At 38.7% G+C, this 144,179-nt stretch overlaps 6 protein-coding genes, 1 long non-coding RNA gene and 1 pseudogene across 7 annotated transcripts; 4 read left to right on the top strand and 4 right to left on the bottom strand.

Moving 5' to 3' along the window:
• Window positions 1-3,232: 3,232 nt before the first annotated feature.
• LOC121648819 (nuclear factor 7, brain-like) lies at window positions 3,233-5,118 on the bottom strand. Its single transcript, XM_041999244.1, has one exon. The coding sequence runs from the start codon at window positions 4,947-4,949 to the stop codon at window positions 3,510-3,512; it is 1,440 nt and encodes a 479-aa protein (XP_041855178.1). The 5' UTR covers window positions 4,950-5,118; the 3' UTR covers window positions 3,233-3,509.
• Window positions 5,119-15,685: 10,567 nt separating this feature from the next.
• LOC121648822 (nuclear factor 7, brain-like) lies at window positions 15,686-17,284 on the bottom strand. Its single transcript, XM_041999247.1, has one exon. The coding sequence runs from the start codon at window positions 17,236-17,238 to the stop codon at window positions 15,802-15,804; it is 1,437 nt and encodes a 478-aa protein (XP_041855181.1). The 5' UTR covers window positions 17,239-17,284; the 3' UTR covers window positions 15,686-15,801.
• Window positions 17,285-27,908: 10,624 nt separating this feature from the next.
• On the top strand, window positions 27,909-29,456 carry LOC121648821 (nuclear factor 7, brain-like). Its single transcript, XM_041999246.1, has one exon. It carries the CDS (start codon window positions 27,974-27,976, stop codon window positions 29,408-29,410), a length of 1,437 nt encoding a protein of 478 aa, XP_041855180.1. The 5' UTR covers window positions 27,909-27,973; the 3' UTR covers window positions 29,411-29,456.
• A 6,889-nt stretch (window positions 29,457-36,345) lies between these two features.
• Window positions 36,346-47,135, bottom strand: LOC121648536 (annotated as a pseudogene).
• Window positions 47,136-65,520: 18,385 nt separating this feature from the next.
• Window positions 65,521-97,783, top strand: hs3st1l2 (heparan sulfate (glucosamine) 3-O-sulfotransferase 1-like 2). The gene is made up of 3 exons (XM_042000713.1): window positions 65,521-65,742; window positions 94,754-95,126; window positions 96,416-97,783. The coding sequence occupies exons 2-3, from the start codon at window positions 94,866-94,868 to the stop codon at window positions 97,079-97,081; spliced, it is 927 nt and encodes a 308-aa protein (XP_041856647.1). The 5' UTR covers window positions 65,521-65,742; window positions 94,754-94,865; the 3' UTR covers window positions 97,082-97,783.
• An 8,285-nt stretch (window positions 97,784-106,068) lies between these two features.
• Window positions 106,069-108,926, bottom strand: LOC121648724 (histone H2A.V). Its single transcript, XM_041999011.1, has 5 exons — window positions 108,784-108,926; window positions 107,670-107,747; window positions 107,430-107,543; window positions 107,208-107,337; window positions 106,069-107,041 (listed from the first exon to the last, which is right to left on the bottom strand). Exons 1-5 carry the CDS (start codon window positions 108,883-108,885, stop codon window positions 106,980-106,982), a joined length of 486 nt encoding a protein of 161 aa, XP_041854945.1. The 5' UTR covers window positions 108,886-108,926; the 3' UTR covers window positions 106,069-106,979.
• Window positions 108,927-109,483: 557 nt separating this feature from the next.
• LOC121648723 (transcriptional activator protein Pur-beta) lies at window positions 109,484-111,979 on the top strand. Its single transcript, XM_041999010.1, has one exon. It carries the CDS (start codon window positions 109,528-109,530, stop codon window positions 110,443-110,445), a length of 918 nt encoding a protein of 305 aa, XP_041854944.1. The 5' UTR covers window positions 109,484-109,527; the 3' UTR covers window positions 110,446-111,979.
• A 7,896-nt stretch (window positions 111,980-119,875) lies between these two features.
• On the top strand, window positions 119,876-143,288 carry LOC121649310. The gene is made up of 3 exons (XR_006012093.1): window positions 119,876-119,886; window positions 130,802-130,805; window positions 143,201-143,288. It is a non-coding gene; the product is annotated as an uncharacterized LOC121649310 (long non-coding RNA).
• The last annotated feature ends 891 nt before the right edge of the window (window positions 143,289-144,179 follow it).

Genomic DNA, 144,179 nt, shown 5'->3' with positions numbered 1-144,179 from the left:
GGTAGCAACCTTTTCAGTGAAGTAGGAAGCAAACATTTCTGCAGTCAGCACAGTGGGAGGCTGAGCAGGTGGTGGAGATAGAAGAGAGTTAAACGCCATGAACAGTTGTCGTGTGTTGGGAGCATTGCGGATCTTGTTCTGATAAAAGGCTATCTTGGCCGCCTTTAGGCTGGATGTGAAAGTTGCAAGTTTTTGCTGGTACTGAGACAAGTCAGCGTGCTCTTTTGATTTGCGCCACTTTCTTTCTGCCGCCCTGAGTCCGGCTCTGTGATCCCTTAGAGCCTCTGTGAGCCATGGACTGGGAGGGTTTTGTCTGGCTGGTTTTGACACCAGAGGACAGAGTTTGTCCAGAGAGGAGGCGAGAGAGGAACAGAGTGTTTCTGTAGCCTCATTAACAGACAGTAAGGAGAAGTCTGAGTGGGAAGGGAGGGTAGAGTAAACCTCATCAGACAGCTGTGTAGGTCTGAGGGATCTCAAGTTTCTGCGGTAGGACACCATTTTTGGAGCCGCTTGATTGACATGAGGACGGAAGACAGAGAATTTAACCAGGAAGTGGTCAGAGAGGTGCAGCGGGGTGACAGACAGGTCGGCTGTGGAGCAGTTTCTGGTCAGCACCAAGTCAAGAGTATTGCCAGCTTTGTGTGTTGGAGGAGTCTGAACCCGTTTGAGATTGAAAGAGTAGATAAGAGCCAGAAAGTCAGTTGCCTGTGGTTTGTCAATGTGAATGTTCATGTCTCCCATGACAATTAGTGGTGTGCCAACATCAGGAATGTCAGAGAGAATCATGTCCATTTCAGAGACAAACTCAGCTATACTGCCACCCGGAGGGCGGTAAATGACCAGAATGTATGCAGTGATGGGTGTAGAGACCTTTACTGCGTGATACTCATATGTATATGATATGTATATAATATGTATAACATTATCAGACTGGTAGACAAACTGGTTGATCTGGGTCTCCCACATACTACCTTCATGTGGATCAGGAGCTTCCTGTCGGGTCGAAGTCAGAGGGTGAGAGTGGATCCACACACATCCACAGCCCTCAGCCTCAGCACCAGCTCCACACAGGGCTGTGTGCTGAGCCCCCTGCTCTACACCCTCTACACCACAACTGCACTCCCACCCACCACAATAACACCATCATCAAATTCACAGATGACACCACGGTGGTGGTATTTACACTTCTAATTATTTACTGTTTCAGCCTCCACTGACAAAAGACTAAATACTGATAGTAATGTCACTGAAAACATCAGAGGGTTTCTTAAAGAGCCATTTATCCCATAATGACAGGGTGGACGGTGATTTCAGAGAGACACACAAAATGCTTCATGTGATTATGAAAATAGAACATTAATGATCAGAAGGACTTGTTTTATTAAATAAGCTGCTGTAGACAATAAAACCACGTAAAAAGATTTTTGATTTAGTATTATTTAACCACTTATTACACACACTATAGTTAACAGAGCAGTGTGAGGGACATGCCAAAATCATGTACGTCCAATGGAAAAAAACTGTATAAAATGAAGGAAACATATTTTATGAGACTTTTTATTGTGTCAATATATGTTTAAATGTTTGGTCATTTATAAAAAGTCCCCAGAGTTTCAATATTCTGCCACATTTTCATCATTATTGAGTGACTATAATGAGGACACCAAAAGGCACCTTATGGTGACACTGACTCATATTAGAGGTTAAAAATAATCTCCTCATCTCAGAAGAATCAGAGTATTTTATAATCTAAAACAATCAAATGTCTTTTTATTTTCTTCTTAACAGTTAAAATCTTCCTGTAATGTCAGAAATGTTGCATTGAAGCTTTAAATCTTTGGTTGGAACTGCAGCTTCCTTCTTGATTTCATGAAATCAGAAACAGGAAGAAATCTGATCTGAGCTCTGACTTCACTTCAACAGGATGATGAAGGTGAGGAAATGCTTTTCATTCAGTTTCAGTCTTCCTCATTTATTCCCACTGGGATCCACCAGAAAGCCTTTCATCTGGAGTTAATAGAGAAGCTTGAACACTGACTCTTGTGTCCACGTCTGCACAGACAGAGTATGCTCACAATTTAGTTTCTATCAAGCAGATTTTCTTCACTAAGATTTAAAACTAGATTTCTGAGCTGAAAATCCACCAAACTTTGTTTTCATGGGCTTTAAGGGAGAAAAAGTGCTTTGATGTGATGATACCTTCACAGAGTTCTTCAATATTTAATTAACTTTATTTCACATGTATGAAAGGACAAAATCAATAAAAACATTTTAAGATTTTAAATGTGAACAAAATGTGAGTTTAGTCTCCATCTAGTGGTGATCACAGGAAGAAACATGAGTCACACAATCACATGATGAAGATATTTTATCATTTTATTTCAGAAGTCATTTAATATCAAAGTGAAAGTCTTTGAATCAAAGTTTCCTGGTTGGAAAAGTTTTACAATAATCTCCACCTCTCATACACTGTGTTTGCATAATGCAGCTGCAGAATAAAAAGACTCATGTTTCCAGCTCTGTGTGTCCAGACTCTTTAAACATTTCTCTGTCAACATGAATGAAGCAGGTGAACTTAGAAAACTTTATGAAGAATGAATAAACTGCTGAAAACCTCTGATTTATTCTTTATTTTACACACAACATTTAATAGTGAACAAACATCCAGTGGAGGAGAAATAAAGTGAAATTTTCTCCTCAATAGGTTTGATTTCTGCTTGTTTCTAATGTTGAACACTGAAGATCAGACCAGTTGGAGAATCTGAGTTTTACATCTCTTTTTAAAGATGTAAAACTTTATTTCTCACATTTTCAGCTCTTCAACATCCAACAGAGCGATCTATAAATGATGATTGTTCTGACATTTATTACTTCTGGAAACATCTAAATGAGCATGTAAATATTTCTAGTTTAAAGATTAAAAGCTGGAATTAATTGATCTGAACAGACAGAAAAATCCTAACGACAAAGTTTAGACATAAAATCATGAGCAGAAGTTTCCACGTTCAATAACTTTGATCTAAAGTAAAATAAAACTTTGGCTGAATGCACCCTTTAAATAAAACTGAGATATTGAAAAGAAATAAAATTCCCAAATGAAATCTCTTTCCATGGAAATGCATCTTTAAATGAGGCAGCTTCTCCACCTCCTCTCCTCCCATTTCAGCATTTATTCATAAAACTAACATTTTGGCTGCTGTTTTATTAAGAAAAGTAGAACTTGTGCCTTCTGTTAACCATGTTTCTGAAAGAAAAAGAAAATCTCATTTGTGAGAAATGATGAAGTCATTAACTAACAGTGACTTGTTGGACAGAGATCTAATATAAGTAAAGCAAGATTAGAAAATATTTACATGAAGAAAATCATTTAAGAAGCCTTGAATCTGTTTTAGTATAAAGATTAAATCAGACTGCTGATTTGTATCAATGATTTAAAAAGTTTGATGTGTAAAAGTCTGAAAACTATTGATGAACAACAATTTATGATGGTAAAAGTTTGAACATCTGATTCATTTTTCTGAAAATCTCAGAGAAACAAGAGTTTGACAGATTTTGATATCAGAGGTTTTTGCTTCTCCAGCTGAACCAACATTGAAATAAGGGAAGAGTTTCTCAGTGAAAGTGTCTCTGTGAGTGTAGATGTGAGTCATGTCTTCAGGGTTGTAGAAGGACACCTCCCCCCTGTCATAGTCCAGCTGGACTCTGATCCTCTGGAGACTCTTCTTCACTGTGACAGTCTTACCATCACCATTACTGTATTTTCCATCACAGTGCAATAAACACCAGATTCCATAATCTGAAACATCTAATAACTTTCTCTTCCTGTCAACAGATTCTTTAACCAAACCAATATTCCAGCAAGGATGATCTCCCACCTCCACCTCCCAGCTGTGTTTCCCTGAGCTGAAGCCCTCAGAGCCAAAAACATCTGAGTACTTTGTGTTTCTCTCTGGATTATCAGGAAGCTGCTGCTCTGTGTCTCCATTTCTCACACTGGTCAGATCATCAGACAGATAGAGCCATCGGTTTGCAGTGTTTGGGTCCAGAATGACGGGACTGAAGTGGACCTTCTCCTTCATCTTCTCCCAGACTCTGAAGGACAGGTTGCCCAGGTGTTTGGCCACATCTATCAGGGCTCCTGAGACCAGCTGTGGATCTGACAGTGAGCACTGGGTTCTGCTTCTGCTCTGAGTGGCTTTATAACTGCTGAGGAATGGCACGTTGTCTTTCTGCAGGTCTTCTTCAACAGCACAGATGCTGTCTGACAGAGAGGAGATGTGATCCTGAATCTTCTTCATCTCTCTGCTGATAGTCTTCCTCTTCTGCTCCTCTTCCTCCCTCAGAGCTGCCAGTCTGGACTCCTCTTCCTCTTTCAGGAACTGCTGCAGCTTGTTGAACTCTGCTCTGATCTGCTTCTCTGTGGACAACAGCTGCTTCTTGGAGTGTTGAATCACATCATTGTATGTTTCCTCCACTTGTTTGTATGTGTTCCTCTTGTCCTGCAGAGACTTTAAGTCACATTTCAGCTGCTCCTTCAGGTCACTGACTGCTTGTTCTATAGGAACCACTTTGTGATGCTGGTGGAGAGAAAACTCACAGACAGAACACACAGCTCTCTGCTCGTCCTCACAGAACCATTTAGTCTCTTCTGGATGTTTAGTACACACAGTCAATGTCTTTACTTCTTTTTCTGTTTCAGATGATCCAGATTTCTGTCTTCCAGCAAAAGAATCAGCCAGTTCCTTTAATCCAAAGTTCACCCCTGAATATTCTTTAGATGATTTACTTTTACAAATGGGACAGTTTTTGTTTCCAGCTTGTTTCCAGAATTTCTGCAGGCAGCTTGAACAGAAGTTGTGGTTGCAGCTCAGAGACACAGGATCTCTGAAAGTCTCTGCACACACATGGCAGCTCAGGAAGTTTTTAAAAAGTGTGATTTTTTCAGCCATTTGTTACTGAATCTTTCAACAGCAGGACTCACCAACTTATAGTTGCTTCACCTTTATGTAGAAATTCCTCCAAATATGTTTACTGTTCTGTAGAGATCTCGCACCCTGTAATGTCGTCCCAGCTTTCTTCAGTTATGTCAGATTTACTTTCATTTTCCTTCATTTCAGTCACGTCACAATCAGTCAGAAAGGCTGCAATAAATGTTTGTCTCCAGCAGATGGAAGCATCAGAGCGTCTTTCAGAGCTAAATGTTGCTTTCATGTAGTTTAATAAAATCAAGTTCAAACATCTTTTTAAGTTTCACCACAACAAACCGTGAAATGCTGGTTTCCATAGAAACTACAAAGAAGATGAAGTTTGTTCTTCAGTCCTTCAATGAACATTTCCACAGACTGTGTCTTAGAGCGCAGACACCAGTATAAAAATTTAATTAATTAAACAAAACAAATTCAAATGTATTTCATCATTCTGTTAAGGAAACTTTAAAAAATATTTTTTATTAGATAGATAAACATGTCACCTAAATTATTTAACTGAATAGGTCCCAACACTTAGATGAACTGAAGACTTTGACATTTTCTAATTCAAAATAACATTTATGCTGTTTAGAAGAGACAGTTTGTAAACAAGATAATTTAATTTTAACTTTCTGTTGTTACCACACAAGGACAGAGCATCTGAGAGTATATAGAGACACTCATTACAGTAAAAGATGCAAATTTCCACCAGTCTAAACTTCTATTTAAATTTCTTTTATTGCTTTTTAACAGAGCAATTTGTTCAACACATACAAATACAAAAGTTATTAAAATAAAGAAGGTTTATCTTCAGTCCTTCAGTGAACAGAAAGAAACAGGTTGTTTCAAAGCTCATAAAAACTAGTTTGACAAAATTTTTGCTCACAGCAGTCTGACTACCACTTAATTATGACGTCTCATCCTGTTTGAATTCTTGTTTGTGTTGTTCTTAGACTCAGATGTAAGTCGCTTTAGATAAAAACGTCTGTCAAATGACTGTAGAATAAAATCTCATCTATATGAAAACTGTGTAATTATAAATAATATTTTATATAAAAATATAATCTGTTAAATGAATGTTAAGCTATACTTTACAATTATCCTACAGAATGTGTAGAAACTCAGATCCACTTGCACAGTATTCTCATGATGATTTTCTATTTATTTGCTTACATTTATCATGCTGGTAATTGTTGTACTTTCAACTTTGAACATTTCGACTCCAGTTTGTATTAAGGGGGTAAAATGGCTCAGCTTCCACCAATGTCTGTGATTGCCAGCCTGCCTATAAGAAGCCGTGTTGGTTAGCATTCAAATCTACCACAAACCAGTGAACAGCCAAGAAGAAGAAAAGAACAAGGAAACCCAGCTGGACAGAGGAACACTGTTTGCTCCTGGCACATTCTGTTAATGAGCATAAAAGTGTTTTGTGAGGTAGATTTTCCAAATAACCACAAACATGATACCTACATGAACCAAACTGTAACGTTTAATTAATTCACTGTCATCCAGTGTTTGGAGAATATCTCTCCTGCCTCTTCTGTCCGCCATTTTGTCCTCCGCTTAAAAGTCCTCTTCTCTGCTCTTAATGTCACCCTAGAAACTCTCTTAAGAGCTAGCGTTCTTCAGGAATAGCATTTATCTTTGCTAGGATCTACTCTTCACTTTATGGGAAATTCTAAGAAAACATCTGGATTCTCAGAATTTTCTTAGAATTTGGAGCAACTCTTCGCACTAAAAATCTTTAGGAATACAGGCCCAGATGTTTTGCTGTTAGAAATGCATGTTGGTCAAACTTCTGCACTTTTTATAAATTAACTGCAAACAAAGTACATAAAAACAGAACATGTCCACCCTGTCAGGGACACTTTCATGGTTGAGTATAAACATTGTAAAGTGGTTATAAAATGTACATTTTGAGAAGATTTTTGGTTTCTTTCTCAAAAATATATTTCAGTTAATGGGAAAAGTATTTGGATCATAATTAAATTATGGCAAACTTTGTTTTTCTATAAAATCTGTGAGTTGCACATTATTTCCTAAATAAAATCTAACAACAAAGATATCTGGTCAAACATTCAAAGCAGACTATTTGGCTTTCATTTGTTCATACAGGAATTCTACAAAAGATTTTGCTAACTTGTGAAAGTAATTTGTTTATTTTGGTGAAACATGAAAATGACAGAGGGGACAATAACATAACAGGGTGCACCTTGGGCATGACAGGGTGGATGTCTCGAAAGACCTCACGGAGACAGAGCAGAGTTAAACCAGAGTTTATTCACATAACATAACTTCAAGGAAGAGCTTATGGAACACAGAACCAGGAAGGAAACACAGGAGTCCAGAAATGAGTCCGGTGAGTGAGGACCGGGAAGGGGAAGACGGAAAGTGCAGCAATGTTGTGACGATAAGGAATGTGTGTGGTGCTGAATTTTATATGGATGGGAGAAGAGATTGGGTGCAGGTGTGGCTGATTAGCAATCCGGGGACTAACTGCTGTGGTGAATGAGTGGAGTGTAGGTGGCAGGGTGAGATGATCAGGAACAGGTGTGGATGATTACGAGAGTGATTACTGGGGAGTTTAGCTGGGCAGAATGTAACAGGGACTGGTGCGGGTGTGACTATGGAAACGTTGGGAAATGTCATCTAATGGCCCTATTAATGCGACAAATCTAAAGGAAATTATATTTAAAATAAATGTCAGAGGTCCTTTTTCCATCTAGGGGGAAATTACCAGCTGAACAGACCACTCTACCTGCATGCAGCCACTGAATAAAAATGCCCAAAATGAAGCAATAATGTGGCCTTAAAAGTCAAACATTAACTGTAGAAGAAGAAGAAAGATTTTTTTAAGTGAAGAACAGTTGATTTTAAAAAAGTGAATGTTACAGTTAAACACATCTCCAAACAATCTTTCTGCAGAGACATGGCTCAGTTCAGCACTTGCTGTTCCACATACCTCCATGCAGGTGATGAAAACTGTACAAAGCGTCTGTGGGTCTGGTATTAAGTAAAGTACACTGCCTGGCCTAAAAAAACCCAAAAAACTAATATGGCCATCGCCATAGCAACCACCCAGATCAGGGCAGGCTGTGGTGTACATCCCAGCTGTAAGGACCCCAGCCAACCAGACAAGGCCGATCACCAAGGCAACAGCCCCCAGACCGAGCAGGAAAAACCCCCAGTGTGGAGGATCCCCATGAGGAAAACAGTGGAGTTAAAATAGAGATTAAATAACCTTAAGAAACCATAACAACAAATAAGAGCAACAATAATAAAAATACACATAAGGAACTCCATAAAATAATGTTCATTCATTCTCTGTACCACTTAGACCGTTACGGGTCGCGGGTAAGCTGGAGCCTATCCCCACATCTTTAACAGGTGAGAGGCAGGTACACCCTGGACAGGTCACCAGTCCATTGCAGGGCCAACTCAGAAACAGACAAACACCCATTCACATACTCAGTTACTCCTAGGGAGAATTTAGAGTCCCCAATTAACCTAACATGCATGTCTTTAGATGGTTGGAGAAAGCCGGAGAACCCGGAGAGAACCCATGCATACACGGGGAGAACAGTTTATTAAAAGTACCAACAGATTTTTAAAAAAAATCCTTTTTTGAGGATTTAATTAACAGCTGATGGAGGTGGTGAGAAAATGATGTGGGCTTGGACCTGCCCTGCCATGGACAAAGTTTCTTGTTAAATACAAAATCACCGGGTCATCTGTTCATTGCACATAAAAACACAGACACCCCCCTGCAGTTTTCCCACCCTGTCACGGACTAAGCTTCTTGTGGAGGATGAAATGACCGGACCAATGCAAGCATTAATTCTTGTTCTTGCGGCCGAGAACAAGAACAAAGTTTTTGCTTCTTGCGGAGTATGTAACAAGCTTTACTCTCTACAAGGAGGACAGATCCCAAATAAGCTAGATAGATACAAGATTATATTAAGCTGCTTATAACTGTCATGGTTTGTCTGATAAAGATCGGACTTCCCAGCTTCCCTGAACGCACCCTCTTTCCCCACACTGATTGTTGATGCACTTCACCTGTACGGCGCTCTCTAAATACTTGCCTGAGACAACTTCTCTCCGCCAGATTGTCTTGGTTCTTCCCTGCGCGTATCCAGCTATTGTTTCTGCCTGCCTGCTTGCCGTTGACCTTGTTCTCTGGATCTGGATTCTCGTCTCTGCCTGCCCCCTGTCTGGTAACTCTGTCTTGTTTGTTTATTGGATTCTTGGATTACTGACCTCAGGAACGTTTACTGGATTTGGATTCTGGATCACGGACTTATCTTCTCTGCCCCGACAGAGATTTTCAGAAGCCCCCGCTTCTGTCGTTTGGAGTCCCTGACCCCGCCAAGTTAGCCCCTCTCTAACCTGTTCTCTATTCAGCAGTTATCAATCCACTCCAGCTGACTCCTTGCTGGATCTTCCGGTCCTGCCTTTTCGTTCTCTCCGACAACCCAACTACACCTGAAGAGCTGACCGTGAGAGACCGGATTGAACACCACTGCACATTCTTATTGTTCAATAAATCACTTTTTACCTATCTCTGGAGCTCTGATTATTTGAGTCCTATCTCCGGGTTTGTGACAATAGCAGAACATACAATAGAATAAAACTTAATGTCAGTGTTACTGAGATCATTTTGTTTGAACCAGCTGCAGATGATGGATTGTAAACTGAATAACTTCAGCCTCATCTGGATGTGATGATGAACCTGCTGCTGCTGCTGGGTCTGAAACTGAGGACCATGTAGTTCATGATGTTAATCTTTGCATATACTGATGTTACAATGTTAACGTAGTGCTGAAATGTTCAGTATATATGATTGTTATCCAATAAGCCATTTGCTACGCCAACAAACACCATGTTTTGTATTGTGCCTCCTGTCTTACTTTGAACTTATTCTACTCTGTATCTTAGAAGATGCAGGCTGAACAGCTTTCTGATTCATCCATCCATCCATCCATCCGTCCATTCATCCATTCATTCATTCATTCATTCATTCATTCATTCATTCATTTTCTATGGACCATTCTTACTGATGCTACACTGTTTGTTTATGGAGTGGCTGATATTTATTACTGCACATTTGAACAAAACAGGAAGCTGTAAAGGGAAAAGAAGTAGAGCTGGCTCACATCCAGTGAGAGTCGTCTCTCAGTTTTTTGTTTTTTTTTTGCTGAATGCTTAGCTCTCAGTGCTCAGCCCCAACTTGAAAATTACAAGATGACATCTTGCCTGCTGGACTGTTTTGAGTTCACTGACATGACTACAGAAGACTTAACAGAGGAGCTAGTAAGAGTGGTTAAAGAGTGGCAAGTAGAGGACAAAGTGGTGTGCTGTGTAAGTGTTAATGCTGCAAACATCACTAAAGCCATAAAAATTCTAAAGTGGATCCACCACCAATGTCTGGCGCAGACATTAGACCTGTTGAATAGAGATGCCCTGAAAGTGGTCAAAATAACAAGAGTGTGCCACCAGCAAAATGCACCTTCAGCAGCCAGCTAGCTCCACCATTAGAGGGCCAAGTGGAAGAGGAGCCACAAACCTCTACTATTTTGGAAGCGTTTTGATGAAAGAGTTACAGGAGCTGCTACAAGGAGAAATCCTACAGCTGATACTATAATGGAGGTTAGATTGTATCTTGAGGAGCTTCTCATCCAATGAGAAGACTCACTGACTTGGTGGCAGGTCAAGGCCTCAGTCTTTCCACACCTAGCCAAGGTGATGGTGGGGAGACTGTGTATTGTGACGATATCTGTTCCTTCTAAGAGAATCTTCTCAAAAACAGGGCAGATACTCACAGAGAGGAGAAACCGGATCAGTCCATCCAAGATGAGGCATCTTATTTTTCTGAATGCCAACCTGTACTGAGGACATTAATGCTGCTTTGTTGAGTTTGGTTCTCGTTCTGTTTTGTGGATTTTTTTGCTGTTTTTGTCCATTTGTTCAATAAAAGAGTTAATATTAAAATATTAAAAATAAGTGTTTTTGTATAAAAACATATGCACAAAAGAAGACAATTAATTATAAGACTCCTCATTAAGATGCTGACCACAAAAGGGTTTTCAAAACACAAACTATACATTTTTGAGAAGTTGTGGTAAATTATGGGGCTACAAAAGATGCTAAATAAAGAGCCGTTCCAGAGCCAAAAGAGCCGGCTCTTCTTTGGGAGCTGAGGCAAAAGAACCAGCTCTCTGTAAAGAGCCGAACATCCCATCACTACTACCTGCAGCTAAAAGACTGGGTGTAACGTCTGTCTCCGCTAAAGCTGCGCCTGTTCTCCTCCTCTCTTCTTTATTTCGTCTCATCACCTCTGCTTCTGTGTTAAAATGGATTCTCAGTATAAGGAGGTTTGTGATCTTCACACTCACATATCAAACTGCACATCGTTTCTGTTTGAGGACCTGAAATATCTCCACTCATCACTGCGTGTCGGACTGATCACTGAGCAGTGAATGAACTGCTGCGATGTAACACTACGTCTTTTTCACATATGCCTATGGCAGGCGGAAGAAGAAGTAGTTCCTAACTACCCTAAAAGTTTAGTTATATAAATGTTATTAACAATAAATATTTTTAGTATTGATCCGCACATCACTACTATTTATTTTTCTCAGATACTTAGATCAAGTTGTAGGCCCGTTTGTACTTATCCACACTGGTGTGATACCGCGGCCTCACAGCAAGAAGGTTGTTGTTTCGAGCCTCAGCTCGCAGGATGTTCAAACGTTGGCCTCTCTGTGTGAAGTTTGCATGTTCACCCTGTGTAAGCGTGGGTTCTCTCCAGGTTCTCCCGCTTCCTCCCACCATCCAAAGACATGCATTTTAGGTTTGTTGTTCACTCTAAATTCTCCCTAGGAGTAAGTGTGAGTGGCTTGTTTCTATGTCTCTATATTGTTGGCTCTGCGATGGACAGGCGACCTGTTGATGGTGAACCCTGCCTCTCACATGTTAATTGCTGGGATAGGCTCCAGCTTCTCAGCGACCCTTAACTGGATTAAGTAGTACACAATATGAGTGAATGAACTTTCTAACTGTAGAAAAGGCCCCAAAGTCCTCAGTTCATTTAGTTCTTGTCAGCTGATATTCCAGTGTATTGCAAGAGGTGGGCCAGTTTACCAATTAGTAGTATCGGGTGACGTCATCTAGCAGAGTTTTTCATGTGTAACAGTCGTGATGGACTGCGGTCGCCTGTATGGGCAGCGTGTGCGTGAATGACCAGTGAGTATGGCTGGCACACAACCTTTGTTGTGTTTGGAATGACATACGGCGGGGTATTTTCTGTTATTTATGGCAAGCAAAGTTCAGAGCTTGGACACGTTAATTACTCTGTGCCTGCGGCTAATTAGCCACTTAGCCTTCCCGTGCCCACACCTCGGATTTCAATGTGTTCTGGTTATAAGTTACGTATGTTTATGCATAGTCCGGGTTCAGTACAGTAGTGCGAGTGTTACTGCTGCAGCAAAATGCGCTGTAACTTGAGCAAAGTAGTGTTTTATCGCCTAACGGGCGAAGCTAATGTTAACGCGTTACCGGAAGTAGCAAATGGAGACCTTCATAATAAGAGCGCTTTGCTAGTTCCGTTACCGGAAGTGCTCTTGCTAGTATTGATGGTAACTTGACCAGACTGGAAACTCAGTGTATTGAATGTGTAGTGGGGGATTTAGTGTTTGTTTATTATATTGATCAAGGGGACATGTGCTTTCAAGCTATTTATCTTGTGTTTATTTTCTGGCTATATCATTTACCCTGACCTAAGTTATCTTTGTATTGTTCATTATAGAAAACCACACATCCACACACAACTGAGCAATAAAGCGGAGAAGGAAACTACATCGGACTCTCAGTCTTTATTATCCCATACTCTGAGTGGCCTTAAGTTGTAGTTGTAGTTATATGTATAACATTATCAGAATGGTAGACAAACTGGTTGATCTGGGTCTCCCACATACTACCTTCTTGTGGATCTGGAGCTTCCTGTCTGGTCGAAGTCAGAGGGTGAGAGTGGATCCACACACATCCACAGCCCTCAGCCTCAGCACCAGCTCCACACAGGGCTGTGTGCTGAGCGCCCTGCTCTACACCCTCTATATCACAACTGCACTCCCACCCACCACAGTAACACCATCATCAAATTCACAGATGACACCACGGTGGTGGTATTTACACTTCTAACTATTTACTGTTTCAGCCTCCACTGACAAAAGACTAAATACTGGTAGTAATGTCACTGAAAACATCAGAGGGTTTCTTAAAGAGCCATTTATCCCATAATAACAGGGTGGACGGTGATTTCAGGGACACCAAAAGGCACCTTATGGTGACACTGACTCATATTAGAGGTTAAAAATAATCTCCTCATCTCAGAAGAATCAGAGTATTTTATAATCTAAAACAATCAAATGTCTTTTTATTTCCTTCTTAACAGTTAAAATCTTCCTGTAATGTCAGAAATGTTGCATTGAAGCTTTAAATCTTTGGTTGGAACTGCAGCTTCCTTCTTGATTTCATGAAATCAGAAACAGGAAGAAATCTGATCTGAGCTCTGACTTCACTTCAACAGGATGATGAAGGTGAGGAAATGCTTTTCATTCAGTTTCAGTCTTCCTGATTTATTCCCACTGGGATCCACCAGAAAGCCTTTCATCTGGAGTTAATAGAGAAGCTTGAACACTGACTCTTGTGTCCACGTCTGCACAGACAGAGTATGCTCACAATTTAGTTTCTATCAAGCAGATTTTCTTCACTAAGATTTAAAACTAGATTTCTGAGCTGAAAATCCACCAAGCTTTGCTTTCATGGGCTTTAAGGGAGAAAAAGTGTGAGTTTAGTCTCCATCTACTGGTGATCACAGGAAGAAACATGAGTCACACAATCACATGATGAAGATATTTTATCATTTTATTTCAGAAGTCATTTAATATCAAAGTGAAAGTCTTTGAATCAAAGTTTCCTGGTTGGAAAAGTTTTACAATAATCTCCACCTCTCATACACTGTGTTTGCATAATGCAGCTGCAGAATAAAAAGACTCATGTTTCCAGCTCTGTGTGTCCAGACTCTTTAAACATTTCTCTGTCAACATGAATGAAGCAGGTGAACTTAGAAAACTTGATAAAGAATGAATATACTGCTGAAAACCTCTGATTTATTCTTTATTTTACACACAACATTTAATAATGAACAAACATCCAGTGGAGGAGAAATAAAGTGAAATTTTCTCCTCAATAGGTTTGATTTCTGCTTGTTTCTAATGTTGAACACTGAAGATCAGACCAGTTGGAGAATCTGAGTTTTACATCTCTTTTTAAAATGTAAAACTTTATTTCTCACATTTTCAGCTCTCCAACATCCAACAGAGCGATCTATAAATGATGATTGTTCTGACATTTATTACTTCTGGAAACATCTAAATGAGCATGTAAATATTTCTAGTTTAAAGATTAAAAGCTGGAATTAATTGATCTGAACAGACAGAAAAAATCCTAACGACAAAGTTCAGACATAAAATCATGAGCAGAAGTTTCCACGTTCAATAACTTTGATCTAAAGTAAAATAAAACTTTGGCTGAAATTATTTTACAGGATGAAATTTTATTTTCTTTCTTTTTCTGTAGTTTAAACATTTGACTTTATTCAGTGAAGTTAATTAAAAACAAGAAGAAAATGAATCTATTTACAAACTAATGACACAGCTGGATGAAGCGCTTGTGATGAAGAAGAGATGAAGAAATAATTGTAAATCAGACAGGCTGCTAACCACGTTAAAAAGCTCATATTTCCAACATCAGATTTTTACCTGATGTGTTGCAGTTTCTGTATTTAGTAAACTCTTTGTTTCTTTGCATCTCTGCTGTTTTCCTTCTTGTAATCTGACAGAAAGCGACAGTAGTTATGGGATTGTTCCTGAAAGACTTCATGAAGAGGTGGTGTTAATGATTCTGCACATAAATACACATTTGGGTGATAAGAAAATATTTCTATGAAGATAATCATTTAAGAAGCTTTGAATCGATTTATTCCACATGCGCTCAGTTTTCCTGCTTTCTCTTTCCAAGTTTCTGTTTCTAGTGATGTTTCTCTGCCGTGTTTCCTGATTGATCAGGTGCTCTTGATTCTGATTGGTGCACCAGCATCCATTACATTCAAGATATTAGAGTTGAAATGATCCAGGAGTCCGTAAACTGACTCTGCACTCGTTGGTAACACAGCTATGTCCTGGATAAACTCTGCACTTGTTCTCTCAGAAATATTTACCTCTTCTGATCTGAACAGAGGCTTGTTTGATCTTTCTGAGTGATCAATAAATTCAACAAAATACAAAAATAGTCAGACAGGCAATTATAGAGGCACCCCTTAAAATAAAACTAAGATATTGAAAAGAAATAAAATTCCAAAATGAAATCTCTTTCCATGGAAATGCATCTTTAAATGAGGCAGCTTCTCCACCTCCTCTCCTCCCATTTCAGCATTTATTCATAAAACTAACATTTTGGCTGCTGTTTTATTAAGAAAAGTAGAACTTGTGCCTTCTGTTAACCATGTTTGTGAAAGAAAAAGAAAATCTCATTTGTGAGAAATGATGAAGTCATTAACTAACAGTGACTTGTTGGACAGAGATCTAATATAAGTAAAGCAAGATTAGAAAATATTTACATGAAGATAATCATTTAAGAAGCCTTGAATCTGTTTTAGTATAAAGATTAAATCAGACTGCTGATTTGTATCAATGATTTAAAAAGTTTGACATGTAAAAGTCTGAAAACTATTGATGAACAACAATTTATGATGGTAAAAGTTTGAACATCTGATTCATTTTTCTGAAAATCTCAGAGAAACAAGAGTTTGACAGATTTTGATATCAGAGGTTTTTGCTTCTCCAGCTGAACCAACAGTGAAATAAGGGAAGAGTTTCTCAGTAAAAGTGTCTCTATGAGTGTAGATGTGAGTCATGTCCTCAGGGTTGTAGAAGGACACCTCCCCCCTGTCATAGTCCAGCTGGACTCTGATCCTCTGGAGACTCTTCTTCACTGTGACAGTCTCACAAACACCATTAGTGTATTTTCCATCACCGTGCCATAAACACCAGATTCCATATTCTGGTGAAGATGGACACTCTCCCTTCCTGTCAACAGACTCTTTAACCAAACCCACCAGCCAGCCAGGAAGATCTCCCACCTCCACCTCCCAGCTGTGTTTCCCTGAGCTGAAGCCCTCAGAGCCAAAAACATGGGTGTACTTTGTGTTTCTCTCTGGATTATCAGGAAGCTGCTTTGTGTCTCCACGTCTCACACTGGTCAGATCATCAGACAGATAGAGACATGGACTTGCAGTGTTTGGGTCCAGAATGACGGGACTGAAGTGGACCTTCTCCTTCATCTTCTCCCAGACTCTGAAGGACAGGTTGCCCAGGTGTTTGGCCACATCTATCAGGGCTCCTGAGACCAGCTGTGGATCTGACAGTGAGCACTGGGTTCTGCTTCTGCTCTGAGTGGCTTTATAACTGCTGAGGAATGGCACGTTGTCTTTCTGCAGGTCTTCTTCAACAGCACAGATACTGTCTGACAGAGAGGAGATGTGATCCTGAATCTTCTTCATCTCTCTGCTGATAGTCTTCCTCTTCTGCTCCTCTTCCTCCCTCAGAGCTGCCAGTCTGGACTCCTCTTCCTCTTTCAGGAACTGCTGCAGCTTGTTGAACTCTGCTCTGATCTGCTTCTCTGTGGACAACAGCTGCTTCTTGGAGTGTTGAATCACATCATTGTATGTTTCCTCCACTTGTTTGTATGTGTTCCTCTTGTCCTGCAGATACTTTAAGTCACATTTCAGCTGCTCCTTCAGGCCACTGACTGCTTGTTCTATAGGAACCACTTTGTGATGCTGGTGGAGAGAAAACTCACAGACAGGACACACAGCTCTGTGCTCGTCCTCACAGAACCATTGAGACTCTTCTGGATGTTTAGTACACACAGTCAATGTCTTTACTTCTTTTTCTGTTTCAGATGATCTAGATTTCTGTCTTCCAGCAAAAGAATCAGCCAGTTCCTTTAATCCAAAATTTATTGGTAGAAAGTCTTTGGATGATTTTCTTTTACAAATGGGACAGTTTTTGTTTCCAGCTTGTTCCCAGAATTTCTGCAGGCAGCTTGAACAGAAGTTGTGGTTGCAGCTCAGAGACACAGGATCTCTGAAAGTCTCTGAACACACATGGCAGCTCAGGAAGTTTTCAACAAAAGTGATTTTCTCAGCCATTTGTTACTGAATCTTTCAACAGCAGGACTCACCAGCTTATAGTTGCTTCACCTTTATGTAGAAATTCCTCCAAATATGTTTACTGTTCTGTAGAGATCCAAAAATAAATAGTTTTATTAAAGGTCTCATGCACAGCAGTATCGTCTCTGCTTGTCAGGTTATTCTTTACTGTCAAAATATACTTTCGGTTACGTCCTTTCATCCTTTGATTTGTTAATTATTAATGGAAAATATGATGCTTCAAACTTGTATTACCATTAGACTGAACAGGGTCTCACCTAACACTGAAGAGGACTTCAGACTTTGTAACTTTTTTATACAAAGATAAAAAGATGTTCATGCTGTTCAGAAGAGACAGTGTGTAAACAAAATAATTTTGTTTTAGGTTTCTGTTGTTACCACACAAGGAGAGAGCATCTGAAAGTATATACTGGGACAGTTTTTGCTACGGGCAAGGTGGGCGACCGCCCAGGGTGCAATCTATTTGGGGGCGCACGAGCGCCCTCTGAAAAAAAAAAGAAAAAAAAAAAAGAAATCGGCAGTTTTCTAGACTAATACGGCTCATTTCCACGTCAAGCTAACGGGCGCTGGGGCGCCCCTACTGTTGTGTCAACTTGCTGCTGAGAGTCATGTATACAGGTTGTGTGTGTGTGTCAGAAGAAAAGCCAGGGGGGAGACGGGCGGGGGATCAACTCGCAGCTGCAGAAGTTGTGAGCAGGTTGAGTCTCACACTCAGAGGAAAAGCAAGGAGGGGCCTGATCCTCTGGGTGTTTGACGGACGAAAAAGGTGATGATGTTACGTCGAGTCAGGGGTGTATCACGGACAAAAGACCAAAGAAACCACCAGGTGCCCAGAAAAAGAAAGAAAAGAAGAAGAGAAATGCTCAAAAGATAAAGGTATGCAGATCTCTATGAGTGACATTAATTGTGCATGTAAAGAAACAGTAGCCTCTGGGAAGTTGGTAAACAATAGTACATCCTGTTGGTTAGTTGTGGTTGGTTGGGTGTGGGGGGTGCTGATGGGTGGTTCGCCCAGGGCGCAAAACTAGCCAGGACCGCCTCTGAGTAGAGCCACTCATTACAGTAAAAGATGCAAATTTCCACCAATCTAAACTTCTTTTAAATTTTTTTATTGACTTTTAACAGAGCAATTTGTTCAACACATACAAATACAAAAGTTATTAAAATAAAGAAGGTTTATTCTCACTCCTTCAGTGAACAGAACGATTTCAACAGGTTGTTTCAAAGCTCATAAAAACTAGCCGGAGCTCTTCCCCTCCAGGCCACTTGGTGATGGATCGGTGGTACTGAGTGAGTATTTAAGCCCAGGTGCAGCACAAAAAGTTATTATTTCATTATTTACTTTAATGATTGATGAATGAATGAATGTGATAATTTGAGCTGTGTTCAGTGATGTCTGGAATGCAGCACAGTGAAGTTTTCCATCTGAAATCCCAGCAGCCAAATCTGTTCCGTTTATGTTTGGAGAAAGAGTCTGAACAGATCCAGAGAACGAAGAAACAACTCTTTTCACTAGTGGGTCTGATTTAGGAAACAAAGCCACTGGATCAGGCCAAGCTGTAACCTCGGCCGGTAAAAAGTGAAGCCTATGTGGAAGTGCAAAAAATTGCAGTTCACTCCTCATCCGCTAGGGGCTGGCTCCAAAACAGAGCAAAACCCCACAGACTCCCACATTAAAAGGCCAAATTCACAGCAGAAGTAAACATGTTTAAAGCCTGGTACAAAAATCCATTTTAGGATTAATAGGTCAAGTTTACCTTCATGACAACTGTGAGGGGGGTCAATTTTTTTCTAACTCATCCCTCTGGATGTTATTTAATCTTGAAAATTGCTATAATTAGGGGTGTGTTCTTTTGATTGACATGTATCGAACATCCGCAGCAAGAAGGGAGAGTGTAGCACAAACACAGTTTTTAGCCGGCTAACGATGCACCTTAGCTTTAGCCCACCTACCTTCATTAGCCGGTTAGCTCACATTAAATCAGAGTTGGCTCAGTTAGCTCTTATCTACAGGCAGCTTGGAGTTTGATAGACGTCAATTATCCACCCCTACGCTCACAGCCCCCCTCTCGCCTCTCACTTTGCCCATTTTTGTATTTTCCGGGAGAGACGGCAGGTGTGACGCTGCCAAGATGGTGATGGTAGGAACCACCCAAGAAGCTTCACTTTTGCTCTTCAGAAACCTATGGGTGACGTCACAGAGGCTATGGATCAGACAGATGATGCTGAACAGCTGCCCACAAGATGCATGTTATCCATTTCTGTGGTAATAATGAAGGTGAAGGCAGCCAAGATGAGTTTGTAATTTATAAGGCGTAAATTATAAGTTTGATCTTTATCTATACTTCCTTGTGGTCAGATTTCACTACAAGCTTTAAAATAACTCCTGGGTTATTCTATTTTCTTTTTTTTCAACATGAAAATAAAACTACAGGGTAAAATCATCTCCTGGTTGAATCAATCATGCAGAGTAGCAATGGTGACCTGTGACAGGCTGCTCGGTGGTTATTTGCATCACAGCAAGAAGGTTAATGGTTCAGTCTTGGCTGGACTCTTTTTATATGGACTTTGCATGTTCTCTCATAAATTACTTCCTCCCATTGTCCAAAAAAACGAAAAAAGAAAGCATGTTAATAAGTAATTTTATCTACTGTAAAAATGAATGTGGGTGACTCCAAATAGTATAAAGCAGGTGTAGAATATGGATAGATGAACAGGCCTGCAAGTTATCTAATAGGAAGTGGAATTATGAGGCTGTTCCACAGTGGTGGAAGACGTTTTCAAACACAATTAAAATTTTATACAATCTCAAATGTTATCATGAAATAATTTAAAATGGAAAAAAAAGAAAAGTTTTGAGGGCTTTTTAGGATTTCAGCATTTTGACTGTACTAAAAAAAATTGTTCCTGAAGACCTAAGAGTGATAATGAATGCAATATTTCACAAATGATTGGGGTGTCTGAAAACTTTTCTCCACTACTGTTTTCAAACATTTAGCATTTATATCATTAAATACAGAAGAACCCAATGCGAGCATGAGGTCATGGTAACTTCCTTTGTGTCCCACACAGCTTTGTGTCTAAAATAACTTTACAGTAACTGGAGATTAGTACAATAACTGCTCTTCATCGTTGCTTTTAACAGATTGTCATTAAGATTTCACCACTGGCACCACAAAGGAGTACCCTTGTATGTCATCCCTTAAGGGCTAAAGGCGGATTTATGGTTGTGTGGCGTTTGCGTCTGTGTAACTGCCATACACTCAGCATAGCTCCGCAGAGGCTTGACGCGCACCTCTTCCAAACCTGACATGCACCCCTGCTTCGCAGACAGTTAGGCTCAGGTACTCCCTTGTGATTGATCAGTTTGGGATCACGTGTTGCCGGATATCTGGATTTTCTTGCTGAATTTGTGTGGTAACCACCGTTTTTAAAAACAATAAGCAGTGGATCAAGTTGATGAGAGGCTGATCGAATTATTTCATCGTTATCTTTCACAAGCTAATAAAGACACTGAACCATACTGGACGCCATTATTGTTTTAAAACAGAATACACCTACCGAACTGATATGAACCATCAAAAGAACTCCAACCTGGTGAGTTTACCACGTGATTACTGCTGTCACCACGGCAACCACAACCTGCGTCAAGATGTCATTCCAAATCCAATCCAAAGTTGTGTTTAAATATTTTTATTTTTACTCCTTATGTTGTATTTTATTCTTTGTCTGTTTGCTTATAGGTAATTTCACACAGCTCAGTTTTTTCGCCTCTTTGTGCAAGTTAAGCTTCCGCCAGCAATGCATTGTGGGTAATTTTGAATACCCTACTTTTCTCTCTCTGGACATTCGGACACTCCGACAAAATGGCGTGACCCCTATATAGGGCACTATGTAGAGAGTAGGGTGCGCATTCGGACACAGCCTATGTGTACCCCCAACGCTTGAGTATGAAAGCAAACTCACCAGTGTATGGCAAGCCAAAAGGGCCATAATTCGCCTCTATATTGGCGTGTTTGTTACAAAAACGGCGTGAAATAGGCCGTTTTTTTAAGCTTCAGTAAATGCCGAAAAATATGACGTTTTTGGTGGTCATTAAACGCCTCTTTTTGCAGCATTCAATGAACGCGGGTAAAAAGTGCCGTTTTGTCGCATTACAAAAAGCGTTTTGTGCAACTAAAATGCGTGTAAAAAGTGCTGTTTGTTGTATTATAATTATCCCAGCCCCTTTTTTGTACAGACAGTAAAATTGAACCGTGATCATTCAATCAGTAAAGGGCTTTGATTAGTCAAAACACTTCTTATTTTCGTATTACTAAATATTTCAGAGTGCGTACTATTTCCGAAGATTTCAGTAGATATAAGCAACTAGCACGGGGCAAACGGGAGCTGCATATAAGCCGCAAGCTACATCTTGCTTTCTTATTTGGAACATTAGCGAAACGCCAAAGTCGGAAATTTAAAAATCAGAAGTCCTTGAGGAAAGTTATGGCTGCTGCTTTTTCAGCGGACCCTCTGTCCAGCAAGCAAGGCTCATTTCAGGGTGAGAATCGTCACACCAGTGGACCACTGCTTCTCCTGATAAAGACAACCACCTAATCTTCCTCATTAATGATGCATGAGCATTTTCTTTTTCACCCAAAGTTTAGGTGACAGAGTAAGATAAAAAATTTAATCAAATACAAAAACGTTTAGATTTATCTTCCAACTTGATTACATTTCAGTATACACACATGATTACATGCTAAATTCCCTGGTTTGTAGCCTGTGGCCTACACATAGAAACTGTAGAAACTTGATAGGGGTGAGATATGAGTCTTTCTAGTTAAAGTGGAGAAGCAAATCACAAAGTGAGTCGTTTTACACAAACCTGCATGGTATGGTGAAGTAAAAAATTTATCTAATGTAAACAGAAAAAAGATTTTATCATCTCTACGGATCTGAACTGAAGGGAAAGTTAGGTGCATCTTGCACTTGTAATCTATAAACTACTGACCTAACCTAACATTACAGTGATACCTGAAGATTTTCCTCATTCAAATTGTTCTAATATAAATACAAACGATTTTTTATTTATTATAAGAATAGAATGATTTTTTTCTATTATACAATGCTTTTAATCCACAAATGGTCTTTGTCAGGTGACATAATGCTCGGGATAGCTGCAGTGCATTGTGGGTCAATCGCCATATTGGTTGCATCCTCGTAAACAACTGCATCGTCTTTGCCTGAGTTATAATCATTGATAAAATGGAAGTCTCGTGTTGTGTGATAGACTGTAATGGGTGACTGTCAGGACCCGGAAATTCAACCACACAAACACAGCAGATAGAATGTATAAAAAACAGATTTATTCAGCAAAGGGGCAAGAGTCCAACAAGGCTGGAAGAAGCGGTCTAGTCCTTGGGAAGGAGGAATGCTGAAAAATCCAAAATCCAAAAACAGGGTCAGTAGGCAGGCAATGGTCAGAACAAAGACATGATGATGATGTATGTAAACAGTTTGACACTGAAGTTGTCTTTTCATATTCCTGCATGTAAACATTAGCTCATTTTTTTTCTTCAAATCCTTTCTATATGGCTTTAACGTGAATAATAAAGTATGTCAAAGATATTTTTGAAGTCTTTTCAACTGTTTCTTGGCCGGTCTTAAGCACGGACATATTCAGGGTCAGTTCTGATAATGATAATTGCACTTCATCAATAATTAAATAAATTCTTGTGTAGATTAAAAACTTAACTGAATATATGATTGTTAATAAAGTGAGAAGCTTGAGAGTTTTATTTTTCACATAAGTAGTTTTCACTCAAATACACAGTCATAATAAACAGTAGCAATAAAAAGGGTACAAAGATAAAATTAGAATAAAATAGAAATAGGAAAATATACATATGTTACATAATATAAAAAAAAATCACATAAGCTGTGGCATAATATCTTCAAGTAAAATAAAGAGAATTTCACATCTATGCATGGTAAATTAAAACCTCAAACAATAAAATGTGCAATAGTAGTAATAAATATTTGAGTAAACTTTGTGCAAATTTGTCAAGCGGAACACTTAGAGCAGATCCAAAAGTCTTTCTTAGCCGTTTCATGCTGTACACCAACACAACTTAACCGGAACCACACAATGGAGCAGTTTTGATTGTCACAGGCCACCAAGTCATGGAAATAATCACTGAATATTACGCATGATTGGTAATAAAATGAGAAGTTTGACTGTTTTACTTCTTCACATACATAAGTAGTTTGTACTGAAATACATAGTCATACTAAATGGTAGCAGCAAAAAGGGTACAAAAATAATTGTAATTAAATACTAAATACACAACATACAAATGTCACATAATATAAACAAATTCACAGAAATTGTGGCATCATTTCTTTAAGTAATGTGTAGAGAATTTCACGGCCATGCATGGCAAATTAAAACCTCAAATGAAATGTGCAGTAGTAGTAGTAAATATTTGTGTAAACTTTAAGCAAATTTGTCAAGTGGAACAATGAGAGCAGATCCAAAAGTCTTCTTTAGCTGTTTCATGCTATAGCCCGACACAACTTAAATGGAACTACACAATGGAGCAGTTTTGATTGTCACAGGCCACCATGTCGTCTGGTCCACAACAAAAGCACCACATTTTGACAGCTGTTTCCTTCTTCCTGGTGCGCTGTATGACGTTTTGTGTGCTTTTTGATGACATGCGTGGTATTTTCATTTGTGGAAGAGAAATCTCAACAAGTTGTGCCTGTGTTTCACACCGAGTGAAGTAGCAGCTCACAAGTTCAGGGAGACACACAAACTCAAAAAATTGCTGTGTCTTTTTCAGGAGAGCACTCCAGATTTGTGAGTCAGGAACCACACACAACACCGCGCAGTCTTTCTGAGTCCACACAGTAAAGTTGCAATACTCTACACTTGCTTGTAGTACCTTCTTAAGTTGCAGCTGTCCATCCACTATTTCTAGACAGAAGTGATTGTCTCCACTGTTGCATGCCTCCTCAATAGTACAGTCTTGATCCTTGAAAGGGCATTTTATTCCGGTGATGCTCCAACTTGAGGAAATTTTGGGTTTAAAATAAATCCACACCAACGCATCTCAAAGCCACAGTGATGTTTTTTACTCCTGCAGTCTGTAATGTGTTTGACCTCTCATTTCACTTTGTCTTCCCCATTTAGTAGCAGGACTCTGGTTTTTATCACTGCTGTTGGGACAACAAACTGCTTTCACTGTGGACGGTGCAGGCTTGTACAAGTCCAACACATAGACTGCATAAATATTTGATGCTGTAATCCTTTTATTACAAAACTGATACCAAGCACAAGATCTGTCCTGTAATCTGCTGTGTTTTTCTATGAAATGTGCCTCCTCAGCTGTAATGTCAGCCTTTTCAGCCATTTCAGATAATTCACAGCCATTTATTTTCTCATCACACAAGTAGCACAGTGAATGTGGTGCTGAAAATGGCTGCACTGTGTCTGCAAATGCATCACAAAATCTAGGCAGATTTGACAGAAGTGAAGCTTTTGGAGAGACCTTCTGCAGTTCTGTAACAGTTGTTGCTCTAAGCTCATTGCAAACATAGATGCTAACTTTAGCTTTCACATTACAGTAACTAACCTCTCCAGGTGTGTTTAAAGGTGGATGTGGTGGATTCAGAGTCCTAGAATTTTATACCACAGGCATTTTAGTTTGCTGTTCTTATACTGGTACCTTTTATTAAGTTTTTAATACCCAAAAGTTACAGGCGCTGTGGCAACAGCTGTGTTTACTGCTGTCAATATTTTGATTGATTGTGAGGGCACCGCAGTCGGGTCTGTGTGACGTTACATCAGTGTTACGTCTAGAGAAATGGCAACAGACAGGAGATCAAACAGAGAGATGAACATGAAACAAAATAATGTGACCAGGGGGCTGTGTAATGTAAATCCAATAAGAACAAACAACGTAAAGTTTTAACTCAATTTATTTATCAAATACAATGAGGGACCATCCCCATATTCTCCTCCTGTCGTCCAACTCGGAACCAGTTTCTTCCCACCTGAACTGTACCCGCACACCACAAAGGCGGAGGATCCGCTTAGGTAACCGGCCCTAATAGCGGGCCAAACCAACACCACACACGATTGCACAGCAAACCACTGCAAACTAACACCGCATATCTGCATGCAAAAGAGTCAGGTGTAAACGTGTCCGAGCGGCTACAGACAGGAGGACTAAAATCATTCTCAGGGGAGTGACCCAAACAAACGAAACAAACAAAACAAACAAAATAAACAGTACACTCTTACAATTATCACAACGATAAAAGAAAACTCAGACCAGGAGCGGACTGACATGATAAACAAAAGTCTTAAAAGGACAGCAGGTAACGGTACCCTACAACTGCAAAAAAAAAACAAGAAAGACAAAATTACTACAACCAAAACACTTTAATTCAATCTCAAAGACACATTAATAATAACATACCTGCAGTGCTGAATTCCCTTGCTCAGTCAAATACTGATTCCAAGGACCAACATCACTCAGATCCCAACCCTGCATTACAAACTACATTTAAAAACTCATCCGCATAAAATTCAACATGTAAAAAACATATTTATCCGCCTGCTGCTAAAAATTGACCTGCACCAAGACTGACGTGGCCCAGCAACGTCCTGGCAACTCAACAGGAAACTGGCACTCCCTGGTGCAGTGCCACTTCCCCTTTTATAGAGGAGCAGCCCCAAGGGCAGAACAACACCCTACGGTGCCACCTGCTACAATAAGATTGTTCATGAGTCTTAAATCACGAATCCAAGTCAAGTCTCAAGTCACTGAAAATGCTACTTAAGTGCAACTCGAGTCCGACTCCCAGACTCGAGTCCCCATCTCTGATAGGTAGCAAAAAAGAGACTTTTCTGAGATTAAAGTGCTTTTCTATTTGTTTCCAAATCCGTAATATATTGTAAATTACTGTATTGTGTCTGTAAAAGCTTTTATCCACCACCACAGATGACAATATAATTGCACCTACTGAGCAGGGCAAGCACTCCTTCGTCTCCATCACCAGCCAGTCAGACGACAGATACTTGTCGTCCAGCCAGAGGGATATGAAGCAAAGGCAGGCCGCCGAATAGCCACAGTAGATGCTGCTGTAATCAAAGCTAAAGGAGGTCTGACCAATTATTAGTGTGTGTGTGTGTGTGTGTGTGTGTGTGTGTGTGTGTGTGTATTTGTTTGTTTGTTTGTTTGTTTTTTTTGTGGCAATGTTTTTTGTTTTTTTTTTTCGGCCAGGCAGTGTACTTTAACTAAAACCACAGAAAGATTGTTTGGAGATGTGTTTAAATGTTCTCTGTAAGATTCTTCTTTCTTTTCCTTTTTTTTTTTTTAAATCAACTTAAAAATATTTTTGTTCATCTTCTACATTTGATGTTTGACTTTAAGGCCACATTATTGCCTCCTTTTGAGCATTTTTATTCAGTAGCCGAATGCAGGTTCAGTGGTCTGTATGGGCTCAATATTAAGTCATAAAGATTTTGCAGTTGGAAATTAATGTTTGCACAATATTTCAGAGGCTGAATCTGTAAATCAAGCTTGTCACCCTGTAAAAACAATCTACCTGAAAAACTTCAAGTTTGCAAATGTGCAGAAAAGGGTTTGCATGGTTGTAAAAAGGATTTGTATTTGTGGGAAAAAAAATAAAGTTCTTTTGCAAAAACCCTGTTCACAGATGCAAAGCACAAAACTGCTTGCAAGACTCTAAAGTTGTGGTTGCAAATTTTGTCCATATCTTTAGACTTCTATCTGATTGGATAGTGACAAATCAAACTGTCCCATCAGAGAGCAGATGGCTTCTCGTCCATCCGCTCCGGTGCAGACTCTTAATCTCTCCTAGAGCCTTGCTGTGTGTGTTGTGTGTCGGATCAAGAGGTCACAAACAGAAAAGCTGCACAGCTCATTAAAGATCAGAAAGATAAACTGAACATTTGATCTGAACTTTTATTTCATACCAATATTCAATCAAAGTGTGAATAAACACATTCATTCTGACATATTAGCAGAACATTTCCTGTTACAGCTGATGAAGAAAAATGTTGTCAAACTAGTTTTTATGAGCTTTGAAATAAACCTGTTGAAATCTTTCTGTTCACTGAAGGACTAGAGGATAAACCTTCTTTATTTTAATAACTTCTGTATCTGTATGTGTTGAGCAAATTGCTCTTTTAAAAGGCAATAAAAGAAATTTAAATAGAAGTTTAGACTGGTGGAAATTTGCATCTTTTACTGTAATGAGTGGCCTATATACTCTCAGATGCTCTGTCATTGTTTGGTAACAACAGAACATTAAAACAAAATTATCTTGTTTACACACTGTCTTTTCCGAACAGCATAAGTTTCTTGTATTTTTATCTTTCTATAAAAACTTCCAAAGTCTGAAGTTCACTTCAGTGTTAGGTGAGGCCCTGTTCAGTTTAATGGTAATAAAAGTTTGTAGCATCATATTTTCCATTAATAATTAACTAATGAAGGATCAGGACGTAACTGAAAGTAGATTTTGACAGTAAAGAAGAACCTGACAAGCAGAGACGATACTGCTGTGTATGAGACCTTTAACAAAACTATTTATTTTTGGATCTCTACAGAACAGTAAACATATTTGGAGGAATTTCTACATAAAGGTGAAGCAACTAGAAGTTGGTGAGTCCTGCTGTTGAAAGATTCAGTAACAAATGGCTGAAAAAATCACACTTTTTGAAAACTTCCTGAGCTGCCATGTGTGTTCAGAGACTTTCAGAGATCCTGTGTCTCTGAGCTGCAACCACAACTTCTGTTCAAGCTGCCTGCAGAAATTCTGGGAACAAGCTGGAAACAAAAACTGTCCCATTTGTAAAAGAAAATCCTCTAAAGAATATCCATGGGTGAACTTTGGATTAAAGGAACTGGCTGATTCTTTTGTTGGAAGACAGAAATCTGGATCACCTGAAACAGAAAAAGAAGTAAAGACATTGACTGTGTGTACTAAACATCCAGAAGAGTCTCAATGGTTCTGTGAGGACGAGCAGAGAGCTGTGTGTCCTGTCTGTGAGTTTTCTCTCCACCAGCATCACAAAGTGGTTCCTATAGAACAAGCAGTCAGTGACCTGAAGGAGCAGCTGAAATGTGACTTAAAGTCTCTGCAGGACAAGAGGAACACATACAAACAAGTGGAGGAAACATACAATGATGTGATTCAACACTCCAACAAGCAGCTGTTGTCCACAGAGAAGCAGATCAGAGCAGAGTTCAACAAGCTGCAGCAGTTCCTGAAAGAGGAAGAGGAGTCCAGACTGGCAGCTCTGAGGGAGGAAGAGGAGCAGAAGAGGAAGACTATCAGCAGAGAGATGAAGAAGATTCAGGATCACATCTCCTCTCTGTCAGACAGTATCTGTGCTGTTGAAGAAGACCTGCAGAAAGACAACGTGCCATTCCTCAGCAGTTATAAAGCCACTCAGAGCAGAAGCAGAACCCAGTGCTCACTGTCAGATCCACAGCTGGTCTCAGGAGCCCTGATAGATGTGGCCAAACACCTGGGCAACCTGTCCTTCAGAGTCTGGGAGAAGATGAAGGAGAAGGTCCACTTCAGTCCCATCATTCTGGACCCAAACACTGCAGACCCACGTCTTTATCTGTCTGATGATCTGACCAGTGTGAGACATGGAGACAAAAAGAAGCTTCCTGATAATCCAGAGAGAAACACAAAGTACACCAATGTTTTTGGCTCTGAGGGCTTCAGCTCAGGGAAACACAGCTGGGAGGTGGAGGTGGGAGATCTTCCTCACTGGACTATTGGTTTGGTTAAAGTGTCTGTTCAAAGGAAAGGAGAGTTATATGCTTTTCCAGGATATGGGATCTGGTGTTTATTGCACCATAATGGAAAATACACAGATGCTCTTGGTAGGACTGTTACAGTGAAGAAGAGTCTCCAGAGGATCAGAGTCCAGCTGGACTATGACAGGGGGGAGGTGTCCTTCTACAACCCTGAAGACATGACTCACATCTGTATTCACAAACACACTTTCACTGAGAAACTCTTACCATTTTTCAGTGTTGGAAAAGCTGGAGAAGGAAAAACCTCTGATATCAAAATCTGTCAAACTCTTGTTTCTCTGAGATTTTCAGAAAAATGAATCAGATGTTCAAACTTTTACCATCATAAATTGTTGTTCATCAATAGTTTTCAGATTTTTTCACACAATACCTTTTTTTTAACTCACTGAAACAAATCAGATTTCTAATTTAATTCAAGGCTTCTTAAATGATTTTCTTCATGTAAATATTTTCTAATCTTGCTTTACTTATATTAGATCTCTGTCCAACAAGTCACTGTTAGTTAATGACTTCATCATTTCTCACAAATGAGATTTTCTTTTTCTTTCAGAAACATGGTTAACAGAAGGCACAAGTGTAAAAGTATCACCAAGTTTCATTGTTTTGGAAACATTTGTCTGATGGAAAGTTGTGGAACATCGGCTTGTTGTCTCTTCTAAACTTAGTTCATATAAGCTAGCTCACTTTGCTCCCCATATTAGTTTGGGACTCATCCTCCTACTTTGCAGTAGGAACTGAGCACATTTCTAGTGCAGCAGACTGGGCGACTGCTTTCAATCCAACCAGAGAAATATTTTAACTTTCTAGATATCAGAAGATAAGTAGCAACAACCAAAACAGCATCATATATGTTTTCCCCACTAATCTAATGCTTCACCTGTGAGTCTACAGATCTGGAGATAAATTAGACTTCATGTGTTGCTACATGAGGGAGACAACGACGTGGAGTATTGGTAGTCGGATCAATTTCCCTTGACATTATTGGTGAACTCACTGAAATCACCTTTAAGTAAAACAAAATAGTGAGAGGCCACCAGAAATAATGATTGTGATGCTATTACACATGACATTACATCATTGGAGATACTATATAATAGAACAGCTGGATGGAATAGAAAGCTGGACTTCAAGGACTTGATAAGCGATGTCTGAGACCCTCCAAGGGGGTCCCCGAGGCTTTGAACATTAAAACCATTGTGATTAATGTCCACAAATTGTCTCTATTTTAAGGAAAAAAGTGAGGCTACATGTTCATTTAACTTTGGCTTAATCAAAAGACCGGACTCAACCAGAATAAGTTATTTATGGTGAGAATCTCACTTTTGAAAGCCTAAAACCAGCATGGTTTCAGCACTGGGTGGAGCAGGGAGTCCATGGCATTTTAATATATGCATGAAGGGGGTCCCCATGGAAAAAAGGTTAGGAACCACAGCAATATACCATGTGAGGTCCCGTTAATTTTTGTTTCTGAGCCAACCTAATTTATTTTACCATTTGCTTCTGATTTTATTTTTTTATTTATTTTTATTAATTAATTATTTGTTACCTCTTGTTCAGTGATAACACTCATAATACAATAAATCATAAAAAAGGAGTGGCCATTTTTGTGTTTGATGGTGTTTAAGCTGAGTTTTGATTTGTTTCTCCACAGATTGTACACGCATTTCATTTTCATGGAAGTGCTTATTTTGTATTTAAGTTTTGTATTTTAAATAATTAATCTTGAGATAATTTATTGTTGAAGTATTTAAAGAAAGAGAGATGGGTTTTGGAGTATAAAGTATCTGTCTTGCAGCAAATAATTTAATCTAAATGAACTTCATTGTATTTTTAGTGCTTCTCCTACCAAGTAGCTTGTCATGTTTTTCTTTTCACAAATATAATGGTCAAAATATCATTAAAATTACTCATTTTATGTATTATAAAAATTTTCAAGGGGGGGGGCGGCTTTAGTTTCTTTTCATGGGGCCCAAAATCCCTGGCATGAATATTTTTTGTACTCATCTCGTAAATGCACTCCAGATAATGGAGCAATGCAGAGCTAGTGAACACATTCCAATAAACTGTATGGCGTTATTCCTCTATGTTGGTTTAGATACTTAATAAAACAAACCCAGAGAACAAACTTTAATTAACATCCGCACAATATCGGGCAGTGTGCGAGGTGAGGGAGCTGCTGAGAGAAGCAGCGAATTTGATTGCAGAAGCTCTAAACAGAACTTCTTGGTGCTCCAGAGCTGCAGTCGGGTCAAACTCCAAACGCCCCGGTCTCTGTGTGTGTTGTACTTGTGCCCTGGTACCAGAGAAGCAGTGGAGTACTTCTTCTAAACTTGCAGTCACACTTCGGTCAATATTTTGGTCGAAAAGTGACAAAATAAGTCCAACAACTTAAATAAATTCTCTGCTTTCCTCGTTACATGCTCTGGGTTAGCTAGGTTGACAGATAAAATAAATTCATGATGCACTGCAACACAGGACCATCAAATAATTAATTAAATAGTGAAATAATTATATAGGTTTTTACATATATTCATTTGTATTTTAATGAATCAATGATACATTTAATAACACATTAATGTATTTTATTATCATTTTAATAATTTAATGACACATTTAAGTAATTATTAAATTATATATTTAATTAATTCATTGTGTCACTTTACCTCCTCCATAGGATTGATCTATGTTTTTTTATTGTTGTTGTTAGGACCCCAGGAAGACTAGTGACCACTTTTGTGGAAGCTAATGGGCATCGTAATAAATAAACAAATAAAAACAAATAAAAGAGCTTAGAGCAACAGCAGCATAAATATTAGCTTGTTACTACCGTTGTATAAAAATAATGTTAACTCCATTAGATTGGCTCCACTGCATGTGTTCAGAAGAAGAACAAAATATTTACTGAACAGTTTCCATAAACTGCTGACTTTGCCATTATCAAGATAAACTGGGATCAGTCCAGCTGTAAACACTGTGGTTTTACTGGGTCTGTTTATTAGCTAGAGCTGTGGCTGATTTAGGAAAATAAGAAATATTTATTGAGTCTGCAAGTACTAGATCCAAATTATATAAAATAAAAAGTTTTTTAACTAAATTCTACAAAATTTAAAAAGAATATTTCTGCACTCATCTCGAGTTATTTCAAGCCCAAGGCAAAGAAACTGTCCAGAGGGGAGGGAGAGAGTATTTGTTGGTTTAAGCTACAGATCAGTGCTGTTACTAAATGCTGGTAGATAAAGGGTGTGTCTGGATTGTAAATTCCTTGGATATTATAATGCAGTCATCTAAGCAAACCAGACGGCAGGCATCTCATGGCAGATTACTCATTACAACAAAAAGTGACGAGACTTGACTTGGACTTGCAAAAAGGACTTGTGAACCTCTTTGCTACCTACTGTATCTAATTAATCATTTGCTTCCTCAAACATGGATGGCTGTTTTTACTGCCTGGAAAGAGTTAGGTATAGTTAATAGTGGTGATCGATATGTTGAGGGGATTTTTGCATCCTTTGAAAAGCTTCAGGAAAAATCTGACCTCCCCTGAACTCACTATTTTAGATACTTTTAAATCAGGGACAATGTGAGGGAGCATCTACCTCACCCTAATACGACTAAGAATAAATCTGAATGAGAGAGAGAATTAGGACTATCAATTACTGAAAACACTTGGAAGTCCATCTTAGAAAATGTCCATACCTGATCTTTAAATGCCAGACATCACTTAATCCAGTTCAAAGTCCTGCATAGAATTTATTATTCAAAAGTGAAGTTACATAACATCTTTCCTGAAATGTCACCCATATGTGATAAATGTGAGTCTACAGAAGCTGATCTACTGCATAGCTTTGCCATGTGTGCTAAATTACAAGGTTTCTGGGTCGAAATTTTCAGTTTATTTTCAACCATATTTAAAGTACAGATATAACCCGAACCAGTTCTAATAATCTTGTGTATATCAGATGTATTGAGACTTTTAAAACCAACAGAACAGTTGTTATTGTCATACGGTCTGATCACAGCTAAGAAGCTAATTATATGTGTTGGAAAGAAAAGAAAGAGGTGCCCACACTAAAATGATGGCTGATGGAGTTGATAGACACCCACCATCTGGAAAGGATCAGATACCTTATCAAGGACAGAACAAATTAAAAAGATCTGGCGACCACTGCTTTCTTTCCTGAAAAAGGACCTGGCCTCCTGACCCTCTGAACTGGACCCAGCGCTCAGGGGTGGGACTGGCTGAGGAGGTTGGTGAGGGTGGCAATGGGTTGTTCAGGGTTTAACTAGTTGAGTCTTGAATTTTTTAATTCAGTCTTTTTTTTTCCTCTTTTGTTTTTGTTTCTTTTTTCCTCTTTTCTTTTTTTTCAAATGGGTCACATTTGGAAAATTGAACTGTACATCGTTCTGTTCTGAACATCCTGTTATTTTATTCTTTTTTCTGAAAACTAATAATAAAAATATTTAAAACACAGCATTCACTGTGGCATTATTTCACTGTAGCAAATTGAAGCCTTTTTCTCTTGTTAGCCTCACTGATAAGTGGTTTTCTTATGGCTACGCAGCTGTTCAGTCCCAATCCCTTGACTTTCCTTCACATTGTACATGTGAAAAAGTTCTTATTTTCACTATTACACATATATCCCTGGGCTGCACAGTGGTGTGGTGGTTAGTACCGCAGCCTCACAGCAAGAAGGTCGCTGGTTCGAATCTCGGCTGTGGGGAGGTTCAAACCTTGAGGGCAGTGGCCTTTCTGTGTGGAGTTTGCATGTTCTCCTCATGCATGCGTGGGTTCTCTCCAGGTACTCCAGCTTCCTCCCACTGTCTAAAGACATGCATATTAGGTTAATTGATTACTCTAAATTCTCCTTGTGCGAGTGCAAATGGTTGTTTGTCCTCTATGTGTTGGCCTTGCGATGGACTGGTGACCTGTCCAGGGTGTACCCTGCCTTTCACCTGTTAATGCTGGGATAGGCTCCAGCTAACCCGTGACCCATAATGGACCAAGCGGTACAATGAATGACTGAACATATAGCCCTGAGTTCTACTGGTGTTTCTCTTTCATCTGATTTCCCCAAACCCCCTGCTCACCGTCATTCAGGTTATTTTTCTGACCACATTTCTTCCTGGAAAACGATGGTTCCCCACTATCCTTCCAGTTTGTAATAATGCGAGAGTGGGTCCACACACATCCACAGCCCTCAGCCTCAGCACCAGCTCCCCACAGGGCTGTGTGCTGAGCCTCCTGCTCTACACCCTCTATACCACAACTGCACTCCCACCCACCACAGTAACACCACCATTAAATTCACAGATGACACAGTGGGGGTGGTATTCTGGTATATACTAAAACCATGTACGCCCAATGGAAAAAAACTGTATGAAATGAAGGAAAGATATTTTATGAGACTTTTTATTGTGACAATAGATGTTTAAATGTTTGGTCGTTTATAATAAGTCCTCAGAGTTTCAATATTCTGCCACATTTTCATCATTATTGAGTGACTATAATGAGGACACCAAAAGGCACCTTATGGTGACACTGACTCATATTAGAGGTTCAAAATAATCTCCTCATCTCAGAAGAATCAGAGTATTTTATAATCTAAAACAATCAAACGTCTTTTTATTTCCTTCTTAACAGTTAAAATCTTCCTGTAATGTCAGAAATGTTGCATTGAAGCTTTAAATCTTTGGGTGGAACTGCAGCTTCCTTCTTGATTTCATGAAATCAGAAACAGGAAGAAATCTGATCTGAGCTCTGACTTCACTTCAACAGGATGATGAAGGTGAGGAAATGCTTTTCATTCAGTTTCAGTCTTCCTGATTTATTACCACTGGGATCCACCAGAAAGCCTTTCATCTGGAGTTAATAGAGAAGCTTGAACGCTGACTTTTGTGTCCACGTCTGCACAGACAGAGTATGCTCACAATTTAGTTTATACAAGTGAAACCTGGAGAACCCACGGGGTCAAATTTGGCTGCTGTTAATTGCTACTCCCCAAAACTAACAAACATAAAAAAAATTTAAAATTTGACTCCAAAATCCCAGAGTGCCACTTCTGAGCCCTGCACAGAGACACCTAGTGGATGAATATTGATCTGACATGAGCCAGTGTGGTAGTGACAAGATGCCTGACCACATGCTGTTTCGTTGAGCTAGAAACCTACCCAAACAAAATCGTCTTTTCAGCAAACCAGAGGTTGGTAAAATTGATGATTTTTTTGTTAATCTGTTTAGTTTTTGCTTGAAGAATGCCCAGAAATACGTTTTATGTTCTTTTTGGATAAATTAGCAACTCTGAGCTAGCTTAAAAAACGATGGGCCAAAAATGACCCTTTGGTTCATTGAGTGACTGTAGATGGAGAATGGGGACAGTCCTGTATTTGGCTAAAGCCTTGAAATAATTTCATTTGTAAAATATATTTTACAATGTTACCTTGGTAGTACAGGGCCAGAGACTAATAAAGTAAATTCCTATATCTTTTCAGGGAGTATGACTGCTCCCTTTTCAGGACAGCGAAAGCATCAGAGAAAGTTCACTGTTGCAGAAGCATTGGAGCAACTTCAAGCTGATGATAGTGACTTTGGCCCCGAATTGGACAGTGATAGCGATTCTGATGAATTGTTTCAACCGCATGAAATTGATGTAGACAGTGACTTACCCAATGACTCGTCCAGTGATGAAGATGTGGCGTTTGCCAAGACTGCTAGCCCACAGATGGAGCCAAAATGTGCCGCAAAAACTTACAGGTGGAGAAAGACAGACTTTGAGTTGCCTGACGTGAACAAGGTGAACAAGTTGAGTTGTACCAGGATGCCATGACAGACACACCACTGGTTTACTTTCAACGCGTTTTTTCCCGTGATATGTTGGAAAATATTGTTGAGCATACCAATCAATACAGTGTTCAAAAGCATGGGAAATGTGTAGACACTTCAGTAAAAGAGATAGAACAAGTTCTAGGAATGTATCTCAGGATGGGATTAGTTCAAATGTCTGGAGTACGTCAGTATTAGGAAACATTGATCAGCCAAACATTATCAAGGAGTACAGCGCTTCCATGGGAGGAGTTGACACGCTGGATGCGCATCTTGCACGCTGTAAATTCCCCATCAGGACCCGTCGCTGGTATATGATACTTTTCTGGCATTTCATGTCTGTTGCGGTGATCAACGCATGGCTTCTTTACCAGCATGATTGTGAGGCAAAGGGAATCACTGGATCAAAAGTACTCAAACTTCGTAAGTTTCAAGGTTTGGTTGCTCAAGGCTTGATTGAAGTTGGAACAGCAAGAAGGCCGGGTAGGCCACCAGCTCCAGGCCCTTCCTCCCCACCACCAAGATTTGTTCGAGTTTATCAGAGTGTAGATGTTCGTTTCGACCAAATCGCCCACTGGCCTGTCAAGGAGGAACATCGCCGTCGATGTGCTGTGTGCAAGGACCTCAAAACTGAAATGCACTGTGAAAAATGTGCAGTTCCTCTCTGCATAAACAAAAAAAGGAATTGCTTCAAAGACTATCACAATGTCTAGTGTAAGTTTCTCTCTCTAGCAGAACAGATTATTGGATAAACGAAGACCCATGGTGTTGGTGTCGTGATTTTAGTTCTAGTTTCCATTGGCCAAAGTGTGTTTGTACATTTGAAATCCAGTTCTAACATGCAACAGAAAAGAAATACAAACATTGTTAAATGTAGCTGTGTGGTTGACTGATTATTTTCCTAAATATAAAGAAGTTCACATTGACAGTGTTTGTTATTGTGATTCTTTGAAATGATACGCCTAAATCCCAAAGGGTCAAATTTGGCACAAATCCTAAATTAGGGAATAAAGGGTTAAAATTGAAAAAGTGGATATTTTGGTGTTCAGTGAACTTATAGCAATCATTTAATGCATAGTTCATAATTTTCCAAATAAAATAAGGGTTCTTGGGTTCTCCAGGGTTAAAATATCGTGCAAAAAATTTTTTGTTTGAGTAATTCAATTTAAAAAGGTAAATTTATACATTATGTAGACCCAATAGATGCAAAGTAAGAAATTTCAAGAATCTGTTTGTTATAATTTTGATGATTATGGCTTACAGCTTATGAAAACCCCAAAATCTCAGAAAATTTTAATTTTATATCAAATTAATAAAAAATAAAGGATTTTGAATAAAGAAATGTTAACATTTGAAGAGTATAGTCAGGCATAGCAACTCTAATTTAGAAAGCCTTGAATCTGTTTTAGTATAAAGATTAAATCAGACTGCTGATTTGTATCAATGATTTAAAAAGTTTGACGTGTAAAATTTTGAAAACTATTGATGAACAACAATTTATGATGGTAAAAGTTTGAACATCTGATTCATTTTTCTGAAAATGCCAGTGAAAAACAGCTTTACAGATTTAGATATCAGAGGTTTTTTGCTTCTCAAGCTGGATACACACCCAAATATGGGAAGAGTTTCTCAGTGAAAGTGTCTCTGTAAGTGTAGATGTGAGTCATGTCTTCAGGGTTGTAGAAGGACACCTCCCCCCTGTCATAGTCCAGCTGGACTCTGATCCTCTGGAGACTCTTCTTCACTGTGACAGTCTCACCAGCACCATTAGTGTATTTACGTTCACTGTGCAATAAACACCAGATCCCATATCCTGGTGAAACTTTTCTTTCTTTCTTCCTGTCAACAGATTCTTTAACCAAACCAATATTCCAGCCAGGAAGATCTCCCACCTCCACCTCCCAGCTGTGTTTCCCTGAGCTGAAGCCCTCAGAGCCAAACACATGGGTGTACTTTGTGTTTCTCTCTGGATTATCAGGAAGCTGCTTTTTGTCTCCACGTCTCACACTGGTCAGATCATCAGACAGATAGAGACCTGGACTTGCAGTGTTTGGGTCCAGAATGACGGGACTGAAGTGGACCTTCTCCTTCATCTTCTCCCAGACTCTGAAGGACAGGTTGCCCAGGTGTTTGGCCACATCTATCAGGGCTCCTGAGACCAGCTGTGGATCTGACAGTGAGCACTGGGTTCTGCTTCTGCTCTGAGTGGCTTTATAACTGCTGAGGAATGGCATGTTGTCTTTCTGCAGGTCTTCTTCAACAGCACAGATACTGTCTGACAGAGAGGAGATGTGATCCTGAATCTTCTTCATCTCTCTGCTGATAGTCTTCTTCTTCTGCTCCTCTTCCTCCCTCAGAGCTGCCAGTCTGGACTTCTCTTCCTCTTTCAGGAACTGCTGCAGCTTGTTGAACTCTGCTCTGATCTTTTGCTTTCATTTAGTTCAGTCATGTCACAATCAGTCAGAAAGGCTGCAGTACATATTTGTGTCCAGCAGATGGAGCTGTCTGAGTTTCTTTCAGAGCTAAATGTTGCTTTCATGTAGTAAAATGAAGTTTAAACATTAATAAGGATGTAATTCAGTTCTACTTAGAATAATATAAAGAAATAAAATTTGTACTTTGGTGCTTCTAGGAATATCTAAACAGACATTTCAAGACAAATATGAAATTAGATTAAATTTCAAACTCAAATATCAAACATTATCTTTGTGTTTTTCATGCTGTTCAACTTGTGCTGCTGTCTTTTACTGCATTTACCACATGAAAAATTCTACTTAATGAAGATTTAACATTCAATATCTTTATTTACCATTTGCTCCCATTTGAGTCATGTGTGTTGGAGCAGGGATGCATTGAAAAACTTGCACAACTGCAGCCCTCATAAGACCGAATTAAGTAGCCCTGGTATAGAATGAGGCAGACTCGAACACCTAATGAGCCAATATGAGCTGATAATGTTAAAGATGACCCTCCATGCTACAGTGTTACTGCTACATTTGATGAAGTCAGGTCACGAGTTGTTTGGGTTGCCAAGCATTTTGTGGGCCATTTATTTTTTGTACAGTAAGTTGCTTTAATCAAACTGTCATTTGTAAATGTGTTGCAACAGTCATGAAAATAAATGTTTGCAGAATGAAGAATAGCTCCACAATAATGAGGTCAATATGCATGTTCCCAGGGTGTGTATGGACACTTAGGGACCTCAGAGAATGTATTTGTAGTGTTTAAAAAGTGTGTCTGCTACTATGCCTGAGTAAATTGCAATAAAACAAAAGAAAATGTGAAATTTTTTACCCTTGTCTTTTTCCTCACTATTTGACAGAGGATGACACCATGCTGATGGTACCTCGCACACATGCCATTGATCACATCCCAAAAAAATTTTTAACATTAATGTTTGCACTATAATTCAGTTTCAATCTTGGTATGTAAACATTAGGGTCTAAAATTTGACAAACAATAGAAAATAACTACATCCTATTTCATTATTTATAGTAGGTGATTATTATCAAATTTTTTCAGCACTTGTGGCGGTCTATCAGGCTTTAAGGTTTGTGAGACAAGAGATAAGACTTGAAATAAGCAATAAGATGCATTTAAAAATAATATTTTTCTATTGCAAATTATCTTTTATGAGGTAATTTTCTTTTTGGACAAATAAATAAGACAAATTTACTGAGAAATAAACTGGGAAAGGTGAACTATATCTAAAAAGCACTACTGAACTTTGGTAGATTTTCTCAGCAATGTGCCCCCTAATGATGGCCAAACCTGCATCCATTTTTCACCTTTTACTCTGAGCTCTCTCCAGCCAGGAAAAGTCAGTCTGACATTGACTCTTTTCTTTTCTCTTGTTCTCTCACTTTCTTTATTTCTTTTCCTCTCTTCCTCCAATAATGTCCTCTGATGTTTCTTTGCTGAATCAGCAATGGTGTGCATAAAAAACAGCTACTGTGTTGATATCCAGTTGCTGGTAAAAGACGTGGTGCTCTGCAAAAAGCAGCTGATGTGTAATGTTTGGGCTGGAAAAAAGCTTTTCAGTCTCAGGATGCTGCGGGGCAATGACGGCTCTAGGAATGTGCATTATAAACGACAGCGTGGCATCTGAAGCCAAGAGTTTTAGGATCAGAAACTTATGTATTGTGGCTTTTACATGAGTCAGAACATGTTTATAAATGAGTTCCCAGGATTTGGGCTAAGAGTGACTGTGACGTTAATACAGGGAAGTGCCTTTCTAAAAGAATCCACTACAATAATAATATAAGCTGTAGCATTAATAGCATGGATATTGGGTCTCATATTTTTTAATTCATACATGTAGAGTCATTTTCAAACAAATATATTGCAGTTGTATGACATTCCTGAGGGCATGGAGGTATACTGAAAGAGTCACATCAAGAATGAAACAAAACACAACATATGGCATAAAAATTTAGAATGGGAATCCCAAATGCATTGATTAACAGTAAAAAAATAAATGAAAAAAAGAAACAACAGAAAATGTTAATCTGAAATGCTAAAAAAAAATTGTAAGCATAAAAAAGCACAGTGCGTGGAGGATGAGTTGAGAGGCAGGAAGCAGATGGACGTTGGATATAAAAGATTTAATGAAAACAACTGAAGGTGCTGTACTGGTAGGATTAGTAAAAATTAACAGGTCTGGAAAAACAAAAGCTAAGACGTAGACTCATACAAATGCAAAGATGACACTGGGAAACCACGAGAATCTGTGAGAAAAAACAAGAAACCAATAGGTATTTATACACGAGGAGAGCTAATGGAACGAGGAGCAGGTGGAGTAATCAGTAAACTAAGACCAGGTGTGTCCTGAACAGGAAGCAGAGAACAGAACTTACAAGGGCGTCACTCAAGAAGTCAAAACACAAGACTGAAAGACAACAGAAACTAAGGAACAGAATTAAAACTGTAGCATAACCCATCAACCCACATATTGGCACATATATTACAGCACGTTATAAAATAATGCAGAAAATATCATCAAACCCATTTTTTCAACAATCTCATATGGGTATCAGAAGTCCAACAGCATTGTTTTCAAAGAGTATTACCCTAAATTTAGCCTTGGTCCTTAATTTCAGCCGTTCTCCTAATGGGAACGGGCTGTTTCTGTGTCTGAACCTTTAAATCAGGGGTAGCCAACGTTGGTCCTCGAGGGCCCCAATTCGGCAGGTTTTCCAGATTTCCGTGCTCCAGCACACCTGACTTAAACTAACGAGTCATTGTGGAGATCCTGATAGGCTGTTGGATCCATTTAATTTGAGTCAGGTGTCAGTCGGCAGATCAATGGTGATCTCAGAATCACTCTTTTGAGCTCACATTTGCTATAAAGTGGAGCAAACAAGTGAGAGAAGACAGAATTTTTTCATTTTCGGGCTTCATACACAGGCTATGAGGACACATATAACTGTAAGAAAACCTTTAGAAAGTAAATTTTGCATAATATGGGACCTTTAATATTCTCTTTGTGATGACAGCAGAGAAAATGAGCCCATGTAAGGATACAGTAACAGGAGGAGAAGAGACAGAAAAAGCATCTTTTGGGGACAGAGGTCATATTCGTGGAGGATCATAGTTTATTCTTTTCAAACATGAATGAATTATTCAAAAGCTTGTGCTCAGAAATGTTTCTCTATTTTTCTTTTTTTAAAGAGGAGCACTGGGACATGTAAACCAAGGCCACCGGCCTCTCTCTCGCTCTCTGGTTTAGTGTAATAGCTGCAGGAAGAGCAAACTGTGTCAGGAGTCAGAAGACACGTAAGACAGACCACCCTGAGGAATATCTCAAAAACAACTAAATATATTTCAATCTGAACAAATGAGCTAAGTTTACTCTATATACTTAGTTTAATTACGTGTGTGTGAGTGTGTAGACTCTGTGTGTATGTGTTCATTATTTTGCCGTGATGCAACTTGTGTCTGCAGACAGATGTGCAAAAAACAAACCGTGTGTCAGAGACAGCAGGGCTGAGACAGGCAGTGTTACCTGACAGCACTGAAGTGCAAAAGACACCTGGAGCCACCTGCCTAACACACACACACACACACACACACACACACACACACACACACAAATAAATAACAAATCGCACACACTTTTAAGAGCGGCTCAATGATCTCTTAAGGAAGGAACCTCATTTGTTTCACCATGGAGACAGGAGGAGGTGGAAAACCATGCTTGGCCCTTAGAGGACTCTCATGTAAACCTGCTCACAAACACACACACAAACAAACACACAAAACGTTTTCAGTCATTTATGTTAAGATTCATTTTCTCTCTCTGATTGTTTTTGGTTTCTGATGACTTTTTACTCAACCTGCTAATTGCTTTACATTTATGCTGAACTGTATTTTACGCTGATGATCAGACATTCAGCTCATATCTGAAGTGAAACAGATTAATACAACACACACCTTCTGACCTGCACACTCTTCTGAGCTTGCTGTTACCCTTTTTCTGTGCTTCACATCTCTGAAGTGACAACGAACGAAATAACGCCAAAATAACACAACCCTCTCAACTTGATTGGGGCTCTTTAAGATTGAAAGCGGTCACTCTGTGAGCCTTTTAGATTTTCAATAGATTTCTGTATCACACTCACAGCTCAGAGTAGATTTATTCAGCCTCCTCATATTTATTTCATGCTAAACCCATGCTGCATTTCTTTTACCTTATGTGGAGTCAAAACTCTTGCTATTATTTTTCTTTTCTGTTAACAGCAAATTCTCATCAGCAGTTGCACATATTAATATATATTTACTGTATAAAAACACTTAAAGAAATTAGATCCCCAGGGTCTACCAGGTCTTTCCTTCTGTTTTAAACATCTCTCTCCTGAGTGGTCTTTATTTTGTTTTCAGTTAACGGATGTTAAAGATGCATGGACGTTGCAGAATCTTGTCACCAAAAACAACTCAAGACTTTTAAATTTCAGCGCAGTTCAAACAAACACTGTATTGCAGATTTTTATATGTTGGAATCAGACAAATTTTATTGCAGCCTAAACCTTAAATTGGAGAGAGCTACATGGGCTGAGTCATTGCACTGACTGTTATGTGTCACTGACTCCTTTAGAACTTAACATTAAATTAATATAAATAAATTAATAAATAATTAAAAAAGAAACATTATCCTGAATTTAAGTATTCCAAAATGTGTGGCAAAGGGTGTCACTATCTTGGGACTGTGGTAATTTAAAAAATGGAGAAGATTATTACTTAGAAAGATAAGATTTTTGGTGTACAACCCCAACTACAAAGGAGCTAGGATGCTGTGTAAATGTAAATAAAAACAGAATGCAATGATCTGTAGAAAATTATTAGAAATCATTAGAAAATTATCTAATCATTGGTAGAAAAATGTTCCTGGGTGTAAAATTGTGAAGACTTTAAAGCTCCCACCATCTACAGTGTACAAAAGAACCAAGAGATCAAGAGATTAAGAGATTCAGGAGATTCAGGAGATTCAGGAGGCAAAATCTTACATCAAAACTGGATGTTTCATGAACTTCAAGCCCTCTGGAGTCACTGCAGTAAAAACAGTAAATTCTGTTAACACGGTTCTACTTTAACTGAAACTCTTATATGTTCCTAAACCTAACCACGACGTTTTGATGCCTAAAACATGAACATAAAAGGATGAATGATGACATAAACCATACTACATGCTGAAAGTAAACAAGTAAAAAAAAAATGATAATCATCCAACATGAGACTTAAAGTTGAGTTTCTTTACTACCTACTGTTTTAAAATAAAATGGTCATGTGTTTCACCTCTTTCACCTCCACACAATGATGTAAGAACATTTATTCATTCATTTTCTGAACCGCTTAGTCCATTAAAGGTTGCAGGTAAGCTGGAGCCTATCCCAGCCCACCCACACCAGTCACATAGGGGACAAACAACCATTCACACTCACACTGACTCCTAGGGAGAATTTAGTGTCATCAATCAACCTAACATGCATGTCTTTGTACGGTGGAAAGAACCCACACATACACGGGGAGAACATGCAAACTCCACACAACTCCACCGCCTTCCAGGTTCAACCCCCCCCCAGCCGAGATTCAAACTGACGACCTTCTTGCTGTCAGGCTGCGGTGCTAACCACCACTCCACCGTGCAACGATGTAAGAGCGTTCACCAGTTAAACTTTACAGAATTCAACATTGAAAAGAACTGACAAACTGAATGTCGCTGAGTGTTTTTACAAAAGAAAACCCTTAAATGCATAAATTCATGTGTACTTTTAGGAGCTAAAGTATTATGATAAGGTATCGGATCATTTTGAGACTTGTATCCCATTCTCCTCTTTTACTAAACTGAATAAATAATCTTTGCCTGCACTTAGTAAAGTGATGTGATCCCCTTGGAGTACTGAATTATTTCAATACTTTCCATCCATGTTTTTAGGCAATTGGTAAAATGAATTGCTCCATAATAATGAGAGTCTGTTGTATTTTCCCAACATAAATCATATTATAAAAACGATTGCTAGAAGTTAAATAAAAATCCAACTCTTAGTGTTGTTTTATGAATGAGAGGTTCTTGAATGAATTCTAAATTCAGTGCTTGCACATTGGAGCCAGTCACTCGGTCAGAAGGTTGCGATTGAAAGCCCTGGAGAGTCGAGTCTCTGTTATAATGCTGTTAAGATGGCTTAGCTAATGCAGCATCCTGCCTTGTTGAAGTGGTGCGTTTTCCTTTAGAAACTTATACGTGTGTGCACCAAGTATCACTGAAAAGGAGAGGGAGGAGGGGGATAATTACAGTACATTAAGAGGGGGATTATACGGACCACGCTGACATCAGCATCTTAGCTAATTGACAAAGGGGATACACAAGCTGGTTACCAAATCCTCTTTGGGATCAGACTCAATATAACACTTATAGACTAAATGAACGTCTGCGAGCAAGAATTAGGACTCAATACCTCTGAAAAGTTGTGACTTGTGAGCATCCAGTTAAAAAGATAAAAGAAATAGGCCAAAACAGGATGTTTTATCCAAATTTGCATGTTCAGAGCTCTTTTTGCATGAATAAAACTACAAGTTTCCTCTTGATTTTGGCTTTAAAGTAATTTTTAAATGTCTCTTTTGGTAAAATAACATCTTGACAACCAGGCTGCTTCTACACTGTCTCCTCAAATTCAGTGGATATCCTCACTGGTTTTCTTTATTTACTGACAGATTTCTCCTTGTAATCAGTGTAATCAAGCTGTCCAGTATTTTTGTTCCTAGAGGACATGCTCTTTTCATTTTCCTGGTTTTTAGGTACTTTGTACTTTCAAGCAGTTTTTGAAATGAATAATGAAAAACAGAATGGAAAAACTACTTCTTTGTCATATTTTTAATAATTAATTAATAATTTAATATGTTTCTTTCCTAGACTAAAGTGAAAAATTAGATGATGAGCTGATTTCCATTTTGTGATTTGTGCATGGGATGAAAATGGAAAAAAACGGAGTACTTCAATGTAATTTTTTTCACCCAAAACAAGTCTGATAATCTGGAAGTTATCCTTCTGTAGTTGCTGTGGACCAGTGGTTTCCAAACTATTTCCCTTGAGGATCCCCTTCATGCAAATACTAAAAAGCCATGGACCCCCTGCTCCACTTTGTGCTGAAACCATGTTTGGTTTCATGCTTTCAAAAATGAGATTCTCACCATAATTACTGAGTCTTTTCCTTCAAAAAAGCCAACGTTAAACTGACAAAGTATAGCCTAACTTTTTCTTAAAACAGGGACAATGTGTGGACATTAATCGACTCTGAATGTCCAAAGCCTTAGGGACACCCTATGCTCTTTGGGGGACCCTTTTGAGGGGTCCAGGACCCCAGGTTGGGAACCACTGGTGCAGATGACATCCAAAACTGTGCTGAACTCATTTGATGATCATAAATTTGATTTTTATGCTATAGTTTTTTTTTTTTTTTCATTTTGTTTTTACCTGTATCCACAGATATCACATCAGTTGAATTGATCACTTATTTACTCTATCTATTGGTGCTATTTAACATGAATTAAAGCTACTATTTAACTCTGATATTATACAGCCTTTCAGTGTGAGTATTAGACTTTAAGTAATAATTTAAACATTAAGTTTAAATTTAAATTCAGGCCTATAGAGACAAGATTAATTGCAACCATGTTCATTTATAAATTCCACAATTAACACTTTTCCTCCAACCTTCCTGCTTTTTGCAGTAACTCTTTTCAGCATTGCCAAAAGAAAAACAAAGAAGTTTTGTCCTTTATGACTGCAACATACACTATATCATCAAAAGTACTGGGACACCCCTTTAAACACCTGAATTCAGGGATTCCAGGTAGGGTCCACAAAGACATGGATAGGTGAGTTAGTCTGGTGCAGAGGAATATGACTGGCGGTACGGCCCAAGTTGAGTTCAGGTGCACAAACACCTGACCTCAACTTGAGAGAACACTAATGAGATGAATTATAGTGAGGACTGCAACGCAGGACTTCTAGAAGTATGGTTAAAGACACTAAACCTTTTCTCTGAAGAGTGGAAAGCTTTCACAGAAGAGCTGATGCTGTTACAGCTGCGAGGATGAGCAAAACCCCCTGTGGACTAAGAATGAGATGTCAATAAAAGTTGTTGTTGTTGTTGTTGTCACTCAAATTGCTCGGCACCAACAGATAAAGGTGGAAACCACAAACATTTTCAATCACATAATATAATTTTTCACATGTGAAACAGTAAGTAAATATTGTATTCTGTGTATATTGTTTCTATTTTTTGATTTAAATAAAAATAAAAACTGCATAAAAGTAAATTAATCTTTTTAATGCATGCATAATAACTGAGATTTTGGACAACAAGAACATCTAGTGATAGTTAATTTTACATGCAGGAACACTGAGGATGTTCAGTAAGGTGTGCTAACAGCTGGATCCAGATTCTTTTCCATCACGTGTACTGAAAACATGAGATTTTTTGGTGGAGGTCCTTTTTATATCAAATTCAAGATGACCGATGATGCTGCTCCTCGCTGGATTTTTGCATTGCCTACTTTCTGTCCTCAATGCTCGTGTAACTGAGTCCCAAAAGAAAACAGTAGCCTGAGGTGAGAATTATATCGAAGCACAAAGAATTTAAACAAGCCCTGGAAAACATGGAGCGACTCACCTTAATGAAACCTATGTCCTTGCCAGCAGCAGCCATCACCTGGATGCTATCTCAGTAAATAACTTTCTTGGTTAATTTATGTTGTTTGGAGCAACAAGTCTTTGTATGAGCCACATACAAAATGCTGAAGCTCACAGCAGCTCTGTCACCGCTACATGATTCATGTTAAAGTCATACGTCATGTCAAGAACAAGAGACCTCATCTCCACCCCGTCCTTCATCTCTCCCCCGTTTATGGGCTCAATACGAAGCCATAAAGATTTTGTCACAAATACAAATCTTTTTTACAACCATGTAAATCCTTTTCTGCACTTTCGCAAACTTGAATTTTTCAGGCAGATTTTTTTACAGGAGGCCAAGTTTGATTTACGGATACAAACCCACAGATACAAACATTATTTGCAAACATTATTTTACAACTGCAAAATCTTTATGACTTCATATTGAGACCATACATCTCTTGTGTCATCATATTGCTCCCTTCCCTATTTTCTCCTTTTGCTTCTGTTTGTTCCTCATCGCTTCCCTCTTCTTCTAAACTCCCTTCCTCTCACCTAATTTCATCTCTCTTGTCCTTCATTTTCTCTCCTTTCCTTTCATCCAGCCCCAAAGGCTCAGCGGAGCGTCATAGTGGAGCATCTCTGAGCTCAGGGCTCCAGACACAACACGCCCAAAGCACTCTGCTGGGACAGAGTCAGACAGAGAAGTAACAATGACAACATTAACAACAATTATATGAGCAGAACTCATTAATATCGTGATGAGCTACTCAGTGAGTGGATGATGTCTAAGTTTTGCATCCATGCTGATCGTTATGAACTCTGTGTAATGTATTTCAGCAGGATGTGTGGTTTGTTGATGGGGCAGAAGTCATAACCTGGTAATAAAAAAAGGTTGATGTGTTATGATGTTGCATTGTTTGTTTTAATGTAAGTCGTTATGTTAACAACCTCAACAATGAAATGCAATGAAAAAGAAAGTTCAGCCTGTTTCACTTAAGTTTTCTTTGTTTTTTGTTTATATATATATATATATATATATATATATATATATATATACCATCCAGTCTTTTCTAGGTACAGTATTTAAATGAGGTAAAATACAACCTTAGATGAGAAGCAACACATTCACTTTATTAGATCCACCTTACTAGTATTGTGTTAGACCTCCCTGTCTTCAGAACTGCCTTAATGGTTGCTACTTCCTGCTGGGAGGGATGGACATGGACAGCAGCAATACTCAGGTAAGTGGTGTTAAAATGATGCTCAGGGTCTAATGTCTGCCAAGAAAATATCTCCCACATCATTTCTACAAGCCTGAACCATTGATACAAGGCAGGATGGATCCATGTTTTCATGTTTTTTTAAAGCAAATTCTGAGCCTACGTCTGAATATGGCAGATGAAATGGAGGCTCATCAGACCAGCAACGTTTTTCCATCTTCTATTGCTCAGCTTTGGTGAGCCTGTGTAAATTGTAGCCTCAGTCTCCTGTTCTTAGCTGACAGAACAGGTCTTCTGCTGCTGTAGCCCATCTGCTCCAAGGGTCAACATGATGTGTGTCCAGAGGTGCTATTCTGCAGACTTTGTTGGAACCAGTGGTTATTTGACTTCCTGTTGCCTTTTTTATAATTTCCAACACATTGGTCATTAATTTACTTTTAGTCCAGATAACTGTTGCTCACTGGATATTTTCTCTTCTTCAGACCATTCTCTGTAAACCCTAGAGATGGTTGTATGTGAAAATCCCAGTAGCTCAGCAGTTTCTGAAATACTCAAACCAACCATGCCATGTTCCAAGTCACTCAAATCCTTTTTCTTCCTCATTCTGATGCTCAATAACTGAATGCTGAATAACTGTCTGAACTCTAGACTGTGAGTCATGTCAAACAGCAACTCTAACCAAAAATGACGTAGTGTAATTTAATTCCCTCACTCCTTACTTTCTGGGTCCAGGTGCAGTTTTTACCCCCACACACAGTTAACAGCACACAAAGGCAAAGGTGAAGACATGAGTAGACTGGAATACATGAAGGGAAAGATAACAACTTTGTCGTTTACTGCAGGTGGATTAAAACCAGGGTTTGACTTATGAGGGAGCTAAGGGGAGCTCAGCTCCCCTGAAAGGCACAGGAGCTCCCCTAAAGACATTCAGCTGATACTTTGTGGGGGATCCCTAAAATAATTCACTTTCAGGTTACATTTAACTTTAATTAAAGAATAGCATTCATTTGTCAGCTTTGTGGTTGATTTATTTATTTTATTTAATTAATTAAATCCTCCAAATGTGACCCAGCACAGTGGACAGCAGCGTTGTTTGTTTGTAGCGTGCTGTTAGCATCCAAAAAACACTTCATAAGCTTTCTTTTGTGGTTGTTAAAGAAACTTTCCATCCCTGTTTCTAATTAAACAAGCTGCATACAGTAGTAGCAGATGTTATGTTATGTTTTTTTTTTTTTTTCTTTGGTAGTAACCATATGTTTGACAGCGCTATGTGCACTAATATATATGCACGTGCACATCACGGTGCACGCCCGACAAAGGCTTCCCTAAAAGCTCCGGTGTAATTCGAGCCCTGATTGAAACCCTCACTGATTAATATCCAATATAAGTTCTTTATTCCACTATTTGTTCAATAAGCCTCAGCTGTGGTGTTGTTTCTATATTTTCTATTTATATCCTCACTGAGCTTTGAATATTTCTTGTCATGCATGTTACCAGAAAACTCTGACCCTGTAAGGACTTTAGTGTTATTTTTCATATATCACTATGCCTTTGTTTCAACAGAATAATAACATTAATGTTACGTATTCCATGTCTGAAACAAGCAAAAATAACTTTAAAAGCTTTCCATTGAGCAATCTGACCAACCAAAATGTTTTAGAGAAATGACTGTAAGAATCAGTCTTTTTTTATGTGTGTGTGTGTGTGTGTGTGTGTGTGTGTGTGTGTGTGTGTGTGTGTGTGTGTGTGTGTGTGTGTGTGTGTGTGTGTGTGTGTGTGTGTGTGTGTGTTGGACACCTGCGAGGACGCTGCACACATTTTCCTGCAGATGGTGAGAGTTAAAGGAAATGACAACTATTTAAATATAAAACAGTTATTTAGTTAGGTTGTGTATACTTAAAAGCTTTCCAGAAGAACAAGAGTTTATATTCTCTCTTCCTTCTTTCCTTCTATCTCTTATGTTTCGTCTTGAATAATGCCTTAAGGATTATGTACTTAGCCACTTAACATACGCAGTAAATGAAAGTTATTTAAAAATTCAGCTGTATAAAGAGCACTGCACCTTCGAAGCACATTACCCTCAGCGGTGTCGTACCACAGACCTGCAGCGGGTGATTACATGCAGGATAAAGAAGACTCCCTCTGTGAGAAAGAGGCTGCAAGCAGCTGTTTAGCCTTTAAACTCATTCATTCTGGTCGGCTGCCAACGGATCAGCTCCAGGTTTCATCCCTTGAGGATGTCACAGAACATCCCCGTCTGTTTTGCCTCCAGATACAGATCTGAGTGATCTTTCTTCACCAGTATTGAACCAAAATGTTTTGATCCATCATATTGAGCGTCTATTTTGGGTTCACATCTGAAGTTCATTATTCAATCACATTTAGTGACTTGAGAAGCTGCAGGAAATACACTGAAGTAATGCATTCAGGAAGAGATGAGAGTAAAGTTCCTGATGCTTAACCAGACAAAGTGCATAAGGGTTGCAAAAAACTGAATTTTGCTCGTGTTTGGGGCATTAAAAAATTTTACACATGTACATAAGCACTTTCATACATTCTGTGCAAACTTCAAAAAAATATTTAATAATCTGAACCAAAAATGAACTTCTACCTGAGAGATTTTCTCAAAACCTGAACAGATTTCTGACATATTTAAAATTATTTCTGGGTTTGTCGTAATAATCCCTCTTGTAACAACATATGGTGACATTTTGTGCTCATCTGGTTTTTGCCCTTTGCAACGTCTCTGTTTATAACCACATCTTTCCTGAAGAGCACATAGTTTACTTCCTGGCAACATTACAACAAAGTGGTTGCAATTCTCTGATCTGCAGAGAAAACAAAAATCTATACATAATCATAACCTGAGACAGTCAAGTTTGTTTTTGGATTTACTTTTTGTTCTACCCTTTACTAACAAGAAAAATATATTATTCTTTAAATGGCAGCATGTTTTTAATGCATGCCAGAGGGTATCCTTGTATAATTCATATCCAGTCTTAGCACTGCCACAAAGTCAAGAAGATAATAAAATACTAAAAAAAAACTTTTCTAACCCTATTTTAAAATTTCTTTTACCCATTTTGAAGTTTTATATGAGTAGTTTTAGTAATATTAACTATGTAATCCACTAGCATAACTTAAAAGCATAATTACACACGTAAGAGCATTTTTTTAGTTTGTGGATGATCAAAAGAAAACAAGCACATTGTTTTAAGTGTTATAACCACCAGAAACAGAATTTCTGTCATCTGTTCTGTGTTTTATTTGGTGGAGGTGGGCAACTCTGTCACAGATACCTCCCCAAACTTTCTCTGAGACCTCACTGAGGAGGAAAACATGTTATTTTATGAGATGGAGTAACTAGCTGACCAAAATTTCTCTTGTTTTGAGCAGGCTAAATACTGTTTGTTTATTTTAATCTTCTGTGTTTAGTCAAACATATATTAAAATAATATGAAATTTAATGTAGATAACCATCAATTATAAAGGCAACACCTTTAAGTGCGAATCGAAATGTTGCCTCGTCTGGTCTGATCTGGTTTAGTATTAACTTTAAGTTAAAATCTAATTTCAGCAGTAAATTTAATTTCCCAAACACCATCCAGCCATCCCTGCTGGGAAAGAACTGACTGAAGATGCACCTGGTCTCCCAGAAACAGTCCTCCCAGACTGGATTACAGCCTACTTTACCAGATAGCACCACTATGTCAGAGTGGCCAGCTGTATTGCTAAGACTGCGTCCATTGGCACACCTCAGGGAATGGTTTTGGCACCTTTCCTCTTCATCCTTTATACCCCAGACTCCTGTTATAACTCAGGGACAAGGAGGAGGAGTACAGAGGACTGATTCACAGCCTCATCAGATGTTGCACCAGCAACCACCTGAAGTTCAACATTATTAAGACCAAAGGGCTGGTGGTAGACGTCCACAGGAACAGAAGTCTGCTTGCTTCTGTTTATATTCAGAGAAATAAAGTGGAGAATGTGGTAATAGGTACCTTGGGGTACATATTAACAACAAACTGGGCTGGTTGCTCAACCCTGAAGCCCCCTACAAGAAAGGAGGGGGAAGACTTAATCCAGTGTGTGCACCAAACTGCTGAAGGCATACTAGTCTGTTGGACCAGCCCCCTTCTCTTTGCAGTGACTTGCTGAGGTGGTAGCACCAAGAGCTGAGATGCCAACAAACTGAACAAACTTGTGTGGAAGGTTGGCTCAGTGGTTGGTCTGCATCTGGACGGATCCTGGATGGATCCTGCAATATCCTGGAAAACCCTTCACAACCTCTCCACCGTGAGCTGTAGCAGCAGGCCAGCAAATCCAGCCACAGACCTATTTAAACTGGAGTATGACAGCGATACAGATGCTCATTTCTGCCCACTGCCATCAGACTTTTAAACAGTGGCTAACCTCCACCTCTCTCTAATCGTATACTTTTATAATGTGTGTTTATTATTTATCAATTGCTCTTTTAACATTTAATTTTTAATGTTTCTTTGAGGAGTATCCACTGTAATGCTGAATTTCCCCATGGAGGATCAACAAAGGTTTATTCTTGATAAATAAAAATATGTAAAACAACGACTCCCATAGTTGTTTTTGCTCATCAGTCTTTAACTGAAGATACTGTTTGTAAATCGCTATATTATTTAGAGAATGTGCACTGTTGTCTAAAATACTTAACAGTCTCCGACACTTTAGTGAACTTATACAAATGTGTGTAAAACAACAACCTTAATGTTAAATTGTCCTTCTTGTATTAAATCCAAAAACTTAATATGAAGAGAGTCAATGAAAACAGCAAATGTAGTTAATGTGTTTAAGATGTGCAGAATATCTGGACAGTTTCACCTTCATAGATTCATTCTTACGAAAATCATATTGATCTTTAACCTCATCTATTACACTGAGTCCAGACTATGCAGATTTAAACCTGGTTAAAGGTTAAATTAAGCACTCATGCTTTTCTTTATATCGACCATATCTTTCATCATTTCTTTCTCATGCACATACATCACTTTTTTCACCGTTCAGATGTTGCTGCTCTCTGTGTTTTTGTTTTTGATCTCCATTAAGATGTAAATGAGACAAGGTGAAAGGAAATGATTAATAAAATGAAGCTTTTTTCTAATGCAGAAACATGTTTGAGGTTAGTTTTGAAGAAGACTTCAGAGGAAAAGGAAGAATTGTGTGAATGACTTTTGCAATGATTGAAGTGGTTTGACTCACCAGCTGTTTCTGGTCTGAGCTGGAAACAAACTCACATGACTGACCTGTGTATCCCCTGATATCCTAAAATATCTCAGATATTTCCAGAAAAATAATTCCTGAAGAAGAGCCTTAATTTCCTCTTGTCCACAGCAGTTGTTGCTTCCAGTTACAGCTTGCATTTTTCCTTAAACTGCCCCTCACCAGTGACCCAGAGTTTATTCACATTTAACCAGTCAGTGGTCATTTTTATGACATTTTTTGGGGATTTTCAAAAGATTTCTTGATGTTGTGAATGAAAACCCCTCTAATGTCATGGTGTTTTATGCAAAAGCATGTTTTTATTTAGCTTTTTCTCTCAGAAGTGGTTTCAGAACTTTCTCTCATGGCATTTCCTCAGGCTTCATAACAGTTCGTAGAAATGTGAGTCAGAAGCAGAGATGGTAGACGGTAGTCCTAAAAAATAACCATCAAAAAGAAAGTTTTTCTTTTGTGGTGTTTTTTAACAAGGCTGTTAAAATGAAAGAAAGTTACACATTCATAACTTTTTGAGTAATAACTCATCACAGATGTTGAAGGAGAAAAACAGTCCTTGGATGGTCGTAACTTAAAAACACGGGTACCAGTTGTTTATACACATATGTTATATTACATGAAGCATATTAAGAACTGAAGGTCATTCAGATTGTTTTCTGCTCTCTGTATCAAGCACTGTCCCTTTTTTTTATCTTGTTTTGGCTTCTTTGCTGCCTGAAACCACAGAAACTATGTCACAAGCTGCTGATGTGCTTAGATAATGTAAAGCATTATCTTTATTATTCCTACAAATTTGCCTGAATAAATGCATAAAATGGACTTGTTGAACTTTCTTGTCTCACTTTAATTCATGTGGAAAGGTAATGAGGCTGCAGCAGCTGGATGACAACAAGAAAATCAATAGAAGGCTAAACACAGGAGGCTGGAGATGTTATATCTCTGGATGGCTTTCAGAGCACCTTGGTTTCTACCTGAAGAGCTGAGGGAGGTCTATATGGAAAGAAAATTTCTGCTCAGACTATACTGTCACCACAACTCTGTCCCCAGATAACAGTAATAACATAGGTTGATGGATGGTACTTCCATTCTTCACACTTTCCCCATGATCAAAACCAAGTAAACAGCACAGACTGAGCACAGCAACCGCCACAGCCGTGTCTACAAACCAAACAAGCTCATGAATATACAGAGAGCAGATAAATAAATAAAAACACTTGCAAAACTGACAACTAAAGAGTTACGAACACAGACATGAAGCCAGCCCATGAAATTCTAATGAATATGTGTCCAAACTGCTTCTTTTTCTTGCATTTCATTTCAGCTGTTTTTGGGAAGATGGGATGATATCTCTGTAAGGGTACACTATGACATCTCTGTTTTTAAACATTTTTAATGTTGCACAAAGTTCCTACGGTCTATTAAAGTGTAAAAATACACACAGTCCATTTACATGAATTCACTTCCTGATTTATTTTACTCAACCTGACACATCAGCAAAGCAGATTTTCAGACCAAACAGACTAAAGATCAGAGAGGGAAGCAGCACTTTTAAAAGGTTCAAAATGCACCTTTGGTATGAAAAAGCAATCAAATTAATCTAATTAATGACCAAAAATCAGGATAAATTAAATAAAAAAAAACCTCAAAAGCTGAAGCTCTAGTATTTAAAAGCTTTTACTGGCAACTTTTATCCAAACAAAGAAACTTTTTATTAATTGAAGGGAAATGTTGCTTCTATGTCCTCGTTTTAACAGCAGTTATCAGCCTGTAGTCATGTTAAACATCAAATAGATGCAAATACAAATCCATGTATTTGTGGAGGTGAATTGTGCATTTGTTTTCTCAGACATACATTTCAAAGTTATGTATTTTAGTTCTTTGGTTTTGGGGGTTTCTTTTTTTTTTTTTCTTTTTTTTTTTTGTGCAGGCACCATTTTGTCATTTGTCAGTGAGATGGGATCACGATTTTCTAATCCACTCCGATGTAGTTTTAAATAACTAAAACTCACCAAGCAGCAAATTAGTAAATGTATCAAACAAATGAAAATAAAAATTTAATTTCACTCTAATTAAAGTATAAAAATAAACACTCCACTGAACAGAAGACCAACTCCAGTGTCCCACAAGAGTGTGAATGAACTTAAATCAATCATACTTTTCTCTCTTAATTTTCTTTTTCCCCAATTAAAATACTGAAACACTCATATTTTAGCTCTTTCACCACTATAACCTTCATATATAACTATATTTTTGTGTTTGACAAAGTCAACAAAAAACAGTAGATTATATTTCATGACAGTTTCATAAACTCCGGGATCTAGTCGAGGGTGTCAGGCAGCAAAAGACATTCAGAGTCAAGTCCGTTGCAGTGTGACAGCTTTAATTACAAGTTTTCTTCTTGAAATGTTCCAAAATCTTTACTTCAGCCAAGTGCCAAAACTTTGCCTCCACACTCATGATGGTTCTCCTCAATTTTATCAGCTGAATGCAAACTGAAAGTATGGCAAAGAAAAACTAAGACTGTAGGTCTGAATCCAGCCAAAGCTTTTATACATTTATGTAAAAATCACGAGTTGCTAAATGAGGGAAGGTGGAAAAATTTAAATTAATCAGGGATCAGGATCCAATTAATCAGTGATTAATATGCTTAAACCTTGTAAAGATGAACTCTTGCTAAAGGAGAATATACATGTTTAATCCACCAAGATGTTTCTTTTCTTTTGTTCCCCCCCCTGAACTTGTTTTTACTCGTGTTGAGTCTCACTGACATGCAACCGAAACCTTGCCTGTGGTGTGTATTTTTACGTATACAGACATGTATGTGAGAGTCTGTGTCTGCAGTCTGCCCGCAGGCCTTCGAGCTCGGTTTTTAATTGCCGCTCAACAGCTCATGTCTATTCTAGGATCCAGCACATATATGCTTACTGCTTCTGCACCTGACAGACGTGTCAGGATGACACCTGCGTGTACAGATTGGTATAACAAAGGATCTCATGGCTGATTTAGCACTCCTGCTTGCTTTAGACATATTTTAGTAAAAGAATAGAAAGCAACCGTCTAGTTTTACTCACCTTAGAAAGAGCCATCCACTCAGTCACAAAAAAAACTTGAAGACATTTGATTTTTTTTATTAATTAGAAAATGTATGCCATAAATGAAGACAGCATTTAGCTACAGTAAATTAAGAGGGTCTTTGTTGCCTTTGTTGACACGAGCCTTGGTGGTTTTGTCTCTTCACACTGGTGACATGAAATCTCTTTGTTTACAGCCTGCTCATGTGGGAGGAAATTACTGTGAACCTAACACTTTTTATGTCTGCCAGACACGCTTGCATTAACACCTCTGATAAGGCTTTATTTAAACAGCTACATAAAAATTAAAATGCATGAAAATCAGAAGGCAAAAAGAAACCACATTGATGTTTTCTGACACAAGAACTTATTTTAGACATTTTGGATCAGAGAGTAATTTTCTGATGTTTTTAGTGTTGACTTGAAGGACCTGTCAGAAACCTGTCCTTACAAATCAACTCAGAAGCTGGTCTTTAGCTTTAGTTTTCTGATGGTAAATGTAGTGAAACAGTTCAGTTTCATACCCACCATCATGAGTTATGTGTGTTTGCAAACCACGTCTCTCGTTCAGTGTTGGTGTAAAACCACAAAGTTACAATTTAGTTGTAATTTTACTTTTAACAAAGATAACAAATAATATGTTAATGTTTAGATTTCACCACAAGCCAGAATAATGTGCCAGGCTCCCTTCAGACACCATAGAAAGTCTTCTGCTCAGCTTACAGGTCCATGTTAAACCTGATACACTGAGACAGAATCTGCTGAGGCATGATTTCCAGGTCAAAGGCAGGAGGACTGAGGACAGAAGAAAGCACAAGTTAAACAAATGAGGTGATCAGAAATTAAAGAAATGCTTTGTTTATTTAAGTTATTAAATTAGTTTCAGTTGTTTAACACAAATTGCTATTCAGCCAATCCAAGGCCAGCAGCTCTATGTATGTAAATATTAAATGGACTGTGCTTATATTGAGGTTGTCTAGTGATATTTGACCACCTAACACTACATGTCACATCCACCCAATATAACACACACTCATACATAACTTCTGCTGTTATTATACTAAGTGTTTTTAACTAAAACACACATTCTCATGGACACCCTGGGAGGCAACGTTGGGTCAGTGTCTTGTCCAAGGACACTTCTGCTTTCAGTCCAGGTAACTGATCCACTGCCCTTCCTGTTGATAGACAGCTGCCTTCCACCTGAGCTACAGTCGCTCTTTTTCAGCATGAAGACACAGTCAAGACGACTGACTTTGACTTACTTTGTGACTTTGAACGTGGCATGGTTCCTCATCTGAGTGTCTCAGAAACAGCTGAGATTTTCACACACAAACATCTCTAGGGTTTACAGAGAACGGTCTGAAAAAAATATCCAGTAAGCATAAGTTGTCTGGACCAAAATGTGTTACTGATGTCAGAGCTCAGAGGAGAATGGGCAGACTGGTTGGAAATCCCAAAAGACAACAAATGCCACTCTTTCCTTTTCTCCAGTTATAAGTGCTGTGTTTCTTTAGAGGTACTACCAACACGAGGAGGCACAGCAGGGGGCTTTTTGTCACTGCTAGATTGGTGTATAAAAGGCCTCACACAACTTGGCATCGATCCTTCACCTTTTCTGCAGCAGCTGCAGCAGCTGAACTTCTGTCAGATTTTACTCTGAATCTGTTCAGCTGTGATGACAGAAGACTTTGACTCTCAGCCCAAAACACAATCAAATGAGATTGGACTTGGTTTGCACGAGCTTCGGGTGTCATTTATGAGACTGGAACTGTAAATGCAGCTGTGAATAATCCTGCAAGACACATGTGAGATAGTGACTAAAAAATCTAAATGCAGAGGATCAGTGGATAATGTGCACTTCCATTCTCACACAGGGAGAATTAGTCTGTTTAGCCGAGATAAAGAAACATCTTTCATTTGTTTCCAGCACAGAAAATTGGTTGAATGTTGCTTTGTACTTTTTAGATTTCAGTTGAATAAAATCCTCTGTAATCAGAGGGATTTAATGTTTTCAAAAGACAGCTGAGGGTCCATGAATGATGTAAAGATTACAAGATGAGAATGAAGTAAAAAAAGAAAAAGAAAAGAAAAGTTGGAGTTAATTTAAAGTCTTTGGTTTGTAAGAAACAAAGTGTGAACTGATGGAACTAAAAACTCACATCTGCTTCCTGTAGAATCAAGACTTTTAAAAGCTTTACACAAAAGTTTTGTTGTAGTTCATTTTAAATGTGGACAGGTTTCATCCTGAAGAAAAAAATCCAATACATCACCAGGAGAACTCTCATTGGTAACCAATAAAGGTCGTGTTAGGTTAGCTCTCATTTAAAATTAGACTGTGCTGTTAGTTATTGAATATTTAAGGTAAATAAATAAATAAAACCCCAAAAAGGACACCAGAAAACCAAGAAAAACATCAGGATAAAACCATCTGAACAGCATATACAGTAAATGCACCAAATGAATGAAAAGAATAAAACAAAATGAGGCCAGAGACAAAATGAAGGATTTTCTAGCTTCTTCCAGGTTTACATCATACCAGCTTTGCTTTCGGGTTAAGATCGATAGCAGCAATTAAAAAGTTAAAGTGAGTAGCAGCAGACAGCTGAAACATCTATAATAATAATAATAATAATAATAATAATAGTTGTCAATCATGCTGCCAATTATATTTTTTCATACATACTACTGTTTTTAACCCGTGTTAGTTAAATTGGGAGTAGTGGGCTGCCAGACTAGTTTCAGGTAATCTGGGGTGCAGTAGGGGGCTGTCAAAGGGGTTCTTGACAATATGGTTCAGGCTCAGTGGTGTTATGTGTCAGTTTAAAACTAAACTACAAAAAATTAAATATGAGGCATTTTTATTTTAACAAAATTCAATAATGGCTTTCCTTTGGTTTTATAGTTTGAAGAACAAATAAAATAACTAAAAATAAAAAAGCCCCATTCTGTTTTTATTAAACTTTCAGACCGGATGTTGTTGGTGAATTATGTAGGTAAATCATGAAGAGACTCTGTGGTGGGAGGGGCTTAGAAGGTCAGTAGGTTTGGGTCTTATGGGGGTTTTCCACTGACATTTCTAGTAAATTCATTACCTAGAATTTATTTACCAACTTAAAATACTTCCTGGTAATCTGCCTGGTTTGCATTTCAACCACAATGTTCTAGAAAAGTTTTTCTAATGGCTGATAACTTTTTACGTTATGCTGGTTGGACCCACATCAGCTGTTGTGTTCATTCGGCTTTTTTAATCTTGTTAGACTTTTCAAGACAAGGCAACTTTATAAAGCTTATTTAAAAACTGCTGGCCAGTCGCTGCACATAAAAAATACTCAAAAGCACACACAACAAAGAGAAACACAAATAAAAAAACACAAATGTGAAACAAAGACAGCTATTGCACATTGGAAAATACTAAAAGTGTAAAAGCAAACTTAGCAAACTTTTAAAGATGTCTGGAGCAGCCCTGATATGAGGGGGGAGGTCGTTCCAGAGTTTGGGGGAGCAACTGCAAAGGAACGACCTCCCCGGGAGTTCAAGCTATCTTATCTTATCGATCTTATCGACAACTTTATTAGTCCCACCAGGGGCAATTAGTTTGAGCAGCATCATAACATGACATAAAAAAACCACATACAGTACATGAAGGACACAAAAAGAGAAGAGCTTGGTGATCAATAAATATATATAATAAAAAAAAAAAAAAAAAAAAAAAAAAAAAAACTACAGAGAATTTAAAAGTCGAACCTATACCTGGGTTCCACCAAGAGTCTTTGGCCAGAGGACCTCAAGGATCTACGTGGAGTGTAATGGCATAAAAGCTGCTAAGTAAGAGGGGCCTAAAGCATGAAGTGATTTAATAACACACACTGAAATCTTAAAAGATATCCTCAACATGGGGAGCCATGTAAAGAAGCAAGGATTGGGGTGATGTTGTCAAGCAGCTGATCTTTGGACCACCTGGACGTTAAAGTAAGACCGGTTCATGAGAGTTACAATAATCTAAACGAGAAAAACGAACTGCATGCGTGACCCTCTCAAGAAGAAAGAAGGACCTCAGACTGAGTTGCTTTGAAGAACATCAGCTATGTAACTGATGTAGTTCCACATATGAAAGTAGTAAAAAAAAGTTGGGACTATTTTGCCTGCAGTGTGAATGTAGCCTATGAAACCAAAAGAAAATCAACACTGAAACCAAAACCTACATACCATGGAAGTCCCAGAAGCAGGCTTACAGGTGGGAGGGTGCTGGATGAAGAACAAACTCCACTAACTAAAAACAAAACCAAAAGCTTTTTAAAGACCAAATATAAAACGGAAATATAAATCTGAAACTAAAGCAGAGTCAGAAAAAGAGTTAACTTGACCTGGCATGGAAAAATTACACACATGGACTAACAATGATAACAAGCTAGAAACCTAGAAGTATAAATACTCAGTGACTAGTATATCAAAGGTGTAACAATCAAGAACAGAAAGAAAAATGTCTGATTCAGCAGCCTGAACTCTGAATCTCAGCAAATCCTGTTGTTCTGTGTCGGAGCAACGTTTGCATCCAGGAAACTGTTGAGCTCAAACATTCATCTTATTAAGACTGGAGAGCAACTTTTCTAAACCCCAAATAAATATATTCAGTTAAAACAGTCAAGACAAAATGATTAAGACATGAGAAGACATGACCCTAGGAATGTTCAAATCCATCCTTCATCATCTTTATTTTGTTTTACTTTCACTTTGCACTTTTACGTTTACCAAAGTTTTTTCCCTTTTTTCCTTTTCTTGGAAAAGCTGCAACAAAATGCAGGTGAAATACTTTATGAGTTTCCTTCTTTTGCAAGCATCTCCTCAGCCTCTCGCTGGTCTTTGCCAGGTGACGGGGAATGGAGAAACAAAACCAGAGTGCACAGCTTTGTAGTAGCTGAAGCTGCTTCCTGTCCTGCATTATTAATATCTGATGTTCACAGTTGACCTGGTGCTCACACACTTTCTTCACAGGATGATGAATGAAAGAGTGGGTGTTTGTGTGCACCAGAATAAAAGATAATTAAACCGTAGCTGCAACCTGCAGGTCTGACACACCACCGCACTAAAAGTGTCTCCTTTTTGGAAGATAATTGCTCGTAAACGGCTTAATTCTCATTAGCGTCCCACAGTCGGAGTGTATTGAGATGCTATGCTGCTAATAGCTGTTAGTTCTGTGTGACAAGCTTTGGAAATTGTTCTCAAAAATCTTAGTTCAGCTAAAATTAGCGGTTCATTACTTCCTTATATGAGACCTGTTTTATTCAAATACCCAGGCACTGGAAAAGAAAAAAGTAATGTAATTTAGATCATTTTCCCAGGAAAACAAACAAAAAAAATAGAGTGGCTGAGCGATCTATCACAAAGCCCTGTGAGAAAACTTCACTGACAACCATATAATGAGCCTCTGTGAGGATCTCCCACTATTTTATTGTGTCTTTATCTCCTTTATGTAAACTGGGAGAGTGAGACGAAGGCGAGAAAATAAAGGGCTGCAGGTTTGGAGCAAATTACCCATGCTTATTTATTCAGAGATGTCGCCTCATAGAGCAAGCAACCCCCTGGGTCTCCTCACAGGACAGAGCGCCAAATCATTTAGCTGCCTGGAAGGAGAGAAGAAACAAAGACAGACATGGAGTAAGAAGGGAAAATGAGAGAAGGGAAATAAAAGTGGTGTTTTCCAAGAACTTGTCAAAGGGACTGAAGTGATAGATAAGAAGAGAGGAGAGGCTGAGGTCAAAGGGGCACTTGGAGTGGAAAAAGAGGAGGAAGATGAGGAAGTGAACACAAAGGGAAGATGACATAAACGATCAGGAGAAAGTGAGAAGAACAGGAGATCAGAGTGATAGTTAACTCAAGCCTGGGAGGGAGTGAGATGTGAAGAGGGAGGATGGGGGGGGGGGGTTGATGGAACCAACAGGGCAGGAGGGGTGGAGGGCCGGTTGAGTGTCTCCCAGGGGTCTCAGAGGGAGAGGAGGAAGGCTCTGCAAGTGCAGCCCCCGCTGAGAAACCCAGCAGGGGGTCGGCTTTCTGTTTGGGAGGGAAAATGAAAACCTCCTCAACACCCTGAACAGCAGCATGGTGTTCATTACAGAGGCTCCAGATTTCAGCTGGTGGAGAAGCTTTGTTCAGCGAGAGGAGGGGGCTTCATCTAATTCAGACATCTACAACCCCCACAGTCCACATACACGAGAGACAGACGGAGTTTGGGTTTTGCAAGGGATCAGATTTTGGCACAATACTGACTTTTACATCAGCTCCTGTCTGGATCTCATAACTATTCCCAATAAATAAATAAATATCTCATGTAGCATCTCGTTGCATCTGTACAATACTTTCTCTGTTAAACTCTTTTACATCACAGTTAGATCATGGTAAGTCTGCAAAGTACAAAAATCAACATACAACACGCCACCGTCATGTCATTTGACAAGACCTTCAGGGTGAAGAAGGTTTGGTTTGCACAATACTGAAGTTTAAATCCTGGCACTGTAAGTAACATGTAATATATCAAGCTATGAATGAATGAAATGCAAAAACTTTATTAATACCTGAAGGGAAATTCAAATTTTTACTGAATCTTTTACTCAGCAGCAGGATTTAAAATGTTAGAGAACCAAGAGTTTAGAATATGAGAAGACAGCTGAAATATTATAAAGAATGTCATTGTTTCGTGTTGTTGTGATCTTTAAAAAAACCTGCTTAGAAAAGCGCTCTGGTGCCAAACCCTCATGTAATTTCACTTTGTACCTTAAGATAAGATGTGGAGAGATTATTCTCCTTTATTCTGTTTATGACTTCCGCCTTTAGTCAATGATGCAAAAGGACAGATCGTTACATGTACTCATATAAACTCATCATAAATACAAGAATGGAAGAAGCTCTTCACAAATGATCACTAGAAAACAGGGTGGATTTTTCTTCTTTTTTTTATTTCATTCATTCATTTGGCCATAATACTAACCTCCACTGTCTTACCACACTTCCTCTGATACTGTCTCGGATCATCATCCTTCACGTTTACTCATCATTTATTAAAGCACATGATTGTTTTATGTCCTGGTTTGTCAGCAGCTCTACAGGGTTAAGATGAAGTCTAGAAAAATCCAAGGTTTTATTGGAAAAAATAGCCAAAACCAAAATCTAAGCAGTACAGTAATAAACACCCCACCTCATATTCATTATACCCACACCTTCACAGCTGGAGCCAATTGGAATAAAAATAACTGAGCTCATGCACCCGCTCCTTATGACTCCGTCCCATATAAACACTTCTGTTACAAGGAATACTCACATTTTCAAATATTCTGCCAAAAAAGTAATTTTTTCCTCTTTCAGGAATATTTTATGGAGGAAAAAAAAGTGCCTTATGCATGTGCAAACTGTTCATAGAGATTTAGTTTTCCAGAAGGAGAAGTTTCGGAGTGACAGCCACAGACACTGCAGGGAAGGCTTAAAGTATTTTAAAAAAAGCACCGAAAGACTGACAGCAGGAAATATTTAAACTATAGCGGCATTATCTTTTAACCAAGTGCCAAAAATTGCCAAAACCTTGCCGCGTAATGCATGCTTGAGTACTGAAGTACTGAAGGGAAAAGCACAAACAGTTTGTATGCACTTATATGAGAATCTCCTTTGTTATGACATAAAAATGCAATCAGGGCAGCATTTACTAATGACATGAAATAAATTTTTTAGGAAACGGGGCTGGATATTGAATATTTGACTAGTGAAATGAGGTCGCCTGCATTCTCATATCCAGAACAGTGGGAGTCGTTTCTACCCTTAGGGATGTTTAGCTTGAAACGAGTTACAAATCCCAGATGAATTCAACGTATGAAAACATCCTCAAATAAAAGCTGAAAGTCTGTGTTTGTTAACCTCCTTCTCATTGTTTGGGTTCAAGTAAAATGAGTTGGAGAGCAAACCTAAAATAATGCTGCACAAATACTCAAGCCGGCTGGCTTTATATCAATGCACACCCACAAAAACACCCCCTCTCCTCAACCTCCTGGGGAGCAGTTTAAAGTGGATCTAGAGCAGATTAGCAAGCTAAAGCTACATACTGTAATCGCTGTCATGGGCTTAGACAAAACGGAGTAGGGGGGCGCTTCAAGGTTAAACTGATGGCTGTCTTTTTCAATTATCTGTCAGTGCTCATTCATGCAGTTAGCTTGATCTTTTTGTTTTGTAAAAGTGTTGCTTTGAATGGCAAATTAGGTGTTTCTCAAATAAGTAGCCTGTTTATTTAGCATTTTTGCATTTAAATGAAAAAGATTCTAACTATTAAATTGCCTGTGTGAGACTTAAGAACTTCATCTATGTGCTGTAAAGATCAACATGAAGCAATTTGTCCATGAAATGATCTGAAAAGTACAAAAATGGGGTAAAGTACTGAATATTGTCTTACTAATAAGAAGCAAAATCAACCCATATGTCTCTAATATTGATTGAGTAATCATGATTTGTTGCCCTAGTGCTGTTGTTGTGAGTTATTTATATTTTAGAGGACTCTCAACAACAAACTAGAGGGGGGATTTGAGGGGAAAAGCCAATAAGAGAAGGTTATAAACCCAGAATCAAGCAGGGGAATTAGCTCAAGTCAAATGAGAAGGAGGACTGGAAATGTTTTGCTCCATCATGAGTCCTTGAAGGTGATCAGATGAAAGAAAAGACCTGATGCTAAACAAAAAAAGAAGACAAGAATCAGGAAAAGTACGAAGGTGGAGAATGAGAGGGGTGTTTCCCTGCAGGCGGAGATGTGTTTTGTGTGTAAACTAATCTCTCTCTCTCCCTCACGCACACACACACTCATACCCTCCCTCTCTCCCAGTCACTGAGTCAGTTGCAACAACACACTCACAGAGAGCGGCAGCACAAAGCAGAGACGCTTCTACCAGCTCGTGCTCAGACATACCTCGCCAGGCTGAGCACAGACCAGCTCAGACACTCAGCACACACCTCCGCAGCGACAATCCGGTGGCCGAAGCAACACTCACAAGAAGAAGAAGAAAGAAAGAAGGAAGAAGTCTAAGAAAGAAAGAGGGAAAAGAAGGAAAACTGTAAGGGAAGCAGCAACCAGGTAAGGCTACTTTTTATCTTTCATTTCCTAGAGCAAACAGAAACTAAAAAGCTGCTGCTCTCTGTTTTAACAGTCATTTTTATGTAGTTTGCAGAATGTGAAAAGCTGTAGAAATTCCTACTTCATGCAAGGCAGCAGCAAAGGCTGCACCTGTGCATCCTCAGCAGTTAACCTCACCTAGACTCACTTTTCACGAGTTGAGCCTCTCCTCCTTCCTTATAGAGAAATCAGGAAATCAGGATTGTTTTTTTAATTTATCAAGGTGTTAATGCCTCCAAAATGAAGATAAAACTGTTTGGTGCTGTAAAGTCACGCACATTTAACTGGGAGGAAATGCGGCTGCGCTGATGCAGGATGTGTTCTATATGTGGGTAACCACGTGTGTTCAATCTATACAAATATTAAGAAGCAGAAGTAATAACACAGGAAGTAAGAGAAAGGACGAATTGTTTTAAGAGGATGTTTTTAATTCTAAAAAAAAGTGCTTCGAGGTATCTGAAAGATCCCCTTTGTAGAGCTGAGAGGGAACTTTTCTCTTTAGTGGTATCAGATGTCACAATGAGTTACCTTTGATCATTAAAAAGACATCTAAGTGTCTTTTGCTTCTATCATTGATGAGATTTCTTTTTTTCTGGTGCTTTAATTTTACTGGATGCGACTTGTCTTGATTCTCTGCACATAAGGGACGAGGAGCATCTTAAGAGAACTGGATCAGCTAAACTTCTGTTTATGCTCCAGTATCAAAGATCTGTAACAGCTGCAAACTTTTTTATTTCTTTTTTTAGAAGAAAGCTTTTTGTTTCCAGCCTTTATCCATTTATTAATCAGACTGTAATGTTAGCAGCTGGGATGGTATTATCTAAAACTAACCTAAACCCAAACTGTGATGTCTCAAACAATAACCAAGCTGTCTTCAAACCCAAATCCGAGCCAGTTTGCAGCTTTTCAATCTACAAAGCTGATTTTTATAAACAATCCATTATAAGAATCATATATGTCAACATGGACAGAAAAATGAGCATTTTATCTTCATGGCTACAAATTAATTTAGCCCAATGTGCATGCATGACTGCTGAAACAAGGCAGTAATTCTCCACCAGCAGCACTTCACAAGCCACTCCCACATGTTTAATTGGTTAAGTCGCACCGGGGAATAAACTGCAGATTCTGGAGCAAAGCGTTCAGACGATGACAATAGTCGGAGTAGATCCAGGTCGGAGGGGCTGCGAGGGGACAGACTCTGTGCTTACTGCATTTTGACCTTCTCTTCTGTTTAGAAAGAGATAAAACATGCAGGGTAGAGAGAGAGAGAGAGACTCAGAAGAGACAGAGAGCGCTGGGATGAATGGACTCATTGTCTGGTCTGTGTGTGCATGTGGTAAATGAATGGGCGTGTTCTGTGTGTCTCAAAACAAACTGTGATGAATCAATGACATGTAAGAGGTTAATCTTACACCAAAATGGGACCAGTCTAGTAAACAAAAACATCACATGGAATAACTGTGTAACCCTTAGATAATAATAATGTTTGACTCGTAGGACTAAATACTGTTTTGTGATACTTTCAGTCGCACACAAACACAAATACAGGAATTCATCAGCTCAACAGAAAGAATTTTTATGTCTGGGGTGATAAGGATGAGCAGCGACTTGCTAACTTCAGCCAGCATTAAAGGTCAAACCCACGCTTGTAACTCAGATAAAATCAGTGAAGGACAATGTCACAATGCAAACAGACAAACCAAGTCAACACAGAAGATGTCACCATATTAAAAAATGGGCATAACTGAAGGGCCTAAGCAGCAATACTGCACCATGCAATGTCCCTAAATGAAAGAGTCCAGATCTCCAGAAGAGAATGAAAACCTGTTACCACTTTATACCACAAGGGGACAGACACGTGTATTTTCAGTCCTAACACACTACAGCCTTCTTGATGTCAAAATAAAACATTTTCTTTTAAAAAGTCCAGCACCTAAAGGGGTAAAAATCTTTGAATGGAGCTGGAGAGATGGATTTCTCAATCCTAAATATTCTGTAAAAACATTTAAACAACTAGTTTGACTATAGAAATAAGACTAGTGCCCATTTAGAGGCAGTGGACCCAAACGCAACCCCACCTACGTGAATGATAAACCTGTTTGCAGACCTGATTTAAGAGAAAGGACTAACAAGATGAACCTCTTGAAGAACGGAGTGGTGCCCAATCCCGCTGAACTGCTAAACAAAAGTCATTTTGAGGAAAAGTTGTGATGCTCTGATCACTGAATTTATAGATCAATACAGCTCAAAATACATTTCATGTTTGATAGTCATTGAACACAACTTTCCACAACCCTGCATCTGGATAGATGGATGGATGGATGGATGGATGGATGGATGGATGGATGATTCAAATCCAATTTTATTTGTAGAGCACTTTAAAAACAACAGTGCTATAAATTTCTAAGGTAAAAACTTATAATAACTCCATAATAGTAAACATTAAAACATTAAGAGGTAACAATAAAAGCAATTATCTCAGGCTGAGTTAAAAGCCAATGAGAAATAATGTGTTTTAACAAAACACTTAACAGCAGGAAGTGAATCGGCCTGCCTAACATGCCATGGTAGATAATGTCACAGTTTTGGGGTGGTGGCTGAGCACACACGGTCTCCTCTGAGCTTCCTCTTGGTCTTAGGACAACTAACAATCATTGATCTGCCGACCTGAGACAACAGGAGGAAGCATATGGATCAGATCAAACAGATACTGTAGGGCGAGGCCGGGAACACCTTTAAATCAGATATAAGGATTTTAAAATTAACCCTGAAAATAATCCAAAGCACATGAAGAAGCTAAAATTGGGGCAAAATGCTCTCATTTCTTAGTATGTGTTAAAAGCCGAGCAGCAGCGTTCTGGAGTCATGCAACTGACGTCTGACTGAGCACAGTATACAGTGCAGTACAATAGTCTAGGCATATATATATATATATATATATATACATACAACAGGGTCGGGTCATTTTTCTTGTTAAATAATTTAGTTTTCTTATGTTGTTTTGCCCAAACAAATTTGAGTCTAACTTTGTGCAAAATAGGAATAGTTGAAAAAATTAATTTCTAATCAAAGAGGGCAGAAGCTTCACCTGCAGCTCAAACCAAGTAGGTGGAGTCTACACACCTTTTAAACGGTATAATCCGGTATACGGACAACTCCCTGCTCAGATCCAACAGCGCGAATGGCACACGCATACCTCGGCCATATGGTTGATACAAACACAACAGGACTGCAAAACTGTCAAACACCGAGGTGATATTAAATTAATGAATGAAATCTCAGACACTTCTGAATGTCTGATTCAAATTTTTAAAATAACATGCACTACTATACTTTTTCGCTCTGAGGCAAATTAGTCCTAATTAATATAAGATTGTGCCTGTTTTAAGATTATTCCTCCTGCTGGCAAATGTTTTTCCTCCACTTAACAAACACAATTACTTTCTAGCCAGTTCACGTTTTTCTTTAATGTGGCTCAGACACTGCAAAACAACCAGAAGCTGCAGCTAAAACCATGAAGTAGAGAAGGGTGGACTGTGCTGTTATTTAGAGATCAAATCATAAGATAATTTCTCTACATCCTCTTAACAGCTCATCTGCTCGTCTACATGCCTATATGTCAACATGACTGCTGCAGTTTTAGATAAATGTTGCTAAAATGACAGATAACAGTATTTCAAAATTTCACAGATGCACAGATAGAAGAGCACAACCTCTTTCCTTTCTCAAGCATATATAAAAGCTTGTTGCTCTCTGTGGCATCAGCAAGGAAATTTAATTCATTACATACCTCCACCACTAAAGGTGATGCAGGAAACATGTCAATTTCACAGATTTGTGGGAGACTGAACTAACTGAGGAAGCATAAAGAGGAAAATGAGAAAGAAAATTCACATTTGATGAAGGCGGGGATGGTGGTGTGATGCTAATGAAGCATTTTCATTCAAATTTTATTCTTTAGCACAAACAATGCTTCGCTTTCTGATTATTATTTGGTGTTATTCAAATTTAGCACCGAAAATACTTTTGTTTGAAACAGAACTCCAAATTAGCTCATTTGATCAGAAGTCATTGTGGCTGGTAGATTCCTGAAGAAGAAGCCAGATTATAAATACAATGTAATGCATTCAATCATACATGTTTCTTTATTAATGCTTTATTCAGGAAAATGCAAAAAAAAAAAAAAAAAAAAATTTTCTCAATGTTTTATTTTCCAGAAAGGAATGAAGTAATTTTTGCTCTAAAGACATTTGAGAAGATCTGCTTTAAAATTCAGACTTTTTACAACAACACTTAGAATTTTGTCCGTTCATAGTTTTGGAATAGTTAAACAGAACTCAGTGATGAATAAAAGTAAATAAATATAATCATCTTATCTAAATAATCATCTTAACTCTTCATTTAACTGACATATAATCAAATTTCTTCAGACCTCTCATCATACATCCATCTGCCACTCTGGATATTTTCAGTTTCCTTTAGTTTGTGTTTTTGCACACGAACTCTGGACTGGCTGTATTTATCAAGTGTCTTAGAGGACCATTTAAGTCCGAAATGTCAAGAAATTGTGGAATTTACTCTTACTATCAAATGTAGAACAAAAGCCATTTATCAACTTTCTCCAGTCTAACATCACTCCTTCTCCTCCAAATATTTAAAAGACCTCCAGCCGTGTCCTAAGTGGTTAGAAGTTGCCTGTAGACGCAAGGCTATTCAACTCGGCCCCACAAGGGCTGCAATCCAGCAGGTTTCAATGTTTTCTGCTCTGTCAGTCACCTAATTAAAGAATTGGAAAGGAAAGGCAAATTTATTTGTAGCGCATTTAAGCAACTAGGCAATTCAACGAGCTTTACATGAAACGTCACGAAAAAGCAGCAAATGCAACATAGAAATACAAGAAATAAATCAGAATAAGTAACATTAAAAATAAAATCGTACAATTAATTTTTTAAGGAGTTAAATTAGGAAACATTTCTTTTTTGCCAATGTATATATGTTGTATAATTTTGTTGATTATTTTCAAAATATACACTTCATTGTCTATTAAATGAAAATCGGAGTTATTAGCTCCTCTCTGGATGAGCGAATCTACAGCCCTTTTCACTGCAGCTGTGGCGTCATCAACACTAACGTGTAATTTTAACACATTGTTACAACACGAAGGAAGAGCATCAATAATTTGAAGTCTTCACTTTGTTTCTCACATTTTTTGCTGTTAAGTTTTCTCAGTGTTTCTGGGGAAAACATCTGTTGGGGTTGAAAACAATCTTTGAAGAGCAACAAAGAGTCAACTAGAATATCAAAGTTGTAAAAAAAAAGAGAGAGGAAAGGGCCACAAATAAGAGATACCTAATACATTTTCAGGATTAAAACACTGATTTCAGCAGCTTTAACTTTTTCATGATAAATCACAACAGAGAAATATGGATTTCTTTGAGGTGGAGAACACAGATGTGGCATGCAGGTCTAATAAACTTCACAATTTCAACTAAGAGAAAGTCCCCCACTGTACATGTAATACGATTAAAATAACAATAAAATGGCCTAAGTGTCTGAGGAGATAAACCGTGTCTCATAGCAGTTATGTCTCATTGTTTTAAACTTGACTTATTTTACTGCACAAAGACCAAAAAATAAATAAATAAAAATCAGGATCACAAACCACCAAAGCAATTAAAACCAGAGACGGTAAACAGGCGAATCAATTGAAAAGTGATTAGAACATAAAGCAGCGTCGATAAAGAGCAGACAAGCAAAGCTGCAGCGATAAACACTCCACCTTAAACCAATGTTTGTGCCTTTTTTCTGTTTACCTCTGCGTGGAAAGATGATAAGATTACAAACTTTACTGCAAGTCTTTGTTTAGTCAAAACTCCTATTTCTCCAGACAACTGGCACCTAAAGTTATGAAGGCAGGAACGCTTTTCAACACAACAGTGTTCGGTATATTTTTCTGTTATAAAACACAGACACAAAGAGCAAAACATGAGAAGAGGAGGAGGGAGGAGGGAGACAATGACAAAGGGAGAATTATGGAATATGGTGAGGTGGATGTGTGCAAAGCAGTTTGGATCAAAAGCAAAATGGATGTTTTAGAAAATTAGGAACATGGGACGATTTAAGAGCGAGATAAGAGCCAAAAAGCAGCGCTAACAAAGACATTGTGCTGTTTTGTAGGGCTTGGAGGGCTGACATCTCTGTGTGTCCTGCGAGAGGGGGTCTCTGCCACCTTGGTAGCAGAGTACATTATGGCTGTTTGGGCACATTATGGGGCATTAGCTGGAGGAACTCCCTGAATAATGCATGACTGTTATATATGAGCAGAGTGCAAACATCCTGTGAAGAGCTCTAAACCAGGGCACACTCAGTTAGAGGAGATGTCAGATTTAATCTACCTGAACTATAACCTGCCCAACCCCACTGTTAACCTAAAATTTACTACTCTAATCTTTACACTTAAAACAAGATCATTTACAGTGATGTGTGAAAGTCTTGAGCCATGCTTCATTCTTTATATTTTCCTTCTAAGCAGGAATGTTTTCCTGTAATTCTTGGAAGTGGTTTTCAGCACTGTATTTAACATGTTGTTATTAGCAGGCTTTTGTTCCCATTTTTTAGTTGCATCAACAAAATAAGATTGGCAGGCATAAAAACCCCTAACAAGGTTTCCAAATTCCTGAAAGCTTGGCATTTTCCAGCATGGTATGCCGTGTCTTACAGTTTTTGAGGGAACTGAACAAGTGGAATATAAAAGAAGAATTGGCTTAAGAAATAAGGAAAAAAAACAGCAAAGACTTGACACGGGACCTAAGAGATTCATCTGGACCTCTTGTTGATCTACCTAATGGTCACTTAAGTTTTATCAGAAATGGTCTCCATGGAAACGTGGCTGTCAAGAAGCCATTATTAACCCTCTAACACCTAATCCAAGAACAGTAGGTAGCAAATAAACTTTTTTTCTTTCAAATAAATATCTGTAGTTGGCCCTGTAACATAAATTTAAAAAAAAATAGTAAAAATAATAATAATAAAAAAGAACTTTTTCCATTTATTATGTGATATATCAGAATTATTGTTGTCCAAAAGGGAGCAAAAGGGTGCAGCCAATGAGCCCATTAACGACTCTCACACACATTTTGACACACCAACCAACAAAACTTTTAGTGTCACTTTTATGATTGTGAGTTTTATCACAGTGGGCTGAGTTTTGCTGCTTCCTCTGTTAGCTATTAATTCTATCCTACAGTGAGACATCATTTGGCATTAGTCACACGGAAATTACCCTTAAAAGTTTAAAAAGCCAGACTGGGGTCCGCTACCTTGATAGTATTAAAAATGTGTATTTTGTAGCTCTAGTTTTTAACTCTGGGATGTTGTGGGTTTCTTCATGTCCTTCCACAACTTTTTACTATTGAACCGAAAATAACTGAAATCATTATTTTTCTTCAACTTTTCTTCTTTGGTAGAAGGCTTGTTGCATTTCTTTTATCATTTGGTTCTCAGACAGTTTTTCCTTTAAATCCTCGCTTGTATGACTCAGAGTTTATTGTTCCATCAATGATGACAAGTTATTCTTGTCACATTAATGTGAAATTGAGAACCCGAATGCAGAATCACGAGCAGGAGGCAAGCCAAGTAAAAGGGCAAAAAATAAATTCTAATGACTTACTGAAAATAAGAAAGAGCTAAAGGTGCTGCTGCAGCAGGTAATCCAACAGGGTCCAATAAAAATAGCATCCAGAGGCACAAAGAAACAAAATTAGCAGGAACGTAGCAGGAAAGTACAACAAAAACTGGCAAAGGTCAAAGTAAATTGGGTGGTATAAACACTGAGGAGAGTAATGACTTACCTCACACAGGTGATATTGTCAGCAGCGTGAACCCATCTAAACAAGGACAGGAAGGAAATCTAAACACCACGCAGAAAAATTAAACAAGAAATAAATCTTACAAAGATATGAGAAGAAAAGCAAGTAGAAAGATGACTGTAATGCACAAACTGTAACTAAAAAAAAGGTCCACACTGAACCTGTTTACATGAAAATCAAATTCTGTAATAATCTGATCTCAGGCGTCTTCATGCACTTTTAAAATGTAAAATTAAAAAAAATAATAATAATAACCCTTGTCAACTTTTTCCTGTCTATTATCATATTTCTTTTGGAGTACGTACATGCAAAGTGACATAACTTCCTGTTATTTTCAAAACATCTGGTCTTTAACATGGCTGTACCCACAGTGTTAGCATTAGCTGCTAATGTGGGAGCTAATAAGCTGCAAAATGGACTACTTGAACGTAATACTTCGTTTATACTGTGACTTCCCACTGCTGCTGCACGCCATCATGTTTTTATTTTATGTTCCACTCATGCTGAGACCGCATCACTCCTCTATGTTTAATGGCTTCCTTTGAAAAGGTGGGTTTTTTTATGCTAAGATGTAAAAAGACTAAATAAGTCAGTATAAGGGCCTACATGCACAAAGTAGGGTATTAGGGAAATCTAAGTGTGTTAATCCTATATAATCAGATAATAGTTATAGTAGTTATATAATAGTTTTCTGATTAAGGATATCAGATTCTAATGTTTCCATGACCGCTTGAATTATCTAATAACTCCAGAAATCAAGTAATGATCAGATTTTTGGTGCACATGCTAACAAGCTAAGCTCACTAAAACAAAGACAAAGAAAACTACAGACTGTGGCTGGTCTGGTCCAGATGCAGTGAAAGAGGCCCATACCATTAGGCTACCACCACCATGCTTCCCTGATGTAATTAGATTTTCATACAAAAGCAGAATATATATATATTCTGCAGAATATATATATATATATATATATATATATATATTCTGCTTCTCTATGAAAATTTGTTTCTTTTTTGTTTTGTTTTTTTTTTTTTTGTGGTGCTGTGCATCAAAATATTTTCCTCTTCACCTGGCAGTTGCTGCTCAGTGTTTTCCTGATGGTAAACTCGTGAACATTAGCCAGTGTGAGAGAGACTTTTATTTGTTTGGAAGTGGGTTATTTCATCATCTCACACACTGTTACACACCTGTTATGATCCATGGTGTCAAGCAAAGAAAGGACCCAGATGGTGGACTATGAGACAAAGCAGGCGGTTGTAGGGGCTTTATGACTCTTTAAAATAAACAAAAGAAAAGGTGTAGCAAAAGCAGGATTTTCCAGAAATTGACTTAAAATAAACAAAGTAAACCCAGGGAAACACGACTGACTGAAAACCAATGGAGATAACAGCGATGACAAAGATGACAAACATGACCAACAATCGATGAGGAGCAGGTGCAGCAATCAGCAAATAGAAACCAGACGAGCAGAAAGTACACTGAGCTGAACACAGGGAAATAAAGTACAGAAATAAAACAGGAAGTATGACTAACTAGAATATAAATCAGCCTAATGAGCATCAAGTCTTTGTTTGAGCTGTAAAACATTTCCACAAATGTGCTGCAACGAATGAACTTTTATTGATTTCTTTCTCCTTATCATATTTATTGATTGTACATTTTTATTGCAGAACTAGGAGTTAAATAATTATATTGTTTTTCAGAATATCTTTAAACTTGATTATTTATAACTGCCCCTGCATAGAGGTGTTCAAATTAATTCAGTGTATTTTGTATTTCTGGTTTATGTTGAGCAGATTTCTTTTCTTTTGAGTTATCATGTTCTGTTTCTATTAGTTTTACTTCCTGATGTAGTCCAGCAACTTTATTTAATTTAATTCCTGCCAACTTTGCTCTGTGCTTACTTGATTCACACCTTATGATTAATTAATTTCTCATTACTTACCTCGGTAAATATAGTCCAGATATCTTTAACCTTTTTCTAGATTAACTCGGGATCTGCTTCCTGCACTGTTTGGGATTGTGCCTGGATTTACGTTGCTTTTGTCACATCAGTCCTGTCTTTTTTCTTTTTTAATTTACCTCAGTACTTTTTGAAGTATTGCTTGATTTCTGTTTTCAGACTCCCAGCTTCAGCAGCTTCGTTGATGTGACCTGTGACCCTGCATTCGGGTCGTTTTTGACCATGAACCATGACACAAATAAGCTGGCTACCTTAAAAACATCATGAAAAAGCTGTACCTAATGAGCTAAAAGTATGAAAATAGTAGAACAACTGCTATGCTGCCTTAATGTCTGTAACAGGAGTCTTATTTAAAGATGAGGTGTCTGAGCTGGAGGGAGACCATGCACACAGAAGGGCAATGTTAACTGTATTTGCTCAACCTTTCACTAGTCGTTCATTAGCTTGGCAGCTGCCTGTTCTGTCAAGGCAAAGGTTCACAGTGACTCCAGGATAGCAGGAAAATGCGCACACAAAAAACATGTAGACCACAGAGACTGTCACACTTCAATGGCTATGATGTGACAAGAACTCCTGGTGGCAGGCAGATGGAGAAGGCCAGCAAGAGAGCACACACACACACACACACACACACACACACACACACACACACGTAATTCATGTTGTTATGGTTTAATAATTTTTCTGCCCAAGACCTGCAGGCACAGTTAAGCCAAACAGAAAATGAAAAAAAAATCTGAAATTTTGCCTTAACTATAAACCACGGTCTTAAGGAATAGCTCAACCATATTAAACGATTATTTTTCAATATCACAGAGTTCGTCGTCATTTCTCTCATAACTTATAAATGACATCTGGGAAAGCTTTGACATTTAAAATGAAAAATGCATTTGAGATGGCAAGATGCTCAAGGTTATCATCGATGTGAAAACTGCAGACGTGAGACGTGAGTTGATTTATTTAGAATATATGATAAAAATAGTTTATATACACATTATTAGGTCCACCTGTTCAACTCCTTGTTTAACACAAATATCTAATCAGTCAATCACATGGCAGCAACTCAATACATTTGCCATGTAGACATGGTGAAGATGACTTGTTGAAGTTCAAACTGAGCATCAGAATGAGGAAGAAAGGATTTAAATTGCTTTAAACGTGTCGTGGTTGCTGGTCTGAATATTTCAGAAATTGCTGATCTGCTGGGATTTTCACCCACAACCATCTCTAGGGTTTAGAGAATAGTCTGAAGAAGAGAAAATATCCAGTGAGCAGCAGTGAGTGTACGTATAGTTTTCAACTTCTTAACTTCTATGACATGTGGACCGATACAGCTGCTTAGAAAGACTGTGTAATATGTGCCAAGACTTAAGAACTGTGTTGAATGAAAGTGATATGCCTGTTCTGTCAGCTAAACAACCAAGTTATGGGGTTCCTTAAGGTTTAATACTCCAGATTGTTTACCCACTCAGTCCACCGTCTTTCTGCCTTGTTAATTAAAACAGCATTGATCAGTGCATTTTTGTCTTTCACTTCAGAGGTCAGCTACAGAGCAGTTTCTCTAGGGCTTGACAGGGTTTCAGTGTCTTGCTCCCGGGCACATCAGTAGGATGAATTGTCTGTCAACACATTGGGCTTGAGCCAAAGAACCCAGGCGGAAGGATGATCTCCCGACTCCCCGTGAGCAGGAACATCATCGTTTCACCTGAGCTGAGTACTGATCCGAGCTGAATTGTTAAACTACAACATTTTTCAAAAAGTTATCAAATCTTTTTCTGTTTGATTCAACCTTTAAGCCTTTGCATTCCCTTTTTGTGTGATGTGGGAATAAAGGCTGGAATCTGGAATAATGTTTGTCATGCTGGTCATGACGCAGATCAGATGTGCAAAGCAGTAATCAGAGGCAGCCTTCAGGCTATCACACCAAGCAAACTCATCTTCCTGCACCCTTCCTCCCCTCTGGTGTCCTGCCAATTAAAATCAATCACCCTAATCTCCCATGTATTGACCTGTTCTGTAAAGTCATTAGACTTGAATCCTGGCCAGCTCCCAAAATTTAAGAAAGTGTATCAAAGCAAGGTCATAAAGAGCAAAGAAGAAGGAAAAAAACTCCATTGGGAGGAGCAGCACTTTAGACTTTTTAGGGTGACCTTGGTTGATTCCAGACAGTCGGAAGGAGTTCAAATCACAATCTGGGTGGCGATGTGTGTGTGTGTGTGTGTGTGTGTGTGTGTGTGTGTGTGTGTGTGTGTTTGTGTGTGTGTGTGTGTGTGTGTGTGTGTGTGTGTGTGTGTGTGTGGTTGCTGATGGCTCTTATTAATTTCCAGTCAGAGACCCCCTCAAGACTGCATGTCCACACATGTGTGTTTGTGTTGTGTGACAGGGAGGAAGGAGGTAGCATATAAGGGTGGGTTAAGTAGAAAGGCAATAAAGCCATTTAAGAGTCATAAAGTGCTTGGTCAATCAAAACCACCCCCTGCTGAGCACCTCATGCGCTGCTCTGAGTGTGTGATTAGGTGTGTAAATGTGATATTGTGTGCACATTTTTGTGTATGTGCATGCTCTAACTAGAGTTGCAAAGTGCTCTGATGTGTTTTGTGTATGTGAGGAATGAGTTTGTGCATCCATGTGTTTCAGCATGTATTGATGCGTGTGATATAAGTATCTGTGTGTGTGTGTGTGTGTGTGTGTGTGTGTGTGTGTGTGTGTGCTGAGGGGCTTAGCAAGTCAGTCTGGAGAGGCAGTGGGATACTGAGCTCACAGAGAGACAAAGAAGCAGGCAGAAAGAGAGGATGCACCACCAGTGGAGCTCTGCTAAAATAGCAACACAACAAATGCAGTGATTTGTCTGAATACATCACAATCTATTTGTGCGTAAAAAATTACATGTACACGGGTGTCATGTCTGTGTTGGCACCTGTCAGCCTGATTTTCTGCTTAATTTGCAGCAGGATGTTTTCCATAATACATTTCTTTAAAATCTTGCATGTATCACAGATGAAAACACACAGTTATGCATTGTTATGTTTTGCACACAATCAAAGTTTTCTCTTTGCTTCATTTAAGCCTTTAACAATTTAAAGAGTGTTATTTTGTGATTTCACATCAATTTGTCAAGAACTGTTGAAAGAAATGTGCATGAAGAAAACAAAAACCGCTGAGCACAAAAGCAAAAACGCTGCCCCATTAAGGCTCTGTGTCCTACAGCATCATTACATGCTGTGCATTCTCTCTAAGGTATTAAGTGTACAGTGCATTCACATGCAGCAGACACAAAGCGGCATCAGCATTCACTCAGAGTGGTGTTTCAGAATCTAATAAGCTTATGTTCACTCTGCTGAACTTGCTGAACATGTGAAAATGCTCCGTCATTAAATTTGCCTGCTGCTTCACACCGAGAAGGTTTTCTTATAATGTTTTTGCAAGATTGTTTTGTTTTAGCTTTGTTTAACTTTTTTTAATGCAGTGAGTTGGAACCCTGTAAGAGAGCTTAGACACCTGAATAAGATTACTTTGTGGAGACATAGCTGAAGCACAGCAAAGAGGGAGGGACCTACAATATTTATTTGTTATAATTTCTTGAGCCAAGTTCACCTTCTTCTCAAAGTTACTAGGTTTCCTAAAGAAAAACAAGGAATTAAATAAAAGAGACGTGAGGAAGTGCTAGAGAACAGCTCTAATTTCAAGAATGTAAGCTGTAATTTTACACTAAGCTGTTTCCACATAGGATTGTGTATTGCATTGCTAAGCTGTGCTAATCGAAGGTGCAGAGCAGAGGAGGGTGCATGTATGCAAGCAAAGTTGGGAGTCGTGTGAAAGCCTGTTCGGAAAAGCTAAACCAAAAACCAAAAAAAAAAAAAAAAATGCGACTGGACACTCGGTTCAGTTAGTGGTAGCATCATTTTTCCAGACAGAGTTTTCAGTCATGCTGCAGTACTCAAACAAACCAGAGCCGGCGCAGCATCAAGAGTTACTGAAGGAGAGGACTGGCTCATCTAATGGTTTCAAACATATAAGAGCAAAATGGCCCAGCAAATCCTAACAGTTTTGGTCTGGCCGTACTTCTATCAGAACTTTTGCAGCATTCTTCACTTCTGACTGTGAACAGTTTCTCCCTCTCAGAAACACCTATCGTCCCACACGTGTATGTTTGGATTGTGTTTACCCACAATGCCCTGTGTTAAACCCATAATTCCTTTTGCTTTCTAGTCCACTTCCTTTATTTGGTTTACTTGATACGTTAGCAAGCGGACCAGAATCCACTCTTCTGATTTGAATCAGCCTGTTTGCACATTCACACGTCCCCAAATGAAACAGACTCAGATTCAAATCAAAAGGGCCTGTGTGATTCCAAGTCGCATTCACACAGGCCCTTTGCTTGGAAAGTTCGGTTCCTATAACCTTTGACGGATATACTCCATCTCCTTTCTTTCCCCCAGCAGTACAGGAATTTAAAACAGTCATGCTTCCCAGAATCTGGTGTACAGAGACCTTTAAAAAAGGAATCTGACAACACAAGAAAAACTTATATGTCACACAGTTGCTAAGTGATCCGTCCGCACAAGCAGCTGCAAGATAATTGGTCAAACTTACAAATCCTCCATCTGAAATGGTTAAATAGACCTTTAGATCATCCTCTTAGACATCGGAAGTAGATAAAACTCGTGTTTCCAATATCAGAGCAAAATCACTCTCAAGCGTTTCATTAAGCAAACCACAAAGTACTGATAAACTAGAAGGATAAGGTCGATGGTGAAGAAATGCAGTGCACTTTTAATCCCGTCTTGAAAGATATAATAAACGATCAAGATCAGCATATAACTGCTATTTTACTTGAGAGTTACGATCAGTTAAAAACACTTTTATCGCCTCGTGACTGGGTTAATGTGATAACGTTACTTGGGGTGGATTGGAGATTGCTTGGGTTAGAAAATTATAAATATGAGTGAATATTAATTCTTTGTGGACTGATGGGTGGATGGCATTAGAGTAGAGGCAAGGGGCCGAGTCTATCAAAGGCTTTTGTTTGGTGGAGATTCATGTTGGTGAGGATAAAGAATCTTGGAGCGGTTGCTGAGTCAAACCAGCCAAGCTAGAAGGTACGTCTGAGCAGAAAAAGTTCTGTAACTCATATGAATTTCAGTATTTAACATTGTGCAAAGTTTTATATTATGTTCATTTGTTTTTCTTTGTTGTAGCAGTTCTTTTATCAACACAGCATCAGTTGTTTAAGGTTAAATATCCCTTGTTCACCTCTTTTTATATGACCATCACCTTCATTTTGCTAGTTGCTTTGGATACACAACTAGTTAAGATTTTATTTAATCAAACCTAATCAGGTTAAGGCCGTAACATCTTTATTTTAGGGATAAAGATTAAAACTAATTGGATGAGGGTTAAAATGAAAACCTAAGAAAGAACTGTATTATTAAATCTGTGGCCAACTGTGTTTCTGTCTTTTAGAGTTGAGTAGTTAAGACACCAATCAGACTAATCGTCCATTTTGGACCACAAACCACCAGCCGGTTTGGTTTATTACTGTCGCTGCAGGGGACCGTTTGGCTGTAACACCACACCAACTGTGGCATCATCTGTAGAAACCCCCCACTTAACACTCTTTTCTCATCCTTCCACTCCTCCATCCTAACAAACCTCAGTCTCTGGGGTCTACTGCCCAGGTGAGAACGATCTAAACAATCGTTGCCATGGTAAACTGCCAGCAGGAGTCTAAACACACCTAATGATGCAGGTACATGAGTTCCTCCTCCAATTCCCTTTCTTATCATTTTGCATTCACTTTCCAATCTTATCCTCCAGTCAATAAAACCTCCTTTTTTCCAAAAACAACATCTGTTTTTTTCTCTTTTTAAAATTTCACTCTCTTTTTGTTGTCCTTCTCTCTAGTTTATATGTAGCCCCCCTTCAATACAAACCACAGTTCAGGACCTCGTTAATATTTAGGCTCGCTGGCCCGTGATGATATTGACCAGACGCAACTTTCTCACCCCCATCTGTCAGCTCGTCCTCATTCCAGACACCCATATGTACACAAGCGTGACAATCTAATGTACCACAAATGACACTGAATTCACCCGAAAAGCAAGTTGACATGTCTCTTGTCCCTGAGCTGCTGACCTTGTGAGTGTGCTAAGAGGGACCCTCCCAAATCTACCCATATTTCCCCCAAAAAACAGCAGACACCCCTCGAGTGTCCCGCTTTTCCTCAGTGACAGTTGGGTTAAATCCACTCTGACAGGTCAGGCTCTTCTCACTGTCGGACCAAGCTGTCAGGGCTACTGTCACTGTGAGAGAACCTGCATGTGTCGTATGCCTCTAAATATGCACGTGTGTGTGTGTGTGTGTGTGTGTGTGTGTGTGTGTGTGTGTGTGTGTGTGTGTGTGTGTGTGTGTAAACATGAATATTAGCATGGGGTTGGGGATGGGGGTGTGAATTATATTTGTGGTCAGAGCGATTATTCAGAATCTCAATCTAAATTTACCTCAGAAACAATGTAGAGATGCTTTTTCAGTATTTACTTTTTTTTGTTTTGTTTTGTTTTTTCCTTTTTTTGTTTTTTTTTTATTTGCTTTGTTTATGTTTTTTCCAGTGATGATCAGAGTTTCATTTTTATTGACAGTATAGTAGAAACACCCATCAGTCAATTGTCTGTCTTTCTCAGATTAATGGAATATTTTATTCTCGAACAGCTGTGGATCTTCGCATTCGATAGCTCATGCGATAACATTAGCTTCAGCATTTTTAGCTCTGCCTGGATTTAAGATGGCTGTCGTTTTAAAATTTGTTGTATTTTCACACACTTTGCAAACCATCTTTTTTTGTTTTTCCTTGAATACAAAGTGAAATGTGTCCATGTGCCAGCTCTTCTCTTTCTCCCAGGTCCACGGTCCAAGAGACGGTCTTGAAAACTATCCACCATTGTGTTTTCCTCAGACCTGTCGTGTTCAAGTCAATAGTGCAATTCAAAAAGTTTCAGAAAATGAAGAAAGAATACTGTGACAAACAGTGGAGCTGTTCATGGTGTTACGTGTCCATCTACAACCACGTACCACCTCCGGTCTGATTTACTAACCTCTTTAAAAAATTGACTCAGTCATCTGAATAAAGACTATTGTTGATTTTTGGGAAATCGTAGGTTTTAACGGTACCTGACGACTTAATCATCACTTTCAGTACAAAATCTACAAGCCATTGATTCTTTGTCGGTGGTTTGAATCCCCGCACGCTCCATGTCTTTCTCCCAGGAAGGTCTGCAGCCTACAGTCAGCTGAGCAGCAAACACAACATGAGGTCCACTGATGTTTCTTTAAAGTCACAAATTTATTCAATGACTAAAATTTGTCGTTACTGAAACATTAACACATTTCAGATTCACCTGAGTCGCATTTATTCACAGAATTATCTACAAGCATTCCAATAAAGTGAGTTAACAGATGTAATGTGAGAGAAATGAAAGGGGATAAATTCTAATATTATGTTACTGTAACACATGACCAAACATCTATTTTATTTAATGCAGGGGTCCCAGTGGTCCCAGACTACATCCTGACGTTTTCAGACTGCTAAACAAACCTAGTTAAATGTGACATGTCGGCCACCTGATTTACACCTGTATGTGGTGTTCTCCACCCATGTTCAATCACCAAGGTGTTAATTCCCAATGTGAGTAGAACTTTAGCAAGTCCATCACTGAAGTTTGTTGCAGACAGGAGTGGTTTAAAACCAAACTCAGAAAACTTTGCATGTCCTTTGTTTTGTTTTTGTTTTTCTTGCTATTGCATTCACCTGGAAATTCAAACAGCTCCATCCGTTGAAGTGCATAACTTATACATTTAATATAGGTTAAAAAGTAGAGTTAATGCGTGTAGTTGGTCTGATTGGAACTGTACAGAGGTCAATTGTGGTTTTAGTCTCAGGCTGCAAACATGTTTATTTCTACTGGAGAGTTTTAAGATGATGTTTAACTTGCGTTTGGAGGCAGCCTGTATAATTTTGCGAAATAAAAGGCAGAAATCATTGTTTTGTTTTGTAGCTGCATGGAGTTTGAAGGTGTGTGAGATAGGAGGAAGACATCATGTACCTGACTCAGGGGATGACCAAACATCATTTTCTGTGTGATAAAAAATGATGAACCTGGCACAGGACAAAACTCATGCACATATACAAAGAAGACACAAGTGTGAAGTAGACCTACACGCCAGCTGCAATACACTGATATCTAGGCCAAAACGTCCTTTAAGGTAAAATTTACACACAGTCCCACCAAGCTATTTCGATTTAAACTCTTCTACATACTGCATGTAACCATTTGCATGCAAAATGGCATAAATATCTGGTTATTTTCTGCATGCACACACACACACACACAGATCCCTCTGATAGAACTGTATTTCTTAATCACACTCTCCACTGTAGACGCTGATAAAGTAACAGTAGAGTGCCGACGTCTCCTCACACACATACACGCTCATGCTCCACACACACACATAACTAAGCACACCAAAGCGGAGAAAGAGTTGGCGCATTTTGGTGTTTGATATGGCTGACCCAGATCTTGGAGCGTGCATGGCAGAAGATGAGAGGAGGAGGAAGGGTAAATGGGGGAGGTGTAGGGATTGTGGGGAGTGGGGGGGTATCTGGGTGTTGTGCATGTGTGAGTGAATAAGATGATGAGGGAGTGAAAGGGTGTCGGCTGCTCATGGAGGTCTTTTTTTTTCTTCTTCTTCTTCAAAGAGTCTAATTTGAAAAACATCAGGGGGTTGATGAGTAATAAAAATGGACGGTGAAGGTCAGAGTGAGGTAGACAAAATGGACAGAAGAATAAATCTGGAATAAAATTTAAAAATGTGTAGATGTAAAAAATAAATAAACAATGTTTCTGTCAGTGGGGATGACAGGACTAGGTTGATTTATCTTTCCTGCTTTTTGCTGGATGCTACTCAAAAAGAAAAACTTGGAGGATAACTAAAATATTTAAGGCTAATCTCTATAATCCATAAATAATTTGAGTTTCAGTGTCTAATTTTTAAGGGCATCCATTGGTAGAAATGTATTAAAGTTTAATAACCATGTTTTATCAAAGCAAAAACCAGATGAAGGAGTCTATCTGAGGTGTGGTCTGCATGTTGTACTGTGAGGTATTAAAGTTAGAAAAATACTAACATTTTTAAAGCTTTTGCAACCAACAGTTTTAAATGGAATTTTGATGGCAAGGGGCTCAATTAGGTGTAGTCTGCAACTTCACCACTAGATGTCACCAAAAAATTTCCTCACAAAAATACAGATGTCACAAAATTATGTATTTTTCACCTGGATATCTTATTGTCTTCTACTCATGCAGTCCAACACTAATAATCATGAAGAGCAACTACATGTGAGTTTGTTTCTTCTCCTTTTTTTATTTATTTGGTGTGTTCTTTTCATCCCACTAAAGAAAGCATGTAAGTGTAACATTGCAGACTTATTTTACTATGATGAAAACATAATTTCACTTCATCTACACCAGGGGTGTCAAACGTATGTCCTGCAGCCCACCAGACAGTCAAACCTGGGATGAATTTAGTGTGAAAATGACAGAAGACCTTAAAAGTAACTGGTTTTCCTAATCTGTTCATGTGAGGTTGTATTTTTTATGTTTAAATATAATAATTTATAAGGGAGGAGAATAATTTGTTTTCTTTTCTTTCTTTCTTTTCTCTTTCTTAATACGTCTGACTAGTTTATACTATGAGGAAAGTTGGTTCTGGTGGTCATGGTTACTGCAAAGAAGTATACATGTAAATGTTTTTAGAATAATTTCTAGCTCTTAAAAAGTCACGTCTCAGCCCTTACGTGGGCCCCTGAACTAAAATAAGTTTGACACCAAAATTTCTGGCAAAAGATCCAAATTATTATCTCAACCAGAGTCATGATCCCAAACCTGACCTAAAACTTAAATCTGCTTTTCAAACATAACTGGAAACTGATCAGAAGGCACAGAAAAGATCCCTGCATCTGTGTTCTTTAAGAGTAAACATTGCATATCCTGTCATCCTATTTGGAAGCATTTACATGCATCACAAGTATCTTGCTTGCACACGAGCTTTTGCAGAACAGACAAACTCCTGACTGAGCAAGTTTTCACTTTTAAATGTCTCTCAGGAAAAGATTAAATCTTCTTCTCATGCAGGCAACTTCAGCATATCTTTCCCCAGACCCAGTACCTGGAGCAGGCAGCCTCGGACTCTTCACATAAACAGATTGAACGCCTTGAAGGTGGGGGGTCCTTGAGTTTAGTAGATTTAAAAAATCCTCTCATCCTCACTTACTGTTTCTTTCATCTTATCAGTGAACTCTGAAAGACCTGGGGGTGGACAGGCAGCTTCATAGAGGCAAAAAAGATTTCTGTACCATACGGCCATGGGGGTGGGGAGAAAGATGGCCTTGAAGAATCTCCAGTATCTTCTATGCATTTAAACTCAGTAAAACATTGCAAACCACCATACAGACTCCTATATCTTCCATCTTTCCTCCGATAACACACAGGAAGAATGTTAGTCACCATCCTGCTCTGGAAAACATGGCCAACTCGCGTCTCACTCAGATGGCTCCGTATATTTTGATTATAGACTCCCCTCTGAGTGTCGGCCATCTCCTCTCCAGGAGAGTAATGGGAATGGGATGGGAAATAGGACCGGTCTTGTTACATTTCCTTTGTTAGTCTGAAAAGCAATCATCTCGGCATTTGTGTACAGTAATCAGCGAGTATGATTGGTTGAGAGGGAGCAGGGCACAAACAAGGTGTTTGGAGACAAGAGCACTAAGAAAGCTTGTCTGTGGTTGAAGTTTGGAGGTGAAGCAATGGAAGTGGCTGCAGAAACAAAGAAGAGGAAGTATAAAAGAACGGAAGGAGAGTGTAAAGGATAGAGGCTGAATGAAAGTGGAAAAGAAAAGGAAGGAAGACAGAGTTTATCTGACATTCCCAGCCTCGGTGATATGACAGGCTTGGCAATCCAAAGCGGTTAACTATGACACCCCCCACTAGGTACAATCTTCGTGCTACCGTACATACGCATGCTCCTGCAGAGCACACAAACACACTGTACCGCCACCCAATCCTACCTCCTTGCCACCCTCTGTCTCTCTATACAGGATAATCCCTCCCCCACCCCCCCCAAATACCATAGCTTAGTAAAAAGATATTTCTAAAGGCCTGAATCGAAGGCAGTGGATGCTCACACAAAAGACATACTGCACACATGCAGATCACACAAGATACTCTCACAAACACACACACACACATTACAACTTATAAGACATGGGTGCTGTCCCAAAATGCAGATGGTAGCATCTGCCTTTCACAGATAATTACACTCCACCCTTCCCCCTTTCCCTTTTCTCCCTCCATCTCTATCTTCACCAGCCTTCCCAGATTCGTGTGTTTGTCATTATGGAGAGTTCATGCATCATTAACAGTCTTGGCATTGTTGTTGTTGTTTGTTCTGCCTTTCCGTGCTGCCTAATGTGAATCACAAGAAGCAAAAGACAGGGACTCGCTATGACTCATGTGAGGCTCATTGAGCAGAGCTACGGGGCAACTCGGAGCTCATATGGTGCAACTAAAGACAGAAGTCCAGGCGATTGAGCAAAGCAGAAATGTTGCAGAAAAAGTCGTCTTTCCAAATTCTGTTATATTTTTGTTTTTTAAGTAAAAGTAACATTACAGCTGATTTGTGAATCTATGAATAAAAGGTGCAGTAATGCAATGCATTCTTAACTTTAGACACATTGTTTAAATGTATTTGTGTTTTGGGAATTTTAACCACATCTGCAATCAAAATTACAAGAAAATTCAACAAATTTCCAAAATATTTCAACTAACATTGTTAAAGAAATGTGCACACATATTATGTTCATGTCTCAGGTGCAGTAAAGTTGAAACTTGGCAAACAAAAAGAAAGTAGAAGCAGTAAAAGCCCATTTGTCCACAACTTTACAACCAGGATTCAGTTTTAGTTACATCTGGACTCCAGGCCATTTAATTAGATAACTATTCTCTTTGTATAGGCCTACGTGTACGCGAGGGTTACCATTTATGCTCCCTTTAGGTTCACAAAAAGGTAAACGGTAACTGCGCACATGCTTCCATGTGTCCTTTACGTTGGCATGAGTTGTTAGCCAGTTCAACCACCAGAGGGCAGTGCAGAGCTCACATCAGAGTTCCAAGTTATGCAAGTAAAGGATGCAGAAAACTAATTTTAAAAAAAAGCTCTGTATCTGTCTTTAGCATCGAGCATAAATTAACTTTGAGTGTTACCAAATCTACTGCTCATTAATATAAAATCAGGATGTAATCAAAGCAGACTGGCAGCCTGCAAATGTGTTTACATGATCATGACTTCAGTGTCTTAACCAGTGTTGGGTAGTTACTGTTACTTTGGTCTGTAACTAAAACTCTAATGCATTATTCTTTAAATAAAGTAACTCAGCTACCTTTACTGTAAGGTGCGTTACTCCGTTACTATCTAAATTAATACATTTTGGCCAGCAGCTGTGAGCTTCTTGTTTACAGCGGTGATGCAGCAGACGTGGACTGTGTTGCAAATTTAGCTTGTTGGGCTTCTTTTTCTCTGCAGTCACTTGTAAATATTGTCAGTCGCAGGTTTTTGACTTGTTCTGCTCCGTTTCCTTGGTTACCACTGACGTCCAAACCGGCACGCCCCAACCCACAAACACTCGCACAACTTCACTTGACAGAGAGACAGGGACAATACCCTCGAATAACTAAGGAAATATGTACAAAATATAAATATATATAATAAAGAGTAGCAGAAAGATGCATTGTGTATTAGAGAGCACAACATGCTGCAAAGATTTATTTTTTTAAGCAGCTTTTTTTTTACATTTTAATTCTAATTTTTTATTTCAAATAATCTGCTGGCCTGACTTAAAAAATCAGTGTTGAAAATTACTTTCTGTCTGAGTTTGTTTGTGTTTGAGTTTGTATTGCATACAAAACTTAATCTTACAAAAGTAACTAAAAAGTTACTTTTACAGTAGCGTATTGCTTTTTGGTGTGAATAATCAACAAAGTAACTTAGTTACTTTTTGAATGAACTAACTAGTAACTGTAACTAGTTACTTTTTTCCAGTAACTAGCACAACACTGGTCTTAACTAACATGATAGTTTTTTGGTCTAAGTTTCGGATGTGTTCAACCATTTAACAAAAGAAAGTAAAAAATATGTTTAAGAACAAATTGATTGTGAGTTTAACTTTTAATTTATTCAGATTTTACTGTTGGAAACATTATTATAGAAATTAGGAGCATGCCATGCGGGAGTTAATGTAACATGCAATGCATCCTGGGTGTGGTAGTCCAATTATGAAAGTTTTGACTTTTATCAGCGTTTGCTTTTTAAATATTTTTTTCAAGTGTCATGCAAAATAAATCTTTCCTTCATCCTTCATCCTTCATATCTCACCAGAATTAAGATCTTCGGAGCCTTCAACTGAATCTGTGCCACTCTTTGTGTTCTCAGTTTCTGTAGCTTTGTGCGTTTACACATGAGCTCAAACTATCTACCAGATTTCAATGGCTTTTACTGCTTTTTTCATTTCTCTCTCCTACCTCCTTTCTTTTATAACCAGTCTCGTTCCTTTCTCAGTCCAACTGCCACCTTTGTGTTTTTGTTCTACACATCACTATTTAGCTGCACTTCGTTTAGGCAGGCAGTAGAGCGTTAACAATACCTACACGCTAAAATAAGCAATTAGCTAATGGATGTATGCTACGTTATAGAATAGTGTTCATGGGAAATGTAGTGATAGCACTGCCAGGACAAATAAAAATTCATTATATATAATGAATTTGAACTTTTTCATGAATCTTAGATTGTAGAATGTCTCGTTTAAGGGAAGTTAATTTGCCATGTTAATGTCTCTTTAGCTTTTTGAGTTTGTCTTAGTAGATTATTTCTGGATTAGTTTAAATAACTGTAACAGTTGGTAAATCGTCCTTTTCTCATGTGCAAAATGTCATCCTGATCCCACATGACTGGCAGATGCAGCGTCTTTGTTCCCATTCAGCAAAAAGAATGAGTAAATAAATAAATCATATTATAATACCTGTTAAATGTGAACGTTTTCAAAATGACAAAAGTTGTTCTAAAGATATCACATGCACGAGCATCATGGCTTTGCACAATGGGTCAAATATTCTCATGCAAAATGGCTTCATTTCATCTAAAAATTTTATTTTCAACACTTATTTTGCATTCACGATTCATGATTGCATTCAGGTCAAACATTAGCCTTATTTTTACCATGAGTCAAAGTCTAATCAACCCTGAGTAATTGCCTGGATTTGACATGTTCATGGGCTCATTTCTTATTTCTAATATAAGTCTGTCTCTTTTCCTGTATGTTAAGATTAAAAGTTCATTGAGTCAAAACTATTTCAGGGCAAAAAGGTGCTCCTTGTATTTTATTTATGAGCTGCTATGAGGCTGCTCCAGGGCATCCCCATTAGCATTGTGCTGAGGTTTGTTAGCTGATCCACATAAACAACGCAGGGATTCAAACAATTCAGGAAGAGACTGGCTGAGGACCAAGAAAAGAGCAAAGGTGAGTTAAAGAGGACAGGTGGAGGATATGAAGGGTGGAGGAGGTAGAGGAAGGTCACCAAGTGAGGTGGAAGGAAAGGCAGGGCAATATTCCAGTTTACAGACGAGTCGCAGGGGATTTGTGTACTTCTTAACACACGGCATGCATCTTGCTGTCTAACACACACACACCTACACACATGTGCCCAGACTCCCAAAAGATCTCTTTGTCTGAGCTTCTCTCACATCCAGGCATTGTACCCACCCCACACCGTGATTGGCATTACACTTTCCCACTTCACATAATAATGACTGAAGATGTTCTGAATCAGGCTTTCCTGCTGCCTAATATTCATGAAGCCGAGTTCATCCGTAGGACAGAAGATGTTGGCTGAGCTCAAAGATTAGGAGTCTGTATTCTGGAATTATGCAGGAACAAAGTGGTTACATGTGCTAGTGTTTAAATATTGTGCTGTAAAGCGACAAAATGGTGATGGGTTAAAAATATGCATGAATTTTCACACATAAAAAGAAATTTATCAAAGCAATGTTGATTTTTAATGCCAGCTGTGTAATTCTGTAGATCTGTAGTCCAAAGTTTGCACAAAACTAGAAATGCTGGCTTTGGTTTGTCACCTGGAACAAGCTAGACTTAAAAAAAAAAAAAAAAACAATGACAAGCCTTCTTGGATTCATCCAGTCCAGTCACCAGGGAGGAACTTTATTTAATCTCTTTAGAAATAGCAGATATGCAAGAACTCCATTATATTTTAATCATTTCATTAAGTTTGTCTATCTAAGAGACTTGAGCATGAGATTAATTTGAATATTTTACAGATTTCTATGAGATCGGGAGCTGCTTTTAAGTGCTTCTTGTTACATCTTTTAGAAGATGTAATAAATGTAAAGTAGTATTTTTTAATTGGAAAATAGACATTTTAATTTACCTAAACTAGATTATTTTCTCAGCCCTGTTTACTCGGCTCCTGTTGTACACAGTCATCTCTCCCATAACACCTACAAATAAACAAAAACCACACACACAGCTGTACGCAGAAACTCCCATCTACAGCCAACAAGGGATGATAAAGGCTGTCTGGATGACGCCAGTGTCGCCAGGCCAGGGTAAAGCACAGAAGGACAGGGGGGGTGTGGTGATGCTCCCTGTAGGTGCAATTAGTGCTCCGCGAAGGAACAATGCTAGACAGGGTTCCTCCTCTGAACCAGAACATTGTTGCTCTAATTAATAACTCAGTCGCATCGGAGCAGCTTCAGCATTAATAAGAGGAAGATCACAGAGTAAACAGAGGAACAGGAGGGAGGAGTTAATGATTTACTAACAACTTTGTACCATGTTAACTAAAAAGGAATCCTCACTTAATGTTCAGAAAGTTGAAAAGTTACAGCTTAAAGTCATTACATGGAGCTCACATGGCCCAAAACAAGCAGCTCTTTGAAGCGCAGCATCATTTTTAGAAATGCAGAAGTGTCTCTTCCTTTTAACCGACCTGAAAGCTACACTCACACGATTTATAGGAAATACTTTAACAGTATCTATGCTGTACTTTACAGACTTGATTGTTTGGTCTGTTTACTTTACTTAGGTTTGTTAAAAATAGTAAATTAGTTACTATTGTTAAAATGAGAAAAGATGTAAACAAAGCGATCAGCTCTTTTCCTTAAACTTATCTTAAATGGAACCAGTAGGGGTGAAATTTCAGACTTACAGACAGATTTTCCTTTTGTTTAAAGCAAGTACTTGAATTAAATAGTTAAAAGCACCAAGTTACAAGGAAAAGTCCTGAATACAAATGCATTTGTGACATGAGGTAGTCCAACAAATAAATGTTTAAATACGAGCAGAGGTGTAGCATCCAATACAAGTGTGTATCTGCAGAGAAATTAATTACTTTCCAACAAGTTAAAATCCTAAAAATGCACCAAACCTGGTTCTTCATGGCTCCTCTGAAAGACATGAACAAAAAAGGTTAAAAAGATTACAGGCCTACTGGTTCAGTTCTATTGTAACTAAAAACCACAAGTAAAGCACCACAGACACACACACACAAACCAACCAGACACACACAAACCAGCCAGACACACACACAAACCAACCAGACAGACAGACAGATAGGAGGGCCAGATCACCAGCAGTAGCCCACAATTAATCAAAACTATTAATTAAAATTTCACCCGAAGCAGCACCTCAGCTACCTCTAAAAAGTTCAGTGTGATCATTTGAGAAATATACATCCAAAAACAAAACAGTAGCAGGCTGAGCTGCAAGACAATAAAAAATAAAAAAATAAAAAAAAAAACTGGTAAATTAGGGGTATTGCAGTGGGAAGAAGTTTTACCTTTTCCGCTTGGATTCCAATCCCCTATTCACCTTTTCAGGGAATACGCTAAAACCAAGAATATCTGTTTTTAAATAAAAGAGAGAGAAACACTTAAAAAAAATTAAAATACACACTTCGAGAAAGATAAAGTCAGCCAGTACATGCTGAAGGCTCGGTAGTCTCTGGCCATGGCCATACCCTTCTTATTTATAGCAGACTACCAGGCCGGATGAAGGCAATCGTTCTAATATAAGTGCCAGGCAGGTCCAACAGGCCGACCTGACAAGCTGGTACTACACATTTATGTAGATATTAGTTCAGGGACATATGCTCAAAGTCCTGAAACTACAAGCAGTCTTTCTCTCTCTTTTTTATATATACATATTCAGGTGCTGCTTGCCTTTATTCAAAGAGCAGAGACAGGAGAGGACATTTCAGGTCTGTGAATCGTCATGCCCTTTCGGCTCAGTTGGCTGAACTACCCAGCGAACCCTTAATATGGTGTTTATTCCACTTGTCTTGTTCGTGATTACAGTCTGAACAAAACTTAAAATCTTTTCCTGACTGAACCGTTTACCCTACTGGTATTGTGTATTTCACATCTACAAACAGTCCCGGCATACACAAAAACTCACAGGTGTAAATTATGATGCTTCTACCAGCAGTCAGGAGTTGAAGCTCCTAAATGGACTGTGGCCATCATCTGTGTCATTACTTCCATCTGTAGTTAGGACCATGTTTAATGAGCTGTATGCAACATGCTCATATGGTAAATGCTCCTTTTGAAGTAAAATCAAGCAGGAGCTGAGGAGAGGTTCTGCACAAAAACGTTAATTAGTTATCCCGTTGGTACCAGATGTTCCCATGGGCGGGACATGACAAATAAATATGTATTTTACTCAGTCTCCCTTCCAAGTAACTACACATATTATACACCATTGGGAAGCAAAGATTCTTGAGATGCGAATGATGTATACCATTCCAGGCTGCAATGATAAATGTAGATTCAGTAAACACTTTCAGACCAGTCGCAAATGCAGTTTACCTTTGAAGCCATCAAGTTCAATTCATGTTTTTGTGCAGGCAGAACTGTATGGACACACATTTTTCCATGCACTTCCTGTTGTGCAAGTTTTGTCACACTCATTATCTTGTGGAACAAACTTTGTTCGGGATTGTTGCAACAAAAACATCTGCAAGAGCAGCTCCTCCCATAGAGAGCTGATCAGTTTTGCCCTGACACATGAAAGACTGATGCTGGCTGATCATGTGATGCTGATCACAAGTTTGCTCCTTCTTGCAGCAGACATGTTGACATTTGACCATCAGCAAACGTATTTTAGAAAATATTTTAAAACCAGATTAAGCTCCACTAACTGCGTGACACAGAGTATGCTGCAAGCTTGTTGTAAAAGTTGTTCAGATTGAACTCAGAGGAGGAAACCTCACAAGCGCATTAATTTTCTCTCTGCTTAAGACATGGATTAATATTTCAACATATTCTGCCCATAGTCGCATCACAGCTTCGTATTCTGGTCTGAAACCACCACTGTCTGTTCTGAGACTTTGTAAAATGGCATATTAAAGTGCAGGACTGTCTCAGAGACGAGGGATCATAAAACAGTTGAACAAGCACATGTGCATTGAGCTACAGCGTGCAAGATGAAAAGAAATTACACCGTGAATGAACTCTCATAATATGAGACAGTGCATCCTCCCCCACTCAAAGGAAACAGCAGATAACAGCCCTGTTGGAATTTTCTGGTCAAACATCAGTTTCCTAGTGTGTGGATTACCTGTGATTACATGAATATGCAAGACATGGAATATGTTAACACACAGGATAACTTCAAATAAATACTTTTTGTTGCTATAAATTGCATTATCACTGGTCTTACATGAACTATTAAATATACTATTTAATATTTTCCACTTTAGAAACATTGAGTTTATTGTATAGTTTCCTTTTATCTGACCAGAGTGCAGTAAACCTGAACATCAAAAGTCTGAATTTACTTGCCAGTTTTATCTTGTTTTGTTTGAATAATCTCTGTTCTGATTAATTTGCATTCAAAAGGAGCTTATTTGGCTTGTTTATCAGCAGATTTGTTGCCACCAGACTTGTCACCTTTATATCAAACTGGTGGGAAAGAGTGATACAGCATAAACAACAATCTTTACTTTTTCTTGAATTTTAGGTTGTCAGGTTGAAGAGATCCCTCCAGAGGTCCCCTGCTGACTGATAACAAGCGCTACGTGGGAGCTTCATGAGTGTGTGCTCATAACCACCGCCTGTCTCCGTGTGGCACCATGCTGTGCACTGTGCTACTTGCGCTGCTGGTGCTTCTGCTGCTGCAGACTCAGCTCTCTGTGTGCTTAAGGGACCTACGCTCCGGGGGTTCTAGTTCACATCTTTACTCACCTTCATCATCGTCATCATCTTCCTCATCTTACAATGCTACCCAGCAGCGGCTGCCAGGAGCTATTATCATTGGTGTGCGGAAAGGTGGCACCAGAGCGCTGCTGGAGATGCTCAACCTGCACCCAGATGTGGAAGTGGCAAAGGCTGAGGTAAAACTCATCTCGGCTGTCAAACTTTCAACTTTTGATTTTTTTAATCTCAGTCAAGCTGCAATTTGCCTTCAACAAACTGAATGTTGTGGGAAAAACACGCTTTTCAACTTTTAAGGGTTTATGCATGAAAAACATAAGAAGAAATCATTCCAGCTGTGCAACTCCTGTGTTGTGCTGCTTGAAAGCTGTATTAGATATGGAAGCTCAAGATATTTCTTATGCTGAAGCCAATTTGAGCCCAGAGCTGCTTTAGCCAGAAGAAGACACTCACATGGTTCCATAAAAAGGTTAAAAGAAATGACTTTATTAGGCCGGGGAGGTTTTAAATCAAACAATTAGCTTTACTTTATTGTATAATGTATTTAAAGGCACCTTTGATGAGGCATAAATCTCCCTTTTGTGATGCTTTTGATGTGTCTGTGTGGGGAAATTTTTGCAGTTTGTGGCTGCTGAGACTCATTTCTGCTGTTGATTTCCACACCTGTAAACCAATAAATGTTTCCCCAGTTTTTGTCTCAGGGACCAATGAGGCAAAACCAATGTGGTGCTACAAAATAATTATCCAAGGGTAACATATGTTAGATTTATGCTCTTTTTTTTAAGTGTTTTCAATCCATCTTTTTATTTACTAGAGAAAAAATTGTTTTGTAACAGATTTGTTCTCTACTGGTAACCAGCCAATTTATCCATGTGGAACTCCAAATCCTCAGGCATGGATAAAATTCAAGTCACTGATGCAAGCTGCTCAGCAAACATATATTATGTCTCTTGCTTTATGTAACTTTCCATTAGGAATTTATTAAAGTAATCAGCATGCAAATGCTGTTAAGTCTTCTTCTTAATGTACTGCAGTGTCCCCATTATGTCCCCAGCAAGGTGTGAAGTATATTAATCCACTCTTTGTTTACATCCTCCTCCAGTCAATTAAACTGAGTAAAATTTAGATCTGTCTCAGAGAAGTTTAGTGCAGCCAACATACAATGAATTTCTCCAGAAATGCGTTCAGAGGTGGATGAATTGAAAGTCGGCTCAACTTTAATGTAGTTTGATGTCTGCTTTCACATGAATTAATGATGCTGGGCTTGTCCTGAGAGAGAAATCCAAGTTAGGATACTTTAACTGCAAAGTTTGACGGTTGGTACCAAAGGAGAGATGAGTTTGGACAAAATGGGGACAAAATGAAAAGATCTGAGAATCCAATATATGGTTTTATTTTTAACATGGTTCAAAAAATCAATAATTGCATTATTATAATTATAAAATATATTTTCTTTTATCTTTGCCAGGTGCATTTCTTCAATGTGGAGGAGCACTTCCGCCGTGGTCTGGCCTGGTACCGAGCCCAGATGCCCCTCACCATCCCCGGTCAGCTGACAGTGGAGAAGACCCCCGGTTACTTCGCAGCTCCTGAGGTTCCTGCACGAGTGTGGGATATGAACCCTGCCGTCCGTTTGTTATTGATCGTCAGGGACCCTGCAGAGAGGCTGGTCTCCGACTACACCCAAGTCCTTCACAACCGCCTGACACAGCACAAGCCCTACCAGCCACTAGAGGAGCTCCTGCTCCACAGGGGCCACATCAACCCTGCATACAAGGCGTTGCAGAGGAGCCTGTACCACCAGCACCTGGCCCGCTGGCTGGAGGTCTTCCCCAGGGAGCAGATTCACGTGGTGGACGGTGATGCCTTAATCCGAGATCCTTTCCCGGAGTTGAGAAAGGCAGAGACTTTTCTGGACCTGCCCCCCAGGATAAATCCCAACAATTTTTACTTCAACTCCACCAAGGGCTTCTACTGCCTCCTGTCTGCAGGACATGATAAGTGCCTGGATGAGTCTAAAGGCAGACCCCATGCTCCACTGAGCGCCCAGGCTTTGAAGAAGCTTTGTCAGTTCTTCAGGAAGCCCAACAAGTTATTCTTCGAAATGGTGGGGAGGTCATTTTCTTGGTGCTGATCTAGTGAAGAGCCACAGGGAAATTAAAGCCCCTCCTTAACAATGCAACACAATCAGGGGCACAGTGGAAGAAAGAAAACTTTCTTTTTGTATGTAGACGAGCAGAAACATTTTAGTTCAATTAAAAGTCGTGAACATCTTTTTTTTTAATACCTACTCAGGTGTAAATGAGGCCAACAAGTGCTGCACGTGGAGAGCGTGTGTAAATTGACATGTGGCCAACATAAACCTTTACCGTGACCATGCTGGTGCCTCCTCAGACACTCACATGACGAAGCTACAACCGTGCCATACAGGAGTTATACACCGACAGCTTGTTTCGTGTGGGGTGTTAAAAGAAAATGTGCAGACTTTAAAGCGACGTAGGAAAAGATGGTTGCACTGGTGAATTGTTGCACTATGACCTAACTGCATAAAAAGTCAACCAGTGGCAACTCAAGAAGAAGAAAGCAACTCCCTGCTTAGTTTTTTAAGGAGTGTAAATGTTTTGTGTGTTTGTAAAATATTTTGGTTGTCCCATTTACTTCATTTTTTTATTTAATAGCTTTAGGTGCTTAGTGAGAATATTGGTTGTTAGCTCGTTGAAAGTAGGCACTTCAGTTTCTTTTAGCCATAAAGGTCAATATGCTGTTATTGCTAGCTTGTGTTTTTATTTTATTTTATTTTTAAATCTGTCTTTCTAATAAATGTCTGGAGTCTGAAGTTCAGTCTCTTGCCTGAGCCTAAGGATGAGCTTTACAGGGTTTGAAAGCATCAAACATGAAGACACAAGAGGTAAAGAGTCACTGACAAGCTTCTCTGGAAACTTTCAGAGTTTGAAGATGTTCCCTGTCAGTGTCTGTCCGACATGGTCTTTACATCGAGGATAAAAGCAAGCCCAAGCATCTTTTCATCATTAAGTTATTCCTGTCGAGGCAGTGCATTAATTTTCACCACTGCATGGTTATACATCACCTGTAGGTCAGCAGAAGGGCTGAGCATGCTCAGATCCTCATTTCATCTTCAGGCTTCAACCTGAAGGGTCAGATCAGACCAAAATAAAGACAATTTAAAGCACCTAAATAAAGGATTGATAGACCAAAACATGTCCCACTGGAGCTAAATAAATAGTGCTTTGAACTGCATGGATTAAACCAACTTACTTTAAAAAGTGACTGGTCCACGGTATCCTTACGTCGGTTCTGATTGCTTCCAACATTTTCCTTTATTTAATTAACTTTTAGATAAAGAAAATACCGAATTACTCCTCTAATGGTGATTTCAAAAGCTGCTCATCCTCATAATTGTCTTTAGAACCAAATGGCACAATTAAATATACAGTCTAATCTAATTAAATTAAAACAGTTATAATCCAATTAAAACAACTTGGTTATAATCTAAATTAGTCCAGTTCAGTAAAAATGTTCATATAATCCCAAGCCATAAAAAAACCCTGAAAAGGAAAAACTACTAAAAACAAGATGTTTTTTTTTTTGTTTAAAATTAATCAGATTATTATGTTAAATATAATAAATATTGCAATATTTGTGCTGATCTAATAATGGATTGGACGACAATCCCTGTGAGCTTGAAATAATATTTCAGTGTTTATTAGATATAACTCAGTCACATGTGATGAGCATGTTTAAAATCTCTCCCATTTCAACCAGATGTGATGTAATTACAACATCAGTTTTGTAACAAAATGCTACTTTGATTAAACTTTTTATGGTTTGCCTTGCTCTTGCTTTAAAAAAGTGACAGGGATCCCCAAACAAAGTCCTGCAGACTTTCGATGTTTGTTTGTTTCAACACACCTGACTTAAATTAATAGCTCAATGACAAACTTGTGCAGAGATCCATTTAATTTGAATCAGGTGTTTTGCAGCAGGGAAATAAATAATAGCTGCAGGATAGTGGGCCTTGAGGACCAGGGTTGGGAATACTCCAAATGGAGAACACTCCCTTTACTTTTCCTTTATCTTCAGTATTATACTATTGGGATTTTCCCTATATTTACAAGTTGTTTTTTTTTTTTTTTTTTACTTAGTACAAAGCAAATTAACATCATGTGAAGTGTTTTAACAAGGATAAATAATGGACAGTCACGGAAATATTGCAGCCATCATCAGCCTCCGCCTGTACAACAGAATTGGAGGTGAAGGTTGACCTCGGGCTGCCACCCTCCCACCACCCTCCAAGGAAAACTGTAAGATGGAGACAAAGAGAGATGGAAGAGTAAACAGATGATTCTTGCTCTTTGAAGATGTGAGGCAACTTCATCTTTCATGTGTTTCCACAGAGGCCCACGCTGTAGACAACACATCTGATGTCCCGTTCAATCACAGAAAGCTTTCCTTCATGCATTAGGGTTCCCGGGTTGGCAGCAGCCTTGTTTCCAACTTTGTGCTGACCTGAGATTGACTGAACAAGTTAAAGTGAGAAAATGTAAATCTGCAGGATCAAATCATCTATATCGGTGCCATATTTGATGCAAATCAATACCTGCTGTTGTCACAGTGATAGTCTTTGTAGCCTACTAGCATGTCAGTTTTACACAAATCATAAATGTGGACTAAAAACCTTTACAGATATTTGATGGCTTTGAAATGTTCTGAGGTGATTGAAGGGAAATGCAGGATTCAGCAGGAAGGAGGCAAGAAACTGACAAACTCAGTTTCATTAAAAAAAAAAAAAAAAAAAAAGGTGCTGGCAAGGCAGGGAATCCAAGAAGCTAAATTCAAACCAAAATAAAAACTACAAAGAGATAGAAAAAAACACAAAACTGACCATTATAAAGCTCAAAAGAGGTGGTTAAAAGCAATGAAAATTAAAGAACAAATATACTGAGACAGGTGATTAGATGAGTGTATGAGGGTAAGTAACAAAGGACAGGTGATAACTTGGTGGTTGAATGACAATGTAATACTAGTTTATACTAATACAGACTGAATAAAAGCAACAAAAAAAACACCAACATAAGTTAAATAATCTATCTATCTATCTATCTATCTATCTATCTATCTATCTATCTATCTATCTATCTATCTATCTATCTATCTATCTATCTATCTATCTATCTATCTATCTATCTACTCACAAACATTTATGGATATTTGACTTTTAAATGCACGTGTACAACTTTTTAGTGTTTAAGTCCTCATTTCATAACAAACTGTTCTCTAACAAGATGATTAACCACAAAAAAAAAAAAAAAAAAAAAAAAAAAAAGTGTCTGAGCCATGAAAGGTCCACTAAATGTTCTGGTTCAATGACAGCTTGTATCTAAACAGTCCTCTTCATCATCGTTCATTCACTTCATTAGACCAAGACGACATCAAACACATGACAAGGTAATAATACATTAACATTTTACATTTAGGTATACCCACTGCAGTTGTTAGTGTTTGTTTTAGTAAATAATTATAGATGAAGGAATTACCATGACATGATCCTACTGACATGGCCTACATTCATAATATAATATCAGTATAGCAACAACATTTTATATTTTCTGTAAATTTCACCCAAAAATATCCCTAAGTTTTTGTGAGTAGTGTATGGCCTATATATACTGGGCGGTTTGCAGGCACTGGCTTTCTTGTTATGTTTGGTTATTGTTCAGCTGAGAAGGAGGAAACTAGGTATATTCACTCTGATCCTAATGGGTTCATTAGTGAATATTTTGAGTTACAACTGCCTATTACCCCAATCATAAAGGAAGATAAAAAACAAATAATGGCTTCTCATTATTCTCAGATTTTAATAATCAGTCTAAGAAATATTTTATTGGATATGATTAAAGAAGATGAAAAAAAAGACCAAACAGGTTTTTATTAAAGGCAGCAGCTTGTGGAACAACATAAGAAGAATGCCAAATGTAATTCAGTTATATAGACATCAGTCTGAACACAGTTTCACTGTCTGCTTAGATGCATTTGTGTTGAATGTCTTCTTTGTTTTTGACTTTGGAACTTGGCCTTGGAATGACTTGTATGAAATGGGTGAGGTTCTCTATAACAGCCCAGTAACAACAGTCATTACCAGTTCGCTACGGTCAACTTTGAGCTTTTGAAAGGATGTAGAGACCTAGACTCTGCAGACAAACATATGCGAGAAATTGATGAGTAAATCCAAGGCTTTGCCATTTAGCTTTGCTACCTCTTCATCAGAACCACAGCAATACCCTCATTACAAAGCTGTAACCTAACTGTACATCTCTTGCTCCATCTCTCATGAACAAAAGCACTCTGCTTGAGGCAAAATGTCCCCTTCAATGGGGGGACTCAACTCATTTTTATTTGAGAACTATGCTCGCTTCCAGGCCACTTTGCAGATACTGCTTGGCTGTGAACCTCTCCTGTGTGAACTGTAGGTAATGGTTTGAAGAAGGCAACAGAACGGTGTCATCTGCAAAGAGTCGATGCAACCCTGAGCTTCCCAAACCACACCCGAAAAAGCCTGTACATTGGAATAAGCAGGTATAAATGATGGATGGATGGATGGATGGATGGATGGATGGATGGATGGATGGATGGATGGATGGATGGATGGATGGATGGGTGGATGGGTTGAACTACTATCTTTTCATATATTTTTTAATTAGAAAAAGGGCTTTAAAATGTTAGCTTTGTGCTTTCTGTTTTTGTTTATACTTTACACAGCATCTCAGTTTATTGAGAAACAGGGTTTTAGTCTATTCAATCACCTCCAACTGAGGTAATTTGGCATTTAGTTCAAACCACTGTTGTGCTTGACTACATGAATATAGCCTAATAAAACCAGTTTCTGGGCTACAAAATGTCAATCTTGGTTTTTAAAGAATCACTTCTGAAGTTTGGCAGATTTTCTCAGTGAGGTACCCCTAATGCCGCCTAATTCAGCATCCATCTTGCATCCCTCCTGCACTCTGAACTCTCTCCAGTCAGTCGGTCATGTTGACTCTTGTCTCATCCTTTGCTCTGTCCTTTTCTCTCTTGTGTTTCTTTGATGAATCAGCCACAGTGCTAGTTCCAAAACAGTGGGTGTGTTGATATCCAGTTGCTGGCATGGGATACAGTGCGTCGAGCAAAACTCAGCAGTAAAGTGACACAGCATCCCAGAAGAAAGAGTTGTGAAGTATAATTTCTCAGCCTTGGGATGCTGCTAGGCAACCAAATCCAGAAATGTACATGATAAAGATCACTGTGCCATCAAAACGAATCAGAAACATGTATTTTTAAGGTCGGAAAATTACATAGTGCTACTTTAAGCAGCTGCCATTAAAGTTTTATTTTCAAAGACAAGTAGCAGATTTAAGAGCTGAATATAGAGATAAAACAAAGCACAAGACAGTCATTCTACAAAATGTTATAGAAAATCTGTGTGACTCAGATCTGATGCTTTAGGTTCTTTGTGTTAGACTATTTACAGCAAAGGTCAGTCCTGCTTGTGCTGTAATAACCTCCTCACCATCAGTGCAGGGTTGGGAGCTACAACTGATCTGATGCAAAATGCTTCATCATTTCAGAGTCATTTCACATCTGAGTATGACGTGAGTACACAAAACTTCAGAAGTGGCAGTGAACATTTTTAATAAGCCAATTTTCTGTTCCTGTCACCCTCAGAGTTGATTGTTCCTCTGCTGTCTCATCACTCATCTCTCCACATCATTTGCAGCTCATAATAAAGACATTTTATGACCCTTCTGCCAGCTGGAACTGCAACGGGAATAATTTGATGAGCACAGTGAAGACAAAGGAGGAAAACATGTAAAGATTTCTTGTTACTGTTAGTCTGTCAGGAAACAATAGTTAATCATGCTTCTAATCATACCATTATTATAAGAAACAAGGCTTTGCTTTAAATAAAAAAAAGACTACTTTCTCTAGAAATGCAGAAAAACTTCTGAATTCTCAAGAAACGGACTAGAAAATAGTTTTTTGTGTTTGTATTTTCTACAATGTTTTTGCATCTTAGGCTTTTAAAATTTCTTGTATGTGTCTGTGTGTGTGTTCATTTTTATTTCAGGTTGTGTTTGCACCTTAGGGCCACTTTAACAGCAGGAAGGAGGACCCTTGTGCAGACTTGAAGAGAGCTGTTGGGGTGGTTTATTTTTAAAAATGCTAAATATGTGCACACATGGAGATCGGCAAGTAAGCAGGTAACAGAATACAGGAATAATCCATAACCAGGAGAGGAATCAGAGAACAACACAACAAAATATCTGATACAACTTTACAGAAAACAAGAGCTGATGGGAGAAGTGGGACATCAGGGGAATAGATGCAGAGAGAAAGTGGGAGGACATGTGATGGGTGGAGAAAGGAACTCTGAATTTTAAAATCTACTTTTAATCAAGTCTTACAGTTGCCTCACATCATATCAATTCATATAAATTTTTTTCTTCTAACTAGTTTTATAAACCAACAGGAGGATTTAAAATCCCAAAATAAGCAGATTTCTGTAGTTTTGTTGTCTGCTCACAGATAGTATGCGCCTTGGTTGTAGTTTAACCACCACAGTGGTATCCTTTCTTTAATCTTTCCCACATATGTTCAAGTAAATCAAATAGGTGTGATAGCTTCACACAACTTTCATTTTGAGCTGTAAAGTTTACAATATCAGCTCTTTGACCCTTCCCTCCCTAGAGGTTCTACCCTGAAAGATTTCACTTACTTAACATTACATCCTTTTGTAATGGCTGCACTATCCTTCAAACTGTTCCACAAACACCAGCAGCACCACCGTCCTTCAGAGGAATCACAATATGCAACACAAATGAAGCAAAGGGAAGAGTAGAAGGCAAAAACAACTGCAACATTTTGGCCTTGAATGTCAGGCAGTGGGAATATATCACATGATTTAATTGCAACAAACAGCTGAACTGTCCTTGTTCAAGACGATAAAACGACTGTGGGACTGGAAAGCTGCTCGGATGACTGCAGTCAGTGTGAAGGATTTTCTGTTTAGTGTCAGAGCGCCTGTATGCCAATATATATAATGGTCATGGAAACTCTTCTCATCGCTGTGGTAGAGGGAAGAGTTATATACACTCGAAAATCAATAGCTAAACACACAACAGCACCACTCACTAAATTTCCATTTATCACTACACATGTTTGTCAGATAATGAAACAGCCTTGCATCGTAATAATACTACATATCTATGATGAACACAACTTAGTTATAGATACATAACAAACATTGTTGTGTACTGAAACTTGTGACTGATAAAGTAACATCAAATCTGGTATTCCAGATTATTATTATTCCCGGGTATCTTAAATTGTGTTAATTTTTCTGTTTCATTGTTACTAAAACCAACAGGATTTCAGTGTTTAGTCACATGACCCCAATATTTCCACACAGTATAATGATGCTGAATGGAATAAGAAAATTCATTCTCAGCTTAAAATGAATCCAACTTGCTAAATTATAAGACACTTGCCACCTACTTGGACACATTTGCACATCAGTCAATACCCCCCACATGACAGCAGCATGACAACAGTAGCAGAACAGCAGTGGGACCCACTGACTTCAGGAAGGGCTTATAGTATACAACAAGAGTCGGATGTGTTTAACCAGGCATTGAACTTCACAGATATCAGATAGTGTCTGATGAGGTCTGTGGGAAGCAAGCCGAACCCACAAAAACCACAACCAACAGGGCCAAAAACAGCATTATCCAGCTGGAAGTAGCATCAGAAGATAGTACACTGATGGTCATAAATGGATGGACATGGTCAGCAAAACACTCATGTAGGCTGTGGTGGTTAACCCTTTAAAGCTTGATTTATCAGACATAATGGTTCTGAGGCCTGCTGCATCATTTCATGTTAAAAACTTTGCTCAAAACCCTGTCGTATACAATCTGATACTCGTCTTCTGCTCCCTGGTAGATACCTTTTGCACTACAATTATTCTGATATATCACCTGGCAATAAACAAAATATATATGCACATTTTTAAAGAAAATTTTATACCCATTTGTACTTGGATCGTTCATTTAAGAGTTAAACCATGCTCAGCTGGAACTAAGGTACCCAAAAATGTGCCAAGAAAATATCCCCCACACCATTACAGCACCAAGCAACCTGAACTGTTGATCCAAAGCAGGATGGATCCATGTTTTCATGATGTTTCCACCAAATTCAGAGTCTAGCATCTGAATGTGGAGCTGAAATGAAGACTCATCAGACCAGCAACGTTTCTCCATCTTCTATTGTCCAGTGTTGGTGAGTGTGTGTGAATTGTAGCCTCAGTTTCCTGTTCTTAGCTGACAGGAGGCACGCGGTGTGTCTTCTGCTGCTGTAGCCCATCTGCTTCAAGGCTGGACGCGTTGTGTGTTCAGAGATGCTGTTCTGCAGACCTTGGTTGGAATCAGTGCTTATTTGACTTCCTGTTGTCTTTGTGTCATCTCCAACCAGTCTGATCATTCTCCTCTGACTTCTGAAGACATTGTGGTTCAGACAATTGCTGCTCACTGGATATTTTCTCTTCTTTAGACCATTCTCTGTAAACCCTAGAGATGGTTATGTGAAAATCCCAGCAGATTCTGAAAAACTCAGGCCAACAACCATGTCACGTTCAAAGTCTCTTAAATCCTTTCTTACTCATTCTGGTGCTGTTTGAACTTCAACAAGTCATATTGACTGTCTACACGACTAAATACACTGAGTGCCTGCCAAATGATTGGCTGATTAACTAGATCCTGTAGAGAAGTACCTCACTTAAGATGACAGTGTACCACTGGCTCCCTCTGCTGGAATCTTAATAGACTGATCCTGTGGTGAGACTGCAGGCAATTACAGTACCAAATCTGCAACAAAATATTCTGCTAGATTTTAAAATATTGTTCCCTTCCTAAATAAAACATTTTCCTACACAAGATTTCAGATGAAAAAGCAGCTAAACTCACTGTAAAAAAAATTCTTTTGCAGGTTTGTACATGCATTGCTGGACAATTGTTGTACTGTGCATACAGGAGAGCAACGAAAGAAAATTCATGTAGTTTTAAAACCAAGTCAAGTACAACATGCCAGGGATATTTATTCAGACAAAAATAAAAAACGCAGTCATTGTCCTAAACACATTACTTTTAGAAAAGGCAGACTTCTGCTGTGGACATGTGAGGGCAGTTCAGTTTACCCATACATTTTAGGTGTTGCAGATAAATGCTTCAAGCTCCAGAAGAATTCAGATCTTTCCTAAATATCTAGCTACTAACTAACCATTTGTAATAAAAAGGTAAATGGCAGGACTTTTGTTCCAGTGAGGAAAATATAGCAACAATCTGTGTTTTCTGATAGTATGAGGATCACACTGTCATTATAATTTCAAGTTTATCGATTTGTTTTAAAATGCTGTAAACATTCACAGAAACACTGTAGCAGACTTTTACAGTACGTGTTCATTTTCATTTAAGTAAAAAACAAAAAAATCCAACTTTTCATACATCATCTTTTGTAGTTCAAGATATTACAGTAATTCCAAAGGAAAAAAGCACCATCTCACATTTAACCATGTTTTTTACCCAATTAGCTGTTCAAAACAATCATCTCCTTAAAAACCTGTAATAGCAAATATTGTAAAGTCAAGAAAATAACCACAAAACAAATCTTTTATATAAAAAATGATTTTAACTTTTTTTTTTTCAGTATAAAACATTACAGATTCAGATGCCAATCAAACAAATTCACTGTCATTTCAGCATGGAACTCCCCAGTCAAACCTACTACAATAAAATACAAATGTCCTGTAGTTAAGGGATTTTCTGTACTTTTTTTTGTTTGTTTTTACTAATAACGGGAAACATAACAACACAAAGTCTAACAATCACTCTTCGTTTGCTATAATATTAATAATAGAAAAGAACAAATGTGAACTCCTGGTCCAAACAAAGCCCAAGTCCCGAAATTTCTGGTCAACATGGCATCTATGCAGTCTTCTGCTGGCCCTTCTTCCCAATGAGGGATTTGTGGATGTGAGGAATGACACCTGAAAAATAAACCAAATGTTAGTGAGAATAAATATTTCAAACCGCAGCTTTTTGATGGCAGGCCTGCAGAAATTAGGGAACATAAAATGAGTAAAATATAACAGAAATGCATGCAATTCGGATGAAACTGCATCGTAAGACAGGAAAAAGATTTAAGTAACTCACCTCCACCAGCAATTGTTGCCTTGATAAGGGAATCCAACTCTTCATCACCACGGATGGCAAGCTGCAAGTGACGGGGAGTGATACGTTTCACCTTCAAGTCTTTGGAGGCATTTCCCGCCAACTCTAGTACCTGATTAAAAATAAAAATTTTTACATAAAAAAAAAACAAATATATCATGCAAACAGGAGTAACAAACATGCACAAAACTTGGGTGAGCTTACTTCAGCAGTGAGGTACTCAAGGATGGCAGCACTGTACACAGCTGCTGTGGCTCCAACACGACCATGGCTGGTTGTGCGGGTCTTCAAGTGTCTGTGGATACGACCCACTGGGAACTGTCAGGAAGCAGATACAAACAGTGGTTAATATAAACCAAAGCATCATAATCTCTGATAAAGCTGGATGTACATTGAACACCTGCAGGAAAAAACCACAAACTGACATGATGAACAGTTATTTACCTGCAGCCCAGCTCTCTGGGAGCGCGACACTGCCTTTGCCTTGGCTTTGCCGCTGTCTTTTCCTGCTTTGCCACCAGCCTGCAATGAGTAATCATAGAATATGGAAATAACTGAGCATGGAATCAAAAAAGAAGGGCAACCTGACAGAAATTTATCAGAAAAAACTTGGATTTTGTGCAGAAATAAGCTTTTCATAACTTAGAGAAAATAATCATATAAAAAAAGAATTCTATTGCATTAGATTTTAATGTCCTAAATAAGCAGATATAGAAACGAAAAACAGACTTCAAATAACAAAATCAAGAGCCGGATTGAATCGCGTCCGTAGTGCATAACGTTGCGGGTAACTGGTTGAACAGTGACCGCTTTCCCGCCAATCTAAAATAATGCAAACCAAAGGCGGCAGTTATAACGGTCACCGGAAATCCTATGTATTATTCCAAGTATTAAATTTGCCCATTTGAAACGAAAAACTAATTTGTAACTTGCCAGACCAAAAACAAAAGAACACATAAGCTGACAGCGGGTTCATGTCAAAGACCCCGCGTCTTACAAATCAGACGCGCCGCTTCGAGCAAGCAAGTTTTCATTCACGAAATAATCACGTTTCCCCTCACAACCATCTGGGCGCTCTGGGACCACACACACACGACTTCCTTCGATTTTCTTCCATTGTGGCCGTTTTACAAAGACTTGCAATGAACTAGTAACTCAGTGCCAATCATTAAGCCAATGAAATTGCTAAACTTAGCCCGCTAATGAACCTTTCAGCCACCGAATCAAAGGGCAATTTTTAATTATTCGGAGTTTAACTCTCTTTAAAAGAACGAACTTCTACTAAAGAGCAAATATCTGAGTGTTCGTACTGTAATGGATTTTAAATGATATCTTTAACAGAAGATATAAAACTCAGGACTTCCAACGGTAATGCTATTGATAATGCTATCGTATTAGCTGACAGTTAGCTCTTTTAGCAAAGCTTTTTAACCATGCATTTTGATCGAATTTTCTCTCTTCAAATTCAAAACAGCACTTTCCACAATTGCAAAATCATTCCATTACAAATTTACCGACCCCGGAGTAATGCATCTAGCAATAACTTAAGCTCACATACCATTTTTTGCCTCCTTATTTGATTGTAGAACTGAGTGGATAGCAAACAATTTCGCCTCCCGAAAGCAAAGAAACAATAAACCCTTTCGCAAATCTTTTGCATGCGACCCCTCGTGGGAGTCCGATTAGCCAATCGGAGTGTGTTTTGTTACTTCGAATCTTCCGTTTGACCAATCGTTAAGCGGCTTGCAGAAAATCCACCCATCCCCCACCTCAAGATCATTCTGTCTGCCTTTGCGCACGGAACCAACAAGTAGGCGGGACTGTGTGTGGAGTGTCCTTCCAGGGACATCCGTCCAAAAATGTGTAAAATGCATAGATGTGATTTAAATTAATTCTTATATTTTAGGACGACTGCGCTTATAACATCTTTAGACTAAAGCAGTTTTATTCAGACTTAATATGTTAACTTGTTTGCCATGAGAAAATTAACTACATGACGTATTATCTTATAAGGAAACATATTAAGCAGTAGTTTAATACTGTCATGGATAGCCGATATGGATTGTAAATAAAATCCACTTGAATGTCATCTAGAAGGCGGTTACATTTGTTTGATTGACAGTAGAATAAACGAACGAAAACGCAAGAGCTCTATCTGATGTTGTAATTGACAGTCACGGTGGCCAATCAGAGCCCAGCATTTACCGTCCGGTTTCCTCCGCTGCCTCGGTAGTCAAGGGGAGAAGAGGGGGAGGGGTTCGGGGTCAAAGATACGCGGAGAAACGGGCTGCTGGTGGCGAAGATGGCGGATGGGGACAGTGGCAGTGAACGCGGTGGCAGCAGCGGCGGCGGTGGGGGAGGAGGTGGCGGGTTTCAGCATTACCAGCGGGAGCCGGAGACCCAGGAGCTAGCTTCGAAGCGGCTGGACATTCAGAACAAACGCTTCTACCTTGATGTAAAACAGAACGCCAAAGGCCGGTTCATCAAAATCGCCGAGGTCGGTGCTGGGGGCTCAAAAAGTCGGCTGACCCTTTCTATGTCAGTTGCTGCAGAGTTCCGTGACTACCTGGGGGATTTCATAGAGCACTACGCCCAACTTGGGCCTAGCACCCCGGAGCAGATTGCTCAGTCATCCGGTGGCGATGACACCGGGCCTAGACGGGCCTTGAAGAGCGAGTTTCTGGTGCGTGAGAATCGAAAATACTACCTCGACCTAAAAGAGAACCAGCGGGGTCGGTTTCTCCGGATTCGACAGACCGTCAACAGAGGCCCCGGTTTCGGAGTCGGCGTGGGTGGCATCCCTGGTGCTGGCTTACAGTCCGGACAAACCATAGCACTCCCGGCCCAAGGCTTAATAGAGTTCCGTGACGCTTTGGCCAAACTGATAGACGACTACGGGGGAGATGAGGATGAGCTGGCCGGCGGCGGAGGAGCTGGGGGCTACAGCGAGCTTCCGGAGGGTACATCGATCATGGTGGACTCCAAACGGTTTTTCTTTGATGTTGGATCCAACAAGTATGGAGTTTTCTTACGGGTGAGCGAAGTGAAACCCAGTTACAGAAACTCTATAACAATCCCCTTCAAGGCTTGGAGCAAGTTTGGGGGAGCGTTCAGCCGCTACGCGGAGGAAATGAAAGAGATCCAGGAACGGCACCGGGATAAGATGTACGAGAGGAGAGCCGGAGAGGAGTCGGAGGGAGACGACGTGGACGACGATTGATGGAGAGGGAGAGGTGGCTTTTTGTGATTAAGTTGACAACATGATGCAAAGCCTGGAGATAAAACAGAGATAACGGAGAAAGGAACGAATATTTTGTGCATGACGAATCGAACTATAAAATGCTAAAACAACGGAGTAAAATAAAAAAGTATATTTGACTGAGAAATCACTGTCTATGTAAGAGAATCATGTTCCGATGTTCAAGCTAACTGAGTGCGGACTGCAGTAGTCCCTGTATGAGATTCCCCATTGATTAAGAATTATATATATATATATTTAAATATATATCTATAAATATGTATATTGATTGTCCAGTTGATAACCTCACATGTAGCCCAGCAGATTAAGTTTGGCAGAGACACAACAGTAGGTTACCTGTACCACTTCCTGGTTGATATCCAATGGAAAGAGCTCACTCAGCGCTGACCTGTTGTCTGTGATGATGATAATAAGGAAGCGTGAAACGTGTGACATACTCAAACCAGCAGAGTGAGAGTGAGACAGAGCGCCTGCATCGCTCACCATGGCTTTGTGTGTTTTGTCTAAAGTGACCTGTATCAAAACGGCTTGTCCACACAGACCACGCAACACCCAGAGCCACACAGTCTCAGCTACATGGGGCATCCCTGGAATCACCGGACATCCCTCTCAGCCCAGTGAGGTCCCGTAAAGGTGATCTGTTACAAGCACACGACTTATTTGGATTCGCTGCACAATCCAAATAAGTCCAAACGACCTCCCTTCTCCTCCTCCTCTTTCCTCACACCCTCCCTTCCTGTTTCTCTCTCTCTCTCTCTCCCCCTTCCTGGGCATCCCTCAGGTGCTGAGCTCCTGCTCCAACAGCTGTGGCGTGGTAAGGCCTGCTCACACGTGGCTTGTTGTGTCTCAGGGCTGTAAAATCCCACCTGTATTTTGGGGTATATCAGCATTACCTTTGCCTGTGCATCCTCAAGAGGTTCTGGGTGCAGATCTGATCAACCAGTTGCTGCAGCCGAGTTGTCCATGGCAACTGATGTCTCCTGTGATACGGGGCCACGTTTGACCAATGTGACCTACTTGTCAAAGGGGACAAAGTCAGCTCAGGCCTCTAGCACTGGTCACAGTTTTCCAAGTTAAAGCTTAATATTGCCGGGCTTGAGCTATAGTCTCAAGGGTATCCTTGCTGACGTATCTAGGGTGCATCATTTGGATCCTTTAATCTTGAACTCAGACCATTAATGACTGAAGCAATATTCAGTCTGATTGTAATAAAAAAAAATTAGGTGCTTTTCGAAAAGAAAAACCCACAATGGGATGTTGTACCTAAAGAAAAAAATATATATACTGGAAGAGATTTACTAACTAAAAAGATCAAGTATAGATAGAATTATTTTTCAAAAGAGATATATTGAAATATGTCTTAGAAATATGAGACATTTATTAGATAATGCTGCCTAAAGTGGCTTATTTAAAACACTAAACTTGGATGCAACTGTCCAGGGTGATATTTCATACCTGCTTTTTCCTAACATTTCTTTTATTCCTTAGAGGAAATTAAAAAAAAAAGAGTACAACAAATTGATTACACAGTATGTTATAGCAATTTCTAGAGACGACTTCATTGAAGTAGTTTGTCAGGAAACATCTCGTTGTCCCCTCGTTTCAGTCTACAACTTTTACCATGTTTTGTCATTAATTGGCTTTCCATCAGTTCACATACGGTGCAAACGTAAACATCTGCAGTCATTACATCTTTAGTGCTCCTTTTTAAAGACTATGATAATGTTTTTGCATGCCTGCTCTCACGTGGAGCTGCCTTGTGTTCTTTTCTTTTGCATATTCTGGTTGCTGTATAATGGTATTTATCCATTTTTGAGAGCGATTTAAAGTTTTATTTCTCTATTGCAATAGACAAAAGAAAGTTAAAGTTTACTTCTCAGCCTAATAATATTAAAAAAAAAAAAAAAAAAAGGAAAAAAAAAGCCACAACGTTCCCATATTTTGGGAAATGTCACTTTCATTGTCCCACTTCCTTTGGTGTGTAAACCTCTCGTTGAATTTTACTTTACCCACTTCAACACAGCAGAGAAATGCCATATAAAAAACCTGGGAGCAATAGTTTTTTTTTCTTTTCTATTGATATAAATATATATAATATTACACATGCGATTGAACTACATCCTTCTTCCTGTACTGTGTTACGTGAAATGGCAGCTGTTTCAGTCATGTGTGTTCTGCTGTAATATTCTACCAAGTTCCTTTCAACGAGAAATAAAAAGAAAAAAATATCTATTTTGTTGCTCTGGAGATGTGTGGTGTTTTTGTCTTCCCACAAGGTGGTGATCACTGTGTGTTTTCACATGAGTGCAAAAGTATGCTACATCCAGAAAACAAGCCGTTTCTATTAGTGAACAACTAGAAAATCCTTTTCTGTGGTTAATTAACCCCTTAATGCCTGAATTGATTTGCACCTATATAAAGGAAAAGGAAAAAATGACTGGAATAAAAGAAATTCTAATAAAATTTTCAATACATTGAAACGATTAATAGAAAACATGAATATGAGATAGTAAAAGCAAATGGATAAAATAAATCAGTCTGATCAAAGGAAAGGCCGGCGGTGTCCAGGGGTTCATCATTTTTGCAGTAAAATGTGAATTATGGCTGATCATTTGTCAATTTCTTGACATAAATGATCAGCTTTTAGAGAACTAGAAGTTGTTTAAAATAAAATTCAATCATGTATAACCTTAATTTAGAATAACAACTGAATTTTATTTAAATATTACCGCCTTTCTGAGTCCACTTAAGGATGATCAGTTTAAATCTCCAATTTATCTCGTAAGTCACAGTTATTGAAGTGCATCAGCTTCTTTTCCCATGACTGGTTAAAGAAATATTCTGGTTTTAGTAAGAGTACTAAAGCAGACATTAGAAAAAAAGTATATATTAGCGATAAGAAGTACTCGACCCCTTTAATTTATTATATGATGCTATATTAGCTGCTAACAGTGATGCATGTTGTATTTTCTGATCCTGTCCATCAGGACTAAACAGGTTTTAAAAACATTATAAACAGTTACCTAAGTGTAACTCAGGACATCAGAACCTCTCGCAAGGTTTTACATAATTAATTTGAGGGTTCACAAACATTCATGGAAAATATAACAAAGCTACTCAATTTTTTCTACTCAATCTTCACTTAAATATTTAATGAAGTGAAACGATCCATCATGTAGTGGGTAAACGACTCTGCTGGACCTGCAGACATGTAAAAGGCATCTTACGTGCAAGCAGGGCTCCATCAGGACTCTGCAGGAAAGATGGCTGCGCATCACAAGTTTAAATTTTATAAATGATGCATTTCTTGTTTTTAATTGGCTTAAAAAGAGAAAGCTGTTATATAAGAGAAGTGAAGCAAACGGTATAATATTTCTCTGAAGAGAGCGATTAAGTACAAAAGTGCCAAAAATAATAAAGCTAAAAAAATTACTGTTAATTTCTCTGTGATACGTTCATGATCATTCTCACTTTTTAGCTGAGTTACATCAGCTGTGTAGGGAAACCTGGAAAAGTATTAAAGTCTGCTCATTTTTTAAAGCAATCTGTCTTATAAACAGAGACATCAGGTTAAACTGACTCAGTCTGTACCAGGCCAGCAGTATACATACAGTCATTGTCATTTAACATCCGCTGCTTGACTCCAGAAGGTAAAAATCATAATAAAAGTAACACGAGCTCCGTCTGCAGCATAACGGAGGGCAGCAGTTGGCTGGGTTCATGGCTGCTCTGATTTAAGGTACTTCCCAGACTCCATGTCTGCAGTAGTAAGTTCCCCAAACTGTTTCCAGGAACAAATAAGTCATATGTTCTGGTTCTGCCCTATGGTGATGGACCTTTAGGAGAGGGTTTTCAACGTCACTGCAACGATGTGGAATATATAAAGATTAAACCAAACCCTGTCACGGCCTGTGGTGGTGCAATAGGACTGCAAAATCTCAGCCGCCCAGTGGCACCACACTTCTTACACAGTGACTCGTTTTGCGAAGGTGGAAAAAGATGGCAACACCCTCTCACAGGCGCTGAATGATGGAATTGATGGCACATCTAAAGGTGGAACAAAAGTAACTTGATCCTGTTTGTTATATGTGTTTATATTAACAGTATTATTATCCCCCTTTTTTTCTTTTTCTTTTCTCCTCTCCTTACGTGTGCATAGAGTTTGGCAACTGTTTGCATGCTCTGGATTTTGTTGTTTATATTCTATGTAAATAAGTTAACAATCCAATAAAATCATAGACTTTAAACGTAGCACAAGCAACAAAACAGGTTTATAATATGAAAACCTCCCATCCACACAGGAAAAGTAATATCTATTTTCTTGATTTGCCCGTGGAGGGCCCACATACTCCTTTTGTAAATGGCTTCAGTATTACAAGGTCATGTAAAACAAGTTTTAGGTCATCTCTATTTATGGTTAATTCAATTCACATAATATTCCAACGTCCATATTTTGTTGTTAAGCTGCAGGTAACTTGAGTTGGAGAAAACACATCCATGCCGAGACCCATGTTTCAATCATCAGGACCTGAGCCTAAACCAAAGAAACCCAGACAGCAACAGCAAGTAACAGGTCATGCTATTACTCTGATGTAGTACAAAAATATAACTGAAAATAACTTATAGCACACAGCATTTGTTGCAGAGTGCTTAGATGTTAGCAAACATAATGCACTTGAAGATATCTGCAACAGCCCTGCACCGTCAGAGCCACTTCCACCATTATGGACCCCCATCACCCCTCCCACTTCATCTTCTCTCTGCTACCGTCTGGAAGAAGATACAGAAGCATCAGTTGCAGGACGAGCAGGAAGCTAAAAAGCTGATCAGACTGATCAACAACCTGTGTCCCTTCCCTAAATATACCCACATACAGACCGTCACAGACACTGTAGTGATAAATAGATGGATCAACTAAAGGTCTGTCTTTTTGCTGTAATTAGCTCTTTAGGCCCCACATTTGTTCTTTTCTTCTTTACTTGTCCAACATGTCAAGATGTGCCAACTTTTTGTTTGTGTGTTTAGTTTATTTAGTTAACAGGGACCATGTACAGCAGCATTGATCTCAGAGGGAAATATGCTTTGTACCAGATTCTCTGAACTATTTCCATCTGCAGTCCCTAAAACACACAGAAATACATTAAACAAAGAAAATACAAAGCACATATACAGATGATAGCAAAAAAAGTACAATGCACATTAAAATATATTAAAATAGTAAAGAAAACACAATAAAAATGAAACTGTACTATTAGTAGTTATTAAATTAAGCACGAGTTTACCCTCTTAAACCCCTACCCACCATACGTACCTCATTGTCCCATAAAGTAGAGACAAAACTATTACAGGCTGGGAAATGTACATATTTTCTCTTTTTCTGGTCAAGGGAGACTTGACAAATGATAAATTAATGCCAGTTTATCCAGTTTATATAATCTTATAGTCCTTTTTTGTCTCTGTGCAGAATATCTTTTACATTTTGGCATATTTTTAATTCTGTTGGAAGCTTCTGTCATTGTTTTAGCTGAGAATGTTGATTGTCCTAATGCTGTTTTTCTTCTGGGTACGGCACATATACCCACCGAATGTTGATCATTATTATCCTCTGCTCATCTGTTCAGATGATAAACGTTTTAACTGCCGGAGGAACCGTATTATTGATTATCTTGAAAGGTAAACATAAATGTGCATATTGGATGTAACTTTAATGTACTGTGTTTGGAGAGTATTTGACAGTGATGATGTTGTGTGTTCTGAAAATAGCTGTTCGGAAATCAGAATGTTGTAAAACATATTGTTTTATGTCTGTCAGTCTGTGTTATCTGAGATTTTATGTAGATGAAGAAACTGGAAGACGTTATGTGGCCTGAAGACAGGCTTTGTGTGACAAAGTGATGAAAGTCGGTTCTTTGCTATAAGCTACAGTGTCTGCTATTTGCAGACATAACACTGGCTCATGAAGTCATAAAAATGGAAGAGTGAGCCAAGAAAAAGATGTGAAGAAAAGCGACTTGGAAACCTTTGACTCAGAAAACAAGCTGAGTCAAAGGATGCTGGATTTGCTGTGATCACTTTGGTAAAGGTTTTTAAGTCACTTATACCTCAGCTGGTCAGGGTCCTCCTATGTTAGTTTCTGCTAGGTTGTTGGTAAATTAAAGGTCATGAGGTAACAAAAGCTGTAGCTGCTTTCTTGTTTTACTCTAGTTTGCAGTTGCTAAGCAACAGCACATAAGTTGAGCTCATTTTGCTTTAGCTATTGTCCTAGCAACCTTCATGATGATGACACAGACTGGGCTCCAATAAAGACTAGACCATGACAAAGCATGTTTATAACGAACATGTGATGCACAATGACCCTATAAAAACACCAAAATGTGTCCTTACACAAACAGGATTTGTCATGAGGTGTTTTGATCCCAATTCTTTTTAATCCATCCACACTCAAATAATTTAAAGGCTTCCAACCTTTTCCATGCTTCACTTCACTTCATTTTTTTGATTTGTCCCTTGAAAGGGCAATTTGATTAGCAGCAGACAGACATATTTAGCAGTCACATCACATGAAGCATAGGACATAAAACATATCAGTTATAAGATATGAGCAGCAAACATATGTGCTTGGTCTGAAATAATCTAAAAACAAAGTGCATAGTAAAGTAATTAAATAAGTACAGGTGCAAATAGCATCAGCACTGTGCAGTTACCTTTTCCTCTCCGTGGCAATTATAGATGGAGAGAGGTGCAAAGGCAAACTTATATCGGTTTTTAGTAGCTGGGGGAACAGATAGGCGGAGACCAGAAGGAAGTAACTTGTACTCATGGTTTGGAGGGTGCATTTCGTCCAATGAAGTGGACTTCACTGTATTAAGTACCTGGATGTTAAATATGCCATTCAGACTGCAGAATTTTTCCACAGCTACTTAAGGAGCCGCACACACAATTCTCCCTAGAGTTCTTTTCCTAAATGGCATGCTTTTATCTGCTTGGACCGCTGTGTTTAAATCTGTCTTGGATAACATAAAAAAAAGTTGAATTATGAGATAGCATAGATTTTTATGGTGTATAAACTTGCTTCTAAACTTTCAAAGTGCTTAGACATGATTTTGTATCTTCTGTGCATGACAGCAGACATTTAGGTTTGTTTGACCCCTGTTTTGTTTGCCATAAATAAGTGATCCTGCAGAAGTCTTGTGATTGAATAGGAGCAATTGAAATGATTAGGTACAAAGACAGAAATGAAAATGACTGAAAAAGCTTCTAATGTCCAAAGAATAACATTGAGAGCCCTTCAGGAAACCTAGGAAATGTTGTTCAATACCACTTCAAAAGACAATGACAAAGCCTGCCTCCTCTGAAGAAAAACAAGGGGCAACTCAAGACTTTTTCCTAATGTTGCAGCAGGTTCTTGAGTTTCAGATAAAAATTACAGGATGCCAAGCAGGGCGGACCTTTACACACTTGCATATTAATCATGCGTTAAACAGAAGAAGAGAGCTGATTACTTAGAGTCACAGTATGCTATCTGGATTAATAAGCTCCATTATTAAGAAATCCAGTGTTAAAACTTCCCTCTGAGGCCTTTTCCACTCCCACAGCGTCACAGTAAAAGTTGATACTAGTACTTATCTTAAAAGTACCCCACACTTTTGAGGAAATGCAGTAAAATTTGTGTCCCCTCATTCAATTACTATAAAATATCCTACAATCATCCCATTAGTTGTGTTGATTAATAAATATTCAGTAATTAGAAAATTAACCAAGTAAACATGTTTACATTACCAGCTGCTTTTCCTTTTATTCCCTAATCTTTATATCCTCACATTTTCTGACAGTTACATGTATGTCAATACTAAAACATACAATGTAAATTTTAATATTTAATATGTACATTTAATCCACTGCTTCAATTTCCCCTGGTTTTATATTACAACAAGTTTCTGAACAGTATTTAAATGGTGTATAGCTACAGAAGATAAATAGAAGTTTGAATAATGTAACTAGCAGCAGGGTTCCTGGCAACAGCCTGGGACTGGCTGTTGACAGTTGCTCTGGAGAAACAGCTTAGATTCCCACCGCACATTTTTAGCTCCCCTCTGAGCACCCCCTCTGAGCGCCTTTGATACAGTAGATCACCAGATTTTATTACACAGACTGAGAAGTCTTGTGGGCCTCTCAAGTACTGTTCTTAAACGGTTATATTCCTGTCTCACAGATTGATCTTTTTTTTATAAGTATGCATACATGCTGCTCAGGAATTCATTAAATAAAATGTGGGGTTCAGCAAGGTTCAATTTTAGTCCCAATTCTTTTTAATCTGTACATGTTGCTTCTTTAAAACCTTCTCAGTGTGGGGGGAAACGTGGGTGTCCTTTTCAATTCGGATTTTAGGTTTATTTATTTTTCTACTTTTAACATTTTTAACTAGTGTATTCCTCACGGGGAACCTCCACGCTGGGACCATTGCCTGGTTAGTCTGCAGGACTGTTGCCATGGGGATGGCTGTGGTTTGGGTGGCTGGGGCCCTGCACTGCAGCCCAAATTGTTGTGGTGTGTGCCCCAATCATGATTTATTTAAAAAAAAAAAAAAAAAAAGACATGGCATGGGCAGGCTAAATATCTTTGTGACAAAAGAAAGAACAAGACATCAAAAGTAAAAAAAACAGGCTGATAACAGTGAGGGACATTAGTGTATACTAGGACAAGGAGGATGCAGGATGACAACCAGCATCTGGAAAGGAGCAACAGAATCCAAAGAGCGTAAATATGGAGGGAGCTAATTACTAACGGGAACAGGAGTGGTAATCAGTAAACAGAAGCCAGTTAAACAGAAAGTAAATGAAACTTTAGATACGGAGGGTGTCAATCATAAATAAAAATCACACAAGAAACACAAACCCCCCACCATGACAACAATGTGGTGCATTAAGAAAGAAACAAGGAAACAAAAACATCCAGCAATGAAGGTTCAGGACTGTTGAGCTAGAGTCCTGCATAAGATCAGAATGGGGGAATATTTCTCTCCTAAAACTCCAGCAACTGGTCTCCTTACTTCCCAGACATTTACAGACAATTGTGATAAGAAGAAGGGATGCTACACAATGCTAAACATCGCCCTGGAACTACTTTCTTGAAATATGTTGCTGCCATTAAATTCAAAATGAGCTAATGAAATGATAAAATGTCTCAGTTTCAACATCTGATATGTTGTTTATGTTCTACTGAGTTCACGAGATTTGGAAATTACTGCATTTTGTTTTTATTCCACATTCTGGGATTGTAGTTGCTTCAAAGCAACCTTAGATTTCTTTGCAGTTTAATACAATTTTACATGTTTGCTTTTTGCTTGTTCGGTATGTGAAATGTCTGTTGTTAATTCATGATCATTGGTACTTTCACAAATTTGTCCATATTTTGTTAGCAGTGCAAAAACTATGAGTTTTATTTAGCCTAGCAGCGCCCTCTCTGGCATAACTTTGGGCCCTTTTTAGGGGGCCCACCCCCTAGTTTGGGAACCACTGTATTAGGGTAATTATAAACTTGGCAGTTCAGCCATTGACTTCTACACAAATAAAGGTTTCCTTAAGCAAGACAACTGAACCAGTAAGAGCAGAATAATAAGAAGAGCCAAGCCATGGTTAATAGATGCTCAATAAAACTGCAAAAAATGAACAATTTTAAACAATTCAAATTCTAGTGAAAAGCAAATACATTGCCTTGAAAAAGTATTCATGCTCCTTGAACCTTTTCACATTTTCTGACCTTACAATCACAAACTTGAATATATTTTGTTGAGGTTTTATGTGATAGACCAACACAAAGTAGCACATAATTGTGAAGTGGGATGAACATTATGCATAGTTTTTCTAAATTTGAAACTAATATAAATCTGAAAACTGTGCTGTGCATTTGCATTCAACCCCTTGTATTCTAATACCCCTGAATACAATGCAGTGCAATCAACTACCTTCAGACGTCACCTAATTAGTAAACTGAGTCCACCTGTGTGTAATTTACTCACAGTATAAACATACCTGCTCTGTAAAGGCCTTGTTGGTTTGTTAGAGAACAACAGCATCATGAAGACCAAGGAACTCACCAGACAGGAGGCCCACAGTCACTCTGAAGAAGCTGCAGTAATCTACAGCTGAGATGAGAGAATCTGTCCCCCGGACAACTATAAGTCGTGCCCTCCACAAATCTGGCCTTTATGGAAGAGTGGTAAGAAGAAAGCCATTGTTGAAAGAAAGGCATAAGAAGCCCCATTTGCAGTTTGCCACAAGCCAGAAGAGACACGTAAACATGTGGAAGAGGTGCTTTGGTCAGATGAGACAAAAAACTGAACTTTTTGGCCTAAATGCAAAGCGCTATGTGTGGTGGAAAACTAATACTGCTCATCACCCTGAACACACCATCTCTACTGTGAAACATGGTGGTGGCAGCATCGTGCTGTGGGGATGCTTTTCTTTAGCAGGGACAGGGAAGCTGGATGCAGCTAAATAAAGACCAATCCTGGAAGAAAACCTCTTGGAGGCTGCAAAAGACTTGAGACTGGGAAGGAGATTTGTCTTCCAGCAAGACAATGACGCTTAACACAAAGCCTGAGATGCAATGGAATGGTTTAGATTTAAGAATTTCCATGTGTTAGAATGGTCAAGTCAAAATCCAGACCTAAATCCCATTGAGCATCTGTGGCAAGACTTGAAAATTGCTGTTCACAGGCATTCTCCGTCCAATCTGGCTGAGCTTGATGGGCAAATTGGCAAAAAATGTCATTACATAGATGTGCAAAACTGGTGGAAACATAGCCCAAAAAGATGCAGCTGTAATTGCAAGGAAAAGTGGCTCTAAAGAGTATTTTAAAATATGAAACTATGTCTCATTTCCGTTCCACTTTACAATAATGTGCCACTTTGTGTTGGGCGATCACATAAAATCTCAAAAAACAGGTTTGTGTTTGTAAGGTGGCAAAATGTGGACAAAGTTCAAAGGCTTTTCAAGACGCTGTAAATGCACTTTGATAGTTGGTTTCCTTATTCTAATGTTTTGTTTGTTAAGGAAGTATTTATTGCTGGTATTTCTGTTTGGACCATGTAGACTTTACCCTGGATTTCTCCATAACTTTCCAAGAACAACTCTGACATTGCATTAAGACTACCTCTTTCACTTCTTATGCTTGTCAGCTGTGTGCAGCACTGTCACATGTCTTAAAGAAAATTTACTCTCCATTTCCTCCTCTAGACAGTTTCTCCTTATACTTTTGAACTTGGCTTTTCTGAATTATACCCACTTTAAATTTCTGATGTGGTCAAGTTTTATTTTAGACTTCTTTCATAAAGGGAACCGAAAACAGATATTTCTGCACTTTTACAAAACCACTTTTCCTAGATGCAAACAATCACGTACACATGGAGTGTGTTAGTCTCAATATGAAATACAATCATTCTGTTATCATGGTGCACAGTGTTGAGGTGGTTAGAACCGTTATCTCCCAGCAGGACGTCCTTGGTTTAAACTTGACTGGGGCCTTTATCTGTAAAATTTACATGTTCTACCTATGCATGCAGAGGTTCTCTCTAAATACTCTGGATTCCTACTACAAACTGAAAACATGCGTGTTGGATGCATCTTGACTGATTGATTGACCATAGAAGTAGGTCTGAGTATGCATAGTTTGTTAAACAAAAAGAAAAACAAAAATACGCTGATCAACTGGCTACTTTATTAAGTACCCCTGTACAATTGCTTATTAATTAGTATTAGATGCCCCATTTGCAGGACATGACAAATAAATATATATTTTTTGAATGTATTTAATTTTTTATAGTGACTTTTTAATGAGCTATCAGATGCATTATGCAGCACTGTCAGAAAACAAGGGGTTAAACTTGTAGAAATGCTGATCTTGTAGTACTATGCATTGTGACACTTACTATGCATTGTGACACTGTGTTGCAACAGTGGAATGTCTGACTTCATTTCATTTAATTTTCAGTGAAATTTGTCATAAAATTAACCCCAACAAGAGGAATGGGTTGCATTACAGCAGAATTTAGGCGAGGCAAGTTTATTTGAGCACAATTTAGAAACAAGGTGATTCAAAGTGCTTCACAGAAACAATGAAACATCTGACAATAAGAAGCTTAATTTAACATTAAAAGCAATAGAGAAAGGAAAAAGAACATTAGATAAAAATAGAATTAAAGCATGATCAAGTTTAAAAATTCAAACTTAAAAGAAACAGATGCAGATTTGGACTTTTAAATAAAAACAATTAAACTGGGTCTTTAACCTGGATCTAAATAAACTGAGTGTTTCAGCTGATCTCAGGCTTTCTGGGAGTGTGCTCCACACATGTGGAGCATAGAAGCTGAATGCAGCTTCTCCATGTCTGGTTCTTACTCTGGAAACTAATAAGAAATCAGATCCAGATGACCTGAGGGTTCTGGTAGGTTCATACTGGATCAAGAGGTCAGTGATGTATTTTGGTCCTGATCCATTCAGAGTTTTTTAGACCAGCAGCAGAACTTTAAAATCTATCCTGGACAGGCAGCCAGTGTAAAGGCCTCAGAGCTGGACTGATGTGATCCTCTTTCTTGGTCTTAGTGAGGACTCGAATAGCGGAGTTTTGAATAAGCTGCAGGTGTCTAACTGATTTTTTAGGTAGAACCTGTAAAAACACTGTTACAATAATCAAGCAAAAAGCATGGACTAGTTTTTCAAGGTCCTGCTGAGACATCAGATCTTTCACCCTGATAAGGTGAAAGTAATTTTGGAAAACTCAAAATTTTACAATCTTTGCAATGAAGGATACAAACAAAAGGCTTTCATTAAGGCTGATTGATCTGCATTAAAGAATCTAGCCACCTCAAGGTAAAATTTATTTTTTTTGACCAGCGCTGCATTTTAGAGGGATTGTAGAGATTCATCTTAGATTGTAAGGATGGTGCTGACCCAGTGCTATACACTCTTTTTCCTTTATTTAACCTTGAGATTCAGCCACACGGCCAAATTTTCTTCTCTTAAAAATCACCACTCCAGTTTGGCTGCAAACCCCCATCGACCTATTTGAGCCCTGATCAAGAGTGTGCATAGGGAGGCAAAATGAAGATGGACAGAGCACTAACGTGTGAGCCAGAATAAGAACAGCTCAAGGGCATGTATACCATGCTGAGCCGAGTGCCAGTGAAAGAGGGGATTATTTCACATGGCCCTGGTGTCCTGATGGCCTGCTCCAGAAATACAAGCCACGCTAAGCTGCACATCCATCATCCAAAGCAGGCGAGGAATGAGAGGTAGTGAATGCTGCGGATTGGATCTCTATGAAGCAGTGAAGTGCAATGTTGTGTACACTCAGTTAAACGGATCCATGCATTCAGCCAGTTTTGAATGGTCATACATGCCAGAAGATGGAGTAAATTACATGAATAATTCAGAGGAGGAATTTACAAATTGCATTTATTCTCACACTAACCCATTAAGCCTGGATAGGTATATGTAAACTGTATTTTCTGTGTAAACTGTGTATTTTCTAACCATTCATAAACATTAACAGTGAGTCAGCAGCTGTCTGATTTTCTTTATTAGCCTATTTATTGTTGGTTGTCGGCCGATAGTCGGAAAGTCTTGGCTCAGAATGTGGCAGAAGCAGCTTCTGTGTAGATGTTTATGGACAATGTACAGATGTAAAACACTCTTTATGATTGTTTATGAGGTATCTAAGTAGAGGTATTTTAGAATGCACACATTACCATATAAGGCTCTTGGGGGCCTTGAAACTGGATTCAGCACACATGTAAACATATGTGTTTCTACAGGATTGGTCAACTCAGGACTTAAGGAATGTCTTTGTTTGAAAGGTATATAAGGATGTCACACACCCATGTATTTTTAGGTTTTCACATTGATTTTGAAACCTCCAGATTTTCTGCAGAAATCTGTTTTTTCTGTTTCTGTTTTTGCCCTTATCTTTTTGTAATAAATCTTTTTATTATACATGAAGCTGCTATCCAGAGACGTTTTTTTCCTGAGTCATTTTTCCACCTCACCTGACCCCAAGATACATCAATTATTTATTTACATTTTTGTACAAATGTTAGTACTGATGCAGCTGTTTGCCACTTTATCAGAGAATCTAGTAATTCTCTGATAAAGTGGCAAACAGCTGCATCAAACAGCTGGAATCTTTTGTTGAACCTGGTTGAAATAACATCTCCAGAAGAGCAGGCAGCAGACAGAGAGTTTCTGCATTTGGTCCAACAGTTTTTGTCTGATCTATCATTTCTCATGTCTGTTCTATTATCTTTCTGCCTCAAATACAAAATACTGTAACAGGAGGAATATTTAATCCCTTCCTTAACTTTAATTTAGGCTGACAACACCCTTTAATTGCACCAGCCAATCATTTAGGCTTGGCAACCGCTTTAAGCAGATTGCAGCTCTGCTGCTGTTCCTGCTGCTTTGTTCTTCCTTTAGGTCTGTGGTGCAGTAGTTTATTGTGACCGTCTCTCTTTGTAGCTTGTATCAGAACAGGCCCCCCCTAGGAGATCTGTGGATCACTGCTGGTATGGACATCTATCTTGGTGGTATTTTGCTGTGAGTTACCAGGAAGAAAGAGGTTAGCTGGATAGGATCATGTATCCCTGGAGCTGTCAAATATTGCCTGATTTGGTATGTTTGGCATACTTCCGTTGTCTTTCATTAAGCTGATAGACTTCTGTCTGCATCATAGGGTCTCCAAGCCTGGACTAGAGCTCCTGCAACCTCCCAGAGCAGCTGACTGCTGCTACTAAGGCCTACACTGGCTAAACTGCTTTTTGTTGTTGTTGTTGTTTTGGGTAATAAAGACGATTGTTTTTATTAGGTATTTTAATATAATAATTTTCTTTTATTTTAACTTCATTAATTGCATTTTTGTCTGTGTTCAGATGCTGAAGGTCGCAGGCAGTCCTGGTGGCTGGGCGTGTGGGCTTGGAGCATGTGTGATGTATGGTGGTGTGATTGGAATACTTCTCATCCTAGACTTCCAGCCTACCTACTGGTAAACCTGCCGCACCAAGATCTGTTGTTTTTGTCGTTTACTTATTTTACTCATTAGTAAATAAACCTCAAATAAAATAATAACTGAAATCCTGTCTTTTGCTGCCTAAATTAAATGAACCTGACTGCCTTAGTAGACTTAAATGAATATTTCCTTGGGTGAAATTCCCATGGTGGTGTTGTTTGACTCTTTAAGTTGTTGGTTTAGATTGAACACAGCCACTTAATTCTATACTCATTACAAATAACCACACCACCCCCTGCTCACCACAGCATGATAAACACTTCTGTAATATTCATCACTTTGCTGAAGTATATTCCTATTTTTTTTTAAGAAATAACCATTTTTGGAAGATCGTAACCTGTCTAATTTCACTGATTCCTGCCAACTCACTGCTTGATTTGAGTGGCTTAAAGATAAAAGTTACACTGGTTGATATTTACATGTAAGGGAGCACAAAGATTTTTGGTGTGCATGATTGTTTATGGGCTGGTTAGTTATCAGATCAACTTAAAGTTTTCCTGGAGAATGGCTCAAGTGGTAGAGCAGATCATCCAATTACTAGAAGATTTGTGGTTCAAATTCCTGATTCATCCCAGTCAGTCTGTCATTGTAGACGAGACACTGCACCCTGCTTTCCCTCCAGTGTTGACATTGCTGGCACTGCCATGTGTCTGTCAGTGTTTACAACTGCGGCTACATGTGGTTTACCACAACCGCGTGTGAATGAATCATGGTTTTAACGTACAACTTTTCTCTTTGGGTGCCATCAGCAGAAAAGCTCAAAAAATGGAACAAGAAAAGAACATGGGGAAAATGAAGTATTATATTATTCTGACCAAATAGTTTCATGTTACACTTTGTTGCATCATTCATGCATCTGGCCTCTTGAATATCTGATAGTCAGTTGTTGGGTTGTGTAACTGCAGAATTACCATAGTAATTCAGCTAAATTGTGAGAAACATCACAACAACAAAAAAAAAAAAAAAAATCCCTCAAATACAGCAGAAATTAAAAATGCTTAAGCACATGACTGCTTCCATGTTTAGCCTTGATTTCAACATCCAGCAACACTGCACTTATATATGAGAAAGAACACAGTTCTGGTAATCTTTGTGCACAGTTTCATGGCAAGGATTCAATGTGTATAAAACAAAAAAGCTGTTTGTGTTTCTTAGGAAAAAGACATTGGAAACCGTTGCTGACGTGGGAATGTATTAAAATACTTCAGTCACAGCAGATGTTTTTATACTTCTTTAAAAGGGAAGACTGCTTATAGCACTATTCACACCATTTCTTGTTCTGATTGCTTTTCAGTGCATCACCAAAATACATTTCAACAAATAATATGCAGTCTGAATAAAACAAGGACAAATTTAGAGCCTTTGATCATGTTGTATAAAGTTTTGTAACACTTGTTATTTTAAATCCAAGTTTCTTAGGAAAAAGACATTTAACATTATTTTATTATATTTCATTTCTATTATTATTATCAGTGCTGTTCAAGTGTACAGTTCATTATCATTCATGGTTATAGTAATATAACATATTAAACATTTTAATATCAATATTAATACATTTATTTAACATTTCTTTTGCAGATCTTTAAATTATTCTATGGAAAAAAAAGGTTGCTGTTGTTCTAGCCCATCCAGTCATCAGTGATGATGATGAAGAGGAGGAAGATGATTCAGAAATTGATCCTGATTGTCTCCCAGTTGGCCATAACACTCCCACAACAACGTGGGTCTGCCAGCCAAGAGGAAGCGCATGCAACCTGCAGTGGAGGTGCTTGGGGATACTTATGATGATAATGATGATGAAGACAAGCAGGCTGCACCACAAACTAAGTGCCCCACCAAACCCCACATATCCACCACCTGAAGCAAAACTGACCTGAGCAATGCTGCTCTGCCCGAGTACCAGCAGTCTGGCCTTACTTTCGTGAAAATGCTTTTGTGTACTTTACCAGATACTTCAGCCCACAATTTGTACGGCATGTAACTTATCACAACTTACCTATATGCCACCTAGAAAGACAAACACCACCTTCACCACCAATGACGAGATTATGACATTTGTGGGCATTCTACATGGGTGTTGTGGAGCTGCCATCTATTGATGACTACTGGGCCATGAACACCAGGATCCCTCAAGTTGCTAACCTCGTCATCAAAATGGTTCAGGCTACTCAGAAGGCTTGTTCACTTTAACAACAACACCATGGCCACTGGCACCACTGACTGCTTCTTCAAGATCCGGCCACTGTTCACATTCCTCAATGCCGCCTTCAGGAGTGAGCAGCAGACCCCAAAGCAGTCAGTGGATGAGGTAATGGTTGCCTGCAAAGGAAAGACAGCTGGGAACCTGCGGCAGTACATAAAAAGCCTAGCAAGTGGGGTTTTAAGTTTTTTGCTAGGGCCTCTGAGGATGGATTCCTCCATGACATGGTCCTGTACCAGGGCAAAACCAAGCTGGATCACCAGTGTCCCTCTGACACCTGAACAAAGAGCAAAGGGTGCCACCAGCCAGATTGTCTCTGTCCTGGCCAGTATTATGTCGTCCTCCACCACCAGAGCCATCTTCGCTGACAACTTTTTCACCAGCATGGACCTTGTTCGGTACCTGAAAACCCACAACTGCAGGTACAAACTCACCACCTCAAACTCCACAACCTCAAAGTCTGCTTCTACTCAAAAGTATCTACACTTACTGCGGAATCGTTCTTGTGGCCATCAACCCATATGTCTGGAAGCCTGACAGGACACCTTGGAGCCTGATTCTCTGACCAGAATCAAAGTTCATATTGTTCAATCTCAAACATTGTCATAGCTAATTGTTGAAAACCATTACCACAAAGTTTGGTCCTTCATGCCGGATTGAGAGCAGCTGTGACAGCAATATGGATAGCTCTGTTTTGGACAGACCAGAGAGCCAGGAAAGGCCAAACAGGGAACACCACTTGCCCCGTCTCCTATGTGACTATGAAGTTAGTTATTGACCACATCTGATTCAGCCTCCCCCTGCTTCCTCTACTCACGCTCATAGCCAACATGGGAGTAAGTCTCAGAATACAACCAGAAAAAGTATAACTAGCTCCATCTCAAAATCTAGTTGGTGTACATCACGCTCTGTTGGGGTATATCCTGCTGAAGCTCTCTCCCCTGTCCAAACTGCTATTCTGGAGGAGTGGGTGAAACAAATGGAGCTTGATAATCTTTGTCACCAATTCAAAGAGGATTCACAGGCTAATCTAGAATATCAACAGCTGCAGGTTAAGGTAAAGGAAGCCCAGTGCATTCAGGAGGATTGCACTGCAGACTAAGGAAGCCTTAACCAAACGCCTAGATAGAAACTGTCGCCTAAAGGAAGCAGAAAAGGATTTGGAGAGGGCCAAACTGGTCACCTCCCTCCTCACAACAGAAACTGGGGGTATCTAATCAGTACCACTACTATCTCCAGATAGTTTCCTACCACCAGCTCCACATTTATCTGTTAAACAGAGTGACAGCCTATGTATCACTCACCCTGTACACCAACCAAAGCAGCCCACTGTGACTCCATTTCAAGCTACTGTCATCAGAGATCTCCAAACTTCCGTACCTGGACAGTTAGCCACATTATCAGGACTGGCACCTCCAGCATCACAATACCAAGACCTACTGCATAATAACCCCAACATCCTGGTGGGTGAAACAACCTCACAGTTCTCAGCTATACCTCCACGAGCCAGCCGTGCTCCACAACCTCAAAGTTTGCTTCAACTCAAAATGTATCTACATTTACTGCTGAATCATTCTTGTGGCCATCAACCTGTATACATGTCCGCAGGTCCCCTCCTCCTAACCAACCCTCCCATCCACCCCTTTACTGCCCCCACAACCCCTCTACCGCAACCCTTACCCACTCACATTTATTTTGTGTGCAGGTTCTGGGACCCGAGGTAGCCTTCCTTATCCTGGTGGTGGCTTTTTCTATACACATGCCCTGTCGGCATGCCCCCCCCCCCCCCCCCCCCCCCACCCCCCCCCCCCCCCCCCCCCCCAAAAATGCCAAAACTATTAGAAACAGTAGCTGTTTTAGCAAATACACTGAAATCGGCTTTTAATTAGATGTGGTTTTATATAGTTTTCCTAATTTGGTTTCATTGTGCCCAATAAAATAATGTTTATAACCTGAACCGTCTTTGCCCGGTGGTGTATAAACAAACTGGTGTGTCTGTCTGGGGGGCGATGTCATGTAGTAATTTTGTTGTGACCATTTACTGGTGCTACGCCATTTCGCCATATATGTTTTGTCATGAAAGTGCTTTCCTCCTTGCGTTTTTTTTTTTTTTTTGCTTACTCTGCTCAACAAAAATCCCCTGGCAGCTGGTTTACAAAATCAACAAAGAAAGACAGGACAAGAAAGAGGAGTAAAGACAAAATCAAAGACAAAAAAGCTGATGATAAGAAGAGGGTTGAGGGGAGTGATTGAGAATAAAATGTTAAGTGGATACATTTGATTTGGACCAGAGAGGCAGGGGATCCCACGCCTGCAGAACAAATATCCTATAATAGTGAACAAGGGTCTTCTGAGCTATTTTTAGCGTGTTGCCATGTGTGAGGAATGTTGGCTGCTATGCTCTCAGGCGACTGTACATTCTCCATACACATGATGCAGCGTCATCTTAATCCCATGCATGAATGGAGAAAATGATCTGCTCAGTTTCACAGAGCTGAACAGCTTATATGCCGCAGTGAGGGATGAGCACATATAAATGTTTTGTTTTTGTGTGTGTTCTTTATTATAATTATTAATGACAGCAACGTAAAAAAATAAATAAATAAATAAAAAAGAATAAGTGCACTTCAAGGAAAATGTTTTCAATTAGAAACCTACTGATCCTTCTTGAAGCAGAAATAAAAAAAAAAATTCTTGTATTTTTCGTTTTTTATGGATTAAAATAAATTGATATAATGGTCACTTTTTAGATACACTGGTTACTTTAACACAAATTTCTAATTGGCTAATCACATGGCAGTAATTCAGTAGTCATGTAGATATGGTGAAGATGACTTACTGAAGATCTGAGCATCAGAGTGAGGAGGAAAGGAAATTTTAGTGACTTAACGTGGCATGGTTGTTGCTCTGAGTATTTCAAAAACTGCTGATCTACTGGGATTTTCACACAACCATCCCTGGGGTTTACAGAGAATGAGCTGAAGAAGAGAAAATATCCAGTGATCAGCAGTTGTCTGTACCAAAACATCTTGTTGATGTTAGAAGAGAATGGGCAGACTGGTTGGAGATGATAGGAAGACAACAGGAACTCATAAACCAACCAAGGTCTGCAGAACAGCATCTCTGAACACACAACACGTCCAGCCTTGAAGCAGATGGGCTACAGCAGCAGAAGACCACACCGGGTGCCTCCTGTCAGCTAAGAACAGGAAACTGAGGCTACAATTCACACACACTCACCAACACTGGACAATAGAAGATGGAGAAACGTTGTCTGGTCTGATGAGTCCATTTCAGCTCCACATTCAGATGCTAGGCTCAGAATTTGGTGGAAACATGAAAGTATGAATCCATCCTGCCTATTATCAACAGTTCAGACTGGTGGTGTAATAGTGTAGGAGATATTTTCCTTAGTACCAACATGGCCTGGTTTAACCACACAGCCTACCTAAGTATTGTTGCTGACCATGTCCATCCCTTTATGACCACAGTGTAGCATCTTCTGATGCTGCTTCTAGCAGGATAATGCACCAAGTCACAAAGCTCAGATCATCTCCACCATGTTTCTTAAACATGACAATGAGTTCACTGGACTCCAACGTCCTCCACAGTCACCAGATCTCAGTCCAACAGAGCAGCTTTGGGATGTGGTGGAAAGGGAGATTCTCATCATGGATGCAGCTGACAAACCTGCAGCAACTGTGTGATGCTGTCATGTCAATATGAAGCAAAACCTCTGAGGAATGTTTCCAACACCTGATGAATCTCTCACACCAAGAATGAAAGCAGTTCTGGGGGAAAATGGGGTCCAACCTGGTACTGGTAAGGTAAACCTAATAAAGTGGCCTGTGAGTGAATATCAGGAAAAACATTTGTCATGCCTTTCAGTCCAATAAGTTATATGCAGTAACACTTTATATTATATAAATCTCTTCTAAATTTTCAATTTAAAGAATTCCTACAAATAATTAAAGGAAATTTTGAATATTTTAATTTAACTGCACAGGAAAAAATGCATTTGTGGTTTTTGTCTGCCTTTGTTCTTTACTATGATATTAAAGTCTGACACTCACTTCTTGGTCTAGTTACTAGACCAAGAAGTGAGTGTCAGACTTACACACACGGACAAAATTATTGGTACCCTTTGGTTAATTAAAGAAAAACTCACAATGGCCACAGAAATAACTTGAATCTGACAAAAGTAATAATAAATAAAAATTCTAATAAATTTAACCAATGAAAGTCAGACATTGCTTTTCAACCATGCTTCAACAGAATTATTTAAAAAAAAATAAACTCATGAAACAGGTCTGGACAAAAATGACGGTACCCTTAACATAATATTTTGTTGCACAACCTTGTGAGGCAATCACTGCAATCAAACAATTAATGTAACTGTCAATGGGACTTCTGCACCTCCCAGTAGGTATTTTGGCCCACTCCTCATAAGCAAACTGCTCCAGTTGTCTCAGGTTTGAAGGGAGCCTTTTCCAGGCGTCATGTTCAGCTCCTTCCAAAGATGCTCAATAGGATTTAGGTCAGGGCTCATAGAAGGCCACTTTAGAATAGTCCAATGTTTTCCTCTTAGCCATTCTTGGGTGTTTTTAGTTGTGTTTTGGCTCATTGTCCTGTTGCAAGACCCATGACCTGTGACTGACACCAAGCTTTCTGACACTGGCCAGCACATTTCTCTCTAGAATCCCTTGATAGTCTTGAGATTTCATTGTACCTGCACAGATTCAAGACACCCTGTGTCAGATGCAGCAAAGCAGCCCCAGAACATAACAGAGTCTCCTCCATGTTTCAAAGTAGGGACGGTGTTCTTTTCTTCATATGCTTCATTTTTCCGTCTGTAAACATAGAGCTGATGTGCCTTGAAAAAAAGTTCCATTTTTGTCTCATCTGTCCATAGGACATTCTCCCAGAAGCTTTGTGGCTTGTCAACATGTAGTTTGGCTTTTTTATGATTTGTTTTTAACAATGGTGTCCTCCTTGGTTGTTTCCCATTAAATCCACTTTGGCTCAAACAATGATGGACGGTGCGATCTGACACTGATGTTCCTTGAGCTTGAAGTTCACTTTTAATCTCTTTAGAAGTTTTCTGGGCTCCTTTGTTACCGTTCGTATTATCTGTCTCTTTGATTTGTCATCAGTTTTCCTCCTGCGGCCACGTCCAGAGAGGTTGGCTACAGTCACATGGATCTTAAATTTCTGAAAAATATGTCCAACTGTAGTCACAGGAACATCAAGCTGCTTGGAGATGGTCTTATAGCTTTTACCTTAAACATGTTTGTCTATAATTTTCTTTCTAATCTCCTGAGACAACTCTTTCCTTTGCTTCCTCTGGTCCATGTTGAGTGTGGTACACACCATGTCACCAAATAGCACAGTGACCACCTGTAGCCTATATATAGACGCGCTGCCTGATTACAAGATTGTAGACACCTGTGATGCTAATTAGTGGACACAACTTGGATTAACATGTCCCTTTGGTCACATTATTTTCAGTCTTTTCTAGGGGTACCATCATTTTTGTCCAGGCCTGTTTCATGAGTTTATTTTTTTAAATAATTCTGTTGAAGCATGGTTGAAAAGCAATGTCTGACTTTCATTGGTTAAATTTCATAGAATTTTTATTTATTACCACTTTTGTCAGATCCATGTTATTTCTGTGACCATTATAAGTTTTTCTTTAATTAACTGAAGGGTACCAACAACTTTATCTATGTCCATCTAGACTCTAGTTGAAATCTTTTGCCACAAATCAAATATGGGCAAAATATTTTATATAAAACATCATCCTCAGTCTCAGGGTAAGAGCTTAAAGTCTGTCAGTACAAGCTGTAATTACTTTTGACCTTGCAGACTTGTGGTGAAGTTGTGGTTGGAGAAAGTGCTCAGTGTCCATGTTTTCGTAATGTGTGTTGTTATTCTTGTTCATGCTGACTGTATTAGTATAAATGATTTACTGTGACAACACACCAAGCAAGTGTTCAGATCTCTTGGGCTGCTACAGCACTATCCATTTACCTCTCCTATAAAACCCAGATCATTTGGTTAGACTTGATGGTGCACTGTAAATCATAGTAGTGGTGTTTTTCAGATATGTTGAATTCATACTGATCTTTCAAGAAACTACCATGATAATATACCCTGACTTATTTTATCATTAAATCCGAGAAATCATCAGTGTTCAGGTAAAGTTGACACCCTGTTTAAATGGTGTGCTGACTTTGCTCAGTCATTGTGTATCAACTGACCCTTGTGATGCTGAAACAGAAGTCTGGGTGGAATAGATGTGCAGCAAAACCTTTAACATTTTGTTTTTACTTTGGAAATAATAAAATGCATGAAGACATTGGAGCATGTGTCCATATAGTGTTAGCTAGTGTTGTTTATACTGCTCACCAGAAGCTTGCAACTTGAACAGCGGTAAAAGTACACACACTGGCAACGGTATGAATAATCTGCTCCAGCAAGTGTTTTCTCTTTAGCCAATCACACAAGCTCAAGTCTGGATGGAAATTATCCTGCAGCCATCAGGGTAAAAAATACCATTTAGCAACTGTTTTATGTGCAAGTGTATTGTAGTGAATGACTACTTTAAGCAAATTGTATTTGTATTTTATACTTGTACATATATATAAATACATATAATTTTCTACCTTTTTATATCTTCTTATATATTGTTTTTCTTTTTTAATACAACAAGGAAAGCACCTAATTTCATTTTTCTTGTTGCAATGAAAACAAAGACATTCTAAATCTGAAAGACATCCTCTTTTCCCTCATTTTCTTGGTTACCAAAGTTGTGATTTTACTATAGATTACTGTTTTGTCTGTCAGTAAAAAAATGGGGGGGTGCCATATAAACCCTATTAAACAGTTACTTGGGAACAGTTGAAGAAAAACCCCAGATAGCAGACAAGTAGCCTGTTACTTTTAGCACTTATAAAAGTGGCCCAGATGTCAGTTGCCAGCCTAGCTGGGGTTATGGCAAGTGTCCTGTGTGCCACATGTGGTCCAGATGTCAGCTGTTGGCCTGGACATGGACTACAGCGAGTATTTTGTGGGCCTCACGTGGTCCTAATATGGGAAGCTTGCCTGGACAACATTGTGGCAATTTCCTTGTGGGCAGCATGTGGTGGTCATGAGTTTTGGCACCTACACTCACATTTAGTCAACACTGTAACTCAAGGCCAACTTTGGCAAAGAAGGGAAAAAAAGAAAGTACATTTGGGCCAAATATTTTTTTTATATCTGAGAAGGCACTGGCACTTAGAAAAAAGAATAGTAAAAGAAAAAAAGAAAGAAAGAAACGCACTTTTGGCTGTATGATCAGACAATCTTTGGTTTAAAGGTACATGTAAAATCAGTCTCAGAATATTTTAATCATAAAATTTGGTTCTTTCTCTAATCTTTTACATCCCCCAGTGTAGATGTATCATTTTAGGATCTACATGCAAATTTTTCCACCAAAGGCTGCTGCACACAAATTCTGCCTTACTCCCCAGCTGAAATTGTTAAATCCAAGAATCCCCTAAAAGGTAACCCTCAAGCAACCTGCAACTTTGTTTGTGCCATGGTGTGTGGTGGTAGAGAGGATCTAGATGCAAGCTCACAGATGGGAGGCAAGTAGGTGAAGAATAAGAATTTTTCATTCAATAAACCAAAATAGCAGACGCAGGGTTTCCAAAAACAGAAATCCAAACTATAAATACATCATAAGCAAGAACAGCACAAGATTGAGGAAGAGCAGAGGAAAGTATTGAGGGGAGAGATGATGTGTGGCAAAAAAGTTTTCACTTCTCTTCCTATTGTCATGCAAGCTCGGAGCCTAAAACTGTGAGGCATTGGTAACTTGGAGCTATTCCCCATAAATGAAGATCCTTGTTCTACAGCACTTTTAATGTGTTGAAATGTAATTTTATAGCTCTTTTTTCTTTCATTTTCATTAATAGGTATTCAGTGAAAATATCACAACCTTCTTCTGATGTCAACTCCGGGTAATGAGATAATGCGTTCCTGTCGTGGTGGGATATATTTTATCTCTGAAAGGCAAATGCAACGCCACAGTAATGCCACGAGACAGCAGCAGAGATCAACTTACTGCACTGCAGAGCAGCCGCTCACTTTACACGACCTGTTCAGCCCACCTGCAGAGAAGGAAGCCACAGAGGCTGAGCACTCCCAGAGTTTAAGAGCATCAGAGGTTAATGATCGTAGAAAGCTGCTGAAGCTTTCCACACATTAGTACAACTTCCTCTGGTTAATTAGCTACTGCTGAAAATGTATTTTATTTTAATTCAAATGCAAAAGGTTTGAACAAAGGCATTTCTGTGCAGAGTTTGCATGTTATTACTGTGTATGCATGCCCTCTCTCCAAAAACTCTGGCTTCCTCCCATCACCCAAAGACATGGAAGTTAGGTTATTGGGTGACTTCTTTTTTATCTTTACTTATTCATTTATTTATTTTTACAACACATAGATGACAACACAAGACAAGACATAAGTGCAGTACATAGGAACATTGAGAGACAAAATAAGAAAGACAGAACACAAACAAACAAATAAAAAATAATTATTAATCTGTGTTGTGTAGGGAATTTGTTATGTGTGTACCTGAACTCATAAAGGAGATGTTGCATTTGACAAATTAATAAGTAAACTGAATGAGGAAGAGGAGTTGAACAATAATCATGACAAAAACAAAAATAATTAATAATAATAATAAGAAGAAGAATAAATACAGCATTATAATATTGCTGTCATTAGAAGAAGAGAGGAAAAGAATGAGAATAAGAGATAGATCAAGAAATAAGACTTTTACTGTCTGAAACAAGCTAAACAGTACAGGTAGGAGGTAGGATGGATGATGAATTAGCCGTCCCCATTTTCACTGAGAAAATAGACAAATACTCTGTAGTGTGTCTTTAATAAAAACTAACCTTCTCTAAAGTTGCTGTTAATTGTTGGAAGTTACACGCAGCCAAAGTCTTCTGGTTTGAGCCTCCTTGTGAGATCCGCTGGGAAAAGCCAAAGTATGCAGCAAAGTATGCAAGCAGTAACACTCAGGAGATATAGTTACATCATAGCAAGCAATATTTTTCTAATTAATGTGTGTACCTCACTGCTTTTTGTAGACCCAGACTGTAACGAGAGACAGAAAAGCAAGACACTCCATAAACAAATAACATAAGAAAACCCCTGAGGCAGTTAGATCACTTAGCTGCAAGGCTGACAATCTAAACGATTCAGGTGGTGAAATAAACAGTCACAGAAGCAAATATTTAAACGCCAACAGGAATGCCCACCTTCTTCAAATTTCATGAGGGAACTCAAGCAATGAGGGAGTTGTAGTTTTTATTGGCTTACATCAGTCCTTACATCATGTCCCCTGTGCAGACTGACATAACTGTGGGGGATGTAGAAAAAGCCACAAAACACCCCACAGGAAAGGTAAATGTCTGATGAGTGATAAATACTTTTTAGTGAAAGTGCTTCCTGTGTTGCTTTATTAAATCTGCTTCTGACCAAAGTAAAGGTCATAGTGTTTGAAAAGAGTATTCATGACTTGGGGCAGTTATGCATACTTTAAACACTCACATCACCTTTAAAAAAAATCACCAGGCAGATGTAAAGCAGGGGAGATCCAGATTAGTCTTTAACCACAGCTTCACACTTAGAATAAATCATTAATGGAATAAATTAGATGTTTTTTGATTGCAGTACCAAAATGAATAAAATATTAAAATTTAATGTAAAAAATACCATGATGCTATTTCTGAGTTGCTCAATATTTTTTTTTCTGGGTGGGTTCTGAGCCCACTGGAGGGATGTCCAGTTTTATAATTTCCTCATGACACATGAACATTTAGGACTTAAATCAACATTACTGAACTTTGTTTTTTTTGTGTACTTCAGCGTCCCCTAACTTGGCATCAGTCTTGCATCTTGCCTTTTCTCTGAGCTCTCTCCAGCCAGTAAACGTCAGCCTGCTCTTACCTCTTGCTCTGTTATGTGTTTCTTTTCCTCGCTGTCTCCAATAAAGTCCTTTTGCAATTTTTTTAATTTGAATCATTTCCTTAGAAAAAAAAACCACCGTGTTGATATCTAGTTTCTTACATCTAACCTCCGTTACCCGAGCATGGTTCTGCTGGAGGTTTGCCTCTCTGATAAAAAAAAAGTTTTTCCTCTCCACTGTCACCCACCAGCCCATGATTGTTCACGGTGATGGAATGAAAAAAAGATTTTATGCAATTCATTAATTTTCTTTAGCTAGGCTGTTATTTTATATGAACTGGCTTATTTCAACAAAGTTTTTATAAACTGGGTTTATGTGGATCATACAATCAATTTGATTTATTAGGATTAAAATTGGATGACAGAGAATTATATTGAATTTGGCTGTATTTTAAATATGACTGATATGAATTGCTGTCACAGTCTATTGTGGAGGCAGAACCTGAATGTAGGACAACAGATTGGAAACAGGAGGTAAAACTGAAAGACTTCATTCAACAAACAAAAGATGCTGCCAATTCAGTATTCACAAAAAAAAAATCTAAATATGATCTCTGATATGATATCAACAAACTGATGGAAAACTAATTGAAAGAAGAGACAACAATCTGGCAATGAACAATGAAATCCAAGAAGTGTTTCTACAGAATGGGTAATTAAATGAATGGATACAGGTGGGTGATGATCAACGCTGAACAGGTGGTTACACAATGACCAATTACAGAAGAGAACAGAAAGAGATATTTGAGGATACCCATAGGTACAATGGTAACAGAAAACTCAGATGAACCACAAAATAAAACAGAATTCTCAGATAATGATAAAAAAAATTACAAAGAATTGCAGAATATATACAAACTTAAACAACAGCACACACACTGTGACATAAAACAAGGCTGTAGTAAACTGACCAGAACAAGTATTTAGAGAACAATTTTGTTGCCTTTTTCCTTTTCCTTCCATCCATCCATCCATCCATCCATCTATCCGAGAGGATTCATCATTCCATAAGACCCCCCTTGTTACTGATTTATTTCCATTCTTGCATATTTGGCATCCCTTAGGAAGTGAAGGTCTTGGCTTGTACTAGGCCCTGAAGGGCAAAATACATTGTTTCTGCCTCAAATTACTGACAAACACAAACCCACACACAGACCTCTGAACACGAACTGCCCATTACTTCTGTCAAACACCACCAGACACACACATGAGAAATGGTTTCATTCCCTGACCCTCAGTCTTATAAAAGTTAAGTATTTTGCAAGAAGGCGTATGTGCATGTTTTCCACAACCCACTGTGAATAAATTTATTGGGATACTCATCAATTACCACCAGAGTTCCTCTGCTTTGAGTTTCAAAGAGACTGAAACCAGATGTTTGATGGACGTGGAAACTTTTCTTTGGATGGTAGGACACCATCCTCCACAACGTTCCTGATCATGTGTTTTGTTCAGAGGACAAGAAGACCAAACCGGGACAAGAAACTGACTGTGAGCTCTGTAGTCCAGTTTCGTGGAGGCGTGGCCGCTGGATTTTACAGAGGCCAACAGAGAGGTGTGTGCTGCGAGCCTGAGGTCAAGAGATTACCCATTTCTACTGACCAGAGACAGAAAATACATGTGGTGAAAGGGTCATTGGCCATAATATAAAAAGGCAATTTGCCATCTGGCTGATCCACGGCAGAGCTGACTCGGAGATGGAAGCAGTCATGTGACCAGTTGACATGATGATGGTGAGACTGTTCTGATTTCATACTATATATAATTAATGGTTTGAAGCAAAACTTTGTTAATATACTGAAGTTAAACAGATCTACATCTTTTATGGAAAGAAAGTTCTAAAGAGTAAACAGAAGGTTCATTTCTAGACATTTCATACACACAAGGCTAGTTCAAAACTGTAAAAAGAGATACACACATACACGCACACACACACACACACACACACACACACACACACAAGCTCACTGCAACAAAGTGCTGCTTGCTACTGACCCACATGACGTGTTACTAACCCTGTGTTGTTTTCACGATTTACAAAGAAGAGAATATGTTTAGTGAGCTGGAGGCAACAACTTTTCCTCAGTTATCCAACACTGATTGACACACTTTTGATAAAAAATAGATAAATAAAAATAAAAACAAGATGGGAAGTAAATGTCTTATTTGATCCCTTCAGATACATTATTATGGTGACTCACTGACACACGAATTTATATTTCCTCCAGATTATCCCGTCTAATTGCTGCTCAAGGATCTGATAAGATGGTATCTCTCTCATTCATACGTCTTGACAAATGGGAGAAAGTAAATCCTGTTTCTGCCAGAGATTTAAATGCCAACATACTGATCCTTATGTGCATTCACATAAATACTGAATGGTCAGGTGTGGATACTCCTTTTAATGACATGAAGACAGTGAGTGTGATTCTGTGTTGTAAAATTCACATATAGTTGTATTGACCTCTTTGTGAGAGGTCAAAAGAGGGAATTATTGGGATACTCATCAAGGAATTACTTAAATGTGCTACTTATTTTCATTTATATTTTTACTCTGTTAATCTTATTAAATATCTCTTATCTTTAAGGTCATATACTTACTAACAGTGTGCTAATGTGCTTAAGCAACAATGAGACTCTTCATATGGGGTAAGTGAGAAGAACATGTGAGGGGTTGACGCTAACGCTGTGTAGCCAGTAAAACAACATGTAAGATGTTACACTTAAAGGAAATTTCTAGGTCAACCGGAGTTCAGAGGAAATCCTTATTTGTCTGTGTATGCTTTCTTTATCCCTGTTTTCCAGAACACAAGAAGCCACCAAATGGATGGATGTCACAAGGAGGGGGGTAGACAACTGCATGTGGCCCAAATTCTGCAACTGCAGCATTAGTCAGATATGATTGCAATGACAAATCTCTAAATCATATTGGTAATTTAGTAATCCTTATTGGCAGCAAAACTGTGTATGATCAGACCTAAGGATTCAAGGATGAGTTAGGAGGAGTTCTGACTGTAACAGCAGCAGACTCCGTATTGTATTAGTCCAGGGGACAGATAATACGAATCCAGAATTCTGTATTTGCACATTTCTCATATCAATTGTAATTAATAAATGAGTTAACTGAGAGAAGTAGTCTGTCATATTTTGATCCATCAAAGAACACGCAGGAGAAGACCCTAAAGGGAAAGGTATATAGAAAATGTGTGGAACAGTACCTGATTAATTAGGAAAGTGGGAAATTAGTACCTGCCTATTTTAATACTGAGGGAAGAAGTACCTGTTCTTTATGACTTTCATTTTTAAGGTTTTCTCTAACACCACCCACATGTATAAGCTTGAATAAGAATGCTATTACATGCTTTTGATCAAACTTTTTAAAAGCACAGCACAGCTAAATTTTTATGTAAAACGTTATTTGATTAAGGGGGCATTCTATGAAGGATTATTGAAAGGTCTCACTTATTTTGATAATGTTTGACATTTACCATATTAAAGATGCATTTTCTTAGTGACTCCTCTTCGATGGCTAATTTGGCATCCATCTTGCATCCTGCCTTTACTGTGGACTCTCTCCAGTCAGTAGAAACCAGTCTCAGCTTGACTCTTGTTTTATCTCATGCTCTGTCCTGTTATCTCTTTCTTTTTCTCTCCTTCCCTGACAATGTCTTCTTGCATTTCTTTGCTGAATCAGCCACAGTTCGTGTTCAAAACAGCCTGTCTGTTTATGGCCATAGATACAGAGCTATTGTTAACTGGTGTGTGAACATTGTTGGAAATGGGACAAGAGTAACTTTGGGAGTTTGGTGAGTAATCCCATTACCCTCAAAATAGAACCACACTTCAGATTCCTGCGGGAACAGCTACACTTGTTTTGACTAGTTGATCATTAGTCTGTCTGTGTGTTTACTTTGCAGTATGAGTAATGTTAAAAGCCATTTTCCCCCATTTTCAGATGAAAGACTTTCTGGGTTTTTAGTACCAATTTAGTTTTTTTAAGTTCAAATATTGTATAATATTATTTTGTTTTTTGATATTAGAAAGCGCTCAAAGTTGTTATTTGAAGGTCTCCAGACACCCAATAATTCCTGTAGTTCACACACCAATTCTAACAAAAGTTAACCATTATCCTGCAGGACGTTACAGCTAGTGATCTTTACTGATTAACCAACCAACACTATATATATACTGCTCAAGTATTTATCTGGAGCAGTATATCAAAAAAAAGGGCATCACTCAAAGAATATCTGGCTAAAAAACCTCCAGATGTATAACACAGATGTGTACTGAACATTCTCATTGTACCAGTAGAAAAGGATGAATCTACCTTGCTGATGCTGTTTTCTTGAAGGAAATGCAATCATTCCAGTGTCTGCAAGAATATAACATATACAATGAAGATGTTATTGTGTTCAACACAGATAATGCTGCACATGTATACCACATATATGTTTTTCACAAATGCTCCAAGCTGGCTCCCGCAAAAGAAGATGCATCCAGTTCCTGAGAAAAAACTGCAATCAGGAAGGAAGGCAACCATTGCTCCAATCCATGTGCAGCATGGTGGAATTTCTGGTTCACTGCATTACAGTACCATTCAGAGCACTTTAGACTGTACAAGGAGTTCATAGAGATGGAAATTAAATATATTGTTAGAGTACGTTTCTTTACATTGCATTAATTTCACATTGTGCTTTTCATCCTCTTTACCAAAAATAAATACATCACACTAAGATACCATAAAATGCAGTGCTGTAAAATGTATTGTATTGTCAAAACTTTGATTTCTTTTTGTAGGTAGGTAGGTATGTAGGTAGGCCTGTGAAGTGGTAGATTTGGATGTTTTCTGGGATTGGTTGCAGAAGCATCTTGACCAAACGATACAAAGATGTCGTCAATAACCCAGCAGATGCTGAATGAAGCAACAGCCTCTACAAACTGGTGCTGTCCAATCACAGGCGCTCAGTAACAAAGGACAATCTCAAAAACTTCTTATACCACAAACAGCAACTAGTGGTGCTTTTGAAATGGATATAGTGGAGGAAATTCTGTGGAAGACATGGAGGACACTGAGCCATAATCAGCTTCCAGGATATTGCTTTTTTATTTTTTTAAATAAAACATTTATTTATCCCTGCAACCATTTTTTTATATATAGATGCCCTGAATACAGGGAGTAAATCAAAACTCCTAACTCATCCTTGAATCCTTAAGTGTAACATCTCACATGTTGTTTTACTGGCTACACAGCGTTAGCGTCAGCCCCTCACATCTTCTCACTCACTCCATATGAAGAGTCTCATTGTTGCTTAAGCACATTAGCACACTGTTAGTAAGTATATGACCTTAAAGACAAGAGATATTTAATATGATTAACAGAGTAAAAATATAAATGAAAATAAGTAGCACATTTAAGTAATTCCTTGATGAGTATCCCAATAATTCCCTCTTTTGACCTCTCACAAAGAGGTCAATACAACTATATGTGAATTTTACACCACAGAATCACACTCACTGTCTTCATGTCATTAAAAGGAGTATCCACACCTGACCATTCAGTATTTATGTGAATGCACATAAGGATCAGTATGTTGGCATTTAAATCTCTGGCAGAAACAGGATTTACTTTCTCCCATTTGTCAAGACGTATGAATGAGAGAGATACCATCTTATCAGATCCTTGAGCAGCAATTAGACGGGATAATCTGGAGGAAATATAAATTCGTGTGTCAGTGAGTCACCATAATAATGTATCTGAAGGGATCAAATAAGACATTTATTTCCCATCTTGTTTTTATTTTTATTTATCTGTTTTTTATCAAAAGTGTGTCAATCAGTGTTGGATAACTGAGGAAAATTTGTTGCCTCCAGCTCACTAAACATATTCTCTTCTTTGTAAATAGTGAAAACAACACAGGGTTAGTAACACATCATGTGGGTCAGTAGCAAGCAGCACTTTGTTGCAGTGAGCTTGTGTGTGTGTGTGTGTGTGTGTGTGTGTGTGTGTGTGTGTGTGTGTGTGTGTGTGTGTGTGTGTGTGTATCACTTTTTACAGATTTGAACTAGCCTTGTGTGTATGAAATGTCTAGAAATGAACCTTCTGTTTACTCTTTAGCACTTTCTTTCCATAAAAGATGTAGATCTGTTTAACTTCAGTATATTAACAAAGTTTTGCTTCAAACCATTAATTATATATAGTATGAAATCAGAACAGTCTCACCATCATCGTGTCAACTGGTCACATGACTGCTTCCATCTCCGAGTCAGCTCTGCCGTGGATCAGCCAGATGGCAAACTGCCTTTTTATATTATGGCCAATGACCCTTTCACCACATGTATTTTCTGTCTCTGGTCAGTAGAAATGGGTGATCTCTTGACCTCAGGCTCGCAGCACACACCTCTCTGTTGGC

This window comes from Melanotaenia boesemani, chromosome 11 (genome assembly GCF_017639745.1).
Source record: "Melanotaenia boesemani isolate fMelBoe1 chromosome 11, fMelBoe1.pri, whole genome shotgun sequence".
NCBI lineage: Eukaryota > Metazoa > Chordata > Actinopteri > Atheriniformes > Melanotaeniidae > Melanotaenia > Melanotaenia boesemani.
This window is presented reverse-complemented; position numbering and strand designations above follow the sequence as displayed.

Excerpts from the sequence above, each read along its gene's own strand:
- LOC121648819 (XM_041999244.1), bottom strand. The coding sequence starts at position 4,949 with ATGGCTGAAAAAATCACACTTTTTAAAAACTTCCTGAGCTGCCATGTG.
- LOC121648822 (XM_041999247.1), bottom strand. The coding sequence starts at position 17,238 with ATGGCTGAGAAAATCACTTTTGTTGAAAACTTCCTGAGCTGCCATGTG.
- LOC121648821 (XM_041999246.1), top strand. The coding sequence starts at position 27,974 with ATGGCTGAAAAAATCACACTTTTTGAAAACTTCCTGAGCTGCCATGTG.
- hs3st1l2 (XM_042000713.1), top strand. The coding sequence starts at position 94,866 with ATGCTGTGCACTGTGCTACTTGCGCTGCTGGTGCTTCTGCTGCTGCAG. Across the intron at positions 95,127-96,415 it reads TGGAAGTGGCAAAGGCTGAG|GTGCATTTCTTCAATGTGGA; the intron begins GTAAAACTCATC and ends TATCTTTGCCAG.
- LOC121648724 (XM_041999011.1), bottom strand. The coding sequence starts at position 108,885 with ATGCAAAAGATTTGCGAAAGGGTTTATTGTTTCTTTGCTTTCGGGAGG. Across the intron at positions 107,748-108,783 it reads AAATAAGGAGGCAAAAAATG|GCTGGTGGCAAAGCAGGAAA; the intron begins GTATGTGAGCTT and ends TACTCATTGCAG. Across the intron at positions 107,042-107,207 it reads GGCAACAATTGCTGGTGGAG|GTGTCATTCCTCACATCCAC; the intron begins GTGAGTTACTTA and ends TTTATTTTTCAG.
- LOC121648723 (XM_041999010.1), top strand. The coding sequence starts at position 109,528 with ATGGCGGATGGGGACAGTGGCAGTGAACGCGGTGGCAGCAGCGGCGGC.